The 137617-nt window shown below is 37.7% G+C and overlaps 15 protein-coding genes and 3 long non-coding RNA genes across 50 annotated transcripts in view; 10 read left to right on the top strand and 8 right to left on the bottom strand.

Moving 5' to 3' along the window:
* Positions 1-7568, top strand: part of LOC126586175 (uncharacterized) — a 7861-nt gene extending 293 nt beyond the window's left edge. The window contains exons 1-13 of the mRNA XM_050250887.1: positions 1-26; positions 105-459; positions 1385-1562; positions 1637-1686; positions 2317-2409; positions 2496-2584; positions 2877-2955; positions 3082-3164; positions 3732-3810; positions 3920-4661; positions 5782-5853; positions 5985-6609; positions 7068-7568. The exon at positions 1-26 is cut by the window's left edge and continues 293 nt beyond it. Coding sequence (XP_050106844.1) covers positions 1-26; positions 105-459; positions 1385-1562; positions 1637-1686; positions 2317-2409; positions 2496-2584; positions 2877-2955; positions 3082-3164; positions 3732-3810; positions 3920-4661; positions 5782-5853; positions 5985-6609; positions 7068-7209 — 2613 coding nt within the window. The 3' untranslated portion in view covers positions 7210-7568. The remainder of the gene's footprint in view (positions 27-104; positions 460-1384; positions 1563-1636; positions 1687-2316; positions 2410-2495; positions 2585-2876; positions 2956-3081; positions 3165-3731; positions 3811-3919; positions 4662-5781; positions 5854-5984; positions 6610-7067) is intronic.
* A 425-nt stretch (positions 7569-7993) lies between these two features.
* On the bottom strand, positions 7994-10754 carry LOC126586224 (protein TAB2 homolog, chloroplastic-like). The gene is made up of 5 exons (XM_050250983.1): positions 10188-10754; positions 9626-9695; positions 8902-9073; positions 8631-8774; positions 7994-8388 (listed from the first exon to the last, which is right to left on the bottom strand). The coding sequence occupies exons 1-5, from the start codon at positions 10685-10687 to the stop codon at positions 8129-8131; spliced, it is 1146 nt and encodes a 381-aa protein (XP_050106940.1). The 5' UTR covers positions 10688-10754; the 3' UTR covers positions 7994-8128.
* A 155-nt stretch (positions 10755-10909) lies between these two features.
* Positions 10910-16676, top strand: LOC126586219 (uncharacterized). 2 transcript variants are annotated; one of them, XM_050250967.1, is made up of 13 exons: positions 10910-11052; positions 11209-11378; positions 11495-11621; positions 12749-12876; positions 12965-13034; positions 13149-13251; positions 13659-13776; positions 13954-14035; positions 14466-14527; positions 15166-15238; positions 15326-15406; positions 15929-16009; positions 16235-16676. In XM_050250967.1, exons 2-13 carry the CDS (start codon positions 11320-11322, stop codon positions 16397-16399), a joined length of 1149 nt encoding a protein of 382 aa, XP_050106924.1. In that variant the 5' UTR covers positions 10910-11052; positions 11209-11319; the 3' UTR covers positions 16400-16676. The 2 variants fall into 2 exon arrangements, with proteins under 2 accessions (XP_050106924.1, XP_050106913.1); XM_050250956.1 differs by having other exon boundaries at positions 10955-11378.
* A 605-nt stretch (positions 16677-17281) lies between these two features.
* Positions 17282-20995, top strand: LOC126586225 (peptidyl-prolyl cis-trans isomerase FKBP42). Its single transcript, XM_050250999.1, has 8 exons — positions 17282-17449; positions 17597-17693; positions 18349-18531; positions 18861-18950; positions 19194-19378; positions 19507-19629; positions 19738-19890; positions 20441-20995. Exons 2-8 carry the CDS (start codon positions 17642-17644, stop codon positions 20765-20767), a joined length of 1113 nt encoding a protein of 370 aa, XP_050106956.1. The 5' UTR covers positions 17282-17449; positions 17597-17641; the 3' UTR covers positions 20768-20995.
* A 6337-nt stretch (positions 20996-27332) lies between these two features.
* On the bottom strand, positions 27333-30884 carry LOC126586231 (uncharacterized). The gene is made up of 2 exons (XR_007610766.1): positions 29461-30884; positions 27333-29342 (listed from the first exon to the last, which is right to left on the bottom strand). It is a non-coding gene; the product is annotated as an uncharacterized LOC126586231 (long non-coding RNA).
* Positions 30885-30982: 98 nt separating this feature from the next.
* Positions 30983-41581, top strand: LOC126586192 (peptidyl-prolyl cis-trans isomerase FKBP42-like). 5 transcript variants are annotated; one of them, XM_050250935.1, is made up of 10 exons: positions 30993-31063; positions 33447-33521; positions 35748-37280; positions 37380-37698; positions 38520-38690; positions 39019-39108; positions 39344-39528; positions 39662-39784; positions 39895-40047; positions 41125-41581. In XM_050250935.1, the coding sequence occupies exons 3-10, from the start codon at positions 36999-37001 to the stop codon at positions 41491-41493; spliced, it is 1692 nt and encodes a 563-aa protein (XP_050106892.1). In that variant the 5' UTR covers positions 30993-31063; positions 33447-33521; positions 35748-36998; the 3' UTR covers positions 41494-41581. The 5 variants fall into 5 exon arrangements, with proteins under 5 accessions (XP_050106876.1, XP_050106866.1, XP_050106892.1 ...); XM_050250919.1 differs by lacking the exon at positions 33447-33521 and having other exon boundaries at positions 30983-31063; positions 35110-37280; XM_050250909.1 differs by lacking the exon at positions 33447-33521 and having other exon boundaries at positions 30983-31063; positions 34440-37280.
* A 4734-nt stretch (positions 41582-46315) lies between these two features.
* On the bottom strand, positions 46316-51455 carry LOC126613481 (protein OBERON 4-like). Of its 2 annotated transcripts, XM_050281176.1 has the most exons (3): positions 50278-51455; positions 47859-50211; positions 46316-47111 (listed from the first exon to the last, which is right to left on the bottom strand). In XM_050281176.1, the coding sequence occupies exons 1-3, from the start codon at positions 51064-51066 to the stop codon at positions 46552-46554; spliced, it is 3702 nt and encodes a 1233-aa protein (XP_050137133.1). In that variant the 5' UTR covers positions 51067-51455; the 3' UTR covers positions 46316-46551. The 2 variants fall into 2 exon arrangements, with proteins under 2 accessions (XP_050137133.1, XP_050137132.1); XM_050281175.1 differs by having other exon boundaries at positions 47859-51455.
* Positions 51456-56862: 5407 nt separating this feature from the next.
* Positions 56863-63653, bottom strand: LOC126613455 (DNA topoisomerase 2-like). Of its 2 annotated transcripts, none has more exons than XM_050281173.1 (19): positions 63014-63653; positions 62335-62627; positions 62174-62240; positions 61812-62082; positions 61530-61729; positions 61230-61439; positions 60992-61105; positions 60785-60895; positions 60516-60680; positions 60081-60422; positions 59843-59976; positions 59395-59749; positions 59116-59302; positions 58971-59020; positions 58447-58875; positions 58198-58360; positions 58028-58095; positions 57810-57918; positions 56863-57663 (listed from the first exon to the last, which is right to left on the bottom strand). In XM_050281173.1, exons 1-19 carry the CDS (start codon positions 63593-63595, stop codon positions 57104-57106), a joined length of 4410 nt encoding a protein of 1469 aa, XP_050137130.1. In that variant the 5' UTR covers positions 63596-63653; the 3' UTR covers positions 56863-57103. The 2 variants fall into 2 exon arrangements, with proteins under 2 accessions (XP_050137130.1, XP_050137131.1); XM_050281174.1 differs by having other exon boundaries at positions 57810-57920; positions 58033-58095.
* Positions 63654-71357: 7704 nt separating this feature from the next.
* LOC126613644 (pentatricopeptide repeat-containing protein At5g64320, mitochondrial) lies at positions 71358-75575 on the top strand. Of its 3 annotated transcripts, none has more exons than XM_050281226.1 (4): positions 71358-71565; positions 71857-74459; positions 74878-75101; positions 75209-75575. In XM_050281226.1, exon 2 carries the CDS (start codon positions 71997-71999, stop codon positions 74193-74195), a length of 2199 nt encoding a protein of 732 aa, XP_050137183.1. In that variant the 5' UTR covers positions 71358-71565; positions 71857-71996; the 3' UTR covers positions 74196-74459; positions 74878-75101; positions 75209-75575. The 3 variants fall into 3 exon arrangements, with proteins under 3 accessions (XP_050137183.1, XP_050137182.1, XP_050137181.1); XM_050281225.1 differs by having other exon boundaries at positions 71857-74466; positions 74878-74987; XM_050281224.1 differs by having other exon boundaries at positions 71857-74466.
* A 1493-nt stretch (positions 75576-77068) lies between these two features.
* Positions 77069-81504, top strand: LOC126613646 (cytochrome b5 domain-containing protein RLF-like). 2 transcript variants are annotated; one of them, XM_050281228.1, is made up of 6 exons: positions 77069-77257; positions 78762-78840; positions 79009-79369; positions 79799-79933; positions 80575-80625; positions 81169-81504. In XM_050281228.1, the coding sequence occupies exons 2-6, from the start codon at positions 78808-78810 to the stop codon at positions 81282-81284; spliced, it is 696 nt and encodes a 231-aa protein (XP_050137185.1). In that variant the 5' UTR covers positions 77069-77257; positions 78762-78807; the 3' UTR covers positions 81285-81504. The 2 variants fall into 2 exon arrangements, with proteins under 2 accessions (XP_050137185.1, XP_050137186.1); XM_050281229.1 differs by lacking the exon at positions 77069-77257 and adding an exon at positions 77432-77503.
* Positions 81505-81798: 294 nt separating this feature from the next.
* LOC126613645 (uncharacterized) lies at positions 81799-83978 on the bottom strand. Its single transcript, XM_050281227.1, has 3 exons — positions 83662-83978; positions 82798-83295; positions 81799-82523 (listed from the first exon to the last, which is right to left on the bottom strand). The coding sequence occupies exons 1-3, from the start codon at positions 83750-83752 to the stop codon at positions 82009-82011; spliced, it is 1104 nt and encodes a 367-aa protein (XP_050137184.1). The 5' UTR covers positions 83753-83978; the 3' UTR covers positions 81799-82008.
* Positions 83979-88647: 4669 nt separating this feature from the next.
* Positions 88648-125584, bottom strand: LOC126613507 (putative disease resistance protein RGA3). Of its 11 annotated transcripts, none has more exons than XM_050281188.1 (4): positions 122750-125581; positions 109808-110342; positions 89167-89408; positions 88648-89035 (listed from the first exon to the last, which is right to left on the bottom strand). In XM_050281188.1, the coding sequence occupies exons 1-3, from the start codon at positions 125441-125443 to the stop codon at positions 89194-89196; spliced, it is 3444 nt and encodes a 1147-aa protein (XP_050137145.1). In that variant the 5' UTR covers positions 125444-125581; the 3' UTR covers positions 88648-89035; positions 89167-89193. The 11 variants fall into 11 exon arrangements, with proteins under 11 accessions (XP_050137145.1, XP_050137136.1, XP_050137144.1 ...); XM_050281181.1 differs by lacking the exons at positions 88648-89035; positions 89167-89408 and adding exons at positions 108887-109309; positions 110630-110686 and having other exon boundaries at positions 109441-110545; positions 123094-125584; XM_050281191.1 differs by lacking the exons at positions 88648-89035; positions 89167-89408 and adding exons at positions 108887-109309; positions 110630-110686 and having other exon boundaries at positions 109441-110545; positions 123202-125584.
* LOC126613635 (putative disease resistance protein RGA3) lies at positions 89729-113251 on the bottom strand. 2 transcript variants are annotated; one of them, XM_050281217.1, is made up of 2 exons: positions 111613-113251; positions 89729-91189 (listed from the first exon to the last, which is right to left on the bottom strand). In XM_050281217.1, the coding sequence occupies exons 1-2, from the start codon at positions 113032-113034 to the stop codon at positions 89849-89851; spliced, it is 2763 nt and encodes a 920-aa protein (XP_050137174.1). In that variant the 5' UTR covers positions 113035-113251; the 3' UTR covers positions 89729-89848. The 2 variants fall into 2 exon arrangements, with proteins under 2 accessions (XP_050137174.1, XP_050137180.1); XM_050281223.1 differs by lacking the exon at positions 111613-113251 and having other exon boundaries at positions 89729-92684.
* Positions 94828-101669, top strand: LOC126613647 (ATP-dependent zinc metalloprotease FTSH 9, chloroplastic-like). 10 transcript variants are annotated; one of them, XR_007620152.1, is made up of 11 exons: positions 94828-95392; positions 95602-96063; positions 96998-97063; positions 97164-97298; positions 97421-97486; positions 98500-98598; positions 99148-99201; positions 100297-100378; positions 100523-100689; positions 100786-100888; positions 101350-101669. XR_007620152.1 is itself a non-coding variant. In XM_050281230.1 (7 exons), exons 2-7 carry the CDS (start codon positions 96010-96012, stop codon positions 99199-99201), a joined length of 474 nt encoding a protein of 157 aa, XP_050137187.1. In that variant the 5' UTR covers positions 94828-95392; positions 95602-96009; the 3' UTR covers positions 99202-99433. The 10 variants fall into 10 exon arrangements, 2 of the variants coding, with proteins under 2 accessions (XP_050137187.1, XP_050137188.1); XR_007620153.1 differs by lacking the exons at positions 100786-100888; positions 101350-101669 and having other exon boundaries at positions 100450-100536; XR_007620154.1 differs by lacking the exons at positions 100297-100378; positions 100523-100689; positions 100786-100888; positions 101350-101669 and adding an exon at positions 97696-97789 and having other exon boundaries at positions 99148-99197.
* On the top strand, positions 101920-104960 carry LOC126613649 (derlin-2.1-like). Its single transcript, XM_050281232.1, has 4 exons — positions 101920-102523; positions 102633-102716; positions 104187-104293; positions 104729-104960. Exons 1-4 carry the CDS (start codon positions 102458-102460, stop codon positions 104772-104774), a joined length of 303 nt encoding a protein of 100 aa, XP_050137189.1. The 5' UTR covers positions 101920-102457; the 3' UTR covers positions 104775-104960.
* On the bottom strand, positions 108887-134407 carry LOC126613617 (putative disease resistance protein RGA3). 3 transcript variants are annotated; one of them, XM_050281200.1, is made up of 3 exons: positions 130803-134405; positions 130416-130671; positions 108887-109053 (listed from the first exon to the last, which is right to left on the bottom strand). In XM_050281200.1, the coding sequence occupies exon 1, from the start codon at positions 134252-134254 to the stop codon at positions 130826-130828; it is 3429 nt and encodes a 1142-aa protein (XP_050137157.1). In that variant the 5' UTR covers positions 134255-134405; the 3' UTR covers positions 108887-109053; positions 130416-130671; positions 130803-130825. The 3 variants fall into 3 exon arrangements, with proteins under 3 accessions (XP_050137157.1, XP_050137149.1, XP_050137168.1); XM_050281192.1 differs by lacking the exon at positions 108887-109053 and adding an exon at positions 121531-121594; XM_050281211.1 differs by lacking the exons at positions 108887-109053; positions 130416-130671 and having other exon boundaries at positions 131574-131904; positions 132026-134407.
* Positions 122906-132071, top strand: LOC126613650 (uncharacterized). Its single transcript, XR_007620160.1, has 2 exons — positions 122906-123006; positions 131818-132071. It is a non-coding gene; the product is annotated as an uncharacterized LOC126613650 (long non-coding RNA).
* Positions 134408-135037: 630 nt separating the features above from the next.
* LOC126586258 (uncharacterized) lies at positions 135038-136101 on the top strand. The gene is made up of 2 exons (XR_007610769.1): positions 135038-135430; positions 135700-136101. It is a non-coding gene; the product is annotated as an uncharacterized LOC126586258 (long non-coding RNA).
* The last annotated feature ends 1516 nt before the right edge of the window (positions 136102-137617 follow it).

Genomic DNA, 137617 nt, shown 5'->3' with positions numbered 1-137617 from the left:
TTTCATGTCGCCTGCCCAATTACATGGTACAACTCTCTCTCTCTCTAAAACCTCTTTCTCTCTCTCTCTCTCTCACTAAAACTTCTCTCTTTGTTTTGGTGAAGCCGGCGGATCTGCGACTGTGCTCTTGGGTTTCCGCCAACCCTCGCCACCGGGAATGCCAAGGCCTCTTTCCTCGAAGACGTGCTGCGGCTTCACGACTTTCTCATCGATCCCTCCGGAATTAGGGCCCGCGACGATGGAAAAACGGTCCAGGTCGCGGTTCCGAAGGTCTTGCCGCCGCCTCCCCAGCCGGTTATGCCTTCGGTCGTCGGAGATGTTGCCGCCGCCGTTGTTGAGGATGAGTCCGCCGCCGCCGCTTCCTCTCAGGCCAAGCGGGCTGCTCTCCAGCGCAAGGCTGCTGCGGATATGGTCGCGGCTGAGGACTTTGCTCGGCGATTCGAGTCTGGTTATTTGTCGGTGAGGTTTTTGAAATTGACTGCCTTTTTATTGTTCGAATTGTTTCAAGTGTCAAGTGTGGTGTGATTTGGAGCTAATTTTTGGGGCTCTTATTGTATTAGTGTTTGTATCTGAATGCGTGTTATGTGATAGAGTGAGTATTTAGTTGTAAACCGAATTGGAGATTGCTTAATGCTGATAAGTTTTCGGTTAATTCTGCTTGACACTGACATTCTGAGGTTGCTCCCGAGTTAAAGCTTCCGCTTTGCCGTGTCCGGGAATAAGATGATTTGAATGAATATGTAATAATTAGGAGTTTCCCTAAATTGTAGTTTCTGTTTATTATTGTATTTTTATATTCCTCTATATTTGCAAAGTTTAACAGCATTGATACGAAGATACGGATATATTTTGATTCAAAGACAGTTTTGGAACAAAATCTGTTAGAAGAAAATAGGTGGATTCTTGAGGTTTTACAGAGGGCATTTAATGTTTGAAAAACAGTAGGACTGACCGATAATAAATTAAGAGAGATAAAGCAAAAGCCTTTCAATTGGGGAATGTTTGTAGGAACAGATGGAAAGAACCCTATGATTGCACACAAAGGAGAGTTTGTCTTCTCGTGGCATAACCGTTACTGTCGTGCGAACAGAAAAGACTTCATATTTAGCGACCTAATAGAATGTTCCATTATAGTACTTTGAACAGCCCATGGCTTCGATAACGTGCACCATTTTTTATGTTTTCTTTTCTTGGGACACGTGATTTCCCATTATGACTTTGCATTTTTGCTGAACGTCAAATATTATTGACATATGTTTGCAATTGTAATACATTTGGCGTTGTTTGGGGTGTTGAAATCTGCTTGTTATTTTTCCGTTTATCTATTTTGGTTCTTCCTGTATTTGTTGCACTGGAAAATATCAGTTCCTTTTGCGTTTGACAGGACACCTCAAGAGGCGTTGTGGGTGAAGAGCAGGCTCAGTCCAATGTGAATGTTATGTGCCGGATATGCTTTTGTGGTGAAAATGAAGGAAGTGAGAGAGCAAGAAGGATGCTTCCATGCAAAACCTGTGGCAAGAAGTACCACAGGAACTGTGTAAAAGTTTGGTCTCAACACAGAGGTGAGTCAGGTCTTCCCTTTTTTCTCCCGGGGCTACGGATTTTGCATGTGAGAATTAATTGGACTTCTTTGTAGATCTATTTGACTGGAGTTCATGGACATGCCCCTTGTGCCGAATTTGTGAGGTAATGGGTGATTTGCAATATTCATATGTTGACTTGTTTTTATTCATGCTTGAAAGTCCAAATCCTCCATTTCCTTCAAAAGAATTTAAATGGTCCCTATTTTTTGCTCTGCAATTTTTTTAATGTTTCTGTTCTCTAATGCACTCCCAATCATGTTTTCTCTCCTTTTCATTCTTTTGGTCTGGTCGATCATGTTTTCTAGTATTCTGCTGTTATGTCTAAAATAGTTTGAAATTCTTTTGGATCTTGACATTTCCTCTCTTATCTTGAATCTAGCAGAAATCATCAAGCGTGCAAGTATTAAATGGCATATAGAACTTGCATGTATTATATTTGTCTAGAGAAGGAGCAAATTGAATTGTAAGATCTGTACAGGAAACTTGATGCGAATAAAGAGAAAAATAAGAATATTTTGCAGCTACAGGCTGTATAATAGCTCATGGTAAAAAGACATAAAATTAGCTTGCAAAAGGATACTTGCACTTATTATTGACACCATATAACTTTTATAAGGACTAGGAATTGTCTATAGGGTTTTTGGCTGTATGATGTAGTGTAATGTGGTCATTAATGGTGGAAAGTTGTTCATACTAAGTGCAGTTGACTGTATCATTTTGTTTCTTTCTTCAGGTATGCCGAAGAACAGGAGATCCAAACAAACTTATGTTCTGCAAAAGGTGTGATGGTGCTTACCATTGTTACTGCCAACATCCTTCACACAAGGTAGGGTGTGTACTGATTAGTCCTGAGTTGTATACTGGGCTACAAAATGTGGAAAATATGCTTACTTTTGTTTATTCATGTTGCAGAATGTTTCTCCTGGACCTTATGTGTGCCCGAAACATACACAGTGTCACAGCTGTGGGTCTAAAGTCCCGGGAAATGGTTTAAGTGTGAGGTATTTATTATGAATATTGTAAACTGTGGGTTTATTTTCTTCTTTCAACGGAGGTGATCAGATGATTGTTATTTTATTTGTGCAATTTGAAACATTGTAGTATCATAAAAATTTTGTTAGGCACCATGTTAGAATTTGAGGTTGTCCTTCTGATAATTTGGATTACCAGCACCCTATTATAGATCTCTTTAAACCCTTTTATACTTCTGTACGGAGTTTAAACCCTTTTTTACTTTGTACTTTTACTTTAGCATGTACTGGTGGACTCACTCCTTTCTTGTTACATTGACAGATGGTTTCTGGGATACACTTGCTGTGATGCATGTGGAAGATTATTTGTGAAGGGGAACTATTGTCCTGTGTGCTTGAAGGTATTAATGTATTGCTTGATTTTTGTTATATATGATGATGCCTGCCTTATATAATCCCGATATTCATACTATCTAGTTGCGATATTTGCACACAAATAAAGATGGGTTTGTGATCCTATTTTGTAGGTTTATAGAGATTCGGAATCAACACCAATGGTTTGCTGTGATATTTGCCAGCGCTGGGTGCACTGCCATTGTGATGGAATCAGGTTCATACTTTTATAGACCCATTATAATTTTGCTGTATTATCCTGCGGTAGGTCTCGGGTTCGAGACTTGGAAGCAGCCTCTCCATAAATGGGGGTAAGGCTAGCCGACATTCACCTCTCCCAGACCCTGCTTAAAGCGGGAGCCTTGTGCACTGGGTACGACCTTTATCCTGCGGCCTGCCTTTACTTTTTCTTGGTCCCAAAGGGAGTAGCTTTGTACTATGGAACTTTGGGCACCAATGTTTTGTGATAAAACGTCTCCCCAATAGACCTAGTAATTTAGCAAAGACTAATGGAACACATCTAGAGGAAACACTTCTATTTCCACCACCGGGGTTTTACTCTCTCAAATGTGTTTAGTTAGCCCTTATGGTCTGGGCTGTTTGTCTAGCAGTTCAATGAGCCTCTCTCCATATATAGTGAATTCTTCGTCGTAAATCTACCTCCCTTTTATTGATATATTCTAAATGATGCAACTGAATCTTTTACTTTATAATTGGTGAATTGTTATTTTCATTTCCATATGGGATTGCTTATTTCCATTAAAGGGATTCTTTACTTTTTCAGCGACGAGAGATATCAGCTGTATCAATTAGATGGAAATCTCCAGTACAAATGTGCTACATGCCGTGGTGAATGCTACAAGGTTTGCTCAAATAAGATAGTAATCTGTGCTTTCCCCTCCCTTTTACTTGCATTTTGTTTATCTTAATTTTCAACTTTGATTTACTTCTTACTTTGAATTTCTTTTACAGGTCAAGAATAATGAGGATGCTGTGGTAGAGCTTTGGAGGAGAAAAGACAAAGCTGAGCAAGATTTAATTTTTAGCTTGAGGGCTGCTGCAGGATTGCCAACTCAAGAAGAAATATTTTCTATTTCACCCTATTCCGATGATGAAGAAAATGGCCCTCAATTATTAAAGAATGAGTATGGGCGTCCGTTGAAATTATCTCTCAAAGGGTTAGTTGATAAGTCACCAAAAAAGACCAAGGACAGTGGAAAAAAATCTTCAAATAAAGTGTCTGCTAAGAAAAAGGAATATCAGGAGTTCTTCGTTGGTAAAACTGAAGTGATTCAGAGGTTTGGAGGACACGATGATCCTCAGTCTTTCGGATCTAGCTTGGGCTATGACAAGAATGATGAGGTGCGACCATACAAAAATGCAGAACTTGACTTATATTCTTCTCCAATAGCTGGAAGTATTAGCCACACCGAAGAGATTTGCTCTGTCAATGAGCCAGGTGTTTTGAAGCACAAGTTTGTTGATGAGGTGATGGCAAGTGATGAAGATAGAACATCCAAAGCCGTTCGTATCAAGAGTAAGTCTCATGCTCTGGATAGTGGAGAGGATACTGGAAAGCATGCTGGCAAGTCAAAACCTATTAAAGGGAAGAAGTTAGTGATCAATTTTGGTGCACGGAAGATAAATTTGACCAAGTCTCCAACATCTGATGCTTCAACGTGTCAAAGAGAACAAGATTTGGTGACTGGCATTGGTATGTCTTTTATATGACGTGGTACTTGGCTTATTCTATTTCTTGCTTTTAGCATTGTCTTTAGAAAATAAGTTAAAAATCAGTCTAGTTTATTGAAGAGGATGAGTATCTCACTTATACATGTTTAGATAAAGTTCTTTGAAATTGTAAGTTTACATATAACTCAAACTTTTTTCGATATACACAGCATCACATTATTGTGATACGTGATTCGAAGCTTACATTATGGTACCATCATTGAACATTAGGTAATAACAGATTACTGCTTTTTGCTCAACTCTAGCTTGAGTTCGAGAGGAATACCAATGAATGTTCTTACAACCACCTAAAACCAGCATTCATCAAATCTGCCCATTGCTGCCCTCTTTACAATCTCTCATTCAGTGTCCAGAAAGGTCGTGTGGGTTGTCAATTTGGGGTTTTAAACCACAAATAATGATGTAGGAGTGGAAGGTAGATCCATCTGCCTTGTTAATATCCTGGCAATGTGTTGCTGAAATGGTGGACATTGGGGTGTAAACCTTGGTTTCCTTCTTGTACACCTGAAAATCTGCCTACATTTATGCTGACATTGACAAAAATGTATGTCAGACATACAGGGTTTTTCTTTTCTGAAGTGTTTTAGCTGTTAAAAGGTCCCAACAAACAGTATTCTCTTCCGAACTGCAATATTCTTTAAAATATCGCTTGAAGGGCCAGAACCATCGTTTCTAGTTTTGAGGGCCAAAAACCAATAATAGAAGTAGCTGCTTTATGGTGGATGTAGCCAGGTAACTTTAATTAATAAATAGAAATAGGGAAGTAAAAACTTCCTGAATAATGAAGAAGAATCAAATGAGTTGATAAACAAATCGGTAGTGATGATGTGGTATTCTGTTACTTTTACATTGTTCTATGTGTAGTTACTTATATATCTAGTTACCAGTAAGAGGGAAGATCTAAGATAATGCTCTCTCTTTCTCTCTCTCTCTCTCTCTCTCTCTCTCTATATATATATATATATATATATATATATGTATGTATGTATGTATGTATGTATGTATGTATGTATATATTGTGTGTGTGTGTTTATATTGTATGTATATGTAGATATATGACTCGTGTTTCTATTCATGGGCAGGCGGTGAAGATGCCAGCCAGCAGAGAGCAACTGTTATGGTGGATAGACATGATGGTTCTGCTAATGCTAAAGGTACAAGGATTGCAAACCATTAGAATCGTGGAAAAGTTTGATCTTTTTTCACTTGATTATTAATTCGGTCAAAACTTCATGTTTTCTTATGTTGTGTCATTGAAATCTTCGTTATGTTCTATAATGTGCAGATAAAAGCGATTATTCTGGCCCACTGAAAGTTCCAAAGGTTTCTGGGAGAGAAGGAAATTTTATAAAGTTGGGAAAAGTTAGGTCAGGAGCTTCAGATCAGAACCCCAAATTTGAAAGAGGGGATAAGGCTGATGGATATGAAGCCATTCAACCTGAGCAGACACCTGTTTCTTTTGGAAAAGGCATTGAAGGAGGCATGACTGCAGCTGTGCCTGTAGGTGAAGTCCCGACTTTAAGAAATGACAGGGTGTATTCTCGGAAGCATTCACATAGCAGGTCTAACATACGTACTGAAACCAATGATGCATATGCTCAAACATCCATGTCACATTCTTCGTCAAAAGATACCAAACCAACTTCGCTGAAGTTTAAGCTCAAGAAACCTAATACTGAAAATCAGAGTTCTTATCTTGAGGAAGAAAAAAGTTGCGTCAAGGGCCAACGGTCAAAAAGAAAGAGACCATCGTCGTTTGGGGAGAAGACATCATTTAGTGAGAATGATTCCAAGCCACAATCAGTTCATAATGTAATGGATGAGATTGATGTTAATTGGATATTGAAAAAATTGGGCAGAGATGCAATCGGAAAGCGAGTTGAAGTTCAGCAGCTATCTGACAATTCATGGTGAGTTTGTTGTTTCTGTATAGTGTATTACTGAGTCTCATAGGACCCTATTAGATAAAACAAAATATTACAGTCCATACTAACATATAAAGGAGAGGTCGCACTTGGTGCGATAGCAAGTGCCTTCGCCCATGAGCGGTAGGTCTCGGGTTCGAGACTTGGGAGCAGCCTCTCCATAAATGGGGGTAAGGCTAGCCGACATTCACCTCTCCCAGACCCTGCGTAAAGCGGGAGCCTTGTGCACTGGGTACGACCTTTATACTAACATATAAAGGGATGTCTTGAGTTGTAAAATTGTAATGCCAACAATTTAGCCATGAAGGGGTCGTTGTTCATGTTTTCTGTTAAATGATTATTTTCCATGAAGACGTGGTTGTCAGTATCAAGTGTTACTTTAAGGGAACTTTTGGTGTGTTCATTTGTGCTGATTTCTTTCCTTTTCCCCTCTTTTTGTACAGGCATAAGGGAGTGGTTAGCGAAGTTATCGAAGGCACGTCAACGTTATCTGTTACTCTAGATGACGGCAAAGTCAAATCTCTGGAACTGGGGAAGCAAGGGGTTCGATTTGTATCTCAAAAGCAGAAAGGGTCAAGAACATGAGGACGTACAACTTGTCGGTGGTGATGATCAATCTCATCTGGAGACTTCCTTCCACATTAAGATGGAATGGAAATCGTTTGCCTCTAAAAGGGCGGAAGAGATAACATGTTGTAGTATATCCGGTGGCTTGTATGTGCAGGGCTGTTTAGTTTCGTCGTCCTTGAAGAATTAGTTCTGGTCAAGTAGGGTAAATTCTGAGGAAAGCAGGTTTTCTTTTGTTCTCCTGTTTTTTTTTTTTTTTTTTGTTCTATAGACAGCTAAGCTACCTTTCTCGAAATGTATTTGGATACTCCGACTTGAACTTTGATATTTCAGAATTCGCTGTAACAGACAGGATAGGAATGAAAGTTGTTTTCGTATCATGCCAGATGCGTTTACCATCTTTGAAAGTTGATGGAATTGAATACAGTGGTGAAGTGAATGCTTCCGGCGTCAGTTTGTTGGCTGTAATTTGTCCGTCAATTAGAAGGCATCCCGTCCTCGAGTCATTGTTCGTGCAGATTGTGGTGCCTCATTGCTGACTACGCCTGAGTGGGAGTCGATTTTGGTGGAACCTGGAAGAGTGGTGGTGATGATGGTATAGCTCTTTCGGAGGAGAGGCCATACAAGTTGTAAATGTCCAAGTGGATGACTTTGGGTCTGTAATCCTGAACCCAGGATGACAGACCCGGTACTAGAACTCGGGCAACCCGAGCCCTAGTTTGCATGAGAGACCTTGAACCCTGCAACCAACTTTGCCGAATAGCGAGTTTAATTTCCCCTTTCGGCCATTCATAAAACTCAATAACAGTTAAAAACCCTCGATAAGAAACTCAGTTCCGAAGCAGTTTTTGCAATCACTTCTCAAATATGAAGTAATATAACTGAGAAACTAATGTGTAAGAGTTATTTCTTTCGAAAACCTTTTCGACCGATTGAACTATACAGGTGGAGGTGGCAAGTCTAGTAGAAGCCAAAATCCGACACAATCATCCCCGTCCAAGTCCCCCTGGATTGCAAGGAAGTGCAAGCCTCCGCAATCCTTCTTTGCTGCTTCCCAAGCTTCAGCTTCACTTGTTGTTTCAGGAGTCTTGTTGTAGGTGGCGTAAATATATCGGCCAGAGATTCCAACGGAAAGAAGCAAGCGAGCTCGTGCCAAATCGACTTCAATCGAGCAAACTTCCAACCCATTCATCCAAGCTGCACCAGCATATAGCAAGATGTGATCAAGATACTGGTTAGATGAACGTAACAAAACTGTACACGACGCAATAGGAATTAGGATGCTGTTATATTTGTCAATTTACTCAGACCAACGGTTCTTATTTAACAATCTAATGACATAACATGTCACGCTATCTGTATGGAGGACATCTGCGTATGGACATATGCAAGTAAAAATGCATAAGAAGAAAGAAGATGATAGTCGAGAGAATAAACACCTGCGAGCGGTTTTGCACGTGAAGATGCAACTGCCAATCCTGGAATCAAAGTCTTCTCATCAATTTCAATCCCCAACAAATCCAAATCTAGACTTGCGCCAAACACGAGGTTCGTGTCTAAGGATGAGATTTCCTCTTGAACAGCTGAAACCAGGAATTAGAATTAGTAAGGGCACATGAAATGTTTAGAAGAAATACTGGATGAATAAGGCAGGTCAGAGAATGTGACTTGTTATATTTGTTGAAATGTCACCATTAGCAAGTCCCTTACCTGAAAAGGGCAACTGAACAAAGGCCCATTTCTCGCCAACAAGATTTTCCGGAAGTTCCATTGGGAAGGGGTTATCCAATGCAAGGAGCGGCTTAGATCCTTTCTGGAAACCAGGATGGCGTGTGTATACTGTCTCATAGCGTTCTTCCAACCACAAAAGCAGCGATAGGCACTGAAAAAAGCAATGTTCTAAGACAAAAACCAGACAGAGAAAGCAGTTCTACCGGAAACCAAAAGAAAAGCTTCATTACTAACTGTTGATAGTGTTTCAAAGACGTGTAACTTCTGCATCTCTGCGGCAGTATCGCCATAATTCAATGTCACATATGCTCAAAAAAAGGGAGAACGAATGAAATGCTCGTCTGAAAGAAATCTTAAAAAGCGACTACTTGGTTTGGTGAAAACATCTTGTTGTGCTGTTCGCTTAAGGGGAAATTAAAATCCATGTCAACAAGCGATGGCGAAAGGAAGCGAGACCATAGAAATGCTTCCTTAAGAGAGCTGAGCGAGAGTGTTTAGTGCAGGTAAATATTACCACTAGTCTAGTCTAACACCAATGTACTTCTGTAGCGGCCCTCTAAATTCTGTAGGCTATTAGCTTAACTTTCTTAAGTTACTTGATTAGTAAAAACGTCTTCGTAATCAGTTGTGGTTGAAAAAAAAATGCTTCCTCAATCTGTATATGTTCCGAAAATTAGAGAGTTGACAAGAAAAACATGCTTACCCGTTTACTGGGAATAGGCTTTATACCGAGCTCATTACATGCTTTTGTGATAATTGTCTGCATCTGTGACCTACATAATCCAATTGAACAAAACCAATCATAAAAGTGGAACCATTACCAAATCCCAGCTGACATGCTTTCCCAAGCATGCACAATCCACAGAAGCACACATTATGCGCAAAATAAACGGCGAAGTTCTGCTACTTTAACCCTCTTGTTTACTAATTGTTACAATTAAAGAACAATGACTGTATTTCATCACTTTTTTCGAAATCTTTCGCGTACGAGTGACAATGTGAGGGTAAATTGGAGTTTTACAAGCGTAAATCACCTTACATGTGATCCAAATGTGCTGATTCCGATAAAAAATGGTGAAATTAAGCTATTGTTACTGTGTTGTAACAACCCATGAGCGCACCTCTCCCATTTGTGATTAACGTAGTTTTCAATTTGTTCGACACATATAAATGACTAAACTTTGTTCGGTTTTGACTTGCAGAGATGATTTTTAAATGAAGATTAAGAAAATGAACGGTTCTGATTACAACTAGGAGAAATTTACCTGAAGTAGCGGATTTTATCCGGCAGAGGGACACCTAATTCGTCAGTAATGGACACAATAGCATCCTTCAAAGTAATGCTGTTGATAACATTGTTCGGAAAATATTTCGTAAACTGCAGAGACAGCGATTCGTCACAAACCACCAGCTCCCACACCTTCTTCCCTCTGATATCCAAAATCGGCCTGGAGCAGAAGTCCAGCTCCCACTCCGAAATGCTCTCCGGGTCGGTTTCCGGGTCGAGGTAGCTCAGCTCCATCGTCGGGTCGTCGTCCACTTCATCGAATTCCTCCTCCTCTGCTTCTTGTGTTGTGGAAACCGAGCTTTCCGAGACGGAATTGGGACGGAAACAGCGGAGTTTTGGCCGGGATTTTGAGGGATCGGTGGAGAGAGGAGATGGGATTTTGATAGGTTTTGCCCGGTAGACAAACTTGGAGATGGGTTTGTGGTATTGAAGGGTGGGGGTTCTGATTCTGGTGGTGTTGAAGCTGAAGCTCGCCATGGAAGCAGTGACAGTAAGGAACTGAACTGATAGAGTTTGCGGGAAGAAGAAAAGACGGTTAATGCGGTTATTTCTCCACCACATATTTGAAGATGATTGTGGGCTCCCGGGTAGGGAGTTGGATGGCCCACAAAGTATGAGTGGGCTTTATTATTGGGCCTAATGCAAAATTGGGCTACTTTTACCATGCCCATAATTATTCCCCAAGCCAAGCCCAGTAGATAAAGACCTTTCGTTTTCGACTGGACCTTTGTCGTCTCCCTCCCTCGACCAGGAAGTGCCCTATCAAGCTATCAGCCTCCCTCCCGAGAGTCCACGGAGCCAACAAACACAACCAGCAGAAGCCTCTGAGCTTCTCTCTGAACGTGAGTTTTACAAATTCAGACCCATAAAAAAAAAAAAAAATGAAGTTTCCAACTTCTTCTTCTTCGTATTCGTATTCGTATTCCTCAGTTACTCCTATTCATTCGGTTTTTCTTCGCACAAAAAACCGTGGCAAATTGTCGTTTAATCTATTTCAGGGCACTTCTTCTTCAACAACCACCGCATCCACCACCACCTCCACTTCCACTTCCTCCTCCTCCTCTCAAAACCATCAACTCCTCAGCGGTAGCATACCCGCCGCCGCCGCCATGGTTTCTTCTCCCGCCACCCACCCCCACCACGCCGACTACCCTCCTCCTTTGTTTAGGTGCTCTCTCTCTCTCTCTCTCACTCTGCTTTTCGATTGATTTGCAAATTGCATTGCTGCCCATGATTTTTATTGTTTTTGTGGAACTGGGTTTTGTTGGTTTTGCAAATTTGCAGTGTTGCCCCGATGATGGAGTGGACTGACAATCACTACAGGACTTTGGCCCGGCTTATTTCGAAGAATGCCTGGCTCTACACTGAGATGCTTGCTGCTGAAACCATTGTTTACCAGAAGGATAATCTGGTAAACCATATTTATAAATACTCTTTCTGCTAGTGTTGCATTTTTGTAGCCTCAATTGAGACATTGGACTTCGTTTTGTATAACATTAGAAAGAATTGTCGAGTGTCACTTCGGAATCCGAAAGCTTTGAAATAATGTCAACGAAGAATATAATTCGGCGGAAATTGGTTTACACTAGATATTTTGAATTGATGTAGTCATCCAATAGAATGGATAGTTTGATAAATATCTTCCATGCGTTTAGTTGACATTTTCTTACAAAAAGTGTTTAGTTGAAGTAGATAACTTTATAAGGTGGGATTTCTGATTACCGATTTCAGTCAGTTGAATATTTTGAATTTCTAATGCTATAGTAAAATGGTGTTCATGGACTTCATAAAAGACACATGATCTTGGTACTGCATTTGGAACACATTAGTGCCTCTAATTGAGATCTCTGTGTTACCAGGATGCTTGATGCTTTTCTCTCCATATACACCCAAATGTAGACAAGGGAGCCGTTTGCCAAAACTTTCCGCACTCCCTATTAACTCTACCACACATCTGAGCCCAAAAGACATCTCTAATGAGCCAAAGTCTACCCCATTGAACCCCATGGGATTTCATTTTGTATAAGACTAGAAAGAATTGTTAAGTGTCACTTTAGAACCTGGAAGCTTTGAAATAGTCTCAACCAAACAAGTAATTTGGTGGAAATTGTGAAGTTGATTTCACAAGATACCGTTATGGTTGTTTTGAGTTGATGCAGTCATCCCATAAAAGGAATAGTTTGACAAATATCTTTCATGTGCTGAGTTGAAATTTCTTTTGAGGAAAGTGTATAGTTGAAATTGATAACTTCATGCGGTGGGGGTTTCTGATATTTGTCTCTTGAGCTTATACATATCACAAAAAGATGCACATACTTTTTCACTCTTTCCTTTCTAATCCATCTTTATGTTAGTTAATGTATTATTTCTCCTCATGGCAGACTGTAATCCAGATTAAAGTTCTGTTCTTTTATTTTTACTTTTGCCGTTATGTTTATGTTTTATTAAATTTTGGCATTAACAGTTTCATTTATTTCTTGATTTTTCTTGTGCATTTATGTTTGGATTATGACAACTGATAGTGGGACTTTTTATCAGGATAGATTCTTGGAATATTCTCCAGAACAACATCCTATTGTTCTTCAAATTGGCGGGAATAATTTGGAAAACCTCGCCAAAGCGACTGAGCTTGCTAACCCTTACAAATATGATGAGATCAATTTTAAGTTTGTACTCTTTATTTAAGCTTTTGTTCATTGAATTTATCTTTCAAGTTTTCTCTGACCCCTAATCTGACCCTCTACGGTTTACCAGTTGTGGATGTCCAAGTCCAAAAGTAGCTGGGCACGGGTGCTTTGGTGCTCGTCTTATGCTTGATCCAAAGGTTTGATAACATTTCTCATTATATTTTTATTTTGTAACTTTGCCACAAACATGTAAGATTTTTTCTTTCTTTATACTGTGCTCTGATAAAGACGTTTGGTCTTTACAAGGAAAGTTTGTTGCTGAGGCTATGTCAGTAATTGCTGCGCACACAGATGTACCTGTCAGCGTTAAGTGTCGAATTGGTGTTGATGATCATGATTCATATAACGAGCTCTGTAAGTTCCCATTTTCTGGTTCTTCTGTTTATATAGTCAGCAAAGTCAATATCAATATAGTAAAAAAGAAAGACAATGGAAAATCCAGCGAATGATGAACTGAGGACACATGGTTTCTTGCATAATAAAAATAGTTATGCTTGAATTTTGCTTTCTGTGTTTGACTATACCTTTCAAAGTCCATATTTATTGCTTTATGATTGTGTTGTTATACCGAAAACACAATGACATTCAAAATCTCTACATCATTGGAAGCATAAATCTTGATCAGTTTGGTGATTTTGCATATTTTTCTTACCTTAAATTCCAAATGTCTATCTGACTTTGAAAGGAATATAACCATGCCTATGTTAGTTTCTATAGTTGCATCCTCACTTAATTGTGTCGCACCTGTCTCTCCTTTTCAGGTGATTTTATTTACAAGGTTTCTTCTCAATCTCCAACTAGGCATTTCATAATACATTCACGGAAGGCACTGCTCAATGGAATTAGCCCGGCTGAAAATCGAAGTATTCCGCCTCTTAAGTATGTATTCTGGTATTTCATGTTTTGTGAACTTATATTTTTTTAGTCACTTTACTGATATGCTTATCTCAGAACTGGTATTTTGAAATGCTTAGATTAAATTTCTAAATATTTGTAGATCACATTCACAACTAGCATACTGCCTCTTATTATTGATCACATTTTACTTTGTTGCAGATATGAGTACTTTTATGGCCTTTTGCGTGACTTTCCAGACTTGAGATTTACAATAAATGGGGGTATAAACACCGTTGAGGAGGTAAGCCTTGTCATATGAACAATTATATTGTAATTCAGATGATATCCATTTTCTAGCTACATTTTTATTCAAGTCGTTATTTTCTATAAAGTTTTGTGTCATCCATTGGGACAGTAGTTGTAACTTGGGGTATTGTGTCCCTGCTGTCATTTCCTTTTTGTTGAGAAGATCGTATGTTCTGAAACTTTCTTCATTGTAATTGGTCAATACAGCACATTTGCAAAATTTAACTGTTCTTATCTTGATGTTTCAACTTTGTGCATATATATATGAACTGGCTATCCTGGTTTCTAACATGATTTGGATATATGGTGATAGTGATACAACAAAGCTGTCAAAAATTTCATTTTGTTGTCTTTTAGTTGATGCAAAACCTTTATGTTGACTCCCACTGACCTTTATTTCATGTTGTTTCCCCCTTTAATTTTAGGTCAATGCAGCAAGAAGGGCAGGAGCTCATGGTGTAATGGTTGGACGCGCTGCATATAATAAGTATGTAATGTCATAATTTGGATTTTCTTTTTCCTTTTGGTAAATTGCTGCAAGAACTTTCAAATTTGGTTATACATATTTCATGTCCCTATCTTATGACTGATATTTTTGTTTCATTTTTGTGTCCGAGTCCACATGTAATTCTAGCCCTTCGAGTGAAACTAGAACTCTGTCAGTATAGTTTTTGTTTCCTATCAAAGAACCAAATGAAATTCTTGCGTGAAAACAAGGGATTAAGTAGATGATGCAAAACTTGAAAGAATGAAATTAGAGTCGCTGATTTCTGTGAAATTTGAGCATGGAGTGTTTGGAGGTGGGAAGAAAGAAACCTCTTATACTGAGCTTTTCTGGTCTAAGAGTCTTATCCAAAATAAGAAAGCATTTTCCCTCCACTATATTATTTAGCTCATAACATCTCGCATCATATGTGCCAAGTAAGAAATTTACTAGAAAGTGAAAGATCAAGACTTGAATGAAGACTAACTACTAGCTTTAATGACTCCACCATATTAAAACTCGTGTTAACTTTAGTTTAGGTTCGTATTTTATTTAGATATAGAATTCTGATATTCCTTTCTATTGCAATGTTAATCTGTGACTCCAAAGTTGATTGACAACTTTTGTACATTTTTTAATAGACCATGGCATACTCTGGGACATGTTGATACTGTAGTTTATGGAGCACCAAGCAGTGGTTTAACGCGGCGTCAGGTCTGCAAACTTGACTGTAAATAGGTGTATCTACTCAGTTTCCATTGAATTTTTACAGCCTATAATTATCTTTTCTTCCACCTTTAGATACTGGAGAAGTTTCAAGTGTATGGAGATACTGCTGTGGGAAGATATGGACGCAAACCAACTGTGCGAGATGTAGCAAGGGTTAGTACTAGTTATTACTACGAACTATGATCCTCATAATATTATGGTGCTATCTGGAAAGTTTTACGCATACCCTTGTACAAGTCATAATAGAACAGATAGAATATGCCAACAACCTCTTCCCGCACACATGCCGATGTCGAACTGACAATATTATGTTATTATTTTCCACATTTTCCTTACTCCTAGATGATTTTATTTTATTTTATTTTTTTTAAAGAAAGTCAGGAAAGAAAAATTGGGCAGCTTTCAACTGATTGTCTTTTGATGTCAATTTAGCATTCAGTTCCATGGGTCTCTTCAGTCTTTTCACATTTCACATTACAAATACCAAAAGGGCATTATGTATATTATGTAATTTGACACATGTTGCTTATCTGACTCGATCTGCCTTGTTTAAGGGCTATATTTTTCTTGTCTTTTTTTTTTTTGGGTCGAATAAACAGGGATTGCATCACCCTCTTTTCTGCTACCATAATAACTTTGTTGTAATTGCATCACCCCCATTTTGTTCTACTGCAGCCTTTGCTGGGTCTCTTCCATTCGGAACCCGGGAATGGTCTATGGAAACGCAAAGCTGATGCTGCTTTCCAGCGTTGCACGGTATTATTTTATTATCCTTGTATACTTATTAAGTTCCACTTTTAGGATTCAATACATTATCTAAATTCAGGGGAGGTTTCTGAACACAGGACTTTGAAAGTTATAATCGATCCCCAATCAAAGCCTAATATTCATTCATTATTTTCCGATGGTTTCATTTACGTCCAGGGGATTATGTTGTTCCTGAGTTGCTTAAGTTTCTGATATGGCTTTTGAACCTTGCAGACTATGAAAGAGTTTTTTGATGAAACGCTTGTAGCAATTCCCGACTATGTTTTGGATAAACCTATTGGGGAGCCACCATCAGGCAGTGGCGATCCCTTTGCGAACATACACAGTTTGCTGCCTCCCGCGTATGAATCAAGGGAACTTGAACTGCAATATGCTTAGCCGGTGTCTATTGAAGATACATACTTCTGGCGGCGAAACCCGTTGTCAAATTTTTGGAATGTAACATGATTGATCCCAGGACCCATGTAACAACATTCATCCTACATGTCAGTGCGTAGATAGTGAAAAGCATATATCTTGTAAAGCAGTCGCTTTTGGATGATGACTAGCAATTTGTGTTTTGAGTACTACATATCTTGCTTGTATACTAAGAACCTCGCTCTTAACTGGAGCAATTTGTTCATTGATTTCGTAAGTAAATCCAATGACTTTCAGACGTCGATCTGTTATTTCTGTTTGGTGATTGATAAAATGCTTGTTTTGTGTCTCGTCACAATGTGGAACAGGCGATCGACTCTTCGTTGATAAAAAAACTGGGAAACATGTTATTTTATGCTCTTCAATTAACTACGGATTTTGGAATTTAACCTGTTAACGTCTATTTTATGCAGTCTTACTCTTATTTTACAAAAAGACTCTGTTATATGATTTAAACCCGTGACTTTTCGATCGCAAAAGAGAAAAATTTCTGTTCCAAGGCTCCTCCTCAAATATCTGTAACCAAAATTTATTCCGTTGAAGTTTGTAATTTTTGTTCCGTTTTTGCTTTCATTATTCGGAAAATGATCATTTTTCTAGGAATCTTATGATCGTGACCGTTTATCGTACATTGTGCGATTAATTTTTATTTGGTACTATTTATATTTAATTTTAAATTTTAAATTTTGAAATAATTTCTGATCGCACGATGTACGATGAACGATCACGATCACGATCACGGGATCCTTAGGTTTCCAAAAAGGATCATTTTCCTCATATTCTACGAAGGTAGGAGACGAACAGAGGTAACCTCTGTTAACTGAGGAGACAGGTGGCACAAAGAGGGTGCAGGCAGAGGGTGGGCAAAGGCTTCTTGGGCGCAGCAGATTTGAACTCGTATGATCAATTAATTAATTAGTTGGATGTGTCTCTAGAATCTTGTGCGATCGTTGAAAACCAAACACAATACAGATCCTCTCACTCTCTTCTCGTCTCTTCTCGTCTGTCCAAGTGAGTCCCGCTTTGCCCTTTTCTACTTTCCGTTTTCTGTTTGTTTCCCGGGAAAATTCCAAAGAAAGCGAAACCCTTCCTAATTTTCGGTTTGGAATTCGAATGCAATTGCATTAAATTTTGCTTCTTTGATTTGGGTATTTGCAGAATTTTGAGAAGACCCATCGGATTGGATTATACAAGTTTGAAGTAATGGAGGATGTTCGGGATCAGGAGCAGGCTGAGCAGCAAAGTCAACCACTTGGTATATTTACTCATACTTTTGGCCTTAATTTCCAGTTCAAGTATTAATTCATACTTTTCTACACTCAATCAAATCTTTCAGCTACACTTGGTTTCTGTGGGAGCAAATATGTGCCAAATCTTAGTAGGTTTTTAGCTTCAAATGTATGTCAAATTAACCTCATACGCTGGTTTTCGAGTGATTGACTTCGACTGAATAAATACATGAAGATGTTTGCTTATCCTTTTCTACTTAGTTTCTTCAAGAACAATTCTTCTGTAGGTCAAGGCGGAAACTTATTGTTTTTATGTACTTATCGATAAGATTTTTGAAATGATTTGTATGTCGAGAAGGATTGCAAGGGTTGGACATTATGACAACTGCTTCCAGTACACTGATCCATCATTCTTCCATGCTTTTATGTCGAGTAACTCAGAAATCCTATGTTCCAAAACCCATGTATTAATAAGTGGGGATGGCAGCCGTATTGACCATGTATAATGTGCGGGGGAAAGAATAAGATTGTCGTTCCCCCTCTGCTTTTGAGTGAATCAGATTTCCAGATAATCATATATTATGGGGCACTATAATTCCTATAGGGTATTGCAATCCATGTCAGCCTCAGAAAGGGCCATCAGAAGATAGACTAATGCTCATCTTTTCATCTTCTTTGTAGGTCAAGATGGTGAAAGTGAAATAGTAACCGAAGATGCTACCCTTGTGCATGGGGAACCTTCTCAAGGTGCTAATGGCCCCCCAAAAGTTGATTCTAAGGTGGAAATCCTTCACGAGAAAGTCACAAAGCAAATCATTAAGGAAGGTCATGGTCAAATACCATCCAAGTATTCAACATGCTTCTGTAAGTGTCAAGTTGTTGCTTATTCTTGTACTTGTAATATGGTAATCTTTGGATAGTGCTGTGTACATTAGTTGAAAATCCAGTAATTGTTATTTGTGCATGTAAAATTTTACTGTGGGAGTAAGACATGAATGGGATTGTGACTTGCAAACAGACACACACAACATCCACGTTCGCGGAGTTGTGCGTGCGTATAGGAGAAGTAATTGTGCAGGCATTAAAATTTATAAAAGGATGCCTAAGAAGGCTAAGATACATGTAGACAGGTCTTGTAGTGAATTTTTACTCTGGTTTTTTTAATCACTGATTGATTGGCATATGTGTGATAGTGCACTACAGGGCATGGACTGAAAGCACGGGACACAAGTTTGAAGACACATGGGATGAACAACGACCACTTGAAATGATTTTAGGAAAAGGTATTAGCCTTGCCGCGTAGTCTGTTACTGTTGATATATACAAAATATATGCAAACTGAGTTCTGGCGTGTTCCTTGTTCAGCCTGCAATTAGTTTTGTGGTTTCTTTATTGCATTTATTCTCTGTAATTACTTGTCATTTCTGATGATTTGGGTCCATAAACATTTAAGCATTTAAGCATTATGTAGTGGTATTAAATACAATGGACTTCTTATTAGTAGTATATTTTTGTCACTGCAACAGAGAAAAAAGAAATGACTGGCTTGGCTATTGGGGTGTCAAGTATGAAGTCTGGAGAGCGTGCCCTATTACATGTAGGCTGGGAGTTAGGGTATGGGAAAGAAGGGAGCTTTTCTTTTCCAAATGTTCCACCATTGGCAGATATATCATATGAAGTTGAGCTTATTGGATTTGATGAAACCAAAGAAGTAAGTTGCTCACTTGCTCTCAAATGTCTTCCCAAGTAGTTACCAATGGAAGTTTCAGAATCTCTTTTCAGGGACTTGCTCCAATAATATAGGTTAACATGTATATCTGTGGGTTCTGCCTTTCATAGGGGAAAGCTCGTAGTGACATGACCGTGGAGGAAAGGATTGGAGCAGCAGATAGAAGAAAGATGGATGGAAATGATTTATTTAAAGAGGAAAAACTAGAGGAGGCAATGCAACAATATGAAATGGTAACGCACTTGTCATTCTTACATATTTTATTTATGGCTGATGAGCTTTTTAGTTGTAATCTATTTTCTAAATTTCCCTTCTGACAAGATTCTGGTGGTTTTTCTCAGGCCATAGCATATATGGGTGACGACTTCATGTTCCAGTTGTTTGGGAAGTACAGGGACATGGCTTTGGCTGTTAAAAATCCATGCCACCTTAACATGGCAGCGTCTTTTATAAAGCTCAAGCGCTATGAAGAAGCCATTGGACAGTGCAGTATTGTAAGTATAATGCTATCACAAGAAAGTCATTTAATTTCATGTGTTCAGCGATTGTGCTATTCATCATTATACACTTAGAAAGTTGGGTTTGTAGGCTTATTTGGCATTCTGTGAATTTTGAATCTTCATTCACTCTAACCTGCCTTTTGGATTGCCATAGAAATGAAAATGCTTTTAGTATGGACCAGTGAAAAATTTGTAGGCTCACTAGCACCATTCGCCAATCAATAATCGAATTTTGGGTCCCATGCGACTCTTATGATCTCTAGTATGTTACTTTCCATGTTTTATCCTGTTGTTCATACTATATGGATGTTAAAACTCAGAATTGGCAAATGCAACTAACATCTTATAGTTGATTTTTCTGTGTCGTTTTGTATGGAGTCTGCTGATATTTACCTTTTCATGAATACCCATAAATTGTCAACGAAACTAACGTCTATTATTGATTTTTCTGCATTGCTTGGAATCGGCAGATATTTACCTTGTCATGAATACCCTTAAATTGTCATTGAAACTGTGTTAGCTGTAATTGGATGAATGTTTGTAGGTACTGGCAGAGGATGAAAACAATGTCAAAGCGCTATTTAGGCGAGGAAAAGCCAGAGCAGAGCTTGGGCAGACAGATGCTGCGCGGGAAGACTTTCTAAAGGCGCGCAAATTTGCACCTCAAGACAAAGCTATTGCAAGAGAGTTACGTCTGCTTGCTGAACACGACAAGGCTGTTTATCAGAAACAAAAAGAAATCTACAAGGGAATTTTTGGACCAACCCCAGAGCCAAAACCCAAACGGAATAATCGGTTGATCATCTTTTGGCACTGGCTGTTGTCATTGTTCTATCGTCTCTTCAGGCTCGAAAGGCATAAGGCTGAGTAGCCAAAGATCTTAAGCTCTTGAATTGTATGACAAACGGGGAAATTCATGTACTGAACCTATTGACCCTGAGGTTCGTTCGTTTACGTTGCGGGAGGGAGTTTAGATGCCAACTTTTTTAGTCAGGAGCGAAGATATATTGATCAAATTGAACTGTTCTAAACTATTAGACAAAAGTTTGTTTACTGAGTTTCGGTTGTGAAATTTCCATCGCTGCCATGATCTTTTAAATGGTGTGTTTAATGCGTCAATTTGTTTCTTTGAAGTAATGATTCTTGTTTGTTTAGTGTAACTTTGGCCGGAGAATTTGGTTACTTTAGTTACGAGTTTAGTGGTCTATATGGATGGGAGTGATTTATACGCAAGGATTTGGATTTTTAGTCGTCTATTTGTCGATTTCTTCTCTCCTTTTTCCAAACTTGCAAGGAAATGCTAATTTTCTCATGAACTTTAATTTTAGCTAATTATACTCCTGAACTTTTATACCTGGCCAATTTCCCAACTAAACTTTAATTTTAGCCGATACTTCTCTTAATTTTTTATAATTAACTAATTTTTTCCTGAATTTTAATTTTATAATTGCAAAAATGTAATTTTATCTCTAATGTGGATAACATTTTTTTTTCTTCTTCTCTTCGGCTAGTTTAGTCCATACATTTTTTGTTTGAACTTTAGGGCTTAGGGGGGAATTAAAGTTCAGTGGAGAAATTGCAAATTATATAAGTTCAAGAGGTAATCAGTTAAAATTAAAATTCACAGGAAAAATTGACCAATTATAAAAGTTCAGGAGACAATCGACCAAAATTAAAGTTTAGGGGAAAATTAGCAATTCCTTACAAGTTTGGTGAGAATTGATAGCTCCTTACAAGTTTGGTAAGGAAATCAGCCATTACCTCTAATAAAACTATAAAACTAGTATTCAGCGCTTGGAATTGAGGTTTGAAATTTCCTCAATCCAAACGGACCCCAATTGCAATTTATGACTTCCTTTGTCCCCGTGATCAAGGGTTTTAGCCTTCACTTGCCGAAAACAGTCTCAACTTATTTTTGACAAAAATGTTCATAGACTAATGGTATGTTTATTACAGTGGAATGGGAGTGGAAAAAAGGAAAATTGATTCTCTCTCAAGTGATTCCACGGTTTAATAGTTTAATAATTTTTTAGGATTAAAAATGTAGGCGGAGTACACCAACATCAGTAATTACACACTCATGAAAAATCATGAACTCCAAATTTCAACACTCTGGGGCATGCGATTTTGACTCCAAGAGAAAGCTCGAGATGGAGATTCGTATTGCGTGAGATTATTATAAAATTTTGAAATTTATCCTAAATTTTTTATTTTAAGGCTTACTTTTAACTACGCTCTTTAAAACTCGATTTCGATATCACTTTACTCTCTGAAGCTCAAAAGTCGTCACTTTGCTCCTTCGAACTCGATTCCGATCTCATTTTACCTCCTGAAACTCATAAGTCGTTACTTTACCCTAAACTGATCAATATTCTCTCCACTTTGGCTTGTTTCAATGTATTCCACTAAATCACGTATCATTAAGTTTATTTAAGTGGCATAATTAGGGCCCACTTATGGCTGACGTGGCACAAGTATAAAGCTCACGTATCCAATTAAATGGTGCCACAAAGATTGAAACAAAAAAATATAAATTTTCAAACATTGTATAACATATTAAAAAATAGGAAAAGTAAGAAAAATAGCAAAAATAATTGTCCATACACTCATCCCTTCTCCCTCCATCTCCAGCCACCTTATCATTAGTTTCATTAATTTCATTATTTCTTATGTTCTTAATAGAGTCGGCTGGTGAAGAGAGAATATGGTTCTTTTTGTTTGCTTTTACTAATGATAAAATTTGAATGGATGAACGTATTCTAAAAAAACAGAAACAAGGCAATGTAGAGCGAATTTTAAGTTTCAAGGAGTTGAGTAGCGAGTTTTGAGTTTTAGATAGGAAAATTGAATCAAAATCGCATAGAGTAAATTGATAACTTTTGAGTGGCTACAACATATTTTGAATTTTTTATGGACTATTGTCTATTCCAAAGATAATAGAGGTTGATTAATTTGATTGAGTGTGTATTATTTTTAATATGTCTTTTTTTATTAGCATCCCTGACACGCATGACCCTGATATTCTCCAAACATCAGGGTAGGCACGTGTTGACCGACACCCGAAGGTGACGAAGCCATATTAGGATGCATGAGAACTAAAAACAATTAACCGACATAAATAAAACTTGTAAATTTAAATATAATGAATATGCAATTGTGGAACGTGTTTAGAGCATACGACTAATCCGAGACACTAAAAAGGAAAAATATAAAATTGAATGAACAAAGGATGGCTTCTACACCAAGAGGACTCGAAGATGCTGATGCGGGAATGCCTTGATGCCGAAATTGTATGCCACGAATCTAAGTCCTGAGGAGGTGCAAAACAAAACATGAGTAGACCAAGTTGATATGTAAGTAATACTGAAACAGTTATTCATCAATGTACTAACCCCCAAAGTTTATGAAAACTCAATAGTATAGTATGTAATAGGTTTTCCGAAAACCCTAGCATGCCATAAAACCTTTCATAAAACATATATCGTATATAATGTGCTTATTAGTAGTATCAAAATCACCCTTAGGCATTACATCTCCCAATTGAAGTCACATATCAATATCTTCCAGTCGAAGCCACCTATCCACGCCCTACCGAAGCCATCTACAAACACCCGACCGAAGCCAATATAAATATCTCTCGGCCGAAGCCATTAACCAAACGGCCAGCCGAAGCCAATATAAGTATCATTCGCCCGTAGACAGTATCATTGAATAACCACTAAGTAAGTACATAAAAACATTAACATAATATTTCTAATATATATATATATATATATTGTTGATGCACAAAATCGATGAGGACTTTGGTACAACAGAAAGTGTCAAGTTTGTGACATTCACTAGATTGCTCTGATCACTAGTGTGGATAAGTATGTAAATGGATAGAGACAGGGAAGCAAACACAAGATGTACGTGGTTCACCTAGATTGGCTACGTCCACGGAGTAGAGGAGTTCTCATTAATTGTGAAGGGTTTACACAAGTACATAGGTTCAAGCTCTCCTTTAGTGAGTACTAGTGAATGATTTAGTACAAATGACATTAGGAAATATTGTGGGAGAATGATCTCCTTTTATAGAAGAGTTTCTAGCTTTGTTTTGACATTGACACGTGTTGTGTTGTGATTGGCTTCTGATGTTGACATGTGTCGCACTGTGATTGGTTTCTGATGTCGACACGTCTCGCACTGTGATTGGCCTCCTGGTTGGAAGGAAACTTTTCTGGATCCTTGATGGTATAACGTTGACCAGTGCTTAGTAGTTTCGAGATTGGTCAAGTATGGTACAAACATATATCTCAAACGGAGTTCAGTAACTAAAGCGTCATATCAGAAAACCATGTTCACAAGTATGTATATAGTCATCAATCATATATACCACAAGGAACGTAAAGTCGATATAGCATTATATTTCATAAAGCATGAATCCAATTTTCTCATAAACGTTTCCATAAAATGTAGTCATAAAATCATGCTTTTCATGTATACATTTCTAATAGTAAAATATGCATTTTAGAAGGGGTCCACTCACCTTATACCGTTGGAGAAGAGCTGTGCAAACAAGGGTAGACGGAAACGCCACTAATAAACGCACCTAAGCACCTAAAGGTACCAATTAATAAAACTCTATCATAACGATTGAATTTCGGAAAACAGAAGTCATAAACGAACTTAAGACATTGAAAAACATAAGGGGGGACCTCAGGTACCCCCATACGCCGCCGTACGCACCTCACTCACAGCCATGGGACGGTGGCTCGGATGGCCACGCGCCACCACACGAGCTGCCACACGCCGATTTGGGTTGTCAGAAAGTTGGCTGGAAAAGTCGTCAACGTTGTCGTGGTCGCCGTCGGAGCACAGTACCTCGGGTGGAGGCACGTGTGCTCCACAAGCAGGCCAAGGCAGATGTCCACGCGCGGACCCACGCACCGACTGGATTCTGGGTTTGGGTCGGTTCAGTTGGGTTGGACCGAGGGTTTTGGGCCACAAGGTTGGGCTTAGGCAATTGGGTCTAGGTTTAGGGTAATTGGGTTGGACTAGGTTTAGGGTTCTAGGTTAATGGGTCAAGAATTTGGGTTTAGGCTGGGTTTCAACCTGGGTTTTGGATTTGGATTTAGGGGTTTGGGTCGGGTCAACCCGGTTTAGGCCATGGTTTGGCCGGTTTCTGGGCAAGGTTTCAAACGCTCATAACTTCCTCAATACTCAATCAAATCGAGTGATTCAAAAACCAAAGTTGTAGTACTCAATGAGATGAAGAGAATGGTACCTTGTACGATGGCTAACTCATCGTGGTTTGGCAGGAAAACGCATCAAAAGTGGCAGTACTTGTCGGAAAACTGGGAAAAGCTACTTTGAGCTATTTTCTACGATTAACACATATGTACAACTTAAAATAAGCTTCAATCTAACCCTAAAACACATCCCAAGAGTTTCTAGAAGCTTACCAACGTTGAAAAATCACAAAGCACATCGGGGAAGACGATGAACAGTGCCAACGTCAATGTGGAGTTCTTTGGTGTTGGTACGGGGTTTTCAAAGCCTTTCCATCCAAGTGGTGAGCTTGGGGTTGTGTGTTGTTGTGTGAATGAAGTCAGAGAGGTGGGGGAGAGCTTGCAGAGAGAGAGAGTCCAGGGGTGAGTGTTAGAGAGAATGAGAGAAAGTGAGAAGTGAGGGAGAAGGAGAGAGAGCTGTAAGAGAAAATAGATATGAGGGATTTGGGCCGGGGCACAAGAATCAAGGGTGGGCCCCCCTTGGCACACCAAATAAGACCAAAAGCAATCTCATTTCAAAATATCTAGCTCAAAGTGAAAATTTACGAAAATACCCTTCCGTTCCGTAAATTCCGGGACAAGTTGTTACAATCCCATATAATGGTGAATACACTCTACATTAAATTTAATATTAAATAACTTATTTACCTACTATGCAATGACAATTTCAACCTTATAGAGTTTCTAAAAATAAAAATTTCTAAATACACCCCAAATCATTTTAACATATATATTCAAGATTATTTATGTTCTTCAACTCTCAAAACCTCTCTCACCCTCCGTGATGATTCCAACTTTTAAGTATCCCTTCAGTGGAAAATTTTCCAAACCCCAACAACTATGAACAAGTTGCTAATTCTGCAGTGAGTTTGAACAAATAAAGTGGAAATTGAAGAACAAGAAGGATACTTCATTAGAGCACGTGGCTCGCATCTTCCCCATTCTTGGTTGATCATCATATCTGCTGATCACTGTGCTTATGGACTCTCTTGCCATATTTTCAGCACAAACTTCAGCATTGGTTTATTCCGTCTCCGGTAGCTTTGGTTTATTCCGTTTGAGACTTTCGACTTTTATGTCGAAAACTAGATTCGCGGGATTCCTTCACTCTAATTTTATTTAAGCCTATCAATTTTCTTATCCGAAAACTTTTATGAGGCACAAAAAACCTACTCGTCTCCTTCCATACTGTTCTTTCCTTTTGCTGTTTTCAATTGCTTAGGTTGATCGCTGTTTCTTCGCAGTTTCGACTGGCTCCTTGATCATAAAAGAACAAATAAATTTCACCCATATTTTTTGCTCTTTATTGTACAAACAATATTATGAAGCAAAAATTGGACTTGAGACGTCAAGTGCAAAATAAAAACTTGAGACCTCAAGCGAGAATCAAACTTCAGCCACGTGCCATGTTCTTAGAGACCTCAAGATGTAAAAACTTGTTCGATCCTTGAGACCTCAAGATAATGTTCTTAGAAGATAATGTTCGATTCTCGCTTGAGGTCTCAAGTTTTTATTTTGCACTTAAAAGGAACTGTACTGTGTTTGGTTTTCAACGATCGAACAAGGTTCCAGACAGACATTTAATTAGTTGTTTCTTTGGCAGTGCAACTTTAAATGGAGAGAGTAGAGAGAAGGAATCAAATCAGTTGGTAGTGGAATTTTATTTGGAGGCTTGGTTTTTAAGGATTGAACAATATTCTTTGGCAGTAGAACTTTAAATGGAGAGAGTAGAGAGAAAGAATCAAATCACTTGGCGATGAAACTTTATTTGGAGGCTTGGTTTTCAAGGATCGAACAAGATTCTTTGGCAATGGAACTATAAATGGAGAGAGTAGAGAAAATGAATCAAATCACTTAGCAATGGAACTTTATTTGGAGACTTGGTTTTCAAGGATCGAACAAGATTCTTTGACAGTGGAACTTTCAATGGAGAGAGTAGGGAGAAGGAATCACACAGCAGTGGAAGTGTGGAACTTTATTTGGACTTGGAGGCTTAATTCTTGCATCTATTCTTCCAAATATATGCTTCCAAATCCATTCTTCCAAATATACCTCCTAGGATTAAAATTTTTATTTAGACTCTCACGGATTGACACGGACATGAATACGATGAACACGACGACACTGCAAATCTCAAAAAATAAAAGACACGACACGGTTAGTACATTGCGATTAAAATAGAATAAATTTATATTAACACCCCACTTTGTTGAATACACCCTACATACTTAATACAACCACATTTGTTTTTTTAATTAAAATTTATCTAAATACACCCAAACACTTCCCATACTACCCTCACACCCCACACTCACACTATACACTTTACATTTTCTACACCCACATATTCTATATACACTTCACACTCTTCACATCCTAGGTGCAAGTGAAGGATTATGGAAGTATCATTCTTCTATTCATTTTAAGTAAAGAAACAAAATGGAATTGAAAAAAAGATCATAGAAGTATCCTTCTTGTTTTAAGATAATGTTCTTAGAAGATTATGTGTGTGAAAAAATCTTGTTTGAGGTCTCAAGCGTGATTCCTTCTCTCTACTCTCTTCATTTAAAGTTCCACTACCAAAAAATCTTGTTCGATCCTTGAAAATCAAGCCTCCAAATAAAGTTCCACTGCCAAGTGATTCAATTCCTTTTCTCTACTCTCTCCATTTAAAGTTCAACTGCCAAAGAATATTGTTCGATCCTTGAAAACCAAGCCTCCAAATAAAGTTCCACTGCCAAAGAATAAAACCAAGCCTCCAAATAAAGTTCCAATGCCAAGTGATTTGATTCCTTCTCTCTCTTCTCTCCATTTAAAGTTCACTGCCAAAGAATCTTGTTCGATCCTTGAAAACCAAGCCTTCAAATAAAGTTCCATAGTCAAGTGATTTGATCCCTTCTCTCTACTCTCTCCATTTAAAGTTCCATTGCCAAAGAATCTTGTTCGATCCTTGAAAACCAATCCTCCAAATAAAGTTCAACGGCCAAGTGATTTGATTCCTTCTCTCTCCTCTCTCCATTCAAAGTTCCATTGCCAAATAATCTTGTTCGATCCTTGAAAACCAAGCCTTCAAATAAAGTTCCATTGCCAAGTGATTTGATTCCTTCTCTCTACTTTCTCCATTTAGAGTTCCCTTGCCAAAGAATCTTGTTCGATCCTTGAAAACCAATCCTTCAAATAAAGTTCCACTACCAAATGATTTGATTCATTCTCTCTCATCTCTCCATTTAAAGTTCCATTGCCAAAGAATCTTGTTTGATCCTTGAAAACCAAGCCTCCAAATAAAATTCCACTGCGAAGTGATTTGATTCCTTCTCTCTCTCCTCTTCCTTCACTCTAATTTTATTTAAACCTATCAATTTTCTTATCCGAAAACTTTTATGAGGCACAAAAAAACCTACTCGTCTCCTTCCTTGTTGTTCTTCCCTTTTGCTGTTTTCAATCGCTTAGGTTGATCGCTGTTTCTTCGCAGTTTCGACTGGCTCATTGATCATAAAAAAACAAATAAATTTCACCCATATTTTTTGCTCTTTATTATACAAACAATATTATGAAGCAAAAAATGAACTTGAGACCTCAAGTGCAAAATAAAAACTTGAGACCTCAAGTGAGAATCGAACTTCAGCCACGTGCCATGTTCTGAGGGACCTCAAGATGTAAAAACTTGTTCGATCCTTGAGACCTCAAGATAATGTTATTAGAAGATAATGTTTGATTCTCGCTTGAGGTCTCAAGTTTTTATTTTTCATTTGAGGGACAATGAGCTAGCAATAATGTGATTCGATCAGTTGTTTATTAAATATTATTTTCTCTATTCTTAATATAAATTCAATAGAGACCGATTTTATTATGTGGATTCAGCCGCTTTAATTGATTTATGAGGGGTTTCTTCTAACATGATCCAAGATTATTCGTTTACTTCAAATATTTGAATTTTCTTTTGTCAATTTACGCATATAAATACATTTAAAACGTGTAAGTCACACGTAACATACCATGATTAAAAAAATGTCTTTTGCACACGTGCGCGCAAGAAGGCTAGTGAATTAATACTTGAACTGGAAATTAAGGCCAAAAGTATGACTAAACATACCAACCGGTGGACTTTGCTGCTCCTGATCCCGAACAGCCTCCATTGCTTCAAACTTGTATAATCCAATGGGTCTTCTCAATATTCTGCAAATACCCAAATCAAAGACTCAAACCAAAAATTAGAAAGTGTTTTGTTTTCTTTGGAACTTTCTCGGGAAACAAACAGAAAAAGGAAAATAGAAAATAAAAAAGCGGGACTTACTTGGAGTTTATAGGCTCTAATTGTATGATGAGATACATAAAAGATTGAGAGGAACTGTACTGTGTTTGGTTTTCAAAGATCAAACAAGGTTCCAGAAAGACATTTAATTAGTTGTTACTTTGGCAGTGGAACTTTAAATGGAGAAAAGAGAGAGAATGAATCAAATCACTTGGCAGTGCAACTTTATTTGGAGTCTTGGTTTTCAAGGATCGAACAAGATTCTTTGGCAGTGGAAATTTAAATGGAGAGAGCAGAGAGAAGGAATCAAATCACTTGGCAATTGAACTTTATTTGGAGGCTTGGTTTTCAAGGATCGAACAAGATTCTTTGGCAGTGAAACTTAAATGGAGAGAGTAATGGCAATGAAACTTTATTTGGAGGCTTGGTTTTCAAGGATCAACTAAGATTCTTTGGCAATGGAACTTTAAATGGAGAGAGTAGGGAGAAGGAATCACACGGCAGTGGAAGTGTGGAACTTTATTTGGACTTGGAGGCTTAATTCTTGCATCTATTCTTCCAAATATATGCTTGCATATCTATTCTTCCAAATATATGCTTCCAAATCCATTCTTCCAAATATACCCCCTAGGATTAAAACTTTTATTTAGACTCTCACGCATGGATACGGACATGAATACGACGAACACAGCGACACTACAAATCTCAAAAAATAAAAGACATGACACATTTAGTACATCGCGATTCAAATAGAATAAAGTTATATTAACACCCCACTTTGTTGAATACATCCTACATACTTAATACACCCACATTTGCTTTTTTAATTAAAATTTATCGTAATACACCCCACACACTTCCCATACTACCCTCACACCCCACACTCTCACTATACACTTTACATTTTCTAGTTCCACATATTCTATATACACTTCACACTCTGCACATCTTAGCTACAAGTGAAGGATTATGGAAGTATCATTCTTCTATTCATTTTAAGTAAAGAAATAACATGGAATTGAAAAAAGATCATAAAAGTATCCTTCTTGTTTCAAGATAATGTTCTTAGAAGATGATGTGTGTGAAAGAATCATGCTTGAGGTCTCAAGTGTGATTCCTTCTCTCAACTCTCTTCATTTAAAGTTCCACTGCCAAAGAATCTTGTGATTCTTGAAAACCAAGCCTCCAAATAAAGTTCCACTGCCAAGTGATTTGTTTCCTTCACTCTGCTCTCTCCATTTAAAGTTCCACCGCCAAAGAATCTAGTTCGATCATTGAAAACCAAGCCTCCAAATAAAGTTCCACTGCAAGTGATTTGATTCGTTCTCTCTCCTCTCTCCATTTAAAGTTCCACGGCCAAAGAATCTTGTTCAATCCTTGAAAACCAAGCCTCCAAATAAAGTTTCCTTGCCACGTGATTTGATTCCTCCTCTCTCCTCTCTCCATTTAAATTCCCACTTCCAAGGAATCCTCGATCCTTGAAAACCAAGCCTCCAAATAAAGTTCCATTGCCAAGTGATTTGATTCATTCTCTCTACTCTCTCTCCATTTAAAGTTCCACTGCCAAATGATTTGATTCCTTCTCTCTCCTCTCTCCATTTAAAGTTGCACTTCCAAAGAATCTTGTTGGATCCTTGAAAACCAAGTTTCCAAATAAAGTTCCACTGCCAAGTGATTTGAATCATTCTCTCTCCTCTCCCCATTTAAAGTTCCACTACCAAAGAATCTTAATCAATCCTTGAAAACCAAGCATCCAAATAAATTTCAACTACCAAGTGATTTGATTCCTTCTCTCTCCTCTCTCCAATTGAAGTTCCACTACAAAAGAATCTTGTTCGATCCTTGAAAACAAAACCTCCAAGCCTCCAAATAAAGTTCCACTACGAAGTGATTTGATTCCTTATCTCTACTCTCTCCATTAAAGTTCCACTACCAAAGAATATTGTTCGATCCTTGAAAAACAAGCCTCCAAATAAAGTTCCACTACCAATTGACTTAATTCCTTCTCTCTCCTCTCTCCATTTAAAGTTCAATTGCCAAAGAATATTGTTCGATCCTTCAAAACCAAGCCTCCAAATAAAGTTCCACTGCCAAGTGATTTGATTCCTTCTCTCTACTGTCCCGTTAAATTTCCGTTACCAAGTGATTTGATTCCTTCTCTCTCCTCTCTCCATTTAAATTCCACTGCCAAAGAATCTTGTTCGATCCTTGAAAACCAAGCCTTCAAATAAAGTTTCACTGCCAAGTGATTTGATTCCTTCTCTTTACTCTCTCCATTTAAAGTTCCACTGCCAAGTGATTTGATTCATTCTCTCTCCTCTCTCAATTTAAAGTGCCACTACCAAAGAATCTTGTTCGATCCTTGAAAGCAAAAGCTCCCAAACAAAGTTCCATTGCCAAGTGATTTGATTCCTTCTCTTTTCTCTCTCCATTTAAGTTCCACAGCCAAAGAATCTTGTTCCATCCTTGAAAACCAAGCCTCCAAATAAAGTTCCACTAATAAGTGATTTGATTCCTTCTTTCTCTTCTCTCCATTTAAAGTTCCACTACCAAAGAATCTTGTTTGATTGTTGAAAACCAAGCCTCCAAATAAAGTTCCAGTGCCAAGTGATTTGATACCTTCTCTCTACTCTCTCCATTTAAAGTTCCACTACCAAGTGATTTGATTCCTTCTCTCTCCTCTCTCCATTTAAAGTTCCACTGCCAAAGAATCTTGTACGATCCTTGAAAACCAAGTTTCCAAATAAAGTTCCACTGCCAGTGATTTGATTCATTCTCTCTCCTCTTTCCATTTAAGGTTCCACTGCCAAAGAATCTTGTTCGATCCTTGGAAACCAAGCCTCCAAAAAAGTTCCCCTACCAAGTGATTTGATTCCTTCTCCCTCCTATATCCATTTAAAGTTCAACTACCCAACAATCTTGTTAGATCCTTGGAAACGAAGCCTCCAAATAAAGTTCCACTACCAAGTGATTTGATACCTTATCTCTACTCTCTCCATTTAAGGTTCCATTACCAAAGAATCTTGTTCGATCCTTGAAAAACAAGCCTCCAAATAAAGTTCCACTACCAAGTGACTTAATTCCTTCTCTCTTCTCTCTCTATTTAAAGTTCAACTACCAAAGAATATTGTTCGATCCTTGAAAACCAAGCCTCCAAATAAAGTTTCACTGCTAAGTGATTTGATTCATTCTCTCTACTATCTCCATTTAAAGTCTCCACTACCAAAAAATCTTGTTCGATCCTTGAAAACCAAGCCTCCAAATAAAGTTCCACTGCCAAGTGATTTGATTCCTTCCCTCTACTCTATACATTTCAAGTTCCACTGCCAAGTGAGTTGATTCATTCTCTCTCCTCTCTCCATTTAAAGTTCCACCGGCAAAGAATCTTGTTCGATCCTTGAAAACCAAACTTCCAAATAAAGTTCCACTGCCAAGTGGTTTGATTCCGTCTCTCTCATCTCTCCATTTAAAGTTCAATTTCCAAAGAATCTTTTTCGATCCTTGAAAACCAAGCCACCAAATAAACTTCCACTACCAAATGATTTGATTCCTTCTCTTTACTCTCTCCATTTAAAGTTTCATTGCCAAGTCATTTGATTCCTTCTCTTTACTCTCTCCATTTAAAGTTTCATTGCCAAGTCGTTTAATTCATTCTCTCTCCTATCTCCATGTAAAGTTCCATTGCCAAATAATCTTGTTCGATCCTTGAAAAACAAACTTCCAAATAAAGTTCCATTTCCAAGTGATTTGATTCCTTCTATTTCCTCTCTCCATTTAAGTTCCACTGCCAAATAATCTTGTTCGATCCTTGAAAACCAAGCCTCCAAATAAAGTTCCACTAACAAGTGATTTGATTCCTTCTCTCTCCTCTCTCCATTTAAAGTTCCACTACCAAAGAATCTTGTTTGATCGTTGAAAACCAAGCCTCCAAATAAAGTTCCACTAACAAGTAATTTGATTCCTTCTCTCTCCTCTCTCCATTTAAAGTTCCACTACCAAAGAATCTTGTTTGATCGTTGAAAACCAAGCCTCCAAATAAAGTTCCACTGCCAAGTTATTTGATTCCTTCTCTCTACTCTCTCCATTTAAAGTTCCACTGCCAAGTGATTTGTTTCCTTCGCTCTCCTCTCTCCATTTAATGTTCTACTGCTAAAGAATCTTGTTCGATTCTTGAAAACCAAGCTTCCAAATAAAGTGCCACTACCAAGTGATTTGATTCCTTCTCTCTCCTCTCTCCATTTAAAGTTCCACTGCCAAAGAATCTTGTTCAATCCTTGAAAACCAAGCCTCCAAATAAAGTTCCACTACCAAGTGATTTGATTCCTTCTCTCTCATCTCTACATTTAAAGTTCCACTACCAAAGAATCTTGTTCAATCCTTGAAAACGAAGCCTCCAAGCCTCCAAATAAAGTTCCATTACCAAGTGATTTGATTCCTTATCTCTACTTTCTCCATTTAAGGTTCCACTACAAAAGAATCATGTTCGATCTTAGAAAAACAAGCCTCCAAATAAAGTTCCAATGCAAGTGACTTAATTCCTTCTCTCTCCTCTCTCCATTTAAAGTTCTACTGCCAAAGAATATTGTTCGATCCTTGAAAACCAAGCCTCCAAATAAAGTTTCACTGCCAAGTGATTTGATTCCTTCTCTCCACTCTCTCTATTTAAAGTTCCACTACCAAAAAATCATGTTCGATCCTTGAAAACCAAGCCTCCAAATAAAGTTGCAATGCCAAGTGATTTGATTCCTTCTCTCTCCTCTTTGCATTTAAAGTTCAATTGCCAAAGAATCATTTTCGATCCTTAAAAACCAGGGCTCCAAATAAAGTTCCACTGCCAAGTGATTTGATTCCTTCCATCTACTCTCTCCATTTAAAGTTCCACTACGAAAGAACTTTTTTCGATCCTTAAAAACCAAGCCTGCAAATAAAGTTCCACAGCCAAGTGATTTGATTCTTTCTTTCTCCTTTCTACATTTAAAGTTCTACTGCCAAAGAATCTTGTTCGATCCTTGAAAACCAAGCCTCCAAATAAAGTTCCACTGCCAAGTGATTTGATTCCTTCTCTTTACTCTCTCCATTTAAAGTTCCACTGCCATGTGATTTGATTCCTTCTCTCTCCTCTCTCCATTTAAAGTTCCACTACCAAAGAATCTTGTTTGATCGTTGAAAACCAAGCCTCCAAATAAAATTCCACTGCCAAGTGATTTGATTCATTATCTCTACTCTCTCCATTTAATGTTCAACTGCCAAGTGATTTCATTGATTCTCTATCATCTCTCAATTCAAAGTTCCACTACCAAAGAATTTTGTTTGATCGTTCAAAACCAAGCCTCCAAATAAAGTTCCACTACCAAGTGTTTTGATTCCTTCTCTTTACTCTCTCCATTTAAAGTTTCATTGCCAAGTGATTTGATTCCTTCTCTCTCCTCTCTCCATTTAAAGTTCCACTACCAAACAATCTTGTTTGATCGTTGGAAACCAAGCCTCAAAATAAAGTTCCATTGTCAAGTTATTTGATTCCTTCTCTCTACTTTCTCCATTGAAAGTTCCACTACGAAATAACTTTTTTCGATCCTTAAAAACCAAGCCTGCAAATAAAGTTCCACAACCAAGTGATTTGATTCTTTCTCTCTCCTTTCTACATTTAAAGTTCTACTGCCAAAGAATCTTGTTCGATCCTTGAAAACCAAGCCTCCAAATAAAGTTCCACTGCCAAGTGATTTGATTCCTTCTCTTTACTCTCTCCATTTAAAGTTCCACTGCCATGTGATTTGATTCCTTCTCTCTCCTCTCTCCATTTAAAGTTCCACTACCAAAGAATCTTGTTTGATCGTTGAAAACCAAGCCTCCAAATAAAGTTCCACTGCCAAGTGATTTGATTCATTATCTCTACTCTCTCCATTTAATGTTCAACTGCCAAGTGATTTCATTGATTCTCTCTCATCTCTCAATTCAAAGTTCCACTACCAAAGAATCTTGTTTGATCGTTCAAAACCATGCCTCCAAATAAAGTTCCACTACCAAGTGTTTTGATTCCTTCTCTTTACTCTCTCCATTTAAAGTTCCATTGCCAAGTGATTTGATTCCTTCTCTCTCCTCTCTCCATTTAAAGTTCCACTACCAAACAATCTTGTTTGATCGTTGAAAACCAAGCCTCCAAATAAAGTTCCACTGCCAAGTGATTTGATTCATTCTCTACTCTCTCCATTGAAAGTTCCACTACGAAAGAATTTTGTTCGATTCTTAAAAACCAAGCCTGCAAATAAAGTTCCACTGTCAAGTGATTTGATTCCTTCTCTCTCTTTCTCCATTTAAAGTTCTACTGCCAGAGAATCTTGTTCGATCCTTGAAAACCAAGCCTTCAAATAAAGTTCCACTGCCAAGTGATTTGATTCCTTCTCTTTACTCTCTCCATTTAAAGTTCCACTGCCAAGTGATTTGATTCATTCTCTCTCTTCTCTCCAATTGAAGTTCCACTGCCAAAGAATCTTGTTCGATCTTTGAAAACCATGCTTCCAAATATTGTTCCACTGCCAAGTGATTTGATTCATTCTCTCTCCTCTCACCATTTAAAGTTCCACTGCTAAAAAATCTTGCTCGATTGCTAGCCTATTGTGAGGTATTAATGATTTGAAAGAAAAAAAAATTGTACAAAAAAATTTAATTATTAAAAAAGCAGTGTTAAAATGACAAAAATACCCCTATCACATTTGATGCATTATTTTGGGTTGCTTTTGAAATTTGTTGTTTTGGGGGCATTTTTGTTCACTTTTTTTGTGTGAAGCTTGTGACCCCAATAACACTATTCACCTTAGGCTTGGCTTTATATATAGAGATACGTTTTACACTCAATCAAATCTTTCAACTACAGTTGGTTTCTGTAAAAGCAAATTCAGCTCCAGCCCAGATGAAAAAGTCGGGCAGTCAATGGGCCCAAAAGTGTCGGACTACCCAATCAGGAAATTCGTGCCCAACCATGCACTTGAGTGCCATCATGACGTCAGCCATGTGGAAGGGCTTTTTGTGTTAGGCGAGTGGAGAACATGCGCGTGTGAGAGGCACATTGGGGGACAAAAATGGGCGGTGGGGCTTGCGGTGCAGCGCACTCAACAAAGGTGAAGCAGGGGAGACGTGGCCCGTTTATATCTGTTGAATTTCCAAAGAGTAAAATATATGGACTGCTGAATTTTCAACAATAAAAAAATTTGAATTCTAATCCAACGGCTATTACACGTGGAGCAATGTGGGATGCTAATTTTATAACGGCTCTATCATCCAACGGTCCTCATTAATCAATCCTTTTTACACTTAAAAATTAAAAAAAATGAAAAATGGCAGGTAGCCATTGTGCCCAAGTGGCAACCCAGGCTGTTGGAATGCAAAAGAAAATTTATCCAACGGTCAATATTCGGTTAGAAACAAATTAAAAAATAAAATAAAAATAGAGAAAAATGAAAAAACAAAATTTAAAATCTTTCCTATAAAATACCCAACTATCCTCTTCCACCATACACCACATCTCAATCTTTCCAATCAAACAATTTTTCTTTCAAAGTTTCCAAATACTTTTGTTTCAAAAAATGGCTAATGATGCCGGCTCGAATTGGTCAGTCATTGAAGATGTTACATTGTGTGAATGTTGGGTTCGAATTTCTCATGATCCGATTACGGGTAATGAGCAGAAGTTGCCTCAACTTTGGAAGAAAGTTCATACCACTTTTTGCGAGAAGCTTGGCAATAAAAGAACGGAGCAATCTCTAGCAAGCCGGTGGAAAAAACTCAACAAAGAGTTCATTAGTTGGAGAAACGCCCTCAAACAAGCTCAAGATAATCTTCTAAGTGGCGAAAATTTATCGGATGAAGTAATAATATTTTATTTATTTAATTTTATTATTACACCCAAATTGTCATATTTAGTTTGAATTGATTTTTTTTTCTTTTTCTGCCCATATTTTTTGTAGGCACTTCAAGCACAAGTTTGGTACAATGCGGCCAACAAGAACAAGTCATTCACCCGTCATGAATGTTGGAATGTTGTCAAGGGTTGCCCCACATACAAAATTGTAGGAAATGGTCCACCAGTTGTCATGAACGACACCTCTCTGCACTCTACACCAAAAGACGACTCGCATGTTCAGGAAGGTGACCCACATGAAGTGTCGGAACCGACCCATCATTCACTTAGGCCTCTTGGTAAGAAGGTTGCGAAGAAAAGAGCTATAGAAGGGAGTTCTTTCAAGAGTGAATATATAAAATGTCTGGAAGAAATTATTCGCAAAGGTAATTTAAGTTTGGAGCGGGATTGGTTAAAAATCTAATAAAAAATCTATCCACAAAAATTGTAATTTCGTATAATAACATACGGCACGACGAGATTGGTTAAAAATCAAATCCGAAATTAAACATAATATTATCTTTTTATTAGCACCAATTGCCTGTGGCGTGGCATTGCCCCATTGTTTTTTAATGCCACTTGCCCGGGCAGTTCATTTACAAGGTGGAGATGCACTCGGACAATTACTATTCACTAACCCTAAGGGGTGGAACTGCTCTTTGTAGGGTTTTAGGTTGAAATATATGTCAAATTAACCTGATAAGCTGGTTTTCGAGTGGTTGAATTGGACTGAATGAATACATGAAGACGTTTTCTTATCCTTTTCTACCTAGTTTTTTCAAGAACAATTTACTTCTTCAAGAACAATTCTTATATAGATCATTATCAAGGCGGAAACTTATTGTTTTTATTTACTAATTGATAAGATTTTGGAAATAATTTGTATATCGAGAAGGAACGCAATAGTTGGACATTATGACTACCGCTTCCAGTACATTGATTCATCATTCCTCCATGCTTTTATGTTGAGTAACTCAGAATTCTTGTGTTCCAAAACTCATGTAGTATAGGTGGGGGTGGCCGCTATATAGAGGGGAAAGAAGAAGATTGTCATTCCACCTCTGCTCATGCGTGAATTAGATTTCCAAATAATCATATATTATGGTCATGGGGCACTATAATTCCTGTAGGGTATTGCAATCCATGTGAGCCGTGGAAAGGGCCATCACAATATAGACTGCTACTCATCTTTTCATCTTCTTTGTAGGTCAAGATGGTGTAACAGAAGATGCTACCTTTGTTCATGGCGAACCTTCTCAAGATGGTAATGGCCCCCCAAAAGTTGATTCTAAGGTGGAAATTCTTCACGAGAAAGTCACAAAGCAAATCATTAAGGAAGGTCATGGTCAAAAACCATCCAAGTATTCAACATGCTTCTGTAAGTCTCAAGTGGTTGCTTGTTCTTGTACTTCTAATATCGTAATGTTTGGATAGTAGTAGGTATTGTTTCCGTTTTGGTAGTGCCGTGTACATTAGTTGAAAATCCAATAATTTTTATGTGTGCATGTAAAATGATAGTATGGAAGTAAGACATGAATGAGCTTGTGACCTGCAAACAGACGCGCACAACATCCACGTTCACAGAGTTTTGTATGTGTATAGAACTAATTGTGCATACGTATAAGATACATGTAGACAGGTCTTGTAGTGAATTTTTTTACTCTGATTTTTTTTCAGTCACTGAGTGATTGGCATATGTGTGATAGTGCACCACAGGGCATGGACTGAAAGCACGGGACACAAGTTTGAAGACACATGGGATGAACAACAACCACTTGAAATGATTTTAGGAAAAGGTATTAGCCTTGCCGAGTTGTATGTTACTGTTGATGTAAACAAAATATATGCAAACGAGTTCTGGCATGCTCCTTCTTCAGTCTGCAATTAGTTTTCTGATTTCTTTATTGCATTTATTCTCTGTAATTACTTGTCATTTCAGATGCTTTGGGTCTATAAGCATTTAAGAATTATGTAGCGGTATTAAATACAATGGACTTTTTATTAGTAGTATATTTTTGTTCACTGCAACAGAGGAAAAAGAAATGACTGGCTTGGCTATTGGGGTGTCCAGCATGAAGTCTGGAGAGCGTGCCCTATTACACGTAGGCTGGGAGTTAGGGTATGGGAAAGAAGGGAGCCTTTGTTTTCCGAATGTTCCACCATTGGCTGATATATCATATGAAGTTGAGCTTATTGGATTTGATGAAACCAGAGAAGTAAGTTACTCACTCAAATGTCTTCCCAAGTAGTCACCAATGGAAGTTTCAGATTCTCTTTTTCAGGGAGTTGCTTCAGTAATATAGTAACATATATATATATATATTTATCTGTGAATTCTGCCTTTCATAGGGGAAAGCTCGTAGTGACATGACTTTGGAGGAAAGGATTGGAGCAGCAGATAGAAGAAAGATGCATGGAAATGCTTTATTTAAAGAGGAAAAACTAGAGGAGGCAATGCAACAGTATGAAATGGTTACGCACTTGTAATTCTTACATATTTTATTTATGGCCGATGAGCTTTTGAGTTGTACACTCTCTTTTCTATATTTCCTTTCTGACAAGATTCTGGTGGGTTTTCTCAGGCCATAGCATATATTGGTGACGACTTCATGTTCCAGTTGTTTGGGAAGTACCGGGACATGGCTTTGGCAGTTAAAAATCCGTGCCACCTTAACATGGCAGCGTGTTTTATAAAGCTCAAGCGCTATGAAGAAGCCATTGGACAGTGCAGCATTGTAAGTATACTGCTATCACAAGAAAGTCATCTAATTTCATGTGTTCAGGCGATTGTGCTATTCATCATTAGATACTAGAAAGTTGGATTTGTAGGCTTATTTGGGAGCATAACTGCATCTGTAAAGTTCGAATCTGCATTCACTCTAACCTGCCATTTTCGATTGCCATAGAAATGAAAATGCTCTTAGTATGGACCAGTGAAAAATTTGTAGGCTCACTACTCACTAGCACCATTCTTCGTTCAATAATCGAATTTGGGTCCTATACAAATCTTATGATATCTAGTATGTTACTGTCCGTGCTTCCTCCTTTTGTTCAAACTTCAAACTATATGGCTGTGATAACTTAAAATTGTCAATGCAACCGCATCTGTTGATTGATTTTTCTACATTGCTTGGAGTCGGCAGATATTTAGAGTCTATTTGGTACTCTACTTGAATCCAACTTTTTAAACTCAAAAACAATTTTCAAGTTTTAGGCCTTAAAAACTTGTTTGGTAGGACTATTTTAAAAAACTGAATTCAATACTAACTAAAAAATATAGTTTATTATCTAAAAACACAAAAATTGAGTTTTTAGAGTTTTTAAACTTAAACTCACTTTTTTCTTTTCTCTCTCTTTTCCCCTCTCACTCCAAATCTATCTCTCTTATCTTCTTTCTCTCTCACCCTTCTCTTTTTTTTTTACCTTTTTCGTCTCTCCTTCAATCCGCTCTCTTCATTCTCTCGATTCTTTCTCACTCCTCTTCCTCTCTATCTCGTCCGATCTTCTCACTTCTTTCTTTTTCCTCCAATCATCTCTTACTTTATTTCCTCCTCTCTCCTCTTTCTCTCTCGACCCCCTTTTTATGGATCTTTTTGTCTAGTTTAAGTTGTAAAATTTAAAAATTTTAAATTGCATACCAAACAAGTTTTTGAGTCTTAAAGAAAATTGTTTTCAAGAAAAATTCTTAAGAAATGTTCTGAAAAATTATAAAAACTTTCAAATAGGATACCAAATAAGCCCTTACTTTTGCATGAATACCCTTAAATTGTAAATGCAATTGTGTTAAACTGTTATTGGATGAATGCTCACAGGTACTGGCAGATGATGAAAACAACGTCAAAGCGCTGTTTAGGCAAGGAAAAGCCAGAGCAGAGCTTGGGCAGACAGATGCTGCGCAGGAAGACTTTCTAAAGGCGCGCAAATTTGCACCTCAAGAAAAAGCTATTGCAAGAGAGTTACGTTTGCTTGCTGAACACGACAAGGCTGTTTACCAGAAACAAAAAGAACTCTACAAGGGAATTTTCGGACCAACCCCAGAACCTAAACCCAAACGGGATAATCGGTGGATCATCTTTTGGCACTGGCTGTTGTCATTGTTCTATCATCTGATCATCTTTTGGCACTGCCTATTGTCATTGTTCTATCATCTCTTCAGGCGCGAAAGGCGTAAAGCTGATTAGTCAAAGATCTTAAGTTCTTGAATTGTATGACAAATGAGGAAATTCATGTACTGAACCTATTCTAGTAAACAGAGCTTATGAATTCTGACCCTGAGGTTCACTCGTTTACGTTGTGGCAGGGGAGTTTAGATGTGAACATTTTTAGCCATGGAGGGCCGGCCCAGGTCTAGTGCGGGTAGAGCGAACGTCCGGGTCCAAAAAAATTAAGGGCATCAAAATTATTAGTGTGGTATATACATATACGTTTTTATAAGAGTATAAATTTATAAAATTTGGTTTAATGACAAAAAAATTTAACTAGAACTGGTGATTTTTTTATTTAAAATTAATGAGGGTGTCTTGGGTTCAAAACACCATGTGTGCTTATTTAAATTCCAATATTCACAAATTTATTTTCATAACAGTATAAATTTATAAAATTTGGCTAAATGATCAGAAGTTTAATTAGAGGCAATGATTTTTGTATTGAAAATTAACAAGAGGTCCTATTCAAGTCTAATCTTCAACAAAGGGTCATGCGTAGACTAAATTTTTTAACCAAATTTGCAAATCATATTACATGTCATGAAAAGGTTTAAGTTGGTGCCCATTCATTACTTATACATATCATTAAAGACTCCAAAATATCATTATTTTTTTAGTCTTATATTGATGAGGTTAGTAAATACGAAAAAACATCTCACGATTTATACAAAAACACTTTAAAAGTTCATATGAAAGACAAAACTCATAATCTATCTATTTGTAAGCCTGAAGTTTTTTTGTTTTATTCTCTCGATACAAAATAAATTAGTTTTTCCGTGTTTCTAAACTACTGAGTGAGTTTGAAGTGCTTTTTTAAATATAATTTTATCGATGTCTTACACGTAAAAACAAATATTTTTTTTTATATGAAGTAAGGGCACATTTTTTGGCGCCATCATGGATCTCAAAAATCTTTGGACCGGGCCAGGAACGAAGATACATTGATCAAATTGAACTGTTCTAATGTTAGACAAAGGTTTGTTTACTGAGTTTCGGTTGTGAAATTTCGGTCGCTACCAAAATCTTTAGATGGTGTAGAAATTGAGTCTATTTGTTACTTTGAAGTAATGCTTCTTGTTTATTTAGTGTATATTTGGCTGGAGAACTTGGTTTCTTTAGTTACAAGTTTAGTGGTGTATATGGATGAGAGTGATTTTAAACACAATGATTTGGAATTTGGTGCATGAAATTGAAATTTATGAAATCATAAAAATATTGGTTTAAGACTTCCCACTCCTCGATCCTTTTAAGTATGGAAAATATCGTTAAAAAAAAAATTGAGGTTTGAACATTCCCTCAATCCAAATGGACCCCAATTTATGACTTCCCTTGTCTCCATAGTTTAAGGGTTTTAGCCTTAAATTGTGGGTAACGGGATGACAAGGGAATGTCTCGTATAATTTTCTTTAATTAATTGGAGAAAGAAAATTTGAATTTGAAACTTCTTCCAACAAAAATATTATATGTTTACCAAGTGGAATGGCGGTGGAAAAAGGGGAATTTGATTTCTCCACTTATTCCGCGGTTTTAATAATTTTTTAGGAATGAAAATATAGACGAAGTCCAATCAAAGTCAGTAATCAGACTCATGAAAAATCATCAATTCCAGTACTTGGGGCATGAGATTTTTCTTTTCTTTTTTGAACTAATGATATTATCTACACTGAGAAGAAGGGATGAGCTTAGCCTCATAATGAACTAGTAATAATGTAATTCAAATTCGCTTTTAACCAAAATCGAACTTAAACCTCACACTTATAAGTGAAAAAAAAAATATCACTATATCATAGTGCTAAGTGACTTAAGATATAAGATTTCGACTCCAAGAGAAAGCTACAAGATGAGATCATTAAGGAACTCTGAAAAACATAAAAAATAAAAAATAAACAAAGGAGGACTTTTCAGAGTGTCTGAACACAAACGCCTTTATCAAGTAGGAGGGGATGGAAGGGAAGAGAGATTAAGATGGGAGAGAATTCTACTCCATATCCTTATACAAGTGAAATGACACTTTAAAAAAACTTTGCTCTATCTATACTAACATATGGGCACACAAAAAGTGTGTGAGAAAATTGTTTATTCTTGTTTTTGAAATAGAAAGAGAGAAGGAGAGAGAGGAAGAGAGTGATAGAGAATGTGGGAGAGAGAGGTGAATGTCGGTTAGCCTTACCCCCATTCCCTGCGTAAAGCGGGAGCCTTGTGCACTGGGTACGACCTTTTTAGAGATATATTAGGATTACATGTAAATGAGACCTTGAAAATAAAAAAACAAAATTTGGTTATGTAAAATTACATTTCTACCCCATATTTCTTATTCATGTTCTGTTTTAATTAGAAGATTAAACTGATAATTTTATAAAATTTTAATTGATAATGGGTGTTTTATTAATTAGTAGAGATAATAATATATGGGGTTTGTGTTCCCGAACACATTAAAAAATCTCTCAAAAAATAGAGAGCCTCTCAGAGTAGTTGCTTTCATTTGGCTGCTGGCCTTCAGGCTAATTCCATAACATCTGATAATTAAACTGAAATTCTGGAAACCATTTTGTGTAATTATTATTTGCTACATAAACTAAAATAATAATAATAATAATCCAAAAAGTAAAAACAACATTTCTTCATTTTCTAATATGCAATTACAAAGATACAATCAGGGTTTGGTTTAAAATTTAGAATTTAGAATTTAGAATTTCACCCAAATCAGAAACAAACCCACTAAAAACACCAACTTTTACTCTCTCCATTTTTTACCAAGGATGGTTGGGGGCCATGGAAGTCCAAGCACAGTAGGCACAGACAATCCTCTGAGAAATATACACATAAACAGCAAATGACAAGCTCATCAGCATCACATCCTTCCAATCACCCTTCTGCTTTGGGCTCAAATTCTCCTTCAAATTCTTCCCCAACTTGTCAAATCCCAGCAACATCATTGGCTGCTGCTTTTTTTCTTGCTTCTCTTGTTTCTCTGTTGGCTCATGGCCTCGGCAAGATACAAGAACTGGGCTGCTTCTGCTTCTGCTTTTGATCTGGGAAGAATTACTGCCAATTGAAAGGGCAGATGATGGGATCTGGAAAGTGAAGAGATTTTGGGTAATTAGGAAGGGTGGTTGGGAGGTCGAATTGAGCAAGATTGGTTTCTCCATTTGGATGGTTTGAGTGGGGAAGGGAGGGGAAGTCTGGTGTTTGACCATGGAAAACAAAACCCAATCATCCCCTCAATGGCCAATGTATTTTTGGAAAAAAATATCTTTTCGGTTTTTGGTTTTTGGTTTTTTCTCTCCAATGATACATATGAGAAATATCTTTCATGGAGAATTTTGTACTTTTGTAGTAAGTGTGAAGTTGGGGATTTTCGCACTCTCTTTTTGTCATCGTAATTTTATCTTTAGATTTTCTTTTCAATATTTTTAATTTAAATGTTAAATAAACGGATGTACGAGAGGTGAAAAGAGAGTGCAAAAATCATTCGTAGGTCATATAATTCATGGGACCTACATGAAATGATGAAAAAAAAACTTTAGCCATTTGAAGAGAAAAACTAAGAAAGTCATCTTGTCTTTTGGCTTTTGGAGCCGTTGGCAATCCTTCTTAGTCTTTTCTCCCCCCTCCACTTCCTTTTACTTTTGATCTTGGGTGTAAGTATTGCTGAAATAACCATTGTCCTTCGGCCAGACGCACAACAAACACAAGGTTTTGACTCCAACTCAAAATGGTCATGGTGTTCTTTCAAATTCACCAACAAAATAGGAAATAATGGAAATTATAATTTAAAATGTAGGATTTAAATAGAAAACATATCCGGAATCTCTTAGTTACATTACCATCCATTATTCCATGTTTTAGAAAAGGAACGATTCTAAATTCAGAAATGATTAATACACTAACACTCCTGAAGTTTATCATTTTTTACAAAATCTTTATAAGTTTGAAACATTACATTAAACACTCCTGAAGTTTTCATTTGTTTAAGTTCAATCTAATGTTTCATTGTAATTTTTTTTTAATTTGATTTATTTATTTATGAAGTTTTCATTTTCAGTTTTAAAATAATTACCTACAAGAGTAATTTCGTCCGTAAGGTGATGAATGTAAAATAAATAAAAATCTCAAAAAGTGAATGTAATACTTTTTTTTTTTATTAAACGACAGATTTTATTACATTAGATGTTAGATTAATTATTGATAAAATTTGAACTCACATTGTCAAAGATATTGTTAAAAAATAATAAAATGGAAAGAAATAAAATCCAAATTTCAAAGTTCACCATCCTTTGCGTTGACGTTTGTGGTCTTCTTATCCCCTACGTCTCCGCTAATCTCTCATTCCCTTTCACCACGTTTCTTTAATCTTTGGGGCCCACCTCCAACTGTGACCCCACAACCTAAAATCCAAAACTTAATCTGCACCCTCCAGATTATAACCCAACACAATCCACACCGTACAATATCAATATGGTCAATTAAAGTAATCAATGGCTCGACATCAAAAGCACAACGACGAGTCAAACCCTCCCTCCTTCCACTTCGTACTTTAATGGGAATTTTAAGGAAAAGTAATGTTCGTTTTAACGAAAAATCATATTTTTACATTGAAAAATTAAATTTGGTATTATTCATTTTACCTTTATTTTACCCTTATCGTTAAAACTCAAAATTTTCAAATCATTTTCATTAATTTTCCTTAGTTTATTAAATCAATCAAAAAAAATCAATCAACGAGCAAAAGCAAGGAAGAGTGTAGAAGGAGAAAACGAGAGTAAAAATCACTACCCTAAAACGAAACTTGGTTCCGTAATTCATAAATAGGAACACTGCTTCATACCAAAATAAAAAAGACGAGGCAATCTCTCTGTACAGATTCTGGTTAGTAGTTCATGAAACAAATACAACAGAAACTCTGAAGAACAAAACCTAATTGAAGCTATAAAAACACTACATTACAAGGTACAACATAAAACTATCAGCACGCCAAGGTTACGGTTACCCGCCACATCGAAAACCCTATCGGAACTCCTCTTCGTCTGCCCATCACAAGGAATGATTCCGCTTCGTCGCTTCCATCTTCAGCAAGAGATCCTTTATATCCGCTTCCATCCTCATCTTCATATTGGAGTACTCACGATAGGCTCGATCTAGAGCTTGTACTTCTTCGACTTTCTTGTTGCGCATTTCCTCTGCCTCGACTAAGCGCAGCTTTGTTATTCTGCTCCTATATTCCTCTTCAATTGTTTCGTTCTTTGCCATCGCTATGAGTTTAAGTCTCTCGGCATCTCTTCTTGCGTCATCTGCTCGTGTTTGGAACATTTTCGCTTCAGCCTGCTTGATCCTCACAATGCTCTCCAGCTCATCGAAAAGAGGTTCTTTTTGGGCACTTGTGTGAAACTCCATCTCCATAAGGCGTTTATCATGCTGATCGTAGTTAAAGCTAGGATGAATGTTTGCTGCAGTCTCCAACTTAGAGGACTTGTCTGTATATACTGATTTCAGCCATGAGGGTTCCTGGCTTGGCCCAGCAATCCCATTGCTAACTTTACTATGATCCTTCGACGATAAAACGGGTGCTTTGCCTAGCTTGGAACTGTCGGCATCTGCAACAAAAAGTGAAGGACTTATTAGCAATCTTACAGTTTCCATTTAACTAAACACAGGATTACTACACTGAGCAAAAAGGCACAGCTTTGAGATTCAACAAAGCCATGAGTTTCTGCTTCGGCATTGTGTACTCATGCTATATACTCCGTAATACTCGATACTATTCTTTCCCCTTAATATTCTCACATAAGCATAAAAAAGCAGTTCAGAGACACTGATACATACGCTTTTACACCAGCCATCAAACTGAATCCCCAAACCCAGAATAAAAAAACGAAGCTTCAAGCAGGCCAAACACATTAAGTAGCGTCAACATTTCAAAAGGTTTCCATGCATGTCAAAACAAAGTACACAACTAAAAAACTTTTATTAACAGCAATTCACAAGTATCCAAATCTCTATGTAACATCGATATCTTGTAAACCATGGAGAAATGAAGCATCTGTAGGTTTCACGAGGCAAAATATAACAAAGCCATTTTCCCGAAGAAAAATCCAACGGAAGCAAGGTTAGTCATCTTAGAAAACCTATGTAAATGACTGTTCTTTTATACCCTCAATAGCATGAAACACCCTTTTTACTAAAAACAAATATATGGCAGACAGAAAACATATTGTATTGAATGTTCATTAGAAAAAAAGGTATGATTCTATACAATGATATTATGACAATGCAGATTATAACCCCAAAAAGTATCGTAAGAACAAAACATTAAAATGTTTCGGATAAAACAAATAACTTACCCGCGAGAAAAGCCATGACATAACTGTAAACCTCCGGAAGGTCAGACTTGTTTACCAGTCTTGCCAGCGATTGATCAGCAATTTCACAAAGTCTTCTCCCTCTCATGTCCTTGCTGACACCAAATATTCTCTTAACGTATTCAAGTTCCCTAGCCAGATTTTCCATTGTCCAATCCTTTGCGAAATTCTGAAAAACCTCCTTCACAAAGCCAAACATCTCAGAAGGATGATCGCAGGCCACACAATGAAACTGCATCTCAGTCGTCCCTTGGGATCCAGTAGCACTGCGTCCATTTCTAATATAAGATTCCCGCAATGCACAATCCGCATGGCACCAATGGAGACAAACATCACACCCAATCCAACTACATGTATTTGAGGCCATGTCAAACTTTGAGCACACAAGACACATACATGCACTGCAAAAACCACTCTTTTGCGAACAAACTTTGCAATCACATTCATCCACAGGCACCAAACTCCGACAAGAAGGATTTCTGCATCTTGAGTTCAGAAAAATTTCAGCTAAATCAGAAGATGATGCACCATTCTCTGGCTGGAGATAATTCGGTAGACCAGTCTTCAGAGCAACCAAGATTTCAAGTTGCGCACGATGAGCCTTTAGTAGCATCTCCATGGTTATATCAGACCTGCTCTGCAGTGCCTTCTGGAATGCAAATAGTTGCATGCGCTTATCCATATTTAACATCATATCGCGAATGGTCTCCTTCACACATGAAGCGGATTGTCCTGTCATCTCATGAAACTTTCTAGCCATTACGTGTATGGGATCAGAGACAATCCTGGCAACGATTGTCTCCACAAAATCAGCTCCACCAATGAGAAACTGCTCTTGTTCCTTCTGACTGCTAGTCCTATATAAACTACCACTACTTTTCTCTCTCATTAGTCGTTTCCTGTCAAAACTATAGTTTGATCCCATTTCATGAGATCCAACGCTATTTGAAGGTGATCTAACATCCTCATGGTTCCTTGCCTGTCCTCCTGACAACTGCTTGTGGAAGCTCAGCTGCCTTTCCATTCCATTCGCCACTTTAGGGCTTCCTTCAGGATGTCTAAGATGTTGTTGCCCTTGGCCCAACTGACCATTTGGAATGCCTTGCGATGCTTGAGACTGTTGTTGTTGAGACCCGTTTCCATTCGTCAAGATTCTTTGATACAAAGGGACTTCTTTACTCTTAGCATCATTCTGAGTGAGTGCTTGCCAAGGAACTTCTTTACCCTTAGCCTCACTCTGAGCGAGTGCCTGCCAATCAATTCCCTGGAAAAGGGGACGACTTTTAACCGACTGTTCAAAGTCCATCGAATTCTGGGTGGTTAGCGAACAGCTAGGGTTGTGATAAAACGACTGCGAGCCTGAAAAGGATACTGAGTGAGTAAATCCATCAGAGTTAGTACGAAAGGTATTGCTTAGAGACTGAACACTCATTGATTGGTCAGGAGAACCAGGAGCTGCGCCACCAATGGGTAACAAAACATTAGGCAAGCTAAGAGAAAGATCAAGCGGCTCAAGTGCCAGCTTCTCATCCTTCATACTAACACCAGATTGATCAGCCTTCTCCTGTCTCCTAACCGGAGAGCTCGAAAACAACTCGAAACCCCTACTGCTGGGTCCTTCCATATCATTTTCCATGCCAGTGAGCAGCTCTCTGGATTCTCTGTCAGCCCACCGACCATCTTCAGCTGAATCCACCAGATCGGCCGGTGTCACGGCCACGCTTTTACCTTTATCCTTAAAATTCTGACTCAAACTCATACTCATATCCACCGTATTCAGTTTAACCACTTCATTATCCTCCTCATCCTCGGTTACCACCTTATCTGACTCGGTCATTTCGTCGTCATCATCCTCCGCCTTCACTTCAAGGTCTATTCCCTTATCTTGCTTTGGTTCCTTTTCCAATTCCTTCGGAATCTCCACGACCACTTCTTCATCACCTTCCCTGAAACTCCCTTTTCCCTCATCTTCACGAGCTTCCACATTCCCGCTTTGATCAATCATATCGATCTCGCTATTGGGTAAGTCATCATCTTTCTTCTCCTCCTCCTCATCTTCCCTTTCACACACACTCCCTTTATTTGCATCTTTCACCTCTTGTTTATCCGAGGACTCGCCTTTCTCCTCCCTAGCCTCTTGTTTATCCAGAGTCTCAGATTTCTCCTCAACCTTATCTGTATCTGTAACCAAAGACGCGATTCGGATCTGTGCTTCTTCCGTTTCAGCTCCCCCTTCAAGGCCCAATTGGGGCTCACCTCCACCACCAGCTCCAGCTTCCGGGTCAAGCTCACCCTCCTCCATTTCACTACTACTCCTACTCTTCTCAGCCTGAACCTCCTCCGTCTCCGTCTCCGTCTCCCTCTTCCTCACCTCAACACTCTCTGGCTGCTCCACCGGAACCTCATCCGTCTCCGTCTCCGTCTCCGTCTCTCTCATCCTCACCTCAACACTCTTTGGCTGCTCACCCTGAATCTCTTCAGCCTCCGCCTCCGTCTCCTTCTTCCTCACCTCAACACTCTTCGACTGCTCACTCCCCACCGAGTCCTTGGACCAAGTCGGAGACTTGGACTTCGACTCCGATTTCGAACCCTTCCCATCCCTAAACCTCCTCGCCGGAGACCTAACCCTAGACTGCTCGCTCCCCGAATCCCTCGAATTCGACCACGTCGGCGACCTCACGTCCCTCAACCCTTTCCCTCCTCCTCTCTCCTCGAACTCCTTCCCGAACCTCCGCCACGAGAACGCTCCGCTCCCGCTGCCTTCGCGCCTGGACCTGTCCCGCTCCGATCGAAACCCTTTCGGAAACTCCGCCGGCGACCTCCTCGACGCGGAGAAGCTCTCGGACCGGTGCGTCAAATTACGATCGTACCCTCCGCCATCTCTGTTGTACCGATCGGTCCCCTTCCTCCTATCGAAACCGTCGAACTCGTGCTCCGTCCTCTTCCGGACAGTTCTGGATCCGCCGCCGGAGCCGGCCGGTTCCCGATCGTCGTAGGAGCGAGCCGGCCCTTTAGAAGAAGCGGAGGAGGACGAAGAGAGCAAACCCTTGCGCACAGTATCTGGCTTGTAGTAGAAGCTCCGGTGCGAAGAGGAGGAGGAGGTCCGGCCGGGGTTGGAGCTCGGGTTCGGGTTAGGATTCGGATCCTTACTGAAGGAATCGAGATCGTCGCTGGATCTCAACCTCTTCATTTCTCCCCCAAATTAAAAATTAAATCAGAAAAAAAAACAAAAATTGAAGAGCTACCGGCTACGATGTTGTATGTGAGCTGAAGGGGTGAGGGCCTTTGCCCATAAGGGAGGTCGAATTGACGGGGATTTCGACGAAAGCTGTTTGGAAAGTGAGCTGGGTTTGCAGAGAGAGGGGATGGCCGGCGGAGGAAGGAAGGTTTGGGAAGAGAGAGAGGGGTAAAATTGGAAGAGGGGAAAATGGGGGTGGGTGTAGGAGTGGATTTCAAACTGTGGTTTCGTTGAGTCAACGCAGCTTTAACTACTGATGAGGAGAGAGAAAGAGAGACAGGAGAGAGAGAGTTGGATACGCAAACTGCGTGGAAACGCATTGAAGACTGAAGAATGTGTCCCTTGACTCCCTTCGTTGGCAGCGTCAGAGTTTTCAATGCTTCGTGACCATAGTGGAAGGTACATTAAACGCCATGATATAATCGAATAAAAAAATTTGTCTAATATTTTGACAATTTGTGTATCCTTCCGTTTGAGACATACTAAAAAATTTCTTGTTGGCAGCTTAAGTGTATTTGAATGTATGAAGTAGAAAAAGGTGCGCACACAGCCATGTTAGGAGGTTTGATGGATTAGAAGATTAACATTCGATGTGTAAAACTTTTATGGCATCAAATTACCCTTCTACCGTTAGAATTTCAAAAAAAATCAACGCTGTGAAACTGTAGGTTATTATAGAAGTCGGTTCGGTTTCATTTGGTTCAATTTTCTTTGGTTTTTTCGGTTCGGTTCGGTTTTGTTCAGTTCGGTTTTAGTTTTTTTTTTTTTTTTATAAAACTTTATCTTTTTTAATATGAAATTTAGAAAATAGGCTTTCATTGGCAGATTAATAATAAGGAAATGGAGAAAGTGGGAAAGTAGTTGTTCATATACAAGATCATATAAACCAATCATATTCTATCAACAACCTCAATTACAAAGAAAAATTATCACTGTATCCATTCAAAAAGCAAACAAATAGAGAAGCTCTTCCAAGTTTCAAAGCCTTCCAAAACTTTCCTCCATAACCAATGAAATGTCCTCCCTAATTGAACCAAATATGCTCCTTGAAAAAGCCCTAGGCTTAGTTTCAAACTTAGCAACAAAGTTTCACAAAAGAAACATCATGGGCATACCTTCATAAAGTGTACATAAATTCGGTTCGGTTCGGTTCGGTTCAGTTTCCAAACCTCCAAAACTAAAACCAATCCAATAAGATTTGGTTTGGTTTTTTCTTTTTTGGTTCGGTTTTATTTCGGTTTTCGGTTCATGTATTCAGTCTGATTTTTTTCGATTTTTGGTTTTTTGAACCCACACCTAGGTTATTACATTTGTTATTTCTCAAAATTCATTTTAATAAAAGAACAATAATATCTAAAATTAATAAAATTTTAACAACAATAAAAAGAGTCAATTGTCATATACGTAGTATGTGGTAAGAGGCTAATTTTCTCAAAATGAACAAGACATTCATTATGAAGAAAAAAAAATCATTCGATTTGGAGAGTATTTAATCATTTGTATGAATCAAACAAATTGACTCTTCTTCAAGAAAACCTTCGGTAAGTCATATTAATCATAGAATCCAATAATACAAAATATAGATAATGGAGAAACTCATTCTTTTGAGAGAGTAGTTGAACTATTGACACACCCCGACCTGAATCAGGGCATGCTGGCCGTCACGTAAGGGTGACGTAGTCATGTGCACAGTGCGGAAGCAATAGAGATATAAGGAATTACGAATAAACAAAAACCAAATCAACTAGAGTACTAGATAAGATAAGGTGCTAGCACAAGATTAAGTGTGAAATGCACAACCAGAGCATAAATAGCCTAAGTGCAGTCAAGCAGGACAAGTACTAATAATACAACACCCGACGGTGATCATACATGGTGATGTTTTGTCATAACCCCCGTCAAAATCCTCGTGATCCACCAAAGCACTTCTACTTAAAACTTGGAGGGGCGCAAAACAGAAAGTGTAAGTGGGCAAAAACAAAGTTTTTCAAAATCATTTCAGTCTCAAAAGTTCTAACCCCTCACCCAAAAACCTGTATAAGTTCCCAGAAAAATAATAATAATAATAATAATAATAATAAGCTGTATCGAAAATCATACTCAAGATGAAAATCCATAGAAGTATATCATGCCAAAGTATCTCAATATATCAATGACAAATATCGGTCAGCCAAATCCCTCTAATTGAATTTGCATGGCTGAGTATATAGCTCATAACCAATCTCAATCATATCAAATCAAATCCTGCACACGAGTCAGAACCACCTGAAGTGGTCTGTACGACAAGACTAGGTGTAAAATAAGTATGCTTTAGTGCTACGATCACGTGAAGGCTGTGCGAATAATCGCAGGTCATCTACCAGTCGGAACCACCTAAAGTGGTCTGTACGACAAGCCTGTACACCTAACTTGGATCCAAGATGAGCATATGGTGCGGGAGGTGAACATCACGTGAAAGACCGTGCCCTAACTTTGGGCGAGAGCACTAACATCGGGGTGCAAACCAAAAGACCAAAAGCACTAACACCTAAAGTACTTGCATGGCATTTCAAAACGTATAATCATTCAAATTCATTTTATGGGAAAAGTCTCAATTATATAGGTACATACGGAAAACCAAAAGCTCACTCAATGGTATGTCGAAGGGTCGTAGCCCCCAAGCCTCAATTGATGGTGCTCATCCCCAGGATAGGTCTCACCTATATGCAAAATAACTAAATAAACGTTATTTAAAGCACATACACAAAACTATGAAATAACTTCTCATACAATACTCAAATAGGGCATTTGAATATACCACCATGACCTACTCAACCTCAGAAACACCCCCATATTTTTAGAAAAATTTTCCGATGCCCCACACGCCAGCAAGGACACTGCCATATACGCCCCCACGCGCGGCCACGTGCCTGGCACGCCTAACAGAATCATTAACGGCGTTAGGGAATATTCTGTCAAAAAGCAGCATATTCCATTAAAACTAACCTGACGCCGTTAGAATATTATGTCGTCTTCAACCTTCGAACTCGGTGACCGACACCATCGCCGGAAAACTGAAAAACTTCAAATTCTTCATTTCCCGCTCATTTCTCAACCAAATTTCATGAAATTTGTACCAAAATGAAGCTTAGGACGAGAGGAACAAAACCTTACCACTTTCAAGCCTTGAAATCCATGGGATTTCGCCGGAGGGACCTCAATAATCCAGCCAAACTTGAAACTCGCCAAACTCGACTTCCTGACGTCCAATTCACTTCGTTTTTCTTCTCCGAGCTTCGTAAAGATGTCCTAAAGCTCACTATAGCTAAAAATCTTCGATAACACGAGTGCATAAACAGTGACCCAAAACTAGGTTCTCGGGTTCTTAAGAAAATGAGGTCTTCACGTTCTAAATATGGTATAGATGAGGGCGTGACGATGAGATGAAGATGATGATGCTAACCACGAGCTCGATTTGTGCGTGAAATGGAGGGTTCAAGGTTTGTCCATACAATTGTACAGACATGGAAGAAAATGCGAGAGGGAGGAGAGAGAGTCAACGGAATAAGGGGAGGGTATGTGTGTGTGGTCCAGTTTGCAGTTAACCAACCAAAACCTTAAGTCTTTAGTTCTAATTAGGTCCAAATAATAAGGGATAGAACCTATTGGTCCAAAACCTTAGTTAATACACACACACACAACTCAATAATAACAAGGGTATAATAGAAATTCCCACGCTCTTGAGGATAATTAATATATACGTCCGGGACGGGCTGTCACAACTATCATATTAAAGTTTTTCTCCTCTTTATTAATTGAAGTACAAGTGCATTTTTTCCAAAATTAAACTTTTATTTTGGCTAATAATAAAAAGAAGACGGTAAGATTTAGATGGTTAGGTGAGGTCATGAGGGGAAATAGAGAAGGTGGGAGAGCTTCGAACTCGAGTGAGGAGAGCCACAAGTGACTTGTTCAAGATTTAGAGTGCCGAATGAGAATTTGGAGTGTCAATAACAATTTCATATATATATATATATGGATCTACGTAAAATTGAAACAATAGCCATTTCTTTCTTCTTCTTTTGTTCCTAAAAACAATAGCCATTCTTTCAAGCAATGAAAATTTTGGAATTGCTTCATTGATTTGAGCCTTGCAGATGGAGTGTTGGAAATTACATAATTTATGGGGATAGTACTGAGTGTTTCGTTAAAACTCCCTTCAATATATTCCACAACAATATAATAATTTTGAATGACATAGTGAATAGTCCTTTATCTCTTTACATTTAAAACATTTGTTCAGGCGGAGGATAGTCAACATGCAAAATAGTTTCTAACGTTATTGTGTAGCAGTTGAAAACGATTTTAGCCAAATTTTAATTGACACGGATTGGTGACACTACTTTTTCTGTACATGTTTTTATGCAGTTCACTCTATAATGTATTTTAAATTATCTAAACCGTCTATTTTTTAGGTTTTCCCTTCAAATATCATGTCTATCAAAACGCACTCAAATCTGAAAATATATGAATGTTGGATTAAGGGTTTAGGTTTCTTAGTAGAACTGTATTCGCCAATTTTTTCACTACAAATAAATGTTTTAATGGTTTTAAATTTGTCTCATTTTTTGCAAGAATGATATATGAATGATGTTCTAAAAATATTACGATTTGGATAGTTAAAATATATTACATAGTGAGCTCAAAAAAATATGTTAAAAATTGTGTAAAAAAAAAATGGTAACACGAATCAACTCCAATTTTAATATATTAATCTTGTATGCAATGCCACTAAACAAAACACAGAAAGCCGTTCTTTTAAGCAACAAAATTGTTTGGTTGATTGGAATAAAGCTCTTTGTCCATTGCTTGCTCCAATGTCCTACAAGAAACAAAGAACGAAAAGCCGAATGAGCGTGGGACACTGACAGGGAGTGAGTCAATGCCCCGTTCAACTCATCAAAACCAAACCATTTCGATCCCCTTTTCTTTTTTTCCTTTTGGCCATATTCCAGGATTGTGATTCCTTATTTTTGTTAAAAGCAAAATGGCACGTCACTGTACTAATACCTCAAAAAATGCATAATTATGTACGTAGTGACGGAGCCAGCATGAGATTATTGGTTGTCCTTGATCCCAATAACTTTAAAAACTATGTATATTTGCTTGTATATTATATTTGACCGCAACAAACAATTAAGGCAAATTAAATTACAATCCCCTCATCGTACTTCTTTTATTTTCTTCTATCATATTTGTCTTCATTTTCTCTCTTCTTGTATGAAATGTTTTAGTTGAAAAGCCTTGAAAGTCTTCAACATTACTCCACAGAATCCTACATCCACCATCGACAAGCCTGTACAAGTAATAGTAATCGTCGACATAAAATTTCGGCATATGTTGGCAGGAATTCGAAGGTGCATACTAAGTGTTCGACGAAATGACCCAATGAAGTTTTTTGGTTGATATTATGACCCCATTATTTGAAAATTCTGGTTACGCCATTGTATGTACGTGTTATTGATTGTATGCGTTATTAATTCAAGATATTGCCGTAAGATGTTAGTCAATCCGCAAAACCAATGCGGAGGACGCTATACACCGTTGTCTGTTTATCACTCATCAAGTCACGCAACAAGGATATAGAGACGTGACCTGAATAGTGTACCACCCGCTTATATGGTCATCAACAGTTTTGAGAAAATGACTTCTTTAGATTACTTGCTGATTCAAGCAACAAAAAAGAAAAGCAAAAGCGTAAACCACAACTTTTTTCTAGTCAAATTTTGCTTTACTTTCTGAACAAGACAAGTTCTCAAGAACATCCCTAACAAGTTTTCGGAAAATGAGTTGTATTTCACAGATCAAACTTAAAGCACGAAAATAAAATCCTCAAATCTCAGTTAAAAAGTTTAATCCGAAAGATGCAGCAAATGCAGCAACTTAAAATGTGTAGAAGGGGGGGAATGAGCTAGAATTCCCATAGCAAAGACTACTAGTAACTGCTACTCTAATCATCGTCAATGTCATCAACTGCATCAAAGTCGGAATCTTCACTGGCCGGCTCACTCTCGGAATCACTCAACACATACCTTGTCTGCCTGCGATTCACCCTCTGAGGTCTAGCTCTTGCTACAACTGGAGCTTCACTTCTTTCTTCAGTGGAAGGAGTGTCCACCTTGTCATCGCTTTCAATCATCTCATCTGCCAAACCAACTCTGCCCATCACAGAACCACTTTTCTTGTTGAATGGCGATGCCCTCATCTTCCTCACTTTTGGCTCAGGTGAAGCCCTGGAACTTTCAGCAGCAGGCTTCAACATGTCAGTTAAAAGCTTCTGGCCTGATGAAGTTTGAGGCTGCTGCTTGTTAGCTGCTGCGCCTCTTTTCTTTGCTGCCGCTGGGGGTTTTGATGCTGCCGCCTTTGGCTTTCCAGCAGCTTTTGTCCCTCCCCTCTTTGGGGCAGCTGCTATTTCTTCTTCGAAATCATCGTCGCTGTCTAGTTGCATGACCACCTTTTTGTTAGCTTCTTTCTTCTGGACTGGTTCTTGTGGCACTTCAGTATCCTTGCCTGTCACAGTAAAACTAAGTCAATCCACAACCTACTGACGAAACACATTAGTTATGCTGATTTCCTCGGACGCAAAAGTGGAAAAGGTTATAGGGTGATTTCTCTAGATAAGTATAAGTAGGCAGCACACACTAGGTTATCATTACCTGCGGAATTTTCAGGAGACGAATCAAGGTTATAGGCAGCAAGTCTTTCTTTCAGCTCAAGCACTTCATCATCATCATCATCACTCAGAACAACAGAGGATTTCACTTGCTGCATAACAAACATAAAAACATAAGTTCCAGCTTCGTGTGTGCTGCGGATATATTCCATTAAGAAAGTTCAAACAAGGAACTTAAAATATAAAAACAGCAGCGCAGACCTTCTTGGCTGCAGGAGCTTTCTTTGGACCTGCTCCTCCTCTCCTTTTCGCTATCTCAGGAGCTTTCTCTGACGAGCAAGCAGATAATATTATGAGTAATGTAATTCGAAATGATGAAATAATATTCGTGGGCTATCTTAAAAGAAAGCATTTAACGAATCGAGTGTTACCTATTTCCATCACAGAACTGGAAGCCTCTGCATTGTTGGCCTTCTTAGCATTTTTCCGTGGTTTAGGTGCTTGTTTAGTACCCTTAGAAGCAGGTACATTTTTCACTTGGGTTCTTGCTCTCTTTTTTGCCTCCTCTGCTAAAGCCTCACTTTTCTCCAGCTCCTGGTATGAAGGATAATATATCAGACAGAGGTCGACAGAAAATTGAAGAAAGAATTTGTGAAATAGAATCAAATTTTAGTACATACATTGAGTTCCATTTCAAGAGCATCAAGATCCTTCAACCACAGTGACCTTGGTGTTGATTTCCTCAACTCATCAACCTCTGCATTGGCCTTATCCCTATCAGCCAATAGGGCCTGAACCCTCTCAATGGTCAAGGTCCCAATTGCCATGGATATTAGATACTCATAGTCACTAATCCGTGCTCCCTTTTCAACAGCAGCCTCAGAGTTCTCTTCTGTATCTTCTGTATTTTCAGTTGCCCCTGCAACTTCTGGCTCTAGGGCTTTGGTTTTCTTCGGAAAAGGAGTGAAACCTTTCTGTTGGAGCTCAAGGAATAGATCAGCTCTCTTTCTATTGCTCACAATGATCTCTCCATTTACGACACCAAGGATAAACCTAACCTTGTTCTCCAATTTCAACAGTTCCAACTCAAGGTTTTCCAATAGCACTTTCTGCATGCATAATAGAAAACCAGTTAACACTGAACAGTCATAAGTCAGGCCAACAATATAAACACCTGTATATTGATGGGCACAAAGGAACTCACCTTTCTTTTCTCATAGAATTCAAGCCTTAAGTGAAAAAAGTCCTCAAGAACTGCAGAAAGAAAAAAACAACAAACAGAAAGTCTGGTTATAGAAATTGTACAAGCAGGAGTAGAAAGGAAAAAGAACGAGATGAAAAACTCATACTTTGTTCTGGAGTGTCAAATTTCTTTATCACGCCTTTTCGATCAAACAGGTGCATATTACTCGTGCTTATGCTGGTGGTCAGTTTAAATTTCTTCAGCAAACCCTCTTGCTTGGCCACCATCAGTTTCTCCTCACGCAAGTGGACTATGATATCTACAGTACTGTGATCACTGTGCTGTGTGAAACCCTGCAGCATGGATTATTTCAATTAGGAACTAAACCATCTGGAACACATTTTAATCAAATACTGCAACTGTCAAGAAATTTAGGCGACTTTACCTCAATGAATGGATCCTTGGCTTTATCATTTCCTTCAGAGATAGACTCGAGGAATTCCTTATAATCTTGAGTCCACCTACGGATTGGCAGCTCTGAAATCCTGAGTGACGTCTCATTGACTTCGTCTATGATCCCACAGGCAGTGTAGCTCACACCAGACTCCTTGACAGTTTTCTCAATAGTTCCAGTAAATCCCCTGTACCAGGGATCCATTGGCACCATTGCATCACCATCAAGCAAACGCCTCACATTTGCAACAATGTCTCTCGGGTTATAATTAGGAATGTAAGAGCTCCACCCTGTCCCAATTCCTTCACTACCATTAACAAGCACCGTTGGAATAATTGGCACATACCTATACCACACAAACCATTGTTCAGAAATATTCATTCACCATTTGTTTATCTAAAAGCAATGTTCTCATTCTATAGGGAAAAGTTCAAAATACCAAGTTGGCTCAATAGATTGCCCATCTTCATTCAAGTAGTCAAGAAGTCTATCATCATCCTTTGAGAAAAGGAACCTTGTAATAGGAGAAAGTCGAGTATATATATAACGAGCACTTGCATGGTCTTTGCCTCCCTAAAGTAGCAAAATACAAGTGTAAATAGAAGATGTCGGAAAAAATTACACAACATGAAGAGCTTACATATTCTTAAATATTTGGCATGCATGGTTAATCTCACCAAGTTACGGGTACCAAATTGACCATTCGGTTGAAGAAGATTGATATTATTGCTCCCCACAAAATCCTGTGCCATCCCAATGATAGTACTTGCAAGACTCTGCTCACCATGGTGGTAGGCAGAATGCTCAGACACGTAACCAGAAAACTGGGCAACTTTTGCTTCCTTGACAAAGTTCCTCTTAAAGGAGCTAAAGAGAATCTTCCTTTGACCTGGCTTCAAGCCATCAACCATTGACGGAATAGACCTTTGCAGGTCCGCCATGGAAAACTGTATAAGTTCCTTGTGAACAAAGTCACTGTACTTAATAAGCTTCTCCTTCTGATCAAGATGTACTCCAGGCTGAAAATACAGAAAGTTCAACCGTCTCAATAAAAGTGATCCGGAATTAGAATCATTTCAAAAATACAAGTACAAATTCCTAAAACTTCCCACCTCAAACTGCCGAAGCCAGCTCTTCCTCTCTTCTATTTTCTTCTTACTGAAAGCAAGCTCAATTGCCTCCCCATCACGCTCATCTATCCAAATAAAGTCTTTCTTGTGCTGATCAAGATTTTGAAAATAGTCCCTTCCTTCTTTAGACGTGCTTGTTCCCAACCCCTAAATGGACATGAGTGTAAGTAGAAGAATAAGAATATACTTCAGAAACCTGGTACAATTGCAGTGACCTAGTATGCCTTTACTTACATAAACTGAAAACAAACCTTATAATATTTTATGGACCAGCCACTTGCATTGCCCCTCAAACTTTCCTTCCATGCCTCATACTCAGGCATGGAGTAAAATGCAAGGGTATTCCCATTTTTGTGTGTTGCCTGTACATAAGTAATACAAGTTATAGTAGTCTTTCAACAACAACGTATCACTTATACTGAAGTTGCTAAGAAGCTAGCTAAGTCAAGTAAACCAACCTTGACAATCGGAGTTATAAACTCAACCAAAAAAGATGGAATTTTAAGCAGCGATGGCCAGAAGGAATGAATGAAGTTGATAAGGAGTCCCTTGATGTGGGAACCATCATGGTCCTATACAAACAGAGAAATGAAGGTTCTGTTAATGATCAGAAAGAAAAAAGATAAACTTTTAAGGTTGCACAGAGAAATCCAAACGAGAATAAAACAAAAAGAAAAGAAGTTTAAGGCATTCAACCTGATCAGTCATAATCATCAGACTGCCATATCTCAAGGACTTAAGACTGGTATACTCTTTATCTTGCTGCAGTCCCAGAATCCTCTTGATATTCTTAATTTCCTCATTATCCCTGACCTGAGTGGTACTAGCTTCTCTTACATTGAGCAGTTTACCTCTCAACGGAAAAACACCGTAATGATCTCTACCCACAACAGCAAGACCCGCCATCTGTTTAGGATAAGTTCTTTTAATCTATTGCAGAAAGGAAGCCAAACAAATCATGTAATTGTACCTATATTGTAAAACATAAAAACTTACTGCAAGAGCCTTAGCTGAGTCTCCTTCTGTCAATATCAAAGTACACTTCTCAGAATTCTTTCCTCCAGCATGGTTAGCATCCTCAAGCTTGTTGATATTATGAACCCTCTCTGTTTTAGTTCCATCAGTTTTCTTCAGGTCTTTGTTCTGTTTAAAATTTGCCCAAGAGAGAAGACTATCCACAATTCCAGATTTTGCAACTGCAAATTAATCATCATACAAGAATCAAGATTAAGTGTCTGGGTCTTGTATGGTTGAACAATTTGAAATATCGTTGCATACCTTTACTTAAGAAGGCCGGTGTAAGTTCACATTTAGATCCAAAACTATTTGGGCGAATAGTGAGAGTTTCCTTTGTTTGGGAATCAAATGCAGGGTTGTCAATAAGAGCATTGACAAAGACCCATAGATAATTCTTCACATTATGGGCTTTGAGGTTGGCATTCTTGTTCTTCTTATTTACAACATTCATCACATGGTTCGTGATCTGATCTGTTACGTAATTCACATGAGTTCCGCCCTTGATTGTTGCAATTCCATTCACAAAGCTGACCTGGTAAAAATAGAATTGACAACTTGAGACTCACAATTCTAAAGTGTACAGAACATGGTAATTCCACTGATTCAAATAGTTTTGTTCAAACCTGTTGAAACTGCCCGTCGCTGAGACTCACGCAAATCTCCCACCTATCATTGACTTTCTCTGTCATCCTGTCAAATGAGCAGATACGGTTAGCAAACCCCCACTACGAAGAGAAAAGAGGAAGAACGAATCAGGACAAAAAGTGCAATTCATAACAAAAACCTTAGAAGGGGAGTATCTCTAGATTTTCCAGCAGATTGTAAGTAGAGGTCAACGTAATCAAGAAATGACTTTACAGGGACCCTCGTTCCGTTCAGCTCAACCTTCACTGTCTTTCCAAGGCATCCAGCCAAGTCAATTACTCTCTTTTGCATCAACGCCACCACATCATCTTCCAGATGGGTCATATTAAACTTCGACAGGTCGGGCTTATACGTAACCCTGGTCCAGTTCTCACTCTCTTTGCACTTTGTGATGACTGGCGTAGTCTTGTTCCCCATGTTGTTGGTGAACACCTGACATCAGCAAGGATCAGATTATTCAACTGACATAATAAGTGAGCACAATATCACTGCCAAATGCTTCAGTCGGAATTCGGAAATCCATTTCAAACCCATAGAAACTTAATTACAATAATCCCCGATAAATCATAGGTTACAAAACGAAATTACATCAAACGAACAATCACAAGTAGAAGACCAAATCCTAATTCCGCAATTCCACCAAACACTGAAACCCTAAAATACCCATCAAGCATCACAGAAATTTGAGAATCCATAATTCTATACACACCAAACACTAAAATAGAAGATCGAATCCTAATTCCTACATTCCACAGAACACTAACACCCTAAAATACACATCAAACGTCACGGAAATTAGTGAATCCACAATTTTATACCTGCTTATACTTCTTCAGTCGCATACCGTCTGCCGTCTCGATTATGAACTCGGTGGAGAAGATGTTCGTAAGCTTGGCGCCGTAGCCGTTGCGTCCACCGGTGGTCTTCTTCACTGTATCGTCGTAATTGCTGCTGGTCAGGAGGTGTCCGAAGATCAACTCCGGGACGTAGACCCTCTCCTCCTGATGAATCTCGACGGGAACCCCAGCGCCATTGTTGTAGACGCTGATGCAGTTCTGCTCGACGTCAATGGTGACTTTGACGGAGTCCATTGATGGATCTCGCTGTTTGTTATCGGCGGCATTGACGAGGATCTCATCGAAGATCTTGTACAGTCCGGGAACGTAGGTGATGGAACGGTTGACCATCTCGCCGTTTTGGTAGACCCATAGGTTCGAGGTGTGCTTCTCGATCGACCCAATGTAGGTATCTGGTCGGAGCAAGATGTGCTCCAGCTGGCTCTTCTTCTGGTACATTTCTTCGATCGTCTTGCCTTTGCCGCCGCCGCCATCGGCCGGGGCTGGGTGGTCGATGTTGGCGTTGTTGCTGGTTTGGAGTGGGAGTTTCTTCTCGATCGCCATGGTTGGTGGCGTTTGGAGGAGGCGAAAGGTTATCTAGAGTGAGGAAATGAGTGAGAGGGAGAGATGAATTAGGGATTTATAGGGGGTATGCAACGGTCGATTAGGGATTTGAATTCGAATTTCAAATGGAAGGGCTTTGGGCGCGGTGTTTGAAATTTTGGAATGGGGGAAATCGGACGGCTGGATTTTGAGTTTGGGGAATCACGGTGGATGATGAAGGAGAAAGGGAATCTAGGTCGACTGAAACGGTGCGTGGGGGTCGTATGGCGGATTGTTTAGTTTATGGAAACTTTTTTAACCGGGATAATTGTAATTTCTCGACAATAAAAGATCACGGGACCTAAAAATTTCAGTAACATCTGTCATTAGGAGATGCTGTAAAAGAAACTGTGTATGGTGGGATCGTCTGAAATCTAGTACCTACTAAGAGTTTTCAATCTCAACACTGAAGTTCCGACCACATCTCACAACAAGAGTGATAAACAAAAGTGTCACTTCATCTTTCACATATATCACAATGTTTTCCAATCAACAGGATATGTAATCACGTTTGTTTCATGATTCAAACCCCTTTTCTTCGACCACCTCTTCCCTTTCTCTCTTGAGTTTTAGTTTTCCAAAGAATATTTTCTACTCCAGTTTATAGGAGAGGGAGGGAATGTTGGAAATTTTGAGAAAATATTTCATTGTCTCACATTGGTCACTACAAAAAGGTTCTCTCACTTTATAAGGCCTTGTCTCTTTTAGAAAGTGATTGGATTGATAGACCATGGAGAATAAAATTGGGCTCAACCTTAAGTTTGGGCTGTAGGGTGTGCTAATTAATTGATAATTAATATATTTAGGGTTCTATTAATTATCAAACTATGGACCTTGGGGCTCAGGCTATAATAACTCATCTTTGCAGATGAAGTCTGAGGTGATGATAGAATGCCAAAGAGTAAAGCACCCCTCTGAGAAGATGTCTCCCAACAGACGCATTTCATACTCATCCCTATTGCGAACATGCATAAATCAATTATATATACATCCATCTGCATGACATTTAGATCACATATATCTAGTTTTCCGGTGCTAGAATCTTGACTTAGATCGTTAAATTCTGGTGAAATATACGTCTATAGAACTACAAGCATAAAGTAGGGATGAAATTTCTGTTTTAAAGACATTGCGGTACGCAAGCCTCGATCTTCAATTTATCTGTTTAATATTATTTCGTTTTATTCATACTCTGTTAAATTATTTATTCGTATTTATTATTTATTAGCATATATAAATTTATCATTGATTGTTGATACTTATCTAACAGGAAATGCCAATAATGCTTACCAACTATTAAAATATTCTGAAGTCATTCGCTTCCAGTTTCATGTGATGATGTAGGGTTTGTTTAAAACTATTTTTAAAATGATTAAAAACATCTTTAAAGCAATAAAGTGCTTTTAATAATTTACTGAACTTCATCTATTGTTAGTGTAAGAATATACAATTGTACTAAAAAAAAAAATTTACTTACATTTTTGTTTCACAATAAACGATTTCAAGCATTTTAAAAACGAATAGGTAGTATCCCAAACACTCTTATTTATAAAATTAAAAAACTAGAAATAAATAATACATAAAGCCAAAACTTTGTGATATAACACATGGAGCTAGAAAAACCTATTTATAATAATACAAACCCAATAAATAAATAAATTTATTTAGAATTTGCATATTTTTCAACATCTAAGTAGACAGAATGTTACCACTTAGTACTACGGTCTAGTAGTATTTTATTTTACTTGTAAGTGAGAGGTCTTAAATTCGATTCTCGCCAAATGCGAATTTGAACTACATTATTCTTAGCCTATTGTGAGGTTTAGCATATTCATTCCCTTTAAGGTAGATAATGTTGTGCTAGGATAGCACCAAACCCGTTGGAACCAACTCAAGCTAACCCACAGGAAATTTATCAAATGAAAATGTAAGAACAAAATATAAAAGACACCAAGATTTTAACGAAATTCCTCAACAGTCAGTGTAACTGGAGTACGTCCTCGGAGCAGTAGGAGCTCACCCAATAATCCACTATCAACCAAATAGGAGTTTACAAAGTGTTGGCAATCTCACAACCCAAAACTCCAATACAACCAATAGTTTTCACACACCAAAGAAACAAATAGAGAAATAAATATAATGATTAATTTCTTCTCTATACAAAGCTCAAAGCTATTACAACAACAACTGCCTTGGTGGGTGATTACTAACCAAAAAGAAGAGCACATTTTTCTTCTTTTCTGCTCTCTGCAGCTCACTTTGCTATCTCAAAGATAGGCTACTCAAACAGAAAATTGTGCACTCTACCTCTCTCTTGCTTACGTATGCACACATTCATCAATTCTAAACACCCAATAAACAAAACCAAAGTACAGACATAATGATTACTTTACAAACATCATCATGAAGTCTCCTCATCATGATGTTCCCTCATCATTTTGTCTTTCACCTTTTTTTTTCTTTTGGTTTGTTTATTAGGAAAGGTGATGGCAACTTGGCCACAATTCAACAATCTCCACCTTGGCCAAGTTCCGAAAACGCCATGATAAGCCAATCAACACAATTGACCCAAAAAATCACTCCCAAACACTAGCAAGAGAACAATTTATGCCGAGCCAAATGCTCCAAAACTCCTACTGCTCAACGCCTTCTTTATATAGGCATAATGTCAGCCAAGTTCAAACAGTGAACAAACTTGGCTACACCAACAACCTTAGTCAACATATCAGCGGGGTTGTCTTTAGTTGAATCTTCTGGAGAATGATTTCCCCTTCACCAACAATTTCATGAACAAAGTGATAATGCACATCTATGTGCTTGGTTCTCGCATGATGAACCTGATACTTAGCCAAATAAATGGCACTCTGACTATCACAATGTACCTCCACCTGCTTCTGATCAACCCCCAAATCTCTAATCAGCCCATGTATCCAAATGGCCTCCTTTATAGCTTCAGCAACTGCCATATATTCAGCCTCTGTAATAGACAAGGCAACAGACGACTGCAAAATGGACCTCCAACAAACTGGTCCTTTAGCCATAGTAAACACATAGCCTGTAGTAGACTTCCTTCCATCCAGATCACCTGCATAATCTGAATCAACATAACCAACTGCAAGATGACCAATACCAGAGTCATCCCTCTCAAAGCATAAACCAACATCTCGAGTACCATAGAGATATCTCAATATCCACTTAGCTGCTTGTCAATGCTCTTTACCTGGATTATGCATATATCGACTCACCATGCCAATTGCATGAGCAATATCCGGTCTAGAGCATACCATTGCATAAATCAAACTACCAACTAAATTTGCATATGGTATATTTGTCATTTGCAGCTTCTCTTTATCAGTTTTAGGACATTGTAGAGAACTCAATTTAAAATGAGGAGCCAAAGGGGTACTAACCGGTTTGGTTGAATCATGAACTCCAAACTTCTGAATCAACTTCTCAAGGTATTGTCTTTGATTCAAACTGACCAAACCCTTATCTCTATCTCTAATGATCTCCATGCCAAGGATTTTCTTTGCTTCACCAAGATCCTTCATCTCAAACTCATTCTTCATTTGTTTTTTCAATTTCTCAATCTCTTCAACATTCTTTGAGGCAATCAACATATCATCAACATATATCAACAAATAAATGAAAGACCCATCTTGCAACTTCTTGAAGTACACACAATGATCATATTGACTTCTAGAATAATTTTGGCCTCTCATAAATTTATCAAACCTCAAATATCATTGCCTTGGAGATTGCTTCAAGCCATAAAGTGATTTCTTCAATTTGCAAAACAAAATCTCCTTCCCTTTCACTATATACCCATCCGGTTGACACATATAAATCTCTTCATTCAAATCACCATGTAGGAAAACCGTCTTCACATCGAGTTGCACAAGCTCAAGATCATATTGTGCAACAAGAGCTAACATAATACGAATTGAGGAGTGCTTCACAACCAGAGAAAATATTTCATTATAGTCAATGCCCTCCTTTTGTGCATACCCTTTAGCAACTAATCTTGCTTTAAATCTCACATTGCTTTTCTCATCAGCATCTTCCTTCTTGGCATACACCCATTTGCAACCGATAGCTTTCTTGCCCTTAGGCAATTTAGCTAACTCCCAAGTCTTGTTCTTCAAGAGAGAATTCATCTCATCACCCATGGCATTGCACCACCTATTCTTCTCCTCACTCTCAATAGCTTCCTCAAAATTGGATGGAATCTCTTCAGTGATAATAGGAAAAGCAAAATCAACATAGTCACTATACCGAGCTGGCTTGGTAATTTGTCTATTTCCTCTGTTCTTTGCAATATACTCTTGAGGTGAAACTTGCTCTTCAACTTGAATAGAATCTTCAAGTTCAACTTCTTCAACATCCTCATGGTCTCCAACTTCTTCACTTGTAGTGGCTTCGACATCAACGGAAATAGGATTTGAAGTATCAGAGGTAACTTTCTCAAGCTCCACCTGTTGGACATCTTTCACATTCTTCTCAGAGTCTTTGTACATACTTTCTTCATCAAATGTCACAACTCTGCTGATTACAAGTTTCTTCAATTCTGGGCACCACAACCTGTAACCCTTGACACCACTACTAAAACCAAGAAAAATAGTCTTTTTAGCTCTAGGATCAAGTTTATTTTCAGTTACATGAAAATAAGCAGGTGAACCAAAAATACGAATATGATCATAATCAGAAGAAGGTTTTCCAGTCCATACCTCCATTAGTGTCTTACCCTGAACAGCAGCTGAGGGTAACTGGTTGATGATGTGACATGCATAATTAACTGCTTCTGCCCAAAATGACTTGCTTAAACCCGACTGAGACAACATACATCTAACCTTCTCAAGCAAGGTTTGATTCAATCTTTCTGCAACTCCATTTTGTTGTGGAGTTTCCCGAACACTGAAATGTCTCATAATTCCTTCATCTTTGCAAACTTTAAAGAAAGGATTGGAGGTGTATTCACCACCATTATCTGGTCTCAAAATCTTAATCTTTCTCCCAGTCTGGTTCTCAACCATTTTCTTCCAACCCAAGAAAATGCTTAACACATCACTCTTGTGCTTCATAGTGTAGACCCAAGACCTTCTTGAATAATCATCAACAAAGGTCACAAACCAATGTCTACCACTCAAAGAGGGAGTCTTTGTAGGACCCCAAACATCTGAATGCACATAGTCAAGAATGCCCTTCGTTTGATGTATAGCATTACCAAACTTCACTCTAGTTTGCTTCCCCAAGACATAATGCTCGCAGAAATCAAGCTTACAAGTCGTGGCACCTTTTAGAAGACCTTGTTTCACAAGCCCTTGTAGAGCTTTCTCACCGACATGGCCTAATCTCATATGCCACAGTCTAGTAGTATCTGAATCAGATGTGCCCATATTTTCAGAGACTACAGATGCTTCACCTGTCACAGTGCTTCCCTGCAATAAATACAAATGGCCACATCGAGGAGCTTTCATCACAACAAGTGCACCATAAGTAACTTTCAATGTCTGTCCATCTGAATGAAACCTGAAACCCTTGGATTCCAAAGTACCCAAAGAAATAAGATTTTTCTTCAAATTTGGTACATACCGAACACCTGTAAACTCTTTAACCATGTCATCATGCAACTTCAAACGAACTGTACCAATCCCTTTTGTTGTGCAAGGATTGTCATCTCCCATGAACACAACGCCACCATCAAACTCTTTCAAGCTTGAAAACCAATCCTTGTGAGGAGTCATATGATGAGTACAACCCATATCCAACACCCACTTAGTAGCACAATCAAATGATGAGGAAGTGGTTAAAGCAAAATCAGAAAAATCTGTTTCAACCTTAGCAACATTAGCTTCAGAACTTTCTTTGCCTTTGGTCTTCAATCTAGGACAATCTTTCTTCCAATGACCCTTATTACGACAAAAGGCACATTCATCCTTTTCCAAAGGTTTTCTACCTTTAGAGTTTCCTCTAGGTCGAGACTGTGATTTTTTCCTACTAGAAGATGATCTTCTCTCTGATGATCTACCTCTAATAAATAAAGCTTCAGAGGTACTATCATGATTTTTATCTCTATGCCTCATATCATAATTCATCAAGGCATTTGACACATCTTCAAATTTCACAGTTTCTTTACCATGCATAATAGTGGTAATAAAATGCTCATAAGAGTCCGGCAAGGAATTCAACAATATTAATGCCTTATCTTCATCCTTAATATCCTCATCTAAATTTAACAAGTCGGCAATCAACTTATTAAAAACATCAAGGTGTCTAATCATTTTTGTACCTTCTTTGTATTGAAAGCGGTAGAGCTTTTTCTTCAAGTGTAGCCGGTTCTCTGCACTCTTCGTCATATACTTGTCTTCCAATTTTTGCCACAACACACTTGCTACCGTCTCCCGCATCACAAAATACTTCTGAGTTTTTGCAAGGCACAACCGAATTGAAGAGCAAGCCCACAAATTTAATTTCTCCCATTCCGGCTTGGACATAACTTCCGGCTTCTCTCCCAAAGCGGCAAGTAGATCTTGTTGTGCCAACACATCTTTGACCTCACATTGCCACATCCCGAAGTTGTTTGTGCCATCAAACTTTTCCACTTCGAACTTTGCATTTTGTACCGTAGTTCTTGCAAACCCGGAGCTGCTTCCAAAAGGATTCTCATCTTGCCCGTCTGAAATCTTTGGCAATTAGACAGTACCCAAGAGCAACCATGCTCTGATACCAATTGTTGTGCTAGGATAGCACCAAACCCGTTGGAACCAACTCAAGCTAACCCACATGAAATTTATCAAATGAAAATGCAAGAACAAAATATAAAAGACACCAAGATTTTAACGAGGTTCCTCAACAGTCAGTGTAACTGGAGTACGTTCTCGGAGCAGTAGGAGCTCACCCAATAATCCACTATCAACCAAATGGGAGTTTACAAAGTGTTGGCAATCTCACAACCCAAAAACTCCAATACAACCAATAGCTTTCACACACCAAAGAAACAAATAGAGAAAGAAATATAGTGATTAATTTCTTCTCTATACAAAGCTCAAAGCTATTACAACAACAATTGCCTTGGTGGGTGATTACTAACCAAAAAGAAGAGCACCTTCTTCTTCTTTTCTACTCTCTGTAGCTCACTTTGCTCTCTCAAAGATAGGCTACTCAAACAGAAAATTGTGCACTCTACCTCTCTCTTGCTTCCGTATGCACACATTCATCAATTCTAAACACCCAATAAACAAAACCAAAGTAAAGACATAATGATTACGTCTCCTCATCATGATGTTACCTCATCATTTTGTCTTTCACCTTTTTTTCTTTCTTTTGGTTTGTTTATTAGGAAAGTGATGGCCACTTGGCCACAATTTAACAGATAATATCATTTGTTAAAAAAAAATATATTGGGTTTGAATCTTCCTTCCCACAATATCACTTGTGTTAAGGGAAAAATAGATTTCATTCAAAATCAATTGATGATATAGCAATAACGCACAAGCATTCTCATACACCATCTCATAAGCGATGATACTCAAGATAAATATGTGATCAACACATATATAATTATACAACATATATTATAACACATGAACTTCGTGAAGAGCCATTAAAAATTATATTTCTTTCTTCACCTAATTCGAACTAAATCGAATTAAATATTATACTAAATTTATTTATTTATATTAAATATTTTATTTTCAAAGCTCAATTTCGAATCAGCCATAATTTTAGGCTCATCCTTCAGCCCAAGTTTCTCTCCAGTCCCCAGCCCGCATCTTCCTTATCTCCCTCTTCTTTCCGCGCTCTCCCAGACTCCCTCCTCCGCGGCTCCATCTCCCCCCTCCTCCACGTCGACCTCGTCCACCTCGCCGTCACCCTCACGAGCTTCCTCTCGCTGTCTCGACAGCCCACCTCGACTCCTGGAACCAATCAAAGTAAGCAACTGAGCATTCCCTGATTGTAATTTCATTACAATTGAATTGGGTTCAATCTGTTTTTCATATATGCCAATTTGTTTAGTTAATTGCGAGTTAAGGAGCAATTTTGGTAGTATCTACTTCAAGCAAGTAAACTAGCTTAGTTTTGATCATTAATGCATGATTGTGTGGAGCATCGACATGTTCAAGACATTTGGCCGTAATTTTGAATCTTTCTTTTTCTCATTTGTCTATTGAATTCGTTTCACATTTTTATGGTTTTCCTTTTTTATTGTTTGATCCTTCAAGCTTCGGGAAATTTCAGCTCAAATGGTTCTCAGCTTCACCGAACCTCTGGAAAATGCCCATGACCACTTTGCTTCTCAGGTTTATCGAATCTCTGGTTTTCTGGTGGTTGTCTTAAAATTTTGAGTTACCCATTTGGAGTAATGTATAAAATACCAAATATTTTGACCCCTCTGACAAGAAATTTGCAATCTTTGTTAAAACCCCACTGTTTTGCAATTTTGTCAGCTGGGTATTTTAAGGATGTTAGTGATAGAGTGTTGAATGATAAAGGATCAGAGTCAGAAAATGAGTGGGAGAAGATTCTTAAGCCCTTTGACCTCAATGAACTTAGGAAGTCACTTGTTCAAATCACTCCAATTCAACTTTGTAAGTTGCTTCAACTTCCACTCGATGTGCCCTCGTCGATGGAGATATTTGAGTTGGTTGGCGCCCAGAAGGGGTATTGCCATTCTTTTGATGTGTACTATGTGTTAATTGATAAGCTCGGGGCAGCCGGGGAATTTAAAATTATAGATAGGTTGTTGATGCAGATTAAGGAGAAGGGGTTTAATTTTAGTGAGTCCCTTTTCATTATGATTATGAAGTATTATGGGAGGGCTGGTTTGCCCGGACAAGCGACCAGGCTGCTTTTAGACATGAGAGGTGTTTATTCATGTGAACCGACTTTTAGATCGTATAATGTTGTATTGGATATACTTGTGGCTGGGAATTGCCCTAAGGTTGCTCCCAATGTCTTCTATGACATGTTGAGTAGAGGTATCTCTCCCAATGTTTACACGTTTGGAGTGGTTCTGAAAGCACTTTGTATGGTTAATGAGGTGGATTCCGCTTGCTCGCTTCTAAAAGACATGACGAAGCATGGTTGTGTGCCAAATTCAGTGGTTTACCAGACTCTTATACATGCACTCTCCAAGAATAATCAAGTGAATGAAGCATTGAGACTTTTGGAGGAAATGTTTTTGATGGGTTGTACACCTGATGTTCAGACTTTCAATGATATTATCCATGGTCTTTGCAAGGTCAATCGGATTCATGAGGCAGCAAGATTGGTTGATCGGATGCTTGTCCGGGGGTTTACTCCTGATGATGTGACTTACGGAGTTTTAATGCATGGATTATGCAGAACAGGGCAAGTTGATGAAGCAAGGGCATTGTTGAACAAAGTGCCTTCCCCAAATATTGTGCTTTTCAATACCTTGATTAATGGTTATGTTATGAGTGGACGGTTTGATGAAGCCAAAGCTGTTCTATATGATGGTATGTTAGGTAATGGCTGCAACCCTGATGTATATACATTTAACATACTGATTCATGGGCTCTGCAAGAAGGGCTGTTTGAGTTCTGCTCGTGAATTGGTCAGTGAGATGGAAATTAAGGGCTGCAAGCCTAATGTAATAACTTACACCATAATGATTGATGGGTTCTGCAAGGAGGGCCAACTGGAGGAAGCTGGTGATGTTTTAAATGAGATGTCATACAAGGGACTAAGTCTGAATACCGTGGGATACAATCGTCTAATTTCTGCTCTATGCAAGGATGGGAAAGTCCAGGAAGCTTTAAAATTGTTTTGTGAAATCTCAAGCAAAGGATGTAAGCCAGACGTATTTACGTTTAGTTCTCTAATATTTGGACTGTGCAAGGTTGATCAAATGGAAGAGGCATTGGGATTGTACCGTGATATGTTACTGGAGGGTGTTGTTGCCAACACTGTTACTTACAACACGTTAATTAATGCTTTCTTGACAAGAGGTGCAATACAAGAAGCACTTAAGCTTGTAAATGAAATGGTATTTAGAGGATGCCCTCTCGACAAAATAACCTATAATGGGCTAATTAAGGCACTCTGTAAAGCTGGAGCTGTTGAAAAGGCAAGGGGATTGTTTGAAGAAATGATGATGAAGGGACTTCATCCTGATAGTATCTCCTGTAATATTTTGATTAATGGTATGTGTAGAAGTGGCAAAGTATATGACGCACTTGAGTTTCTACGAGATATGATTCATCGGGGTTTGATGCCAGACATAGTCACTTATAATAGCCTCATAAATGGTCTATGCAAGATGGGAAACATTTGTGAAGCTTTGAATCTCTTTGATAGATTACAAGCTGAAGGGATGTGTCCTGATGTTATTACTTATAACACTCTGATCAGTTGGCACTGCAAACAAGGAATGATTGATGATGCTAGTTTACTTCTACATAGAGGCGTGAATAATGGTTTGATACCAAATCATTGGACTTGGTATATACTGGTCAGCTACTTGTCTAAAGAAAGGGGAGAGGTGAATCAGAGCTTTATTGGTATTGATCGGGAGGAATCTTATTTTAGTTTCTTCTAGTCTAATTCTTTTCAAATACTAGAATCCCTATGGTATTGCTTGGATGTATTCCTTCCGAAAGCATTTATGGTCATGGTGATTGGAGGTGGATGTGGAGGTACTTCATTATGGCTTTGTGCCAGAAAAAATGATATTCCAGATATTGATCTGAGATCTTTTGCACCGTATTCAGGTTGGTGCTTGTGCCAAAAGCTGGCTGGCTGTCTCAGATTACCCTCGTCAGAGTTTGCTGCTGGTTGAGGCAGAACAAATTCACCTTACAATGTGAGAGGTAATCCTGGCCAACCTTACAGGATATACAATATGCTTGCATTAACTAGAATAAATGCCTCATAGTTTCCTCGTCGTGATTCTGGTGAAAGAGACATCATGTGCATACTTGTGGTTTTTTTTTTATATTCTGCTAGGCTGTATGTGTGAAAAGGAGATAGCGTTGAACGCAAAGGTATAAAAGGAATTTTTAGCAATTATAGTGATAAAGGTAATAATGTTTGTTTGAGACCCCTCAAGTCAACAATCGTTGATTTCTGTACACTACATAGGAATAGGATTGCCCATGAGAGTTGGTACTAATTATTCATATCATGACGACCAATCATGTGGACATTGTGGAGTGTTTTTGAAACGAGACAGCTTTTTTTTCGTGTTAGCTTATCAGCTTAAGGAAGTCATTATATTGCAGGTTTATGCTTACAAGGAGTGGGCAAGGGATCAAGGTAACGATTGTTCTTGGAAGCATGAAGGACCAACACTGAAACAAAGTCTTAGTCTAGGCATCTCTAACAAATAAAGGTTTGCCAGCGTTCTCCTTAGACGTTTTCAGCTTCCTTCAGTCTAGACGATCACTATATGCCTCATCTTTCATGAGCAATCATCATTTGTAATCCATAGCACAAGGATTCTTTGGTACTGAAGGGTTCCTGATTTATTTATTTTGCAATGTTTTTATGATCTTGGCTGGCAAGTGCTGGTTGCTGATAAATTTTGTTTTGCACTTTTATGTTTTGTTGCAGGAATCTTAAATGTGTCATATCGAAGATGTAACGCTCTTCTGTAATACGAGACAAGGGATATTAAAGCGTTGACCGATGCTTGATAACTTCACCATAAGGACTTGCGGTTTCTTGCGTCGTATGTTCGTCACTTGATAGTTGGTAATGTGAGGAAAGGAATGCTTGGAATCTTGACCGACTTTTGAATGATAAATTGATCTCTGTGTCACCTGTCATTGTATCAATACTACTGTTAAGAGCCGATCGATGGCATGTCAAATGCGATGTTTCAATCATGATACAAAACCAAAACCTACCTTGTAATTGTAGTTCTTGTACCATGTACAAAAGGAACTCATCCTAAATCCAAATACCGATTGAGGAGTGATTTTCACACTACATTTTTTTTTTCATATCAACTCAAGGGAAAAGATGTCGCACTTGGTGCGATGGCAAGTGCCTTCGTCCATGAGCGGTAGGTCTCGGGTTCGAGACTTGGGAGCAGTCTTTCCATAAATGGGGTAAGGCTAGCCGACATTCACCTCTCCCAGACCATGCGTAAAGCGGGAGCCTTGTGCACTGGGTACAACCTTTATCAACTCAAGGGAAAAAATCCAACGGAGGAAAGCATAAAGAGAAGACAAAAGTGTGAAAGTCATTGCAAAGTTTGGTCTTGTGGTTGTTCTTTGTAAGTAGAGATTTTTAAAAGTGACTGTAACACTACTATGTGATATTATTTCTTTAGTCGCATGACATGTATGTATTAACTAGTACTATATTCTAGGAGCATGCGTCCACATCTCTCTCTCTCTCTCTCTCTCTCCCTATATATATATATATATATATATATATATATATAAATATATGAAAATTTTAAGAAAAAACTTCTGGTATTGTTCACTTTAACGAAAAGTTTCCGGTACTGTTTACTTTAACGAAAAACTACATTTTTACACTAAAAAATTAATCATGGTATTATTTATTTTACCTTTTATTTTGTCCTTATCTTTAAACTTAAAATTTTCAAGCTATTTTCATTAGTTTCCTTAAGTATATATATATATATATATATATACATGTTTTATTTTATTTTGTTTGGCCGAAGCTTGAGGTATCTCACATCCCGTAGGGTAGGACCGTAGGGCTAATCTTCAATTGGGTCTAGAAAAGCATTTTAGCCCATCTTGATAACAATCAAATGACACACATTCACTTATTTTACGACAGATGAATTTGTAAAACAACATAACTTCAACTCACGCATACCAACAAGTGCAACAAACTCTTATTTTAGTGATATTTCTCTATCCAACATTCGAGATATCAAGTTCAAACCCCCCTCCACTCCACGGTGATAAAAGGGATACTTAGTTGACATGCTAAGATCAACTTCAACCCTTGGAGTAAAACTCAAATTTTATATTTTAAACCTACCCCAACCTGCTCCAATCATTGGGCTAAAAATGAGTTTTAACCCAAAACTTAATTTTGGGGCAAATTTTAGCTAGGATTCTCCACTAGATTAATGGGCTGGCCCACATATGAGAGTGGATGCACCCAACAGAGTTCAAACGCGCAAGCTTCACTCGCCCAACAATGCATGCGCGAGCGCTAGCTAGATCCCACGCACGTGGGTGTGTCGCCCACCATTATCAGCCCAACGATTAATTTGACCATTGGATGTTACTACAGTCTAGATTCAAATTTATTTAACTTTTTGTTTTATATTTATAAATTTATTGAATCTAATTGTTGCGATGATCAAATCTAACAGTTAAAAAAATTAATCTAATAACATCAAATTAAATTCAATGACTAAAACAATTAAATAAATTTTGGGTATAAAGTACAATTCCTAACTTTCCTCCGCCGGATCGAGAGGGTGCACCGGTTGTCCCTTTTTTTTTTTTTTTTTTCAAAGAAAAGGCATTAGATTAGCTTATTCTTCAAGCTGACAATTACGGAACTTGAATCGCTCGACTCCATTCTGCTGTCTCGACGATCGCATACTGAAGACAGAGAGAGGGAGGGTGAAAGGGCATCTACATCAACCTGAATACACACTTGCGAGTACGTTTTTCTTTCCCATTTCTCATCTATTTGGATTATTCTTCGCTTTCTGTTTGGTTGCCGAGAAAGTTCGAGGAAACCACATAGAAAATTGAAATTTCAACAATAACAGGCAAAAACAATTGGAAGTCAGCGACTTGAGGTTCTGTGATGTAACTTTTTATTGTCATTGATTTGTTGGTTACCAGATTAGATCATTAGAGATTCATCTCGACGTAACAAATTCATGGTTGAATTGGTATTTGGGTATTTTCTGAATTTGGTTGTTATGATTACCATTTTTCCTGAATACAAGTTTTAGTTTAATTTCTGTGTTTTGAGCTGGGAAAGATTGATAATTGCTTAATTGTGGTGTGTGTATATGGATTAACCATTTGCTTGATAACTAAGAATAATGGGAAAGAAGATGTTAGATTAAAGTTTGGTATTGTGTAATTTAACCAAATTCAATTTCGGTGAATCGAAGAATTTTAGTTAGACTAGTGCGTTGTGGTATTTTTGATCGGCTGGAGCAATGGAGGTTTTGTTCATTTTGTTTTCTTTTTTCTGAAGTCCCGGGTTATGAATGATGTTTCTCAATTGCTGCCTTTCTAAAACTATTAGAGGGGGGGGGGGGTACTTAGTATGCCAATTGCTTTCTTCAATTGGATATGAATGTATAAGAACTTGGATTCAAAGTTATGATTATTGGGTAATGAGCTATTTGCTTGAAATCAATTTGGATACTGGAATGAAGTTGTAGTAGAGTTAATGCTTGGAATCACATTGGCTTTTGGAAATTTTGGAGTCAAAGTTAAGCACATAGAGTTGTTCCGTTTTCAATTAAATTGAAGTTTTGACGATTTTAAGCTTAGTGGATTACTCATTAGTCATTACTCCTTAGCTTATATGAATCATGGACTTTTGTCTGAACAATTATGATTTGTGAGTTTCTTAGAGTGATGACATACGAGTTTGGCCTGATACCCATCTCACTTCGTAAACACTAACGGAGATGTCATATATTTTTCTTGTTCCTTTAGTTGGACATAACATTTTTCGGTACTCACCAATTAATATATCTATAAAGTAAAATATATGTACTGAGAATTTTGTTTTATCTTTTTACTCTCCATAAATGGGGGTAAGGCTAGCCGACATTCACCTCTCCCAGACCCTGCCGTAAAGTGGGAGCTTGTGCACTGGGTACGACCTTTTTTTTTTTTTTTCCTCAGTCTTTAGGAGGTGGGAGGGGGAGCTTGACCTGTTTGGCTGAGTTTCCAGAAATATTTTTAAACATAGTTATCAAAAGCAGTAGTAAACAGTATTAATCTGTTGTGTATTCAAGATTTGTAATTGATAGGGTGTAATCAAGAGTCCTAATTGTCCCCGTTTCATGTATTTTGTCTTATTGGATGGTTATCATTTAAGTTTGGCTATCAGGCTATGGTACTATAGTATTTTAGAAAAGCCATCTCATGATCTTTTTGGTATTAAATCTGATGTTTATATTATCTTTTGACAGGAAAGATTGCTTGAAATAGTTTTTGGGAATTTCATTCGGCTTAGAAATGGAGAATGATAATGATTTCACTTTTTGTCAGGTAAGCGTTATATGTACATTTTGCTATCAAGAAAGTTATACCCTTGAAATATGCATTGTTTCAATGCATTATCTGCAGTGGTTTGTGTTTCGGGGATATGATTGATTGGCGCTGGGTTTTTGTATGTCATAATTCTATATTGATGTAAGGTCTGTGGTATATGTTCAGGTTGGTCCACCAGGCAACCAGGATGGTTATGAGACAAAGAAGCTCACTTCAGATATAGAAAACATTACCATAAAGGATGGATTGTCAAATGGAACTAGTAGTAATGAGAATAGAGGTGTTCTGTGGCAAGGTGGATTACCAGGAGGAGCCACTTCCAAAAAACAGGAAACAGTTGGTTCTTTGTCTGTCAGTGTCATTGATGCATCATCCATGAAAAAGAAATCTGAAGTTCCGAAGCAACTAAAATCAGGTGATGCTGGAAAGTCAGTGAAGCCTGCAACTCGTGCTAAAGTTCCTTTTGAGAAGGGGTATAGCCAAATGGATTGGCTCAAACTTACTCGAACACATCCTGACCTTGCAGGTACTTAGTTAAAAGTGCTTCGGCTGAAATTGCTTCTCATATTTCATAACTTTTCTTCTTCCTGCCAATACTTTTCTTGACTTTTTTTTCTTGTCATTTGTGTTATGGTAGCTATGATGCATACATAATCCTAAAGGCAATTATCAAAAGATATAAAGAAAATACTTTCAAACTTTGCACAATGAAATAAATAGAAGGTTGGATTGGGAGGGCTTGTATTTTAGCTCTACAAGTTTATTGAGGTTCCTAATTCATCCTTGTTGGAGAACATGTTTAGGAATTTTATGTACTCGTAGCAAGCCTATTCGTTGTGAATTTGTGATGCATGTTATTATAAGTTCAGGAAACAGCTTGTGATATCTAGGGTATTTTTAAGTGCAGTAGTGATTATATCAGGGTTAGCTTCTCAAGATACAAACTGTGTCTCAGGTTTAAAGGGACAATCAAATAAGAGGCTTATTTCACTGAATGAAGTTAAACAGCACCAAAAAGGAGATTCAATGTGGACTGTTCTAAAAGGCCGTGTGTACAATTTGTCTCCATACATGAGATTTCACCCTGGAGGTATGTACATATTTTAGTCTGTTGAAGTTCAAATGTTAGCTGGAGTGAGCAGTGTCATCCCAAGTGTATTGCTGACACCTTTCTCCATAAACCCCAAAATTTTAAAGTATTTATATCAGTAGGCATGTTTTATCGGGTTTTTGTAAGTCTTCTTATTGAAGTTTTATTGCTCCACTATGCCAACTTAGCCGACAAAATAAATTTAATAGGATGGGACATCTACCGTCTATGAGAAGTGCTATACCAGAAATCTGGGCAACTTTTGTTTCTTCTATATTTTTAATGAAGATTAGCTATATAAGGGATGTGGACTATTGATTTAAGTTGACTTCGTGATGTGGCAACTCTGAGCTCATTAATGACATAGGAAGAGTAATAAGGTAGAAAGGCAAAGCGTTTGCTTATAGGGCAATCTGATGTTAACAATATTATGTCTATATAAGCCTTTGCAAATGCATTACCACCAATATTATTAAATCCTTCATATTGCAATTGGTATAATTCTGTCACCAAAAAACTGCTTAGTGATGAGATCTAAGTACGATCCATAAATGGTTAACTTGCGAGAGTTTCTGTATGTATTATTTGGTCAGAACTGCATGACATACTATTCCTGTTTCTGACGATTTCTTTTTCTTCAGGTGTTGATATTCTAAAGAAGGCTGTGGGAAAAGACTGCACATCTTTGTTCAGTATCCTTTTCTATACTTAATTGGTTATGTGTTGTTGAGTCTTATTGTTCTTAAGCCTGACGTCTCCATGAAAACAAGATAATAGATTTGCTACCACCATATTATGTGTTGTTGGATGAGTTTTTATTTTTGGGATCCATATAGCGGGTTGATTAAATCAAACTCTTCCAATGGAACATAGAGCTGGTGGTGAGCAAATGTATTCTCTGCGAACAGAACTGCCCATAAAATTGTTATTTTTAGTGGGAAGTTTTTTTCTTTTTCTTTTTCTTGTTCACCAAAGTCCCTAGCATTTCCAAAACTTGAATAGGAATGTCTGATTCTCTTGGTTCCTGATTCATCTCATTCCAAGGAATGAGTTTAGGATCCCTGAAATCCGATGTGGCGAAATAACGCAACCAAAAAGGTTCTCCTAAGCCAGACCCAAACTTCAGCAAATCTAACAATGCCTACAAATCAGCAATTTGTGTGGGATCATCTTCATTTTATTTTAACTTCTTATAAAGTGCTGTTAACTATTGCTCCTTACTACATTTGCTTTAGATAAATACCATGCTTGGGTGAATGCTGAATTTTTACTCGAGAAATGTCTCGTTGGTACTTTAGACGACGGTGAAGGGCAACATTCCAATCATTGGGATTCTTCGGCCCCCTCATGATACCGGCAGATTGGTACATCAATTTATGTTCCTATTACCACACTGGACAATTTTATATTTTCATTTTCGAAGACACACCTTCTCACACATTGTACCATGTTGTCAAATTGAGATGTTGTATATTATTGTTTCATAAGCATTAGAGATGTTCTTACATTCTATGGAACTTTATTGCATGTTCAATGAAATAATCAAAAGTTTAATTCATGTTAATACATAACCCTTGATTATGAATGCTTAATGGTGCATATTACTGATTCCGTTATCTCGTTTCGATATGTTTTTGTTTTCGTTAGCTGCTGTAATTAGCAAGGGCAAGGGGTTCTTAACAAGCTGTGCAATGTGATTATCACACCATTAAACATCCAAATTTAGCATAAGCTACCAAAGAAAAATAAAGATCCTTCACAAATAAAGCCCCTTTTAAACTTACATTAATGTCCAAAACACTTGAAGCACCGTTTTGAAGAAAAACAGTCTAGATCCGGTTGTTATAGAATCCAACCTTAACTAGTTAATCGGTGAAAGATTTTTTAAGTTTATTCCTGAAAACTTTCATAAGTATAGTATAACAATATCAAACTAGCCCTAATTCTTTTATAACTGTAACACATCTGGCCCTCGTCAACGGCCAAATTTACAGAATGTCGGAATCATATTATCCGTTACACAATCTCTATAATGATGTTGTTGTTTTGTGGTGATATAACTAAAAAACTTGCATTTAAGCAACAGGGGAAACCTTAACTTCATCTAGGATAGGGCCGCAAAGAGCTCCATAGTCCTTGGTGTGGTAGAAGGAGCTGAAGAACGTGATTCTGGTCCTGATTGAAACCGCTTTGAACCTGAAACTGGCCGTCTTGAACCCGCCTTTTCCTTTGGAGGTGAAGGGAACTTTGAGCGTTTCCTTGCCGGCAAATGCTTCAACCATCATTGATCCATGGCAGCCGTTTCTTGCATCACCGACAGTGAATGAAAGGCTGTAGAGCTTGTTGGGAACGGTTCTAAGAACCTGGGCTATGGCACTTTCTCTCCCCGCAACAAGCTCAACTGCGCCCTTTCCAAATGGAACATTGAAATGTTTTGCGTCGATGAACTTTATGGCCTTGAGGGACTCGATGATCCAGCCGGGGAGCGGGGATGTCGCATCTAGTTGTTTTGGAGGGAGGAGTACACCATGGGAAGAGTTGAATAACCTGTGGGGAGCCTCTTCAAAGCCAGGGTTTCTGACCAAATTATCTGCAACGTCAAACATTCAATGATTTTGTAGACTGAACACTGAAATGTTTACCAATCGAACTATTGACATAGGAGCACAGTTCGATGCTTAAAACCTAAAATCAAAGCGATTAACAAATACGACACTAAAAACCTTAAGTCTAACCTTTAAGTGATGATTCTATACCCTAAAACAATCAACCATGTCGACAAATGAGATCAAACCGAAAACTCCAGTCGTGCACAGAGAAAGACCGAAAACTAGCAGAAACATAGTTATCTATATACAATTTACCTCTAGAGGGGTACACGGGGAAAAGCTCCTTGATAGCAACTGCATCCAAGAGTGGACCACAAGCAGGATCCTCTTGAATCCCAGGATTGTGAAAGGTCACTTTAACAGTTTCAGAAGTTGCTCTGAATCCCCAAGCGTAAGTGTCGCCGCCATTGCTGCTGTACAAGGTTTGCAGAGGAAGGTCCCCTGCCTGGGGGGGAACTGACACCCTCAAAACCTCCTCTTGGGCACAAGTCCTTGATGCCCCAAATGTTAGGGCATAAAGAGACCCTAGCTTGACCTTAATGGTCTGGGAGATTGAGGCATCATTGCCAAGCCTCACAGCATGGACACCATGAGCTACATCAAAGTACATTCCGCCGGGTTGCGGCCCCGCGGAGATGTACTCCACGAGGCCATCGATTTCCCATTTGGGCAGTGAATTTTTGCCTATGATAACTGTTTTCTTGAGGTCTGTTGGTTTTGGCGGTTCTTCAAAGTTGCCATTGGCCAAGAGTCCTGATTTAAACATGCAGATCACAGAGATGGCAAAAAATTGATCAGGAAAAAGTTTCTTGGAAAAAGTTCAAAAAATATTTGTGGGTTACTATAGTACTTAGTACTAACACCATCTGACGGTCATATATAACCCGCATTACATTATACCTGACCGTAGCGTAGGGTGATAGTACTAAGTACTTGTAAGTATTGCAACCAATTCTAGAAAATAGAGTTTCTTTTTTTTGAACAAATAAAAAAAAAAAGAGTTTTAAGCAAACAAGATCAGTTCATAGAGAAAATGCTAAAACTAGTAAAAACTTAAGACAGTTCAGTAAAACAGATGAGAGAGAGAGAGAGAGAGAGAGAGAGAGAGAGAGAGTTTACCATCCAAAGGCAAAGCTGCAGAAGCAGGATTAGTGAGCAGCAATGCGAATGCAAGCAAAAGTGAGAGCAACCCAGTAGCCATTTTCACCATTAGAATGGTAACAGATGAGAGAGAGAGAGAGAGAGAGAATGTGTTTGTGTTTGTTGCGGGAGAGAGAGAGGGAGGAGGGTTTAGATTTATACAAGTGCGGAGGATAAGATGGGGAAATGGGAAAGAAGGAAAGTTATTGCAGAAATCGCGTTAAGAAGGAGGTGCCACCTGGCAACCTGCCTCCAAACCTCCTTTTAAATTCGAAGAACCCTCTTCCGAGTCTTCTTCTCCCTTTGTTGGGTTTGTGTGACTGTGTCTGGTTGTCCTCGACTTCTGGATTCCTGGATTCCGCAAACCGCCTCTCTCTCCGTAATTCATGCTAGTACTATTCTTGTAATTTTCATCCAAGTTCCAAAACAAGAGGGAAAACGTACAAAGTTGTGTTGACTACCAAGAGCGTAAAACTACAAATCGAGGTTTAGTTAAGTTGACTAGAACTCTGTGTTTTTGCAACTATATTCAAGTTTGAATTAAGTTCGAATTCTACTCTAGGTCATTGACAATCCACATCTTCAAAGAAACGCAGCTACATGTAGACTGGAGGTTGCCTTAGCCTCAATGTAATTGGCTTACAAAGATTTTAAACTTTCATGTTATTGTACTAGAAAATGGTTAGCAAATGTGTTATTAACGCCTCTTCCTCAAATTCGTTAAGCTTGGTTTGCACAGTAAAGTTTCAACATTCATGTCATCATGTCTGACTCTAATACCTAAGTTATTAATGTAAAGCAAATAATTGTTTGGCGATATTCACATCCTCAATGTGTGTTTTAGTTTTATATATTAACAGGAACAATAAGGTCAAGCTTGCCAAGTTTGGAAGTTTTTTATTTATTTTTTATTTTTATTTTTTTATGTAGAGTCTCTTTTGGTTTAGGTCTTGAATCGTTTTGGGAAGGGTAGTTTGCTTGCTTAGTGAAATGCTAAGGCACTATCAATGAAAGGCTTTTGCTAGAGTTATTGTGAAACGGATCCATTAGTGTCAGATAAGAGCAACATGATCTTTGATACCAAAAACTAGTTTAACATTTCTCATGAAAAAGCCAATACATGCAGTGTGCATAATACGAACCTAAAGTATTAGCTTGTTATTTTATATGATGTCTTGTATCAAAATTAAGTAATTTTGCGACAAAATAATTGAAATTTTGGGGTTTGAGTTAGGTTATATTGATAAATATTAAACAAATCAAATTAAATAAGCATTAAGCTAATATAAATCAAATTAGGTCCACTCAAAGTTGATTGATTGATATCCAACATATGATCTGTGGATTAGTACGGTCATGGATGTCTTTTTGATATGCGGATAATACCTCGGGGATCGCGGCGTTGCGGTGGATGGTTGTGTGTGATTCTGCTTTTGGAGGGTCTGACGAAAATGGCTAGCAAAGATATGTCAGATTCTGTTTCTAAATTCATTATTTATTTGGTTTTTTAATGCTTAGTATAACGGTGATAATATTCATATTCATTTATAAGTAAGAGATTTTATAAATAGTTATTTATTACAGTGATATAGAGGAGTGTTGTTTTACACTACAGTGTAGGTTCAAATCCCATCAATTCTCTAATCTAACAAATTTATCATTTGACAAAACAAACAAAAATCGATATTATCAAAAACAATTGTTAATATTGTATGTTAAAAAAAAAAAAAAAAGAGTCTGCTAAATTAAACTCAGATGTGTGGGATCATCAGTCAATTTATAATCTAGGACTTTGGCCTTTTTAGGAACCGACGCACTAACCTCAGTGTGAAAGAGATGTGTAAAAAAATACAAATTAATTAAAGAAACAAAAATTAAAACAAGAGTAGAACCTTTAAATATCTAAATATTTACAACAGAAATATATATAATGTAAAACATGAGAAGATATGAATTACAAAATTACTAAGAATAATCCATACACTAATAAGAGAAGATTACGCTACTATGTCTCGACGTTAAGAACTCCTCTATTTTGTAACTATAAAAATTTAATTGTGCACATAATTTTTTTCATTTTAATTGTAAACAATGAAGTGCACAATTAAAATTTTAAAATACGAGTAACAATTTTCTTTTATTTTTTACTCTGTTTATTTATTTATTTATTTACTTTTAGTACTACTTGCATTTTCCATATAAATTAGAAGAAAAACTAACGAAAAGTCCAAAAAAAACTTTAGTTTTAATGAAAAATGACAAATAAAGGTGTAGTGAATATCATCAAGGAAAGGTAAAAATGTGATTTTTCGTTAAAAGTGAACAATATCATGAATGTTTCAGCTAAAACTCCCTAAATTATAACATTAACAACAAAAAGATGGAAAAAAAAGTATGTATGAATATTTTGGGACCTACTGCTACATCTTAGCATTATGGATTATAGTGGAAGGACTGGTGGATCACTGAATTTGCCTTGATGACCTAATGGACCTATCAATTGTTCAATATTAGTTATTGCTTGTTAAGACTTAGGAATTATGTGATGCCACTTTTTGTTGGATGAGAGAAATTTATATCGACTTTATGACACATTTAGACCGGAGTTGAGGTATGCTGGCCGACACCTAAAGGTAGCGTAGCCAAAAGGAAAGTGACGTATAAAATATGGATAAATTAAAATCGAAGCCAAAATTTATTTAAACTAACAGAGGGTTTAAATATACGAAAACATTCCACGCGACGTCACGAATCCGTACACGTCGACCATGCGCCTCCACAAAGCAGCACGTGCTTGCACGCGTTGACAAATTCCAAGGGAATATTCTGTTAACTCTAATGGACATACTTAATGACGTCAGTAACGGCGTGAGAATTCTGTTAACTTTAATAGAATATTCTCCTTCCTCCCCAGCTTTCTGGTCACCGTTGCCGTGCATCCGTCGTCGCCTGGTTCGCCGGAATTTGAAAAAAAATTGGCTGGGTTTTTGTAAAAACTTTAAAATTCTATTTGGCCAGATTTTTTGTAAAATTTGGCCGGATTAGTGGTGAGGATAAGAGCACGATGGTGGTGGTTTGAAGTTCGATATGTGAGGTTTGATGATGGTTCTTTGTTGTTGTAGAGAGAAAAGAGGTACAGTGAGAGAGAAAAGAAGAAGAAGAGAGAGAGAGAGTTTCTGATTGTACAAGAGAGAGTTTCTGATTGGGTGATAAAAAATAGGGAGAAAGGTGGTTGGTTGGTGTGGTAAGTGAGGGACCGGTTTGAAAATGGGAAGGGGTCCAAATCTTGTACAATTTAAAAGTACACAAAAATCTAGCTCACCCTATCAAAACAGTGTTTCCAACTCTAAATAATCCACACACGCATGTACAATTTTATCCGTTGTTACCCGTTGTTAACGTACTTTAATTAAAGTAACTTTTTCGTTACAAATTCGGTTCGGGTCTAACTTGTGCTCGCGCGTTCATAACAACAAGTACTATTTAATTACGATAATAGGAAGAAAAAAAATTTAAAAGCCGAACAACAACGCCCACGTTGGATTCTACTTTGCCAACAAGGGCATAATCATCATTTTACATAATCGGGAAGGAAATTACAAGGAAAATTAGGGACGGATCGTCACACTTTTAATCTAGTAATAATATTATGGAAAAAAAAATTTACTTACGACATTGTATTATTAGGTTGATAAACTACAATAACGGTAAACTTATTTCACGTAAGTCATTCTTCTTTTAAAGGCCTATCCTATTAGTTTTTGTTTTGTTGGAAGAGTGTCTTTTTGGAAGTAAGAAACAATGAAACATAGTTTTTCTAAAGAAAACAATGAACAAACAAACAAGTGGCATTTTTATTCCTACCGTTGGAATGAGGTCTATGTTCGAACGCCCCCTTCTCCTCATATAAAAAGAAAAAAAAAAACAGAGAGAGAAAAAGGGTAACAACCAAATGAACGAGGTTAATAATTGTAACCAAGTTCGCATGCGCTGCATAAATTAATAAGTGAATGTATACACACCAAAATTCAGTGAGGCCTTAATGGTAACAACCTATAGCCGTTACATTTAATTCAGTGAGGCTTAGTGGCAACTTGGCAAGTCATAGTTATCCACCAATTAGAGGTTATGAAAAATTTTACCTTATATGTGGTCACAGTCAAGCAGACTCACCAACTCACTAACTGGGGTTATCGAACTTGGAACTTCCCACATTTATTTATTTATTAGAGAGCTGCAATTCTCGCCCTTACCATTGGACCACTTGTTGTGGTTGCTAAGTTACATTTAATTCACACGTGTATATTGGGGGAGATGTTTGAATTTCCTTCCTGGAACCTGGAAGGCTCAGTTATCTTCTCCATGAATCCGTTATGTACAGTTAGGTGTTAACAGTTAATGTTCTATTCAAAAGCAACATATGCTCTTCAAACAATTAACTTACCGCATGCTTGTGGAAAACGATACACGTAGGCCATAAATTCTTAACCCTTCCCTTTTGTAGCTAAGCAAATGTGGCTTAGGCCATCTAACATGGTTTGCACGACCGTCTTCTTGCACTTGAGTTTTTAAAATTAGAATAGTGTATAACATAAATCGCCTCATAAAAACATGTAAATACATGTGTGTATTTTCTCTTTAAAATAAAAGTCACCATGAAATAACTGAAAATTAAAACTTGAGTATTACTAAGGAAAGGTTTCTTGTATCACTTGGTATCAAAGTGGGTTCAATTCTATTCCGTTCGGTTTTTTACCGGAACTAAAAACCAAACTGAAATTACTGTTCGATTCGGCTCGGATTTTTTCAATTTTTTGTTCAGTTCAGTTTATTTTCAATTCGGTCTATTCGGTTTGGCTTGGATTTGGTACATTTTAAGATTGTAATCTTCAAAGCATAACAGATAAAGTCATATTTCACCCTGTAATTTATACAACTTTTTTTTCTTTTGATAAAACCTCGGCGGTACGAGGGAAATTTTATTGATAACGAAAAAGAATGTACACCTAGTCAGGGGGGACATAAACCTTACCCCTCATAAAATAAAAAAAATAACAAAAAGAGAAAAATTACATGAAAAGAAGGGGGGACATAAACCTTACCCCTCTTGAAATAAAACAAAGAAGATATATACAAGGAAAAGAGCAAAGTTGAGAAGTAAAAGAAGTGCAGGCTGCAACCATTTGATACACATACACCACCACACTGTTGTGCGAGCGTAAACAATTGTAGAGATGCAAGCATAAAGTTTCAACGAGGAACGAATCTTGAGCCACCAACATAGAAAGGGCGCTTCGGTTAACTGAATGAATGGTTTTGATTTAGTATCAGACGATCAGCGTATCACCATTCACTAGTAAGCAAAAACAAATAAGAAAATAATTGTAAGATTATTGGCATGGATTGAGAGACAAATATGGTCTGGATATTAATTTGGAGTAATTGAAGTGCAAATAAGAAATCAGAAGAAGTTAGAAAAGGTACCTGACCATGACGCCAACTTCTCTCTGGTCAAAAAACTTCTCTCTGGTCAATGCTTATATTAGGGATGTGAGCAATCTTAGACCAGTCCTCACCTCTTTCTTTCTCGCATCTTTGCCTTAATAAGCTGGAGCAGTAGAAAATACGCAGTGTCTCTAAAGAGATGAGGCGACACATCCCTTCTGGCAGTGATGCTAAATTAGGGCAAAATCCAATGACTAGTTCGGAAAGGGATGTGAGGTTACCTATTCCTTCCGGCAACTTTATCAAACGATCACACCTATAAATACGGAGAGTACGAAGGCTCTTTAGGGATTTCCACTGCAAGAAACTCTCATCCTCCTTCCACAAATCCAGCTCGTTGCAGCAATCTATGTGAAGAAAATCAAGTGTGGTGAGATGTTGGACGCTCGGAGATGGGGACAAAGGTATACCCCTCAGTCTGCGACAACGGGACAAACTCAATTTCCTGAGAGAAGTGAGATTGCGCAGCCATCTCTCTGGAATACATTCTATATCCTCAATGTCTTCAATTTCCAAACTTAGTAATTTGGAAAGAGGAGAAGAGGAGGAAGCGGAGACATGCGGGTCAGATGCTCCAGAGACTGAAGGAGAGAAAATAGAGAAGAGGGAACAACATGTACAAGCAGATGATGTTGTTTCTGCTGGTGCCAAAATGTCTTCATCACCGATCATCATCGTCTCTTCTAATGGCTTCATTCAAGCTGGTATTACGCAAGGACAGCTCGTCTTCAAGATGTGGATAGAGTGGCATGGAAGTTAGGTTAGGACAATTCCAGACATATAATAGCGATGACTGCTGTATATGCTGATGCTCATTCTCTGTCATTGGGGAGCCAATTAGAGCACTCTGCTTCCACCATCCCTTGAGATTAGGACAATTCCATAGGTAAATTTTCTTTAAGGAGGGGAAGAATGAAATTCGAGACGCCGACGATGAAGCATCTGAAATGTACTCCAAAGCATCAAGCCCATCAAGGCTAAGAACCTTAAGACGAGGTAAATGATCAAATGGTGGGAGATACTGACATGTTTGGCAGTCCTCCAATCTGAGATTAACAATATTTGTGAGAGAAGAAAGCCAACCTGCAAACTTCACACCGTCAAAAAAATACACCGATAACTCTTTCAAATTTGAATGAGGTTGCAGTGCTTCCAATAACATTTCACCATTTTCAGCCTCATTGACGTCACCTGTAGTATTTACCTTCCACCACAAAGACAACGAAGTAAGACTCTGTTTTTCCTTCATATTTGCAGAGATTGCTTCTGACACCATATCTTTCCCGTTCCACAACTTTTCAATGCTCATACTTCCCGTCAAGTTGTTAAGCCTGTTCAATTCGCCAAGCCCAGCACCGCCCCTTGAGATGCAACTGTCTTCACTCAAAACAAATCTATCCAATGTCCGAAGACAAGTCAATTCTCCCAAACCATACGGCATATGATTCAATCTGATACACCCATCTACCATGAGATGCCTTAAATTGAACAATTTATTAATGTCTCTTGGCAGTTCCACAAGCATATCACAACCAGACAGATTGAGGGTTTGTAGATTCTGAAGTCTAACTATCCACTTCGGGAGCCTCTCAATGGGATTTCCTCTAAGATCGAGATATCTTAAATGTCTCAGTTTACGTAGGGAATTTGGTAATGCTCTGATAACCAATCCATTCAGACTCAACATGCGCAATGACTTGAAATTTGAAGCAATTGCATTGCAAAATGACTTAATAGACCCATCATCATGAAAACCGTACCGATATTCGCTAATATAGAAAAATGTCCGCAACTTATGTGCCTTTAGCAAAGATGTACGAATTTTTTCAATTAACCACGGACCAATTGAATGATCAAAAGACACATGACGAAGTTTTTCAGAAAAATTATCCTCATTTTCAACTACTATGGTGATTTCCATCCCAGACACTGATTTTGCAAGGTCATGCATGAGGTCGTGCATTTTACAACTACTTATCATACCAAACTCATCATATGTTACCTCTTGGAAAAAAGATCTCCACGCCAATTCCAAAAAATATTCATAACCAGCATCTTCCAAACTCTCATTTTGATCTATAGACTTAACAAACCCTTGTGCCATCCAGAGGTTAACCAATGTCTTTCTATCAATCTCATAATCTTTAGGGAACAAGCTACAATATGCAAAACAATGTTTCAAATGTGATGGGAGTATATCATAGCTTAGCTTAAGTGTTGGTAAAACATCCCTTGCTTCCTGATTTACTTTTGAAAGGTCGTTATTCTTGAAAGCCAACCATTCATTTTCCCGATTCTTAGAGTAGAGCATCCGCCCTATTGTCCTTATAGCAAGTGGGATGCCCTTACATTTTCCAACAATCTCTACCCCAATTGCCTTAATACTTGGATTTTCTGACTCTTGTTCTGTTTTGAAGGCCATTTGCTTAAATAAAGACCATGATTCTTTTTCTTCCAAACCCCTCAAGATATATGGCTTATTTGTGTCTGAGATCCTTGCAACTACTTCACTACAAGTGGTTATCAATATTCTACTACCTCTTGCACCACCCATCAACAAGCTTTTCAAACTAAGCCATTTTTCCCTATTTTCATTCCATACATCATCTAACACAATGAGGTATCTCTTTCCATCTATTAGTTTTCGAAGGTCATTTTGCAATTGATCCATCCTAAGGTTTCCAAGTGTACTATTAGTGATTTTTGCAACAAGCACATTCAACTCAAATATATCAGAGACACATACCCATATTTTCAACTCAAAATTCTTCTGGACTGTTTCGTCGTTGAAAACAAGTTGGGCTAGTGCAGTTTTTCCCAAACCTCCAATCCCAATTAAGGAAATGATTGACACATTCTCTTCAGGAATAGGATCTAACAGAAGTCCTACAATTTCCCTTTTCTCTTTATCCCTCCCTATGATTTCTTCCTTACGGACAAATGAGTGACTTTCCCTCTCTTTACTTACAAATCGTGTCTCTTCAAGACGCACATCAAATTGAAACCTTTTGTCAGCCTCAATCACATTAAGTGTCACCCTAATTTCTTTTATCTTATGACCGATCTTTAGCCGAAAAACAAGTTGGTTTGAGCTTGAGAAAAAGAGGCGTACCTGCTTCGAAATTTTATTTCCAATTACCATTTGTCTCCACCGAGCTTCAGTGTAGAATTCATCTAGCAAGTCGTCAACATCATAAACTACATCTTCTAGTTTTTTCAGCCACTCTGTGACTCCATGATTGGCCTTCTTTTCTTCTGCATCAAGAAGAACATTTTTAATTTTGGTAACTGTGTCCTCAAGCTTTTTGAGCTCATCTTTGACACCGTAAAGCAATCCGATCTCTTCAAGAGCAAGTTTCTGCAAGCTTCCAATGATTCCTTCGGCAATGTTGAAGAGGACCCCTTCCGCCATCGTCTTGATTGAGGATAAGATTAAAGCAAAGCTGAAAGTATAGAGTTGATTGTAGGAGGTATGAATTTGGTGATCTAAGATGGATCCTCGCTGCTAATATTTATATGGCATTGCATCCATATCTCTAGTAACTAATACTTAAGCAAAGTATATGATTCTAACTTGTTAATAATGCGATTCTTAGATAAACAAGATTGAAAATCAAAAGGTAAATAAACAAAACAAGAATGCTTTATTCTTAACTTGCTTGGTTTGTTAGCTTGATACCAATGCTACAACCATTCTCCCCGCCTTAGAACTTTGGTTGACAACTTGGCATCGAAAGTTGACAACTTGGCATCGAATATGAAAATTAAGTAATCGTAGACTGAAAATTCATTGATCCCGAGCAAAGCAAGGTATGTCTCTATAACTCGAATAGGTACATATCTTTTCTTTTTCATACAAGCGATGTTATACTTTAAACTAATCTAAACTGTAGTAAGTAAGTTTCAATCTCGGATGCATAGGGGAGAGCACATCCATTATAGTCAATATGGCTACGGCAGCGTCATGAGAATGATTCAAACTAAGACATATGGAAAAGGACCATAGAATGTGTATACAACTAAAAAGAATGAGATTTCTTTTGTTCATGCACACATTACAAGATGTTTCCCGTAATTGCTGAAGTAAAGAATAAACCATAACAAAAGCTGAACTCTCCTGCTTCAATTCATTGCTTCCTTAAAAAAACATGTTTGGACTATAAAGAAAAAAAGCCAGCTATGGGGCCAAGCCTATTTTTATTTACTCAAAATATTCCAGATTACCAACTTTGAGGCCCAATCTAATATCTTATCCAAGGGCTCGGACAGCCGCTTGACATTACTCAAACCCATCCGAGGGCTCGGACAGGATTTTAAATTTGTAAGTTTTGATTAGTACGCTGTAATGTCTGCCACTTGCATAGTCGGTTTGAAAGTATTAAAAGATTAATACGGCTTATCGTTAGATTGCCATGTTACTTACCCATTAGGGCCCGGATAAATATGACCTCAGCCCATCTCCTATATATCACATGCAATGCAATGATCCAAATATAATAGCAACCCTGCCATTAATTATATGGGCCCATATGTATATACATATATATAAAAGCACTCAAACGCTGACGAGTTAGTAATTTAATATAGTACTATCGACGTTTTTAAATTGACACTATATCACATGCAAGCGCTCCTATATATGAAACACAATTATAGAGCCAAAACACCTTTTTTATCCTTTCGAAATTTGAACATGAAGTGTAGGAAAAAAAGAAAAAAAAATAAAGCAAACAAAGGGTATAAGAGTTTTGTTTAAAAAAGTGGTCACGTGCCTGTCGCACGAGCATCAAGTGACCTAACAACTGACGTAGTGTTGCTATTATTGAGCCCCTGCACAATAAGTTAACATACATGATATAGCTAGTGTTAGTTGTTTCTTGCCACTAGAAATGTATATTGGGCCAGAAATGGTTTGGACTTAACCACGCCTATTAACTCCCCAACTAGATTAATAGGCTGATACTTAGTCCAGCCCACTATGTTATGAGTTTGCAGGTCCAGTTTCTCATTTTGGATAACATTTTCTATCTTTTTTTTCACAATTATTTTTTTTTGTCATAAGGAGAAAAAAAAGAGAGGGTTTTTTTTATCTAAAAAATAAATATTGAAAATTGACTTTTATTTTTTTACAAAAAATATTCTTTACACTAAAGGGGAGGGGGTATGCTAAGTCTCACAATGAGCTAGCAATAATATGGTTTAAATTCACCTTTGTCGAGAATCGAACATGACATCTCACTTATAAGTGAAGATTTGACTAGTTTTGTATTGTAGAAATATGACTCCTTGTATTGATGTGTGAAAAATATTACAATATATATATGGTTATATTAATCTGTATTGACGTAGGAATCCTAAACTAATTACAATTAAAAATTGCATTCCTATAATACATGCTACAATCATGGAGAGGATGGGACAAGTTTGGAAAAAAGAAGTTTATGATGAGGTTGATGAAGGATTTTAGTGAGAAGATTGGCTGGTTATTAGCAAAGGGAATATAACCAACACGATGACTACCAATGTATGAATATTTTGGGACCTACTGCTACATCATAGCATTACTTATTCTAAAGTAGGGGGGAGGGCAGGCGCTATTCACCTTTGTTTTGATTTTGCTTTATTTACAACAAAGCCATGCAACAATACCAGCTGAATGGGAGGGTAATTCTCAAAATTTCAGAGGGTAATTTTGTCCATATGGCTTATCAGGGAGCCACTCGATTTCACGCTATTTACAACAAAACCGTGAGGTTTGGGCTGGTATTGTGGCTGGGTTGGAAGGGCAATTTTGTCCTGTGCGTTTGAGACGGATTGGGGTGGGTTTGGGTTTGCTGTCATTCAGTGAGGGTTTCGGGATGGGAGGCCATGCCTCCGATAGACAGAGCGAGAGAGAGAGGGAGAGGGAGGAGTGGGGATCTCAGCGCCATTGCTGCAGATCCTCGATTTCATGAGTGGGAGAGGGGGGACAGTCAGAGAAAAGTATGGGGCCTGTAGTTAACGGGACACGAGAGTCTCAGGAGTTGAACCCAACCAGCTCTCATACGAGCCTGAGGCGAGGACTCCATATTTCCCTCTTGCTTTGCTGTACTGGTCGTGTTACTTGATGGAACTGCGGCAGTGCTCTTCAGCTGCTTGATTTTCTCTCTAAAATACCCATTCATCGTTGAAGCTTCAATTTTCATTTAAATTTTTCCCTGTTGAGGTAAACTCTCTAAGATACCCACTCATCCATAAATTTTTTATGGATTTATGTTTTTTTTTTCCGTTGAATTTGAACTTGAATCTGAATTATGGATTTAGAAAAAAACAAATTGATGAATTTTTTATTTGCGTGTATGTCGGTCCTGTCACCGCATGATTTGATAATCCGACCGCGAAGCTAATCGTTTCTGTATGTTTTGGGGGTTGCAGACCTGGACTGTCGAATGGAGAGGATGAAAAGCAACTACAGGAAAGCAGCAATGGAGACCCGGCAGCAGCATATTCAAGTCGATTTGGGTAATCTCATGGCCTTCGACCCTCATCACAGCTTCCCCTCCATCCCCTTTTCTAAGTTATTTTTCTTTATTTATTCAATATATCTCTATTTTTTTGGTAATATTTTTGTATACTTCTCGGCTTTTTTAAATGATTGCTTTTGAGAAATTAATTGAAAATTTACTTTTGGAAATTGGGATTTTATTTGGATTAATCCCATCAATAAAGTGGCTATCTTTAAGTGAAATAGTGAATTTTTCACACTATGCTGATGGGTTTTTGTTCAGTGGGTGAAATTCTGATTTGTATTTTCATGGTATTTAGGGAGGAATTAGTGAAGGAATGTATAACGAAAGGGACCGAGTTGGCCTCTCCCGCTCTCGCGCCATTGAAAAGGTACTGAATTCAAACTTTTGGATGGTTGAGAATCTGGATTTTGTGCAGAAAAGAAAAACAGGGTTGTTCAGTGTTTATCTGTACTGGTTTGTCTTACGGAATTATTATTTCAAATTTGTTGTGTGCTTGAGGGGTTCTATCTTTTATTCTGGCCTGAAATTGGTCTCTCTTTGGAATGGAAAGATAAAAATTTCGTAAACGTTTTGATATTTTTGACATGATTTATACTTGGGATTTATATTTTTCGAAGTTTGTAAAAGTACTTGACCTGTGATGAGTTCCTTTGTATAGTTTATTAAATAAGTTACATATTTTTCATAAATAATTGTGTGTTTGATCTGGTCCTAGAACAAGAATGCTGTTTGAAATTTTGTTGGCGTGCTAAGTGAAACTACCACTGCTGAGGCTATTGGAGGAATGGTGTCGAAACCCATCAAATTTTCCCATACTAATTGCTTCATTTATTTTGTTAAGCTTTATTTGCCTCATTGTTCACCTGTAATGGTTTCATCAATATTGATAACATAGGATAATTTCATTTTTTTATTTTTTTTTCGGTTCTAAGGCATTTTTCCTTGCTTCAAAATCTTATAGGCTTCATAAATTTACTTACCTTTGTTGGGATTCTGAACTCAGGTAAGAAATACAAAGTTGAAGAATATTATAAGCAACAAGAAAGGCTTCTTAAAGGGTTCAGATTTGTCAACTAAGTAATCGAGTTTGGAAGCTAATCACTTACTTATGCTAATACATACAAATTATATTAGATTTGTGTTTGGTGAACTATATACTATATACTAACAGGCAACCCCTTATGTTTTAACATGTAATTCTATTCATAAGACGTTTCCTTTTCTGTTTGCCGGTGTGTATTTTGATAGAAGTTAACGATGAAGAAAGTTTTAATCAGTTGAGTAGGCTTTGCTTCATGCAGATAGCTTTGTTTTATGTTGCTGTGCTTGCAGGGCTTCTCCACAGGTTCCCTGCAAACTTTACTCAGGTGCGAGCCAGTGCTTTTTTCTTTCAACCCTTTGTCTCTTTCTTTTTGTTTTGTTAAACATGTGCTCTATGGTTCTCATTTAGTACACTCTTATGTACAGCAAACAGCTGGTCAGATTAGGAACAGGGAATCTGGGGGCTCTGCTGATGCTAAAGCATCCGAACAAGGGGAAGAAATAACCTTTGCCGATGTTGCTGGCGTTGATGAGGCTAAAGCAGAGCTAGAAGAAATTGTGGTATGTTGGGTACTCCTCTGTTTCCTTTGATATCACCAAATGAATCATCACAATCTTTAGAGGATCCTAAAGGCTTCCTACTGTCCTCTGAATTTTTATTTATGCCCATGTTTTCTGGTCAGGAATTTCTTTGGAATCCAGACAAGTATATACGACCTGGTGCACGTCCTCCACGTGGGGTTCTCCTGGTGAGTTACCAAAGACTAATTAATCAATGATGAATTACACCTCAAAACCTCAGAGTGGGAAGTCAAAGGTCCCAATTCAAATGTTTAGCATTTATGATTAACTTGATGAGCCAACTATGGTATGCCTTTCACGGATATCTCCCATGCCTTTCTCGACAAGGTTTTGAACCCTTTTTTTTTTTTTTCTGTGTATGTTGTGTTTGATTAAGGTGGAGTGCATAATTCCCAAGGACGATGGAAGCCATTTGGAGAGATACTATTTGAGCACCCAAGCTTAATTTCTGTTCCACTACACTAATTTATGTATGTCCAAATCACATTATCATAGATATTGCATTGCATTTTAAACATTTGTACATTCATTTTTAATTGGTATTGACAATGAAATACAAACATCAGAGACAATTATTCTAAAACGTTGAATTAACAAAAAGCAATGATACAATTAGATTACCGATTGTTAGGCATTTAGAACAAAAATACATAAAAATGAATCATTCCAAATCTTCTTTAGGGACCTATGACATAGCATTAGAGATGGGAAAGAAGGTGATATGTCAAAGGTAATTTTTGTTATCCGTTCAATTTTGATGGTGGTCCTTATCTTAGTTGTGTTTATTTTCTATGTTGTATATATCCATGTACATATGCGTATGTGTGTGTGTAGATTGATCATCTAACAAAAACATGCTAAACCATATAGAAAATGAAAATTATACGTATTAGTGTGTAAAGGTGTTGCCCTTCTATTATTTTGTAGTACACTACTTTTATTGTGCTAGGCAGCACTCTCTATCACTCAAAAATAATTTGCACACAACAATTTAGAACGTTTTATGTGTAAATTTCCAAAATCATGGCACTATTGATGGTTGCTCTCTAAGCTGCCAAATTAGGTGTAAAAAAAATCTGAGCTGCGAATTTGTTTCTTGGTGCACTTGATGACATTACTAGGTGTACGTTCATAGTGTATTGAAGTTGGATGATTTCTTAACTGCAGTCTTGAGGTGCAGGAACTGTGGAACCTGCAATGGTTGGCAGGCATTGCGGTGTACCATGTGCAGATTATTAGGGAGGGTGCAATACCAAGTGAAGAATTACACCTTGAGAAGGTAGACTTTCCTTCATTTAGATTTTTGACCTCTATGTGGTTCTTGGTTTTAAGAACAAAAGTTACTTTTGTTTTGAAATTGCAATTTGAGTTGGTGTCTCTGTCTGTGTGTTATGTAAATTTGTTTTGAGAACAAAAGTTACATTTGTTTTGAAATGGCATGCTTGATTCATTCAAAAGTAGGGAAAAATGGGATTTTTAGTTGGTTTATATAATCTTTTACACACAGTCTTAAAATGGCATGCTTGATTCATTCAAAAGTAGGAAAAAAATGGGATTTTTGCAGTGAATTTGTCCTGTTTTGGTTCAATGGTTTGGGCAATATGGAGAGCAATTTGGGAATTTGTTACCAAAACATTGATGGATAACATGTGTATCATTTTTTTTACGTAAATGTTGAATGTTGAATGCCTTATCATTTTAGTTTTTAACATGCCATTGTTTATCTATATCCAAAATGCGTGTGAATCTTTTCAAATAAATGTTACTTTCTGATTTTAGAAACTGTAATTCACTTTTTATGATCTTTTCCTATATATTTGATTTACAGAGCTCTTGGGTTGTCAATTGTGACTGGAAATTCTACTCCTCACATGGATCATAGGTAAAAAACACTATTTTCTTTTCTTATTACTTTTCCTTCAAATGTGTTTTATTCTGAGATTGTCTCTTTATATATTGTAAATTTCTAGCACTAATGCAAACTTCAGAGCATATAGGAAAGCAAATGTTTTCCATTTTAGGTACAAAGAGCCAAATATGTTATCTATGTCTTCAATGAAATGGTTTAGCGTTATTGCTTTTAATTGTTTAGTTTTAACTGATGTTTGGATGCTTATATATTATTCGTTTTGTCTTTTTGAACATGAACGGATAATCGAATTGGAATAGATTCTATTTTTTTAGTTCATTTTGCTTATCAGTTTATCTTCTTTGAACCAAATGCAAATTCCAATCTTGCATTGTTAAGCCCTGAAATTAGAACAAAAAAACTTGCATGAAATTGAAGTTTTCTCTGATTGAGAACTCATTTTTCTTCTACTTGAAGTTTCCTCTGATCAATTTCTGAATAATTTAGAAATGGTTGTTAAATTGTGGGTTACGATTTCAAAATCTACAGCGGAATGCGGTCATTTTTTCTATTATTTACTAAAATGGTGAGAAAATCCTTCCATTATATTGTCTATATTCAGTTATAATACTTTCATTTGCATACAATTGATTCCAACCCAAATAGGATATTAGTTGACTTAGAAACGATTCTAATGATTCTCCTGTTTTATTTAATTATTGTCCTATGAATTGTATTCTTCTGTTAAATAATGATTAATTAGAATGTCTAGGAAAAAAAACTTAGGCATTGCAGTGTTTGAAATGATAATATAAATCCAATTTGGCCATTTGCCAGTTAGAGAACCTAATTTGGGAAGTAGGTTTTAAAGTTTCAATAGTTTCATTGTGTGTAATTTTTTGTGCTTTGCCAACCGGGAATCTAATAACCAAAGGCTTACTTATGTTTCTCAAATGGTTTTTAACTGTATGTTTCGTTTCTTTAAGATGATATAAATGATCAGTTACGTGATGCTGTTAAGAATAAAGGATATAATATTTGATTTGTTGTCTACAGAAAGGTTTAGTTCTAGAGATGGAATAGGTATGAGTGGTTAATGAAATCTGTTTTGTTGTGTTTTTTCTGCAGGAGAAGCAAGAAATTACAATTGAAAAGGCCATGCGTAATAAGCGGAAATGTATCACCACTGTGAAAGGGCTGCAGCTTTTTGGTGAGCTATCTGTTGTATTATATCCTTTGTCTTTCTATTTGGAGACTCTTATTTAAATCCTACCATAATAGGTAACTGCAATTTACTTTTGGATTTGATTCTTCACTGATGGGATGTTGTGGGGGCGTGATTTGGGGGAGATAGGGGAGGGGGTTGGGTGCAGAGAGAGGGTGAGGGCAGATGCACAATTAGGGGGACAGAAAGAGAGTTGCTTGGGTCCACCATGAAGTTCGAAAGCCCGATCCGAGATGCAATTTCCATAATCCGATTCGCCTGAAATCCGACAACGTCCTCATCTCCTCTCGCGACCTGTAAGTGTTACTCCACTTTGGTTCTCATTAATTTGGAGTTTGTAGCACTTTTGGCTTTTCAATCGTAAAAATTGATTCTTTAAATTCTTTTTGCAGATCTTAAGATTGTACGACCCAGAAGTGACGGGCAGAACAAATGGATCCATGGATGGATGAAACTCTGAAGAAGACTCATGTCAGCAGCCAAGCTACCCGAAAAGTAAGGCATCAAATTTTGTAAAATAAAAAAATTTGTATATGGTTCCCACAGATTTAGAATGTGCAAGAAGCTAGGAAAAGGAATTTGTATACATTGTTCGTTCATTTGATTTTGCTAAATATTAATTTTACTGTAATTGTTTGCTTTGTGTTTTAGGTCTTTGGAATTTTGATGTTTGGTGGTTATTTTGTGTTTCGATTAAAGCGTTTGGTAATCTGTGACTGTTGGTGCATGATCTCAGGGTTCCAAATATAGTTCTCAAACTATATTTTGGGATCCCACTTCATATGCCAATACATTTTGTAATTAGGATCAAAGAAATTAATTGCTAATTTTTAGGGTTTTGCATAACCTGATTTCTGAGTTCGACTATGCAAATAATTATAAATTACAGTATAACCTGATTTCTTAGAGGTTTGGATTTATGTGATCTCATCATCTCATGGTTTCTTTGTGTTCAGTAGAAAGCTTGGGAAGTTGCACAGGTCCCATTCAAGAATTTGGCGATGATGGTTTCATGATTTGGATGGTTGGGAGTATAGTGCATTTGTTTAGCATTGGAATCACATTTTCCGCTCTTTGGCAACCCATAAGCACCTTACATGGTGTAGGGAAGGGTAAATGATTCTTATTCTGTTAATCGGTCTGTATATGTTTCATTCTCCACTTCAACTCCTTTGTTTGGTAGTGTTATATATTGTATTCATGCAGTATAGACTAATGCTTAAATTAGATATTGCTAAAAAAGGGTCTTTATCTTCTAAATCCTTAGCTTGCTCTACCATGAATACGTTTCGAGTTCTTTTATATAAGACTATCCCTTATGAAGAAGTGAAATAAATAGGGTGATTCTTATATTTCTTAAGATTTGGTTCCCAAAATGATTGTGACGATGATGAAAAATGTTAATTATGTGATTTGAAGAAAAATGGTCAAACAAAGTAAAAGTAACTCAAACTGTGTCACTCATAGAGGGAGGGAGGGAGGGAGGGAGGGAGGGAGATGGATTTGGTGAAAGGAAGACATGCGGCTTGCAGGCAGACAGAGTCACAGGGGGTGTATGATTCAAGGGAGAGAGAGGGGGGATTGAGTGGTGATGCTCGATTTGGGGTTAGGCGACGGCGGGAGGGAGGACAAGGGTTGTTGCATCCGTGTCATTCAGAGGGTTGCGAGAGAGTGAGAGTGCTGCGTTCTAGGGTTTGAGAGTTGGTTTCGAGAAAGTGAGGGGGCCGGAGTGGGGGTAAGGCTTGAGCTGGGTTTGTGGAATGGGGCTGGATTAGTTACAGACGGAGAAGGGGATGAGGGTGTAGAATGTCAGAGAGACCAAGGGAGAGGGAGGTCTGCCAAAAATTGGGATTAATGTTGAGGGGAATGTAGGGCAGACAGGAGGCTATGCCGCCTCTGAGATAGAGATAGAGAGAGACAAAGAGAGAGACGGAGACAGAGCGAGAGATGGAGGGATTTTAGGGATTTGCAAATTATTCCCCTTGCTGCCTGTTCTGTTCTGATTTAAAGATTTCTCAAGTGGCTATAATTTCATGGTAGGTTGGTTTAAAGTAGTTCCAAAATATGGGATCGTTTGAGATATGTTCCATTCTCTCTACATCTCAGATCTCTGCAGTTTCACAAATTAGGGTCACAAATTTCTCTCTGGCCTCTGATTTTTGAATTTATGCTCAGTTTTTTGTTTGTTGAGATTTTCGGCTTATGGTCTGATTGACGTTGGGTTTACTCGAGTTTATAGGTTTATGTTTGCAGCAAGCAAAATCCTTTCATTCATATGAGCTTCTTGGGCCTCTTTTACCTTCACAGCAGCTTACCTACCTGGGTCAGTAATCTTAAATTGATTCCTTCCAGCTTATTTCCATCTGCAGCTTTTCTTTTGGCTCCAGAATACCATATGGAGACATATCATCTTTCTCTTCTCTCTCTCTCTCTCTGTCTTTCTCTCTTTATGAGCGCTGTCTTTCTTTCTTTAGTTGCGCACCATCAGGGACCGTAGTTACATCTTATCTTTTTGCTATATTTCTTTTACCTTTGAGTATTATGAGGATGGGATTTTAGACTCATCAACGACAAAATAAATTGCTTTCATTTTATAGGAGTGAAAGATTTGATTTTTCATGCACTTATCTTTTAATTTTATTTGTTTATTTAGTTTTCCCAATATTTTGGGTGAAATTCTACCCCATGCATTTGGGTTTTAGTCTTTTCTAGGCCAGTTGCTAGAAAAAAAAGGTGTTTTAGAGAGAGAGAGATGACGGCTTGAAAAATTTAGTATCTTGAAGTGATAAAGCAAAGAGATTTCCAAAGCTAATCAAATTGTTATCGTCAGCTTGCTCTCTTTGGATTAATTGATGTATTGAAGCTTAAATTATAGATTCCTTTTCTGTAGCAAACCTTGATTTATTAGTGTATAGAAAAAAATATCAATTCATTTCAGTTTAAATATTTCTGAAAAGTTAGAGATGGTTTTATTAGTTTCAAATTATATACTACTGAAAAGTTTAACATCTGTTGAGCACGTTGAGCGTTTGTAAATTAGCCAAATTATAGGGTCATGTGCAGGTGTTCTATTTAAAACTTCTTTTTTTCATGAGTTTTTATTAAGCTTTGTGACTTTTTTTTTATGTATCTGTTGATTTCTAATTTACTATAATTAAGAACAAGATTAGTGAAGTTATAATTTGCTGCTTAGCTTAACATGATCCTTGAATAAAATTTGAGTCTTGGTTAAACTTAGGCCATATTTTTAAGAATCGTAAAAACTAAGGAAATTTTCTGGGTATCTCCTATTAAACTTTTGTTGGCAAATTGGTCTTTGCTAATCAATGTTATTTTTGGGTGCTAACTGTTTTGGTCTTTATAAATTTTGGTAGCGGTGATTTCTTCTACACTTATGATGTGACAACGTTGTGTAATGATTGTAGGTTTTTGAAAGTTTTGAGCTTCACAAACTGTGGAAAAAGAAACAAGTTTTGCTGAAATCAATTTAAAGGCACAATAACAAATGTATAAAAAAAATCTATTGAATGATGTAATTTGGTTTGGATTTGCAAATTATGCTTTTCAATGTGGATTAATTGTTTAAGTAATTTTAGATTATGCTGATTGTCTGTTTTCTCTTCTACTTATTTTGTGTTTTCCAGCTATTTTTCTGTAATTACCTTTTGTTTATATTATAGGACATGTTTGTAATTCTTATTTTGATAATTTTTTCTCCTCTCTCTTTTTGATACTTTGCATGTGTATTCACTTGGAAAAAAATACTTCAGTCTAAATGATATTAATGTTGAAGGATATATTTTCTTTTGGAGCCATAAAATCTGCAACAGATTTCCAAGAATACAATGAGGTTGCTGGCGTTTCAACGCTTGACTTTGGTTACACAAATAACATTGCAGTGTACCATACAAAAGTTTTTTTCCTTCCCTTTTGCCACTTTTTTGGGATATTAGTTACAAAATCTGTTTAGAGCATAGATGTGAAATTTACAGGACGGGTTAGTAAGTTAATTAGTTAATTTGATTCTCAATGGATATGAGTTATTGCGATTTGCAGAGATAGACTAAAGACTTAAAGAAAACAATGTTTGTTTTGAGTACTTCTCACGTCATTGAGGCACAAATGTTGTTCTTGCATTAATTAATTTTTTTTATATCGAAATTGAATAAATTTAATTTTCCTTGATATCCAAACGTATTAAAGTAATTTTGATTGAAGTTTGTTTATGTCTACTTTCCAAGATTCATTTTTTGGTTACCAGATATCTCACTTTGTTTATGGTTTGCTTTTTTTTAGTTAATTGAAACAGAGGCTTTTTATTCTTTGTGTTTTCAGGACTTCATTCATCCTTTACAAGTCAACCCTGCAATTAGACCTGTAAACGGATCGGGTTTATTGGGTTTGAGTTGGGTTCAACCTAACCCTTTTAAGTTAATGGGTCATCCGAACCTAACGCGTTAAGCTAACGGGTCACCCAAACCCGACCCGTTAAGCTAACGGGTCATCCGTTAACAATTATTATTATTAATTTTTTTTTTGCATAAAGTTTATTTTTTGTTATTAAGACTTTACTAAAATTACTAAAATATCCTCAACTAACGGGTGTTAATGGATCCTAAAGGGTCTAACGGGTTGACCCAAAGTGACCCGTTATTTAACGGGTTGTTAACGGGTTCACCCGTTAGCGAAACAACCCATTAAGCATCCATCCAAATACAAATATTAATGGGTTGGGTTGTGTTTAAAATGCCAGGCCTACCTACAATACCAAAGTACAAGAGAAACAAAGATTAGAGGTAATTTTTGCTCTAACTTGGAATAGTTTCTAAGATTTGTATTGTGCAATTGTCCTGTGTTAACTACTAAATCAATTAAAAAACATTCTGTAGGGGCTGTGCTGCCATTCAATTACCTATGGAATTTATAACATGCAATTAGTTTCTTTTTAGTTGAGTTCAAATAATGTTGATTGCGCTGTTATAAAGCTCTTTTTTATAGTTTGGTTGAAAATCTTATCAATATATTCTTTATTTAGTTGGTCCAATTTGTAACATATGAGATTGTTTTGCTTGATGTTTCAATCAAAATTTCATCCTTTTTTTTTTGTGTGAAATTATAATGGAATTGCAAGTCAAGTATATCTTAAGATTCTTGGTTGCATACCCACCTTCCCACAACTATTAGTCTCTTGATTGGATGGATTTTTATAATTTCTTGGATCTACGTTTACAATGCTTTTTATAATTTCCTAGATCTATCATTTTTGTTCGTTCATGATTATGTTGAATGTTTTTCAGGTTAAATGTGTCTTATTCATGTAGTTAAGGCTGGTGCATTCAAGTCCCGCGGCATCGCGCGGGCTTATTACTAGTTATGGACTATAGCCGAAGGACTGGTGGATCATTGAATTTGCCTTGATGACCTAATGGACCTATCAATGGTTCAGTATTAGTTATTGTTTGTTAGGACTTAGGAATTATGTGATGCCACTTTTTGTTGGATGAGGGAAATTTATATCGACTTTATGACACACTTAGACCGGAATCGAGGTATGCTGGCCGACACCTAAGGGTAACGTAGCCAAAAGGAAAATGACGAGTAAAATATGGATAAATTTAAATCGAAGCTATAATTTATTTAAACTAACGGAGGGTTTAAATATACGAAAACATTCCACGCGACGTCACGAACCTGTACACGTCGACCATGCGTCGCCACAAAGCGACAAACGCTGATAGATTCCAGGAGAATATTCCGTTAACTCTAATGGACATACTTAATGACGTCGGTAACAGAGTGAGAATTCCGTAAACTTTAACAGAATATTCTCCTTCTTCCCTAACTTTCTGGTCACCGTTGCCGCGCATCCGCCGCTGCCTGGTTCGCCGGAATTTGGAAAATTTTGGCCGGACTCGTGGTCAGGAGAGGAGCACGATGGTGGTGGTTTGAAGTCCGATATGTGAGGTTTGATGATGGTTCTTTGTTGTTGTAGAGAGAAAAGAGGTACAGTGAGAGAGAAAAGAAGAAGAGAAAGAGTTTTTGATTGTACAAGAGAGAGTTTCTGATTGGGTGATAAAAAATAGGGAGAAAGGTGGTTGGTTGGTGTGGTAAGTGAGGGACCGGTTTGAAAATGGGAAAGGGTCCAAATCTTGTACAATTTAAAAGTACACAAAAATCTAGCTCACCCTATCAAAACAGTGTTTCCAACTCTAAATAATTCACACACACATGTACAATTTTACCCGTTGTTAACGTACTTTAACTAAACGTAACTTCTTCGTTACAAATCCGGTTCGGGTCTAACTCATGCTCACACATTCATAAAAACGAGTACTATTTAATTACGATAATAGGAAAAAAAACATTTAAAAGCCGAACAACAGTGCCCACGCTGGATTCCACTTTTGCCAACAAGGGCATAATCATCATTTTACATAATCGGGAAGGAAATTACATGGAAAATTAGGAACGGATTGTCACACTTTTAATCCAGTAATAATATTATGGAAAAAAAATTTACGCACGACATTGTATTACTAGGTTAATAAACTACAATGACGGTAAACTCATTTCACGTAAGTCATTTTTCTTTTAAAGGCCTATCCTATTGTTTTTGTTTTGTTGGAAGAGTGTCTTTTTGGAAGTAAGAAACAATGAAACATAGTTTTTCTAAAGAAAACAATGAACAATAAACAAGTGGCATTTTTATTCCTACCGTTGGAATGACGTCTATGTTCGAACACCCCCTTCTCCTCCTATAAAAAGAAAAAAAAAAGAGAGAAAAAGGGTAACAACCAAATGAAGGAGGTTAATAATTGTAACCTAGTTCGCATGCGCTGCATAAATTAATAAGTGAATGTATACACACCAAAATTCAGTGAGGCTTTAATGGTGACAACCTATAGCCGTTACATTTAATTCAGTGAGGTCTGGCTGCAAGTCACGGTTATCCATCAATGAGAGATTATGGAAAATTTCACCTTACCTGTGGTCACAGTCAAGCAGACTCATCAACTCGGAGCATCGGGTTATCGAATCTGGAACTTCCCACATTTTTTTATTAATCAGAGAGCCGTATTTCTTACCCTTACCATTGGACCACTTGTTGTGGTTGCTAAGTTACATTTAATTCACACGTGTATATTGGGGGAGATGCTTGAATTTCCTTCCTGGAACCTGGAAGGCTCAGTTATCGTCTCCATGAATCCGTTATGTACAGTTTGGTGTTAACAGTTAATGTTGTATTCAAAAGCAACATATGCTCTTCAAACAATTAACCTACCGCATGCTTGTGGAAAATGATACACGTAGGCCATAAATTCTTTAACCTTCCCTTTTGTAGCTAAGCAAATGTGGCTTAGGCCATCTAACATGGTTTGCACGACGGTCTTCTTGCACTTGAGTTTTTTAAATTAGAATAGTGTATAACATAAATCGCCCTATACAAAGAAGGTATCAGAAACATAGGGCAACAAAAACATGTAAACACGTTTGCTTAATGTACATGTGTGTATTTTCTATTTAAAATAAAAGTCACCATGAAATAACTGAAAATTAAAACTTGAGTATTACTAACAAAAGGTTTCTTGTATCACTTAGTATCAAAGTGGGTTCAATTCAATTCTGTTCGGCTTTTTACCAGAACTAAAAACCAAACTGAAATTACTGTTCAATTCAGCTCAGATTTTTTCAATTTTTTGTTCAGTTCAGTTTATTTTCAATTCGGTCTATTTGGTTTTGTTAGGTACTCAAGCCCAAGGGAAGAGCCCAACCCAAAAGACTAGTCCAATAGGTGGGAGGACCCCAAGGACTTAAGAACCCCTACACCCCCATAAGTGTAGTCGATGTGGGATCATAACATTACACCACCCTTCGGAAGCCGACGCCCACGGCGGCCCTTACTCTTGTGGCTTTCACTCTTAACGGCGGTGCACCCTTTGGTCATCCCGTTAAGGTAGCCCTTTCCAGGTCGCCCCCTCCGCAACGTCGGGAACCTAGGCTCTGATACCAATGTTAGGTACTCAAGCCCAAGGGAAGAGCCCAACCCAAAAGACTAGTCCAATAGGTGGGAGGACCCCAAGGACTTAAGAACCCCTACACCCCCATAAGTGTAGTCGATGTGGGATCATAACATTACACCACCCTTCGGAAGCTGACGCCCACGGCGGCCCTTACTCTGGTGGCTTTCACTCTTAACGGCGGTGCACCCTTTGGTCATCCCGTTAAGGTAGCCATTTCCAGGTCGCCCCCTCCGCAACGTCGGGAACCTAGGCTCTGATACCAATGTTAGGTACTCAAGCCCAAAGGAATATCCCAACCCAAAAGACTAGTCCAATAGGTGGGAGGACCCCAAGGACTTAAGAACCCCTACACCCCCATAAGTGTAGTCGATGTGGGATCATAACAGGTTTGGCTTGGATTTGGTACATTTTAAGAATGTAATCTTCAAAGCATAACAGATAAAGTCATATTTCACCCTATAATTTATACAACTTTATTTTCTTTTGATAAAACATCGGCAGTACGAGGGAAATTTTATTGATAACGAAAAAGAATGTACACCTAGTCAGGGGGGACATAAACCTTACCCCTCGTAAAATAAATAAAAAATAAAATAAAAAGAGAGAAAAATTACATGAAAATGAAGGGGAAACATAAACCTTACCCCTCTTGAAATGAAACAAAGAAGATATATACAAGGAAAATAGCAAAGTTGAAAAGTAAAAGAAGTGCACGCTGCAACCATTTGATACACATACACCACCACACTGTTGTGCGAGCGTAAACAATTGTAGAGATGCAAGCATAAAGTTTCAACGAGGAACGAATCTTGAGCCACCAACATAGAAAGGGCGCTTCGGTTAACTGAATGAATGGTTCTGATTTAGTATCAGACGATCAGCGTATCACCATTCACTAGTAAGCAAAAACGAATAAGAAAATAATTGTAAGATTATTGGCATGGATTGAGAGACAAATATAGTCTGGATATTAATTTGGAGTAATTGAAGTGCAAATAAGAAATCAGAAGAAGTTAGAAAAGGTACCTGACCATGACGCCAACTTCTCTCTAGAAAATGCTTATATTAGGGATGTGAGCAATCTTAGACCAGTCCTCACCTCTTTCTTTCTCGTATCTTTGGCTTAATAAGCTGGAGCAGTCGCGAATACGCAGTGTCTCTAAGGAGGTGAGGCGACACATCCCTTCTGGCAGCGATGCTAAATTAGGGCAATCTTCAATGACTAATTGGTGAAGCGATGTGAGGGTAACTATTCCTTCCGGTAACTTTATCAAACGATCACAGCTATAAATAATCAGTGTCTCTAAGGAGGTGAGGCGACACATCCCTTCTGGCAGTGATGCTAAATTAGGGCAACGTCCAATGACTAGTTGGGAAAGGGATGTGAGGTTACCTATTCCTTCCGGCAACTTTATCAAACGATCACAGCTAGAAATACGGAGAGTACGAAGGCTCTTAAGGGATTTCCACTGCAAGAAACTCTCATCCTCCTTCCACAAATCCAGCTCGTTGCAGTTCATTATCTCTAGACAATCAAGTGCGGTGAGATGTTGGACGCTCGGAGATGGGGACAAAGGTATACCCCTCAGTCTACGACATTTGGACAAACGCAATTTCCTGAGAGAAGTGAGATTGCGCAGCCATCTCTCTGGAACACATTCTATATCCTCAATGCCTTCAATTGCCAAACTTATTAATTTGGAAAGAGGAGAAGAGGAGGAAGCGGAGACATGCGGGTCAGATGCTCCAGAGTCTAAAGGAGAGAAAATAGAGAAGAGGGAACAACATGTACAAGCAGATGATGTTGTTTCTGCTGGTGCCAAAATGTCTTCATCACCGATCATCATCGTCTCTTCTAATGGCTTCAAGCTGGTATTATCCAAGAAAAGCTCTTCTTCAAGATGTGGATAGAGTGGCATGGAAGTTAGGTTAGGACATTTCCAGACATCTAATAGAGAAAGACAGGGAAATGAAAGCGATGACTGCTGTATATGCTGACGCTCATACTCTGTCATTGGGGAGCCAATTAGAGCACTCTGCTTCCACCATCCCTTGAGATTAGGACAATTCACTATGTAAATTTCCTTTAAGGAGGGGAAGAATGGAATTCGCGACGCCGACGATGAAGCATCTGAAATGTACTCCAAAGCATTAAGCCCAGAGAGGCTAAGAACCTTAAGACGAGGTAAATGATCAAATGGTGGGAGACACTGACATGTTTTGCAGTCCTCCAAACTGAGATTAACAATATTTGTGAGAGAAGAAAGCCAACCTGCAAACTTCACACTGTCAAAAAAATACACCGATAACTCTTTCAAATTTGAATGAGGTTGCAGTGCTTCCAATAACATTTCACCATTTGCAGCCTCATTGACGTCACCTGTAGTATTTACCTTCCACCACAAAGACAACGAAGTAAGACTCTGTTTTTCCTTCATATTTGCAGAGATTGCTTCTGACACCATATCTTTCCCGTTCCACAAATTATCAATGCTCATATTTCCCGTCAAGTTGTTAAGCCTGTTCAATACGCCAAGCCCAGCACCGCCCCTTGAGATGCAACCGTCTTCACTCAAAACAAATCTATCCAATGTCCGAAGACAAGCCAATTCTCCCAAACCATACGGCATATGATTCAAACTGCTACACCGAACTACCATGAGATGCCTTAAATTGAACAATTTATTAATGTCTCTTGGCAGTTCCACAAGCTTATGACAATCTGACAGATTTAGGGTTTGCAAATTCTGAAGTCTAACTATCCACTTCGGGAGCCTCTCAATGGGATTTCCTCTAAGATCGAGATATCTTAAATGTCTCAGTTTACGTAGGGAATTTGGTAATGCTCTAACACCCAATTCATTCATACTCAACATGCGCAATAACTTAAAATTTGAAGCAATTGCATTGCAAAATGGCTTAATAGACCCATATTCAGTCTCATCAGAAAGATCGTCAGATTCGCCAATACAGAAAAATGTCGGCAACTTATGTGCCTTTAGCAAAGATGTAGGATTTTTTTTCAATTAACCACGGACCAATTGAATGATCAAAAGACACATGACGAAGTTTTTCAGAAAAATTATCCTCCTCTTCAACTACTATGGTGATTTCCATCCCAGATACTGATTTTGCAAGGTCATGCATGAGGTCGTGCATTTTACAACTCCTTATCATACCAAACCCATCATATGTTACCTCTTGGAAAAAAGATCTCCACGCCAATTCCAAAAAATATTCATAACCAACATCTTCCAAACTCTCATTTTGATCTAAAGACTTAACAAACCCTTGTGCCACCCAGAGGTTAACCAATGTCTTTATATCAATCTCATGATCTTTAGGGAACAAGCTACAATATGCAAAACAATGTTTCAAATGTGATGGAAGGATATCATAGCTTAGCCTAAGTGTTGGTAAAATATCACTTGCTTCCTGATTTACTTTTGAAAGGTCGTTATTCTTGAAAGCCAACCATTCATTTTCCCGATTCTTAGAGTAGAGCATTCGCCCTATGGTCCTTATAGCAAGTGGGATGCCCTTACATTTTCCAACAATCTCTACCCCAATTGCCTTAATACTTGGATTTTCTGACTCTTGTTCTGTTTTGAAGGCCATTTGCTTAAATAAAGACCATGATTCTTTTTCTTCCAAACCCCTCAAGATATATGGCTTATTTGTGTCTGAGACCTTTGCAACTACTTCACTACGAGTGGTTATCAATATTCTACTACCTCTTGCACCACCCATCAACAACCTTTTCAAACTAAGCCATTTTTCCCTATTTTCATTCCATACATCATCTAACACAAGGAGGTATCTCTTTCCATCTATTAGTTTTCGGAGGTCATTTTGCAATTGATCCAACTCAAGGTTTCCCAGTGTCCTACTAGTTGCGGACTCAATGATTTTTTTAACAAGCACATTCAACTCAAATGTATCAGAGATGCATATCCATATTTTCAACTCAAAATGTTTTTGGACTGTCTCGTCATTGAAAACAAGTTGGGCTAGTGCAGTTTTTCCCAAACCTCCAATCCCAACTAAGGAAATTATTGACACATTCTCTTTAGGAATAGGATCTAACATAAGTTGTACAATTTCCCTTTTATCTCTATCCCTCCCTATGATTTCTTCCTTACGGACAAATGAGTGACTTTCCCTTTCTCTAGTTAGAACTCGTGCCTCTTGGAGACGCTCATCTAAGTGAAACCTTCTGTCGGTCTCAATCACATTAAGTGTCTCCCTAATTTCTTTTATCTTATGACCCATCTTTAGCCGAAAAACAAGTTGGTTTGAGCTTGAGAAAAAAAGGCGTACCTGCTTCGAAATTTTATTTCCAATTACCATTTGCCTCCACCGAGCTTCAGTGTAGAATTCATCTAGCAAGTCGTCAGCATCATAAACTACATCTTCCAGGCTTTTCAGCCACTCTGTGACCCCATGATTGGCCTTCTTTTTTTCTGCATCAAGAAGAACATTTTTAATTTTGGTAACTGTCTTCTCAAGCTTTTTGAGCTCATCTTTGACACCGTAAAGCAATCCGATCTCTTCAAGAGCAAGTTTCGGCAAGCTTCCTATGATTCCTTCGGCAATGTTGAAGAGGACCCCTTCCGCCATCGTCTTGATTGAGGATAAGATTAAAGCAAAGCTGAAAGTATAGAGTTGATTGTAGGAGGTATGAATTTGGTGATCTAAGATGGATCCTCGCTGCTAATATTTATATGGCATTGCAACCCTATCTCTGGTAACTAATACTTAAGCGAAGTATATGATTCTAACTTGTTAATGATGCGATTCTTAGATGAACAAGATTGAAAATCAAAAGGTAAATAAACAAAACAAGCTAGAATGCTTTATTCTTAACTTGCTTGGTTTGTTAGCTTGATATCAATGCTACAACTATTCTCCCCAACCTTAGAACGTTGGTTGACAACTTGGCATCGAATGTGAAAATTAAGTAATTGTAGACTGAAAATTCATTGATCCCAAGCAAAGCAAGGTATGTCTCTATAACTTGAACAGGTACAAATCTTTTCTTTTTCATACAAACAATGTTATACTTTAAACTAATCTAAACTGTAGCAAGTGAGTTTCAACATCGAGTGCATTGGGAGAGAAGCACATTCATTCTAGTCAATGTGGCCACGCCAGCATCTAGGGAATGTTTCAAACTTAAGGCATATGGGAAATGATCATAGAATGTGTCTCTCACTAAAGAAGAATGAGATTCCTTTTGTTCATGCACACATTACACGATGTTTCCCGTAATTGTTGAAGTAAGGAATCACCCATAACAAAGGCTAAAAACTCTTGCTTCAGTTCATTGGTTCGATGAAAAAATTTGTTTGGACTATAAAGAAAAAAGGCCAGCTATAGGGCCAAGTCTATTTTTATTTACCCAAAATCGCACAACTCCGGACTACCAACTTCGAGGCCCATCTCCTATATCGCATGCAATGCAATGATCCAAATATAATAGCAACCCCGCCATCAATTATATGGGCCCATATGTATATACATATATATGAAAAAGCACTTAAATGCTAACGAGTTAGTAATTTAACACGGTACTATCCACGTTTTTAGATTGACACTATATCACATGCAAGCGCTCCTATATATGAAACACAACTATAGAGCCAAAACACCTTTTTTCTCCTTTCGAAATTTGAACATGAAGCTTGGGAAAAAAAAAGAAAGCAAACAAAGGGTATAAGAGTTTTGTTTAAGAAAGCGGTCACGTGCCTGTCACACAAGCATCAAGTGACGTAACAACTGACGTAGCGTTGCTATCTTTGAGCCTCTCTACAATAAGTTAACATACCTGATTTAGCTAGTGTTAGTTGTTTCTTGCCACTAGAAATGTATATTGGGCCAGAAATGGTTTGGACTTAACCACGCCTATTAACTCCCCAACTAGATTAATGGGCTGATACTTAGTATAGCCCACTATGTTATGAGTTTGCAGGTCCAGTTTCTCATTTTGGATAACATTTTCTATCCTTTTTTTCACAATTATTTTTTTTGTCATAAGGAGAAAAAAAAAGAGGGTTTTTTTATCTAAAAATAAATATTGAAAATTGACTTTTATTTTTTTACAAAAAATATTCTTTACGCTAAAGGGGAGGGGGTAGGCTAAGCCTCACAATGAGCTAGCAATAATATGGTTTAAATTCACCTTTGTCGAGAATCGAACATGACATCTCACTTATAAGTGAAGATTTGACTAGTTTTGTATTGTAGAAATATGACTCCTTGTATTGATGTGTGAAAAATATTACAATATATATAGGGTTATATTAATCTGTATTGATGTAGGAATCCTAAACTAATTACAGTTGAAAATTGCATTCCTATAATACATGCTACAATCATGGAGAGGATGGGACAAGTTTGGAAAAAAGAAGTTTATGATGAGGTTGATGAAGGGCTTTAGTGAGAAGATTGGCTGGTTATTAGCAGAGGGAATATAACCAACACGATGACTACCAATGTATGAATATTTTGGGACCTACTGCTACATCATAGCATTATGGACTATAGCGGAAGGACTGGTGGATCACTGAATTTGCCTTGATGACCTAATGGACCTATCAATGGTTCAATATTAGTTATTGTTTGTTAGGACTTAGGAATTATGTGATGCCACTTTTTGTTGGATGAGAGAAATTTATATCGACTTTATGACACACTTAGACCGAAATCGAGATATGCTGGCCGACACCTAAGGGTAACGTAGCCAAAAGGAAAATGACGTGTAAAATATGGATAAATTTAAACCGAAGCTATAATTTATTTAAACTAACGGAGGGTTTAAATATACGAAAACATTCCACGCGACGTCACGAACCCGTACACGTCGACCATGCGTCGCCACAAAGCGACAAACGCTGATAGATTCCAGGAGAATATTCCGTTAACTCTAATGGACATACTTAATGACGTCAGTAACAGCGTGAGAATTCCTTAAACTTTAACAGAATATTCTCCTTCTTCCCCAACTTTCTGGTCACCGTTGCCGCGCATCCGCCGCCGCCTGGTTCGCCGGAATTTGGAAAATTTTGGCTGGATTTTTGTAAAAACTTTAAAACTCTATTTGGCCGGATTTTTTGTAAAAATTTGGCCGGACTCGTGGTTAGCAGAGGAGCACGATGGTGGTGGTTTGAAGTTCGATATGTGAGGTTTGATGATGGTTCTTTGTTGTTGTAGAGAGAAAAGAGGTACAGTAAGAGAGAAAAGAAGAAGAGAAAGAGTTTTTGATTGTACAAGAGAGAGTTTCTGATTGGGTGATAAAAAATAGGGAGAAAGGTGGTTGGTTGGTGTGGTAAGTGAGGGACCGGTTTGAAAATGGGAAAGGGTCCAAATCTTGTACAATTTAAAAGTACACAAAAATCTAGCTCACCCTATCAAAACAGTGTTTCCAACTCTAAATAATTCGCACACACATGTAAAATTTTACCCGTTGTTAACGTACTTTAACTAAACGTAACTTCTTCGTTACAAATTCGGTTCGAGTCTAACTTGTGCTCACGTGTTCATAAAAACGAGTACTATTTAATTACGATAATAGGAAAAAACATTTAAAAGCCGAACAACAGTGCCCACGCTGGATTCCACTTTTGCCAACAAGGGCATAATCATCATTTTACATAATCGGGAAGGAAATTACATGGAAAATTAGGGACGGATCGTCACACTTTTAATCCAATAATAATATTATGGAAAAAAAATTTACGCACGACATTGTATTACTAGGTTAATAAACTATAATGACGGTAAACTCATTTCACGTAAGTCATTTTTCTTTTAAAGGCCTATCCTATTGTTTTTGTTTTGTTGGAAGAGTGTCTTTTTGGAAGTAAGAAACAATGAAACATAGTTTTTCTAAAGAAAACAATGAACAAACAAACAAGTGGCATTTTTATTCCTACCGTTGGAATGACGTCTATGTTCGAACACCCCCTTCTCCTCCTATAAAAAGAAAAAAAGAGAGAGAAAAAGGGTAACAACCAAATGAAGGAGGTTAATAATTGTAACCTAGTTCGCATGCGCTGCATAAATTAATAAGTGAATGTATACACACCAAAATTCAGTGAGGCCTTAATGGTAACAACCTATAGCCGTTACATTTAATTCAGTGAGGCCTGACGGCAAGTCACGGTTATCCACCAATGAGAGGTTATGGAAAATTTCACCTTACCTGTGGTCACAGTCAAGCAGACTCACCAACTCGGAGCATCGGGTTATCGAATCTGAAACTTCCCACATTTTTTTATTTATCAGAGAGCCGTATTTCTTACCCTTACCATTAGACCATTTGTTGTGGTTGCTAAGTTACATTTAATTCACACGTGTATATTGGGGGAGATGTTTGAATTTCCTTCCTGGAACCTGGAAGGCTCAATTATCTTCTCCATGAATCCGTTATGTAGAGTTAGGTGTTAACAGTTAATGTTGTATTCAAAAGCAACATATGCTCTACAAACAATTAACCTACCGCATGCTTGTGGAAAATGATACACGTAGGCCATAAATTCTTTAACCTTCTCCTTTGTAGCTAAGCAAATGTGGCTTAGGCCATCTAACATGGTTTGCATGACCGTCTTCTTGCACTTGAGTTTTTAAAATTAGAACACTGTGTTTTTGCAACTATATTCAAGTTTGAATTAAGTTCGAATTCTACTCTAGGTCATTGACAATCCACATCTTCAAAGAAACGCAGCTACATGTAGACTGGAGGTTGCCTTAGCCTCAATGTAATTGGCTTACAAAGATTATAAACTTTCATGTTATTGTACTAGAAAATGGTTAGCAAATGTGTTATTAACGCCCCTTCCTCAAATTCGTTAAGCTTGGTTTGCATGGTAAAGTTTCAACGTTCATGTCATCATGTCTGACTCTAATACCTAAGTTATTAATGTAAAGCAGATAATTGTTTGGCGATATTCACATCCTCAATGTGTGTTTTAGTTTTATATATTAACAGGAACAATAAGGTCAAGCTTGCCAAGTTTGGAAGTTTTTTTTTAATTTTTGATTTTTTTTATAGTCTCTTTCGGTTTAGGTCTTGAATTGTTTTGGGAAGGGTAGTTTACTTGCTTAGTGAAATGCTAAGGCACTATCAATGAAAGGCCTTTGCCAGAGTTATTGTGAAGCGGATCCATTTGTGTTAGATAAGAGCAACCTGATCTTTGATATCAAAAACTAGTTTAACGTTTCTCATGAAAAAGCCAATACATGCAGTGTGCATAATACGAACCTTCCTAAAGTATTAGCTTGTTATTTTATATGATGTCTTGTATCAAAATTAAGTAATTTTGCGACAAAATAATTGAAATTTTGGGGTTTGAGTTAGGTTATATTGATAAATATTAAACAAATCAAATTAAATAAGCATTAAGCTAATATAAATCAAATTAGGTCCACTCAATGTTGATTGATTGATATCCAACATATGATCCGTGGATTAGTACGATCATGGATATCTTTTTGATATGCGGATAATACCTCCGGGATCGCGGCGTTGTGGTGGATGGTTGTGTGTGATTCTGCTTTTGGAGGGTCTGACGAAAATGGCTTAGCAAAGAAATGTCAGATTCTGTTTCTAAAATCATTATTTATTTAGTTCTTTAATGCTTAGTATAACCGTCCAATAATATCTATATTTATTTATAAGTGCGAGATTTTACAAATAGTCATTTATTACAGTGATAGAGAGGAGTGTTACTTTACACTATAGTATAGGTTCAAATTCCATCAATTCTCTAATCTAACAAATTTACCATTTCACAAAAAAAAAAAAAATTGATTTTTATCAAAAGCAATTGCTAATATTGTATGTTTAAAAAAAAAAAAAGGTCTGCTAAATTAAACTCAGACGTGTGGGATCATCAATCAATTTATAATCTAGGACTTTGGCCTTTTTAGGAACCGACGCACTAACCTCAGTGTGAAAGAGATGTGTAAAAAATACAAATTAATTAAAGAAACAAAAATTAAAACAAGAGTAGAACCTTTAAATATCTAAATATTTACAACAGAAATATATATAATGCAAAACATGAGAAGATATTAATTACAAAATTACTAAGAATAATCCATACACTAATAAGAGAAGATTACGCTACTATGTCTCAACGTTAAGAACTCCTCTATTTTGTAACTCTAAAAATCTAATTGTGTACATAATTTTTTTCATTTTAATTGTAAACAATGAAGTGCACAATTAAATTTTTAAAATACGAGTAACAATTTTCTTTTATTTTTTACTTTATTTATTTATTTATTTACTTTTAGTACTACTTGCATTTTCTATATAAATTATAAGAAAAACTAACGAAAAGTTCAAAAAAAATTTAGTTTTAAAGAAAAATGACAAATAAAGGTATAGTGAATATCACCAAGGAAAGGTAAAAATGTGATTTTTCGTTAAAAGTGAACAATACCAGATGTGTTTCAGTTAAAACTCCCTAAATTATAACATTAACAACAAAAAGATGGAAAAAAAGAAGTAAATGTATGAATATTTTGAGACCTACTGCTACATCATAGCATTATGGATTATAGTGGAAGGACTGGTGGATCACTAAATTTGCCTTGATGACCTAATGGACCTATCAATGGTTCAATATTAGTTATTGTTTGTTAGGACTTAGGAATTATGTGATGCCACTTTTTGTTGGAGGAGAGAAATTTATATCGACTTCATGACACACTTAGACCGGAGTACAGGTATGCTAGCCGACATCTAAGGGTAACGTAGCCAAAAGGAAAGTGACGTATAAAATATGGATAAATTTAAACTGAAGCTATAATTTATTTAAACTAACGGAGGGTTTAAATATACGAAAACATTCCACGCGACGTCACGAACCCGTACACGTCGACCATGCGTCGCCACAAAGCGACACATGCTGACAGATTCCAGGAGAATATTTCGTTAACTCTAATGGACATACTTAATGACGTCAGTAACAACGTGAGAATTCCGTTAACTTTAACAGAATATTCTCCTTCTTCCCCAATTTTCCGGTCACCGTTGCCGCGCATCCGCCGCCGCCTGGTTCGCCGGAATTTGGAAAATTTTGGCCAGATTTTTTGTAAAAATTTGGCCGGACTCGTGGTCAGGAGAGGAGCACGATGGTGGTGGTTTGAAGTCCGATATGTGAGGTTTGATGATGGTTCTTTGTTGTTGTAGAGAGAAAAGAGGTACGGTGAGAGAGAAAAGAAGAAAAAGAGAAAGAGTTTCTGATTGTACGAGAGAGAGTTTCTGATTGGGTGATAAAAAAATAGGGAGAAAGGTGGTTGGTTGGTGTGGTAAGTGAGGGACCGGTTTGAAAATGGGAAAGGGTCCAAATCTTGTACAATTTAAAAGTACACAAAAATCTAGCTCACCCTATCAAAACAGTGTTTCCAACTCTAAATAATTCGCACACACATGTACAATTTTACCCGTTGTTAACGTACTTTAACTAAACGTAACTTCTTCGTTACAAATTCGGTTCAAGTCTAACTTGTGCTCACGTGTTCATAAAAATGAGTACTATTTAATTACGATAATAGGAAAAAACATTTAAAAGCCGAACAACAGTGCCCACGTTGGATTCCACTTTGCCAACAAGGGCATAATCGTCATTTTACATAATCGGGAAGGAAATTACATGAAAAATTAGGAACGGATCGTCACACTTTTAATGCAGTAATAATATTATGGAAAAAAAATTTACGTGCAATATTGTATTATTAGGTTGATAAACTACAATGACAGTAAACTCATTTCATGTAAGTCATTCTTCTTTTAAAGGCCTATCCTATTGTTTTTGTTTTGTTAGAAGAGTGTCTTTTTGGAAGTAAGAAACAATGATACATAGTTTTTCTAAAGAAAACAATGAACAAACAAACAGCTGGCATTTTTATTCCTACCGTTGGAATGACGTCTATGTTCGAACACCCCCTTCTCCTCCTATAAAAAGAAAAAAAGAGAGAAAAAGGGTAAAACCCAAATGGAGGAGGTTAATAATTGTAACCTAGTTCGCATGCGCTGCATAAATTAATAAGTGAATGTATACACACCAAAATTCAATGAGGCCTTAATGGTAACAACCTATAGCCGTTACATTTAATTCAGTGAGGTCTAATGGCAAGTCATGGTTATCCACAAATGAGAGGTTATGGAAAATTTCACCTTACATGTGGTCACAGTCAAGCAAACTCACCAACTCGGAGCATCGGGTTATCAAATCTGGAACTTCCCACATTTATTTATTTATTAGAGAGCCGCATTGCTCGCCCTTACATTGGACCACTTGTTGTGGTTGCTAAGTTACATTTAATTCACACGTGTATATTGGGGGAGATGTTTGAATTTCCTTCCTGGAACCTGGAAGGCTCAGTTATCTTCTCCATGAATCCGTTAGGTACAGTTAGGTGTTAACAGTTAATGTTCTATTCAAAAGCAACGTATGCTCTTCAAACAATTAACCTACCGCAAGCTTGTGGAAAACGATACACGTAGGCCATAAATTCTTTAACCTTCCCTTTTGTAGCTAAGCAAATGTGGCTTAGGCCATCTAACATGGTTTGCACGACCGTCTTTTTGCACTTGAGTTTTTTAAATTAGAATAGTGTATAACATAAATCGCCTTATACAACATAGGGCAACAAAAACATGTAAACACGTTTGCTTAATGTACATGTGTGTATTCTCTCTTTAAAATAAAAGTCACCATGAAATAACTGAAAATTAAAACTTGAGTATTACTGAGGAAAGGTTTCTTTCTTGTATCACTTAGTATAAAAGTGGGTTCAATTCTATTCCGTTCGGTTTTTTACCGGAACTAAAAACCAAACTGAAATTACTGCTCGATTCGGCTCAGATTTTTTCAATTTTTTGTTCAGTTCAGTTTATTTTCAATTTGGTCTATTCGGTTTGGCTTGGATTTGGTACATTTTAAGATTGTAATCTTCAAAGCATAATAGATAAAGTCATATTTCACCCTGTAATTTATACAACTTTTTTTTCTTTTGATAAAACCTCGACGGTACGAGAGAAATTTTATTGATAACGAAAAAGAATGTACACCTAGTCAGGGGAGACATAAACCTTACTCCTCATAAAATAAATATAAAATAAATAAAAAACGAGAAAAATTACATGAAAAAGAAGGGGGACATAAACCTTACCCCTCTTGAAATAAAACAAAGAAGATATATACAAGGAAAAGAGCAAAGTTGAAAAGTAAAAGAAGTGCAGGCTGCAACCATTTGATACACATACACCACCACGCTGTTGTGCGAGCGTAAACAATTGTAGAGATGCAAGCATAAAGTTTCAACGAGGAACGAATCTTGAGCCACCAACATAGAAAGGGTGCTTCGGGTAACGGTTCTGATTTAGTATCAGACGATCGGTGTATCACCATTCACCCGTAGGCAAAAAAGAAGAAAATAAACAAGCATTAGTGTAATTAAGAATATTGGCATTGATTTGAGAGACAAATATAGTTTGGATATTAATTTGGATTTATTGAAATGTAAAATGGAAATCAGAAGTTAGAAAAGGTACCAGAACACCAGCTGACTCCCGTATGTCATCAAGTCAATAAATGTAAATATTTGGGATGTGAGCAATCTTAGACCAGTCCTCACCTCTTTCTTTCTTGCATCTTTGCCTTAATAAGCTGGAGCAGTTGTGAATACGCAGTGTCTCTAAAGAGGTGAGGCGACACATCCCTTCTGGCAGTGATGCTAAATTAGGGCAATACCCAATGACTAGTTCGGAAAGGGATGTGAGGTTACCTATTCCTTCCGGCAACTTTATCAAACGATCACAGCTAGAAATACGGAGAGTACGAAGGCTCTTAAGGGATTTCCACTGCAAGAAACTCTCATCCTCCTTCCACAAATCCAGCTCGTTGCAGTTCATTATCTCTAGACAATCAAGTGCGGTGAGATGTTGGACGCTCGGAGATGGGGACAAAGGTATACCCCTCAGTCTACGACATTTGGACAAACGCAATTTCCTGAGAGAAGTGAGATTGCGCAGCCATCTCTCTGGAACACATTCTATATCCTCAATGCCTTCAATTGCCAAACTTATTAATTTGGAAAGAGGAGAAGAGGAGGAAGCGGAGACATGCGGGTCAGATGCTCCAGAGTCTAAAGGAGAGAAAATAGAGAAGAGGGAACAACATGTACAAGCAGATGATGTTGTTTCTGTTGGTGCCAAAATGTCTTCATCACCGATCATCATCGTCTCTTCTAATGGCTTCAAGCTGGTATTATCCAACAAAAGCTCTTCTTCAAGATGTGGATAGAGTGGCATGGAAGTTAGGTTAGGACAATTCCAGACATATAATAGAGAAAGACAGGGAAATGAAAGCGATGACTGCTGTATATGCTGATGCTCATTCTCTGTCATTGGGGAGCCAATTAGAGCACTCTGCTTCCACCATCCCTTGAGATTAGGACAATTCCATAGGTAAATTTTCTTTAAGGAGGGGAAGAATGGAATTCGAGACGCCGACGATGAAGCATCTGAAATGTACTCCAAAGCATCAAGCCCATCAAGTCTAAGAACCTTAAGACGAGGTAAATGATCAAATGGTGGGAGATACTGACATGTTCTGCAGTCCCGCAAACTGAGATTAACAATATTTGTGAGAGAAGAAAGCCAACCTGCAAACTTCACACCGTCAAAAAAATACACCGATAACTCTTTCAAATTTGAATGAGGTTGCAGTGCTTCCAATAACATTTCACCATTTGCAGCCTCATTGACGTCACCTGTAGTATTTACCTTCCACCTCAAAGACAATGAAGTAAGACTCTGTTTTTCCTTCATATTTGCAGAGATTGCTTCTGACACCATATCTTTCCCGTTCCACAAATTTTCAATGCTCATATTTCCCGTCAAGTTGTTAAGCCTGTTCAATACGCCAAGCCCAGCACCGCCCCTTGAGATGCAACCGTCTTCACTCAAAACAAATCTATCCAATGTCCGAAGACAAGCCAATTCTCCCAAACCATACGGCATATGATTCAAACTGATACACCGAAATACCATGAGATGCCTTAAATTGAACAATTTATTAATGTCTCTTGGCAGTTCCACAAGCTTATGACAATCTGACAGATTTAGGGTTTGCAAATTCTGAAGTCTAACTATCCACTTCGGGAGCCTCTCGATGGGATTTCCTCTAAGATCGAGATATCTTAAATGTCTCAGTTTACGTAGGGAATTTGGTAATGTTCTGACACCCAATTCATTCATACTCAACATGCGCAATAACTTAAAATTTGAAGCAATTGCATTGCAAAATGACTTAATAGACCCATATTCAGACTCATCAGAAAGACCGTACCAATATTTGGAAATGAAGAAAAATGTCCGCAACTTATGTGCCTTTAGCAAAGATGTCGGATTTTTTTTACTTGACCACCGATCAATTGAATAATCAAAAGACACATGACGAAGTTTTTCAGAAAAATTATCCTCCTCTTCAACTACTATGGTGATTTCCATCCCAGACACTGATTTTGCAAGGTCATGCATGAGGTCGTGCATTTTACAACTCCTTATCATACCAAACTCATCATATGTTACCTCTTGGAAAAAAGATCTCCACGCCAATTCAAAAAAATATTCATAACCAACATCTTCCAAACTCTTATTTTGATCTAAAGACTTAACAAACCCTTGTGCCACCCAGAGGTTAACCAATGTCTTTATATCAATCTCATGATCTTTAGGGAACAAGCTACAATATGCAAAACAATGTTTCAAATGTGATGGAAGGATATCATAGCTTAGCCTAAGTGTTGGTAAAATATCACTTGCTTCCTGATTTACTTTTGAAAGGTCGTTATTCTTGAAAGCCAACCATTCATTTTCCCGATTCTTAGAGTAGAGCATTCGCCCTATGGTCCTTATAGCAAGTGGGATGCCCTTACATTTTCCAACAATCTCTACCCCAATTGCCTTAATACTTGGATTTTCTGACTCTTGTTCTGTTTTGAAGGCCATTTGCTTAAATAAAGACCATGATTCTTTTTCTTCCAAACCCCTCAAGATATATGGCTTATTTGTGTCTGAGATCTTTGCAACTACTTCACTACGAGTGGTTATCAATATTCTACTACCTCTTGCACCACCCATCAACAAGCTTTTCAAACTAAGCCATTTTTCCCTATTTTCATTCCATACATCATCTAACACAAGGAGGTATCTCTTTCCATCTATTAGTTTTCGGAGGTCATTTTGCAATTGATCCAACTCAAGGTTTCCCAGTGTCCTACTAGTTGCGGACTCAATGATTTTTTTAACAAGCACATTCAACTCAAATGTATCAGAGATGCATATCCATATTTTCAACTCAAAATGTTTTTGGACTGTCTCGTCATTGAAAACAAGTTGGGCTAGTGCAGTTTTTCCCAAACCTCCAATCCCAACTAAGGAAATTATTGACACATTCTCTTTAGGAATAGGATCTAACATAAGTTGTACAATTTCCCTTTTATCTCTATCCCTCCCTATGATTTCTTCCTTACGGACAAATGAGTGACTTTCCCTTTCTCTAGTTAGAACTCGTGCCTCTTGGAGACGCTCATCTAAGTGAAACCTTCTGTCGGTCTCAATCACATTAAGTGTCTCCCTAATTTCTTTTATCTTATGACCCATCTTTAGCCGAAAAACAAGTTGGTTTGAGCTTGAGAAAAAAAGGCGTACCTGCTTCGAAATTTTATTTCCAATTACCATTTGCCTCCACCGAGCTTCAGTGTAGAATTCATCTAGCAAGTCGTCAGCATCATAAACTACATCTTCCAGGCTTTTCAGCCACTCTGTGACTTCATGATTGGCCTTCTTTTCTTCTGCATCAAGAAGAACATTTTTAATTTTGGTAACTGTCTTCTCAAGCTTTTTGAGCTCATCTTTGACACCGTAAAGCAATCCGATCTCTTGAATAGCATGGTTCTGCAAGGTTCCAATGATTCCTTCGGCAATGTTGAAGAGGACCCCTTCCGCCATCGTCTTGATTGAGGATAAGATTAAAGCAAAGCTGAAAGTATAGAGTTGATTGTAGGAGGTATGAATTTGGTGATCTAAGATGGATCCTCGCTGCTAATATTTATATGGCATTGCAACCCTATCTCTGGTAACTAATACTTAAGCGAAGTGTATGATTCTAACTTGTTAATGATGCGATTCTTAGATAAACAAGATTGAAAATCAAAAGGTAAATAAACAAAACAAGAATGCTTTATTCTTAACTTGCTTGGTTTGTTAGCTTGATACCAATGCTACAACCATTCTCCCCACCTTAGAACTTTGGTTGACAACTTGGCATCGAATATGAAAATTAAGTAATCGTAGACTGAAAATTCATTGATCCCAAGCAAAGCAAGGTATGTCTCTATAACTCGAATAGGTACAGATCTTTTCTTTTTCATACAAGCGATGCTATACTTTAAACTAATCTAAACTGTAGTAAGTAAGTTTCAACCTCGGATGCATGGGGGAGAGCACATCCATTATAGTTAAAATGGCTACGGCAGCATCATGAGAATGATTCAAACTTAAGACATATGGAAAAGGACCATAGAATGTGTATACAACTAAAAAGAATGAGATTTCTTTTGTTCATGCACACATTACAAGATGTTTCCCGTAATTGCTGAAGTAAAGAATAAACCATAACAAAAGCTGAACTCTCATGCTTCAATTCATTGCTTCCATAAAAAAACATGTTTGGACTATAAAGGAAAAAAGCCAGCTATGGGGCCAAGTCTATTTTTATTTACTCAAAATATTCCAGATTACCAACTTTGAGGCCCAATCTAATATCTTATCCAAGGGCTCGGACAGCCGCTTGACATTACTCAAACCCATCCGAGGGCTCGGACAGGATTTTAAATTTGTAAGTTTTGATTAGTACGCTGTAATGTCTGCCACTTGCATAGTCGGTTTGAAAGTATTAAAAGATTAATACGGCTTATCGTTAGATTGCCATGTTACTTACCCATTAGGGCCCGGATAAATATGACCTCAGCCCATCTCCTATATATCACATGCAATGCAATGATCCAAATATAATAGCAACCCTGCCATTAATTATATGGGCCCATATGTATATACATATATATAAAAGCACTCAAACGCTGACAAGTTAGTAATTTAATAAGGAAAACTAATGAAAATGGCTTGAAAACTTTGATTTTTAATGATAAGGACAAAATAAAGGGTAAAGTGAATAGTACCAGGATTGACTTTTTAGTGTAAAAATGTGGTTTTTCATTAAAGTGAACAGTACCGGGAGCTTTTCGTTAAAGTTCCCAATTTAATATAGTACTATCGACGTTTTTAAATTGACACTATATCACATGCAAGCGCTCCTATATATGAAACACAATTATAGAGCCAAAACACCTTTTTTATCCTTTCGAAATTTGAACATGAAGTGTGGGTAAAATAAAAAAATAAAATAAAAAAGCAAACAAAGGGTGTAAGAGTTTTGTTTAAAAAAGTGGTCACGTGCCTGTCGCACGAGCATCAAGTGACTTAACAACTGACGTAGTGTTGCTATCTTTGAGCCCCTGTACAATAAGTTAACATACACGATTTAGCTAGTGTTAGTTGTTTCTTGCCACTAGAAATGTGTATTGGGCCAGAAATGGTTTGGACTTAACCACGCCTATTAACTCCCCAACTAGATTAATGGGCTGATTCTTAGTCCAGCCCACTACGTTATGAGTTTGCAGGTCTAGTTTCTCATTTTGGATAACATTTTCTATCTTTTTTTTCACAATTATTTTTTTTGTCATAAGGAGAAAAAAAAAGAGGGTTTTTTTTTTATCTAAAAAATAAATATTGAAAATTGACTTTTATTTTTTTACAAAAAATATTCTTTACGTTAAAGGGGAGGGGGCAGGCTAAGCCTCACAATGAGCTAGCAATAATATGGTTTAAATTCACCTTTGTCGAGAATCGAACATGACATCTCACTTATAAGTGAAGATTTGACTAGTTTTGTATTGTAGAAATATGACTCCTTGTATTGATGTGTGAAAAATATTACAATATATATAGGGTTATATTAATCTGTATTGACGTAGGAATCCTAAACTAATTACAATTGAAAATTGCATTCCTATAATACATGCTACAATCATGGAGAGGATGGGACAAGTTTGGAAAAAAGAAGTTTATGATGAGGTTGATGAAGGGCTTTAGTGAAAAGATTGGCTGGTTATTAGCAGAGGGAATATAACCAACACGATGACTACCAATGTATGAATATTTTGGGACCTACTGCTACATCATAGCATTATGGACTATAGCGGAAGGACCGGTGGATCACTGAATTTGCCTTGATGACCTAATGGACCTATCAATGGTTCAATATTAGTTATTGTTTGTTAGGACTTAGGAATTATGTGATGCCACTTTTTGTTGGATGAGAGAAATTTATATCGATTTTATGACACACTTAGACCGGAATCGAGGTATGCTGGCCGACACCTAAGGGTAACGTAGTCAAAAGGAAAATGACGTGTAAAATATGGATAAATTTAAACCGAAGCTATAATTTATTTAAACTAACGGAGGGTTTAAATATACGAAAACATTCCACGCGACGTCACGAACCCGTACACGTCGACCATGCGTCGCCACAAAGCGACAAACGCTGATAGATTCCAGGAGAATATTCTGTTAACTCTAATGGACATACTTAATGACGTCGGTAACAGCGTGAGAATTCCGTAAACTTTAACAGAATATTCTCCTTCTTCCCCAACTTTCTGGTCACCGTTGCCGCGTATCCGCCGTCGCCTGGTTCGCCGGAATTTGGAAAATTTTGGCTGGATTTTTGTAAAAACTTTAAAACTCTATTTGGCCGGATTTTTTGTAAAAATTTGGCCGGACTCGTGGTCAGCAGAGGAGCACTATGGTGGTGGTTTGAAGTTCGATATGTGAGGTTTGATGATGGTTCTTTGTTGTTGTAGAGAGAAAAGAGGTACAGTGAGAGAGAAAAGAAGAAGAGAAAGAGTTTTTGATTGTACAAGAGAGAGTTTCTGATTGGGTGATAAAAAATAGGGAGAAAGGTGGTTGGTTGGTGTGGTAAGTGAGGGACCGGTTTGAAAATGGGAAAGGGTCCAAATCTTGTACAATTTAAAAGTACACAAAAATCTAGCTCACCCTATCAAAACAGTGTTTCCAACTCTAAATAATTCGCACACACATGTACAATTTTACCCGTTGTTAACGTACTTTAACTAAACGTAACTTCTTCGTTACAAATTCGGTTCGAGTCTAACTTGTGCTCACGTGTTCATAAAAACGAGTACTATTTAATTACGATAATAGGAAAAAACATTTTAAAGCCGAACAACAGTGCCCACGCTGGATTCCACTTTTGCCAACAAGGGCATAATCATCATTTTACATAATCGGGAAGGAAATTACATGGAAAATTAGGGACGGATCGTCACACTTTTAATCCAGTAATAATATTATGGAAAAAAAATTTACGCACGACATTGTATTACTAGGTTAATAAACTATAATGACGGTAAACTCATTTCACGTAGGTCATTTTTCTTTTAAAGGCCTATCCTATTGTTTTTGTTTTGTTGGAAGAGTGTCTTTTTGGAAGTAAGAAAAAATGAAACATAGTTTTTCTAAAGAAAACAATGAACAAACAAACAAGTGGCATTTTTATTCCTACCGTTGGAATGACGTCTATGTTCGAACACCCCCTTCTCCTCCTATAAAAAGAAAAAAAAAAGAGAGAAAAAGGGTAACAACCAAATGAAGGAGGTTAATAATTGTAACCTAGTTTGCATGCGCTGCATAAATTAATAAGTGAATGTATACACACTAAAATTCAGTGAGGCCTTAATGGTAACAACCTATAGCCGTTACATTTAATTCAGTGAGGTCTGGCGGCAAGTCACGGTTATCCACCAATGAGAGGTTATGGAAAATTTCACCTTACCTGTGGTCACAGTCAAGCAGACTCACCAACTCGGAGCATCGGATTATCGAATCTGGAACTTCCCATATTTTATTTATTTATTAGAGAGCCGTATTTCTTGCCTTACCATTGGACCACTTGTTGTGGTTGCTAAGTTACATTTAATTCACACGTGTATATTGGGGGAGATGTTTGAATTTCCTTCCTGGAACCTGGAAGGCTCAGTTATCTTCTCCATGAATCCGTTATGTACAGTTAGGTGTTAACAGTTAATGTTCTATTCAAAAGCAACATATGCTCTACAAACAATTAACCTACCGCATGCTTGTGGAAAATGATACACGTAGGCCATAAATTCTTTAACCTTCCCCTTTGTAGCTAAGCAAATGTGGCTTAGGCCATCTAACATGGTTTGCACGACCGTCTTCTTGCACTTGAGTTTTTAAAATTAGAATAGTGTATAACATAAATCGCCTTATACAGAGAAGAAGGTATCAGAAACATAGGGCAACAAAAACATGTAAACACGTTGGCTTAATGTACATGTGTGTCTTTTCTCTTTAAAATAAAAGTCACCATGAAATAACTGAAAATTAAAGCTTGAGCATTACTAACAAAAGGTTTCTTGTATCACCTAGTATCAAAGTGGGTTCAATTCTATTCCGTTCGGTTTTTTACCGGAACTAAAAACCAAACTGAAATTACTGTTCGATTCGGCTCGGATTTGTTCAATTTTTTGTTCAGTTCAGTTTATTTTCAATTCGGTCTATTCGGTTTGGCTTGGATTTGGTACATTTTAAGATTGTAATCTTCAAAGCATAACAGATAAAGTCATATTTCACCCTGTAATTTATACAACTTTTTTTTCTTTTGATAAAACCTCGGCGGTACGAGGGAAATTTTATTGATAACGAAAAAGAATGTACACCTAGTCAGGAGGGGACATAAACCTTACCCCTCATAAAATAAATAAAAAATAAAAAAAGAGAGAAAAAAATTACATGAAAATGAAGGGGGGACATAAACCTTACCCCTCTTGAAATGAAACAAAGAAGATATATACAAGGAAAAGAGCAAAGTTGAAAAGTAAAAGAAGTGCAGGCTGCAACCATTTGATACACATACACTACCATGCTATTGTGCGAGCGTAAACAATTGTAGAGATGCAAGCATAAAGTTTCAACGAGGAACGAATCTTGAGCCACCAACATAGAAAGGGCGCTTCGGTTAACTGAATGAATGGTTCTGATTTAGTATCAGACGATCAGCGTATCACCATTCACTAGTAAGCAAAAACGAATAAGAAAATAATTGTAAGATTATTGGCATGGATTGAGAGACAAATATGGTCTGGATATTAATTTGGAGTAATTGAAGTGCAAATAAGAAATCAGAAGAAGTTAGAAAAGGTACCTGACCATGACGCCAACTTCTCTCTAGTGAATGCTTATATTAGGGATGTGAGCAATCTTAGACCAGTCCTCACCTCTTTCCTTCTCGCATCTTTGCATTAATAAGCTGGAGCAGTTTCGAATTTCTAGTGTCTCTAAAGAGGTGAGGCGACACATCCCTTCTGGCAGTGATGCTAAATTAGGGCAATCTCCAATGACTAGTTCGGAAAGGGATGTGAGGTTACCTATTCCTTCCGGCAACTTTATCAAACAATCACAGTACTTAATATGGAGAGTACGAAGGCTCCTAAGGGATTTCCATTGCAAGAAACTCTCATCCTCCTTCCACAAATCCAGCTCGTTGCAGCCCCTTACCTCTAGACAATCAAGTGTGGTGAGATGTTGGACGCTCGGAGATGGGGACAAAGGTATACCCCTCAGTCTACGACAAAGGGACAAACGCAATTTCCTGAGAGAAGTGAGATTGCGCAGCCATCTCTCTGGAACACATTCTATATCCTCAATGCCTTCAATTGCCAAACTTATTAATTTGGAAAGAGGAAAAGAGGAGGAAGCGGAGACATGCGGGTCAGATGCTCCAGAGACTGAAGGAGAGAAAATAGAGAAGAGGGAACAACATGTACAAGCAGATGATGTTGTTTCTGCTGGTGCCAAAATGTCTTCATCACCGATCATCATCGTCTCTTCTAATGGCTTCAAGCTGGTATTATGCAAGGACAGCGCGTCTTCAAGATGTGGATAGAGTGGCATGGAAGTTAGGTTAGGGCAATCCCAGACATATAATAGAGAAAGACAGGGAAATGAAAGCGATGACTGCTGTATATGCTGATGCTCATACTCTGTCATTGGGGAGCCAATTAGAGCACTCTGCTTCCACCATCCCTTGAGATTAGGACAATTCCGTAGGTAAATTTCCTTTAAGGAGGGGAAGAATGGAATTCGCGACGCGGACGATGAAGCATCTGAAATGTACTCCAAAGCATGAAGCCCATTAAGTCGAAGAACCTTAAGACGAGGTAAATGATCAAATGGTGGGAGATACTGACATGTTTGGCAGTCCTCCAAACTGAGTTTAACAATATTTGCGAGAGAAGAAAGCCAACCTGCAAACTTCACACCGTCAAAAAAATACACCGATAACTCTTTCAAATTTGAATGAGGTTGCAGTGCTTCCAATAACATTTCACCATTTTCAGCCTCATTGACGTCACCTGTAGTATTTACCTTCCACCACAAAGACAACGAAGTAAGACTCTGTTTTTCCTTCATATTTGCAGAGATTGCTTCTGACACCATATCTTTCCCGTTCCACAAATTTTCAATGCTCATATTTCCCGTCAAGTTGTTAAGCCTGTTCAATACGCCAAGCCCAGCACCGCCCCTTGAGATGCAACCGTCTTCACTCAAACCAAATCTATCCAATGTCCGAAGACAAGCCAATTCTCCCAAACCATACGGCATATGATTCAAACTGATACACCGAACTACCATGAGATGCCTTAAATTGAACAATTTATTAATGTCTCTTGGCAGTTTCACAAGCTTATGACAATCTGACAGATTTAGGGTTTGCAAATTCTGAAGTCTAACAATCCACTTCGGGAGCCTCTCAATGGGATTTCCTCTAAGATCGAGATATCTTAAATGTCTCAGTTTACGTAGGGAATTTGGTAATGTTCTGACACCCAATTCATTCATACTCAACATGCGCAATAACTTAAAATTTGAAGCAATTGCATTGCAAAATGACTTAATAGACCCATATTCAGACTCATCAGAAAGACCGTACCAATATTTGGAAATGAAGAAAAATGTCCGCAACTTATGTGCCTTTAGCAAAGATGTCGGATTTTTTTTACTTGACCACCGATCAATTGAATAATCAAAAGACACATGACGAAGTTTTTCAGAAAAATTATCCTCCTCTTCAACTACTATGGTGATTTCCATCCCAGACACTGATTTTGCAAGGTCATGCATGAGGTCGTGCATTTTACAACTCCTTATCATACCAAACTCATCATATGTTACCTCTTGGAAAAAAGATCTCCACGCCAATTCAAAAAAATATTCATAACCAACATCTTCCAAACTCTTATTTTGATCTAAAGACTTAACAAACCCTTGTGCCACCCAGAGGTTAACCAATGTCTTTATATCAATCTCATGATCTTTAGGGAACAAGCTACAATATGCAAAACAATGTTTCAAATGTGATGGAAGGATATCATAGCTTAGCCTAAGTGTTGGTAAAATATCACTTGCTTCCTGATTTACTTTTGAAAGGTCGTTATTCTTGAAAGCCAACCATTCATTTTCCCGATTCTTAGAGTAGAGCATTCGCCCTATGGTCCTTATAGCAAGTGGGATGCCCTTACATTTTCCAACAATCTCTACCCCAATTGCCTTAATACTTGGATTTTCTGACTCTTGTTCTGTTTTGAAGGCCATTTGCTTAAATAAAGACCATGATTCTTTTTCTTCCAAACCCCTCAAGATATATGGCTTATTTGTGTCTGAGATCTTTGCAACTACTTCACTACGAGTGGTTATCAATATTCTACTACCTCTTGCACCACCCATCAACAAGCTTTTCAAACTAAGCCATTTTTCCCTATTTTCATTCCATACATCATCTAACACAAGGAGGTATCTCTTTCCATCTATTAGTTTTCGGAGGTCATTTTGCAATTGATCCAACTCAAGGTTTCCCAGTGTCCTACTAGTTGCGGACTCAATGATTTTTTTAACAAGCACATTCAACTCAAATGTATCAGAGATGCATATCCATATTTTCAACTCAAAATGTTTTTGGACTGTCTCGTCATTGAAAACAAGTTGGGCTAGTGCAGTTTTTCCCAAACCTCCAATCCCAACTAAGGAAATTATTGACACATTCTCTTTAGGAATAGGATCTAACATAAGTTGTACAATTTCCCTTTTATCTCTATCCCTCCCTATGATTTCTTCCTTACGGACAAATGAGTGACTTTCCCTTTCTCTAGTTAGAACTCGTGCCTCTTGGAGACGCTCATCTAAGTGAAACCTTCTGTCGGTCTCAATCACATTAAGTGTCTCCCTAATTTCTTTTATCTTATGACCCATCTTTAGCCGAAAAACAAGTTGGTTTGAGCTTGAGAAAAAGAGGCGTACCTGCTTCAAAATTTTATTTCCAATTACCATTTGTCTCCACCGAGCTTCAGTGTAGAATTCATCTAGCAAGTCGTCAGCATCATAAACTACATCTTCCAGGCTTTTCAGCCACTCTGTGACTTCATGATTGGCCTTCTTTTCTTCTGCATCAAGAAGAACATTTTTTATTTTGGTAACTGTCTTCTCAAGCTTTTTGAGCTCATCTTTGACACCGTAAAGCAATCCCATCTCTTGAATAGCATGGTTCTGCAAGGTTCCAATGATTCCTTCGGCAATGTTGAAGAGGACCCCTTCCGCCATCGTCTTGATTGAGGATAAGATTAAAGCAAAGCTGAAAGTATAGAGTTGATTGTAGGAGGTATGAATTTGGTGATCTAAGATGGATCCTCGCTGCTAATATTTATATGGCATTGCAACCCTATCTCTTGTAACTAATACTTAAGCGAAGTATATGATTCTAACTTGTTAATGATGCGATTCTTAGATGAACAAGATTGAAAATCAAAAGGTAAATAAACAAAACAAGCTAGAATGCTTTATTCTTAACTTGCTTGGTTTGTTAACTTGATATCAATGCTACAACTATTCTCCCCAACCTTAGAACGTTGGTTGACAACTTGGCATCGAATGTGAAAATTAAGTGATTGTAGACTGAAAATTCATTGATCCCAAGCAAAGCAAGGTATGTCTCTATAACTTGAACAGGTACAAATCTTTTCTTTTTCATACAAGCAATGTTATACTTTAAACTAATCTAAACTGTAGCAAGTGAGTTTCAACATCGAGTGCATTGAGAGAGAAGCACATTCATTCTAGTCAATGTGGCCACGCCAGTATCTAGGGAATGTTTCAAACTTAAGGCATATGGGAAATGATCATAGAATGATATTCCTTTTGTTCATGCACACATTACACGATGTTTCCCGTAATTGTTGAAGTAAGGAATAACCCATAACAAAAGCTAAAAACTCTTGCTTCAGTTCATTGGTTCGATGAAAAAATTTGTTTGGACTATGAAGAAAAAAGGCCAGCTATAGGGCCAAGTCTATTTTTATTTACCCAAAATCGCACAACTCCGGACTAGGCCTGTCATTTTTAACCCAACCCGTTAACCCGACCCGACCCGACCCGTTAAAATTAGTATTCGGGTGGGTGGTTAACGGGTCGGGTAGTTAACGGGTCAACCCGTTAGTCACCCGTTACATAACGGGTCAGTTTGGGTGAACCCGCGAAACCCATTAGCCACCCGTTAAGACCCGTTTGTAAGGATTTTTGTGTAATTTCAATAGCCCTAATTCAAAACCTCAGGACCTCAGCCGTCAGCCCTCACGTTCCTCACCTCTCTCGCTGCCTCACACGCCATTGCTCTCTGAGACTGAGATCGATGTGCAGCCTGTGCTCCTTCCTTCTAGCTCCGGTTATCTCCCTCATCTTCTTCCCTCAAAAACTTTACTGAACTCCACCATTCTCTCTCTGGTAAGCTGCGATTTCCTTCCACCTCTTCTTTCATTTCGATTACTTTTCGTTTCTGCAAATTAGATTTTTGGTTGTGTTTTGGATAATGGGTTTTGCGTTTTGTTCATGGGTTTTGTACAGAGTATTGATTTAGTGTACAGAGTATTGATTTCTTTGTTCATGGGTTTTGTTCATGCGTTTTGTTCATGGGTTTGAATCTTTGGAATCTGTTTGGACTACTTTTGACTCCTCGGTTTGTCGCTGCACTCTAAAATGGTCATTATCTGTAGGAAGGGCTTTGATAATTTCTTCCATTTACAAATTTTCTATGGCGAGTGCGGATAATCATGGAGGTAGGAACACGGAGCAGGTCTCATGATGATGATATATTTGTTTTCCTTATACATTGGAGTCTCTGTTAAGCTTTCGGGTGTATAAATAGAAGGCAGTTCCTGTATAATTCTTCTCTGGATAATCACTTGTTTCGGCTTGGCCTTTGTATGGGGAATTGAAAGGTATTCACAATATACAATTGTAGTGTTAATACTCAACTCTGGGGTTTTTTTAATTTTGAGTGGAGATAGAAAAACCCGCTTGATGGGATATATGGAATATGGATTGTCTGTCTCAAGCTTGTTTTTCGTTCGATCGTTTTGTGCGTTGAGATGTCTCATGGACAATTTACAGTACTATTTCTTGGAGTGAGTTAGTTTAGTTTTCTGTTAAGCAACAGGGCATGGCATGCAATGCAGTTGATTTAATTGCACAAAATGAGGAGCCAAACCAAACCGTCCATCACATTCCTGTTTCCCATCTCTTCCACCAAAACACGCTTCTTTAGCACTCGTCTCCTCTCTCTCTCCTCTCTTTCTCTCTCTTTTTTGTCACATAGGTTGTAATTGATTTGGATGAAATGTGTTTAAAAAAAAAAAAAAAAAAAAAAAAAAAAACATGAAACGGGTGACCCGTTAAGACCCGTTAGCTTAACGGGTCGGGTTTGGGTGACCCGTTAGCCTAACGGGTTGGGTTTGGGTGACCCGTTAAATTAACGGGTCGGGTTGAACCCGACCCGAACCCAATAAACCCGACCCGTTTACAGGCCTACTCCGGACTACCAACTTCGAGGCCCAGTCTAATATTTTATCCAAGGGCTCGGACAACCGCTTGACATTACGGCTTGTCGTTAGATTACCATGTTACTTACCAAATATATATGGGTCATCTCCATAATACACACCCATTAGGGCCCGGATAATATGACCTCAGCCCATCTCCTATATCACATGCAATGCAATGATCCAAATATAATAGCAACCCCGCCATCAATTATATGGGCCCATATGTATATACATATACATGAAAAAGCACTTAAATGCTAACGAGTTAGTAATTTAATACGGTACTATCCACGTTTTTAGATTGACACTATATCACATGCAAGCGCTCCTATATATGAAACACAACTATAGAGCCAAAACACCTTTTTTCTCCTTTCGAAATTTGAACATGAAGCTTGGGAAAAAAAAAAAAAAAAGCAAACAAAGGGTATAAGAGTTTTGTTTAAGAAAGCGGTCACGTGCCTGTCACACAAGCATCAAGTGACGTAACAACTGACGTAGCGTTGCTATCTTTGAGCCTCTCTACAATAAGTTAACATACATGATTTTCTTGCCACTACAAATGTGTATTGGGCCAGAAATAGTGGCAAGAAACTGTTTGGACCTAACCACGCCTATTAACTCCCCAACTAGATTAATGGGCTGATACTTAGTCCAGCCCACTAGGTTATGTGTTTGCAGGTCCAGTTTATCTTTTTGGATAACATTTTCTATCTTATTTTTTTCACATTTTTTTTGTCATAAAGAGAGAGAGAGAGCACAAAAAGGCTTTTATTTATTTATTATTATTTTTTTTAAAGATATTGAAAATTAACTTCTTTTTTTTTTTTAACAAAAAATATTCTCTACGCTAAGGGAGAGAAGATAGGCTAAGCCTCACAATGAGCTAGCAATAATACGATTTAAATTCACCTTTGTCGAGAATCGAACATGACGTCTCACTTACAAGTGAAGAATTGACTAGTTTTGTATTGTAGAAATATGACTCCTGGTATTGATGTGTGAAAAATATTACAATATATATAGGGTTATATTAATTTGTATTGATGTAGGAATCCTAAACTAATTACAATTGAAAATTGCATTACTA

This window comes from Malus sylvestris, chromosome 2 (assembly GCF_916048215.2).
Source record: "Malus sylvestris chromosome 2, drMalSylv7.2, whole genome shotgun sequence".
Classification (NCBI taxonomy): domain Eukaryota; kingdom Viridiplantae; phylum Streptophyta; class Magnoliopsida; order Rosales; family Rosaceae; genus Malus; species Malus sylvestris.
Note: the sequence above shows the minus strand (reverse complement) of the source record. Positions and strands in the feature narration are given on the sequence as shown.

Excerpts from the sequence above, each read along its gene's own strand:
- LOC126586224 (XM_050250983.1), bottom strand. The coding sequence starts at position 10,687 with ATGGCGAGCTTCAGCTTCAACACCACCAGAATCAGAACCCCCACCCTT. Across the intron at positions 8,775-8,901 it reads TGTTCAGTTGCCCTTTTCAG|CTGTTCAAGAGGAAATCTCA; the intron begins GTAAGGGACTTG and ends TCCTGGTTTCAG. Across the intron at positions 8,389-8,630 it reads ACGTGCAAAACCGCTCGCAG|CTTGGATGAATGGGTTGGAA; the intron begins GTGTTTATTCTC and ends ATGCTGGTGCAG.
- LOC126586219 (XM_050250956.1), top strand. The coding sequence starts at position 11,092 with ATGAAGTTTCCAACTTCTTCTTCTTCGTATTCGTATTCGTATTCCTCA. Across the intron at positions 14,036-14,465 it reads GTATAAACACCGTTGAGGAG|GTCAATGCAGCAAGAAGGGC; the intron begins GTAAGCCTTGTC and ends CTTTAATTTTAG. Across the intron at positions 16,010-16,234 it reads CTGCTTTCCAGCGTTGCACG|ACTATGAAAGAGTTTTTTGA; the intron begins GTATTATTTTAT and ends TGAACCTTGCAG.
- LOC126586225 (XM_050250999.1), top strand. The coding sequence starts at position 17,642 with ATGGAGGATGTTCGGGATCAGGAGCAGGCTGAGCAGCAAAGTCAACCA. Across the intron at positions 17,694-18,348 it reads GCAGCAAAGTCAACCACTTG|GTCAAGATGGTGAAAGTGAA; the intron begins GTATATTTACTC and ends TCTTCTTTGTAG. Across the intron at positions 18,532-18,860 it reads CAAGTATTCAACATGCTTCT|TGCACTACAGGGCATGGACT; the intron begins GTAAGTGTCAAG and ends TATGTGTGATAG.
- LOC126586192 (XM_050250919.1), top strand. The coding sequence starts at position 36,999 with ATGGCTAATGATGCCGGCTCGAATTGGTCAGTCATTGAAGATGTTACA. Across the intron at positions 37,281-37,379 it reads GCGAAAATTTATCGGATGAA|GCACTTCAAGCACAAGTTTG; the intron begins GTAATAATATTT and ends TATTTTTTGTAG. Across the intron at positions 38,691-39,018 it reads CAAGTATTCAACATGCTTCT|TGCACCACAGGGCATGGACT; the intron begins GTAAGTCTCAAG and ends TATGTGTGATAG.
- LOC126613481 (XM_050281175.1), bottom strand. The coding sequence starts at position 51,066 with ATGAAGAGGTTGAGATCCAGCGACGATCTCGATTCCTTCAGTAAGGAT. Across the intron at positions 47,112-47,858 it reads TGTCATGGCTTTTCTCGCGG|ATGCCGACAGTTCCAAGCTA; the intron begins GTAAGTTATTTG and ends TTTTTGTTGCAG.
- LOC126613455 (XM_050281173.1), bottom strand. The coding sequence starts at position 63,595 with ATGGCGATCGAGAAGAAACTCCCACTCCAAACCAGCAACAACGCCAAC. Across the intron at positions 60,681-60,784 it reads GGTCCATAAAATATTATAAG|GGGTTGGGAACAAGCACGTC; the intron begins GTTTGTTTTCAG and ends ATGTCCATTTAG. Across the intron at positions 59,303-59,394 it reads CCAAGGATCCATTCATTGAG|GGTTTCACACAGCACAGTGA; the intron begins GTAAAGTCGCCT and ends TCCATGCTGCAG.
- LOC126613644 (XM_050281226.1), top strand. The coding sequence starts at position 71,997 with ATGTATAAAATACCAAATATTTTGACCCCTCTGACAAGAAATTTGCAA.
- LOC126613646 (XM_050281228.1), top strand. The coding sequence starts at position 78,808 with ATGGAGAATGATAATGATTTCACTTTTTGTCAG. Across the intron at positions 78,841-79,008 it reads ATGATTTCACTTTTTGTCAG|GTTGGTCCACCAGGCAACCA; the intron begins GTAAGCGTTATA and ends GTATATGTTCAG. Across the intron at positions 79,934-80,574 it reads CATGAGATTTCACCCTGGAG|GTGTTGATATTCTAAAGAAG; the intron begins GTATGTACATAT and ends CTTTTTCTTCAG.
- LOC126613645 (XM_050281227.1), bottom strand. The coding sequence starts at position 83,752 with ATGGTGAAAATGGCTACTGGGTTGCTCTCACTTTTGCTTGCATTCGCA. Across the intron at positions 83,296-83,661 it reads TGCAGCTTTGCCTTTGGATG|GACTCTTGGCCAATGGCAAC; the intron begins GTAAACTCTCTC and ends TGTTTAAATCAG. Across the intron at positions 82,524-82,797 it reads CCCCGTGTACCCCTCTAGAG|ATAATTTGGTCAGAAACCCT; the intron begins GTAAATTGTATA and ends TTGACGTTGCAG.
- LOC126613647 (XM_050281230.1), top strand. The coding sequence starts at position 96,010 with ATGTATAACGAAAGGGACCGAGTTGGCCTCTCCCGCTCTCGCGCCATT. Across the intron at positions 97,299-97,420 it reads CAGAGCTAGAAGAAATTGTG|GAATTTCTTTGGAATCCAGA; the intron begins GTATGTTGGGTA and ends TTTTCTGGTCAG. Across the intron at positions 98,599-99,147 it reads AAGAATTACACCTTGAGAAG|AGCTCTTGGGTTGTCAATTG; the intron begins GTAGACTTTCCT and ends TTTGATTTACAG.
- LOC126613649 (XM_050281232.1), top strand. The coding sequence starts at position 102,458 with ATGGGATCGTTTGAGATATGTTCCATTCTCTCTACATCTCAGATCTCT. Across the intron at positions 102,524-102,632 it reads CTGCAGTTTCACAAATTAGG|GTTTATGTTTGCAGCAAGCA; the intron begins GTCACAAATTTC and ends TCGAGTTTATAG. Across the intron at positions 102,717-104,186 it reads ACAGCAGCTTACCTACCTGG|GATATATTTTCTTTTGGAGC; the intron begins GTCAGTAATCTT and ends TTAATGTTGAAG.
- LOC126613635 (XM_050281217.1), bottom strand. The coding sequence starts at position 113,034 with ATGGCGGAAGGGGTCCTCTTCAACATTGCCGAAGGAATCATAGGAAGC. Across the intron at positions 91,190-111,612 it reads GGAGATCTTTTTTCCAAGAG|GTAACATATGATGAGTTTGG; the intron begins GTAACATATGAT and ends TTTTTCCAAGAG.
- LOC126613507 (XM_050281177.1), bottom strand. The coding sequence starts at position 125,443 with ATGGCGGAAGGGGTCCTCTTCAACATTGCCGAAGGAATCATTGGAACC. Across the intron at positions 121,805-122,064 it reads AAGATGCAAGAAAGAAAGAG|AACCGTTACCCGAAGCACCC; the intron begins GTGAGGACTGGT and ends ATACTAAATCAG.
- LOC126613617 (XM_050281200.1), bottom strand. The coding sequence starts at position 134,254 with ATGGCGGAAGGGGTCCTCTTCAACATTGCCGAAGGAATCATTGGAACC.